Here is a 144179-nt window from a genome sequence, read left to right on the forward strand (position 1 = left end):
TTTCTGAAATAAACCATCAGCCAGTAATCCATGCAAGTTTAATTCTGGACAACTTTCCAGCATTGGTGACAAAACCCAGTGGAACTGCCGGAAATCATTGTCCAAGACAACCTAAACAAAATTTTTATTTTAAAGCAAGGTGCCATTTGTAACATCATGTTTTCAGTGAAGTGTTTGCCCAGTCTCTTTTTGTTTTTATCAGCAAATTGCTCCTTCTTCAAACTGTAACACCCCATTACCTTAAAATAATTAACTTAAAATAGCAGGTGCTGGGGGGAGCATCTTGTGTCTCAGTTTGACTACACACCATTGGAAGAAAATAATCAGAAACTCTGTTTTAAAGGCTTTTCTTGATAATAATAATTAATGTAATTAATTTTATTGATAATTACATGTTCTTTAAAAACAAACAAACAAACAAACTAAATTAACTTCATGCATGTGCAATGCTGGGATCCCTTTTGCAATACATAAAGTGAAAGAGCTGGAAAGAGAGTGGTGCACAGGAGCTGAGAGCTAGCCCAAAGCAGCACATGAATTATAGACAAGAGTAAAGACAAACATTTATAATGAGTCATTTTTAACACTGGCATTTACAAAAAAAACATTGCTCACTAGAAAATGCTTTTGTTACAGCATTGTTGTGTTCCACGCTGCAAGGATGACCTTCTCTTATCTTTTTATCAAAATGCTACCACTACCATGGTTTGTGCTGCTCAACAGCAAGTCTCATTCTCACAGCTCCTTATCACACCAGCACATCTTTATCCTTCCACATCATTCCCACCATGGGAGAGAGGGAAACAGTTTTAACCAAACTTCTCAGAGCCTACAACAGTTTTGAATGTCACTTAGAAGCCATTCTCACCAGCTGAATAGATGTGATCTCAGAGCAGAGCCAGTTCTGAGCAGGCTTAGGCCCAGCAGTGAGTTCAGTGTGTGCCATGGATCAGCTTCAGCCCAACCCTCATTTCAATTGTCCCAGGAGAAACCAGAGAGAGACTGTGACTGAAATGGGGAAAAAAAAATTAATCTGAATGGATTCATTATTACATTGGTGCCAAAGTAGATAATTTAGGGTGAAACCCTTTTTCTTCCATGACTGACCCAGTCCATGCAGCAATACACACAAATCCACCCCCTCCTTGAATTATGCTGGAAAGAAACATGTGTCTTGAAATTCCATAGGAAAACCTGTCCTTTGAATAGCATATTATTTTACTAATAAAACTTTGAGATTGATGGCTTATTAAGCTATCTTTTAGTTTATTAAGCTATCTTTATTGGCCCAAATCATGGCAACTTTGTGGCCTTCTGGGAAATGAGACACGAGTGTGTCTGCCCCTTGGTATTTCTGTACCACATATGCATCCCAGAAGGATGAAGGTTACAGCAGGATCAGAAACTGGGCTTTGCTTTTGCAGGACTTGACAGGTCAGTGGTGGTGAAAGTGTTTGTCTGACTGGAGGCTTGGGAGCAGTCAGGCAGAGACAGAAGCAAGGCTGCAGCCTTGTGAAATGAAGAAGCTGAAGTATGGAATGTTTTATTCCAGCTCAGTGAAGGTGGCATGTCCCCAGTCAGCTCCTGGCCACAGGTTGCCTGTCTAGGAAAAAAGTGAGGACTCAACTTGCAAATCACGAGCCTTGAGATATGGAAGGATGTAGAAATCAAAGATTCCTTGCATGCCCAGAGTACTTTTTGCTCTGATAAGGAGAAAACAGAAACTTCTGGCTGCAGCATTTACTTTATTACTCATTTATTTCTGCAGCAAGATGTGTTTTCATGGCACAGATACAACAGAATTGTCAGGTGATATAGCCCAGCTTAAAGATTACCAAAACAAAACAAAACAAAAAAAAACCCAAAAAAACAAAAAAAAAAACCAACAACCAAAAAACAACAAAAAGAGAAGGGTCTTTACACAAAATTGAATTATATTTCTATAGTGTTTTGTCCTTATTGTTTCTTACTGTACTGCAGGAATTGTTTCCTGCCACCACCACCTTACAGGTCAGACAGCTCTTAGGGTCTGTGGTCCTGTCAGCCCCTTTGCTGATGCTCAAAGATGCTGAAATTAAAAGTGGGCTCTTGGAAGACTAACAACCTCCAAAGGCCAGGGAAGTCACACTACTCAAAGCCAGAAAGGCTTCCTAGGTGAAAGGAATGTGCTTTGAAACATGCCCAGAAAATGACTTGGTCACCTCAGTGCCATGAACCCCTCCTTGCACTGCCCCTGAAGCTGTCTCACACCTGCTCTGCACCCTGATCTCATCTCCAGAAAGTTGCCATGATTGATTTTGCTGCAGGCTGACAACTGTGCTGATTCACTGGTTTATTCTGAAGTATGACTCTTTGAATCAGTCACTGATTGCCTGGCTGTGTCAGACACATCATGTTCCTCAGTTTCCCCAGATTCTCCCTTTTGAGAAAATGGTGATTTCTTTCATCCCTATATTCATTTTGGGCAAATCCTGGATGTTTCTTCCTCTCTTGAATAAGGCAATAATAAAGTGGCCATTGATAATGCTTTTGAGATACTCTTGATGAATTTTCTTCTCTGATTAATTGTCTTCTCTCCACAACTTGTTCTTTTCCTCCCGGTTATTCCTTACAGCTAATGAGCATTCTGCTTTTCAGCAGGCATTGTGATTCTTTTGCCTTTTCTTTGTTTAAAGCCTAGCCCCATCATCAGCCTTTCTTTTATTCTTTCTGACAGCCTGTTTCTAACCACAAATCCTGTGTTGTGTAGCAAACTCTTTCTAACCATCCTTCCTCTGCCTGTGCTTGCACAAGCGTAGGATCAGCACCAGGAATGCATCTCCAGGCTTGCAGCTCCCTGGCCAGCCCTGTCTTTGGGCTGTGTGCTGGGTTGACTTCATGATGCTTTTATCCTCAATTGTCTGTTTATGCTGAATAATAAGTTTTGCACCTTTAAGCCTTGTTCCAGAGAGTGAAGGGGGAAGAGAAGAAGCAGCAGTTTGTTTTCAGACACTGCACTCACTGCTCCACATTCCCGCTCCTGGACTGTGTCATCTGCGGATGGACAGACAGCAGGACAGAGCTCTCCTTTGCTTTTAGTTAGTTTAGCTAGCTGAGGCAAATAAATTCCCTGGACTGTGGGGTTTTTTTCCCTTTTCTTTGGCCCTGTTTAACCTGCTCTGGCCTGAACGCCCAGGGCAGCACCGGCAGCTGCACCTGAGGCCCACCAGGCCGGGCCTGGCCCGCGACATTTCCAGCACTGAGGGACTGAGCAGAGCCTGGGGGAGCTGAGCTGCACCCCGGGGAGGGACTTTCTCAGTCTGTCATCTCTCTTGGAGCAACAAGGGGTTTGATTGTTTAGTATTGTTTAGGTTTTATTGTTTAATAAACAGGGTTTTTTCCACTTTTCTCTAAGGAGGTATTTTCTCCCAAACCAGTTGGGGGAAAGGCCAGTTGAATCTGCTTTTCTGAAAGAAAAACCCTTTAAGAGTTCTTTCCCAAATTTGCCCTAAAGCAAAACAAATCCAGGCTGAGTGCTTGTCAGTCAGGCTGTGCAGCAGCAGGTGATCCTGCTCAGCTGCAGACACAGAGTTCTGATAACATTTATGGCCAATCCTTCCTGCCCTGCCCGAGCTGCCACCATCTGCTGCTGCCAAAGCCTCTCCTGCTGCTGCTTGTTTGCACGTTCTGACCATCATTTCTAGCAGCATTTTAGGGTCAATGACAAGCTCCATGTTCCAGGAGCTTTGGCCAGATGGCTTTCGTGGTATCGCTTGTTTATTTTCACAGTTCTTGCAGCAATCCTTGTTGCCGTTGCTACCCACATGCCACTCCTCTAGCACATTTTATCCAGCACATTTTATCTCTCCTCTGTGAAGTCAGTGTCACTAGGGGTTTTTTTTGCATGGGGTTGGCAGGCCCTGTTCCTTTTCTGTGACCACAAAAATTCACTCCACAGTAGCACTTCGGCCCACTTGCATCCAAGCATTTCAAAAGGACTTGTTTTAATTTTCAGAGTTTTGTCTTTGCCTCTGCCCCTGATTCTTCCTGATTCTTAAACACAGGACTCCATTAAAAGTGGAATCCTCCCTTGTATTGAACTATGCAGAAATATTTGATTTTTTTAAAAATCAGGATGCTTATGAAAACCTTTCCCTGTAAATGACTCTGTTTCAATTCTGTTATCTCAGTAGATTTATGGGGTTTTTTACATAAAAAATAAAACTTTCATGTCAAAAACTACAAAGGCTGCCAGTCCATTACTTTCAATTTTTAAAAATCCTGAATTTAAAAGAAAATTGCTTAAAAATGTTATTTGTGCATAATAAACTTGTGTTAAAGTTAAAATGAATAACAGTTCCAAATAAACTTGTGTTAAAGTTAAAATGAATAACAGTTCCAATAGGTTGCAGATGTGAACTTACAGAGGGATGTGCTTCAGGGTTTTTTTTTTGCAGATGATATTCCATATAGTTTATGAACTTTGCCCTCCATATTTCAATAGGAACTCATGTAATCATGTTGCCAGGAAAATACTGGGGAAAAAAAGTGGAAAAAAGAAGCCAAACTCACAGAGAAGTGCTAAAGTAAAAAAACGTACTAATGCAAGAAAAATGGATTGTGTAATGATTCACAAACTCAAGCAGTCAAGTTGGAGAGGGCACCTAGATTTCCTTAATGAAATGCATTTCTTTGTTCTGAAGCACTGCCTGGCTTTATCTTGTGTACTTTGACAAAGACCATGTGCAGGTTAAATATCAGCGTGGCAGTGACTTTGCACTGGCTCTTGCAGCTCTGGAGATTCACAGTCAGCTCAGAACATTGGCCCTGCCTTGAGCAGAGGGATTAGACCATCTTTGATTTATGGATTTTAAAAGTCAGATCTTTGCAAATGAAGGATTCATGTGTTTTTGTAGCCTCAGGGAAGCAGCCAGCTGTGAATGGCTAACCTTTATTGTGGGATTTCTGTTCTCTTTCGTGTACGACACAAACTTATTCACCATAACAACCATTAAAAACTGTGTGGCATGAAACAGTAAAAGTACAAAAAGGCAGCAATACCCATTCTTGAAGGAATATTAATTTAAGCCAGCTTCAATTCCATAATGGAAAGATGTACAAAATACTGTAATTCTTAATGGCAGGCAATTTTAAACTGGAATTGTTGGAGCTGTTCCTCTTACATGGGTATAAATAATGGCAAATCTGCTAAAACCTGTGAAAGTACAATGCCTAATTTTGGCTTGGATTCTGTTCTGGCTTCTGTGAAATTAACAATGTGATGTTAGATACACACAGGTGAAATAAGTTCAAAACATTTAAAACAGCAAATGGGAAAACAGAGTATATGAATGCTTTTCTACAAGGTTTTATCACTTTGTTTGCATTTTTCTTTATTTTGAAATGACAATGATATTAAACTAAGTTTTGACTATGTAATAAATAAGAAAATTTGAATAATAAAACTCACAGTGTATTAATTAGAAAGACCTATTTTTTTAGGTCTTAATGAATTAAAACTTATGTTTTTGATGATTTAATATATAATTTTGTTTTCCTCTTAACTTCATAAATGTTTATGGTATTGCTAAACATCGGGAGGTACAGTTTCTGTATTCCACTCCCAGTTTTCTTAACCACAAACTCTTAAAAGCATGAAATACTACCACAGTCCTCACGAGGGTGTTTGTGGATTGTCAGTTGACACTCTCCCCCCTCTCCAGGAAAAACGTGTGCACGCTTGTGTAAAGAGAATTAACTTTTTCATTCATCAGACAATATTGTGCTTCCTGGGAAGTTGGAAACAAAATGGCATGCAGGAGTTTTAAGGCATGAACTGACTGTATAGAATCAGAGAACCATTGGTAAGGGAAAAGATCCTTAAGGTCACTTAGAGACTGTCACTGTCATATTTTCTGGAAAATCCCTTCACCTGGATTTCTTCTCCTGGGAAGCTGAGAAGCCTCAGAGAAAAATGAAAACAATAATTATCTGATTCGCTTCTCCTGTGTTTTGCTGCTTCCGAATGGGGTTTGGGCATTGTTTACTAAGCAGTTATTGTTTCATTGGTTTCATGTGAATTGTTTTCACCTAATGACCAGTCACAGTCCAGCTGTGTTGAGGCTCTGGGAAGTCACAAGTTTTTCATTAGTGTCTTGTTAAACCTTTTGTAAGTATCCTTTCTCTATTCTTTAATAAAGTTTTAATACAGCATAATGCAATGCAATGCAATGCAATGCAATGCAATGCAATATAATATAATGTAATGTAATGTAAGACAACATAGTATAATATAATATAATGTAATGTAATGTAATACAACATAGTATAATATAATATAATATAATATAATGTAATGTAATGTAATGTAATGTAATGTAATATAATATAATATAATATAATATAATATAATATACCATAAAATAATAAATTGGCCTTCTGAGAACATGGAGTCAGATTCATCTTTCCTCCCCACGAAGGGGGACCCCAGAAAATATCACAAGAGACCTTAATAACTGTTAATTTTCCACTGCCACCCCCAGCACTAAATCATGTCCCTGAGTGCCACATCTGCATATCTGAATGCACATGGACAATACATTTGAGAAGCAAAAATATTCCCATCCATTGCCATGGACTTATGCATTACAAGTAAAAACAAATAAATACTTTCTTAAAACTTTCAGAGCCTTTATGCCACACAGCGTTATTTTTAAATGGAGGCAAAGTCTTGGAGAGGCATTTCAAGTGTCTAGGCCAGGTACCAGAGTGCAGCTGCTTGCCTGCATACATGATCTGCTCTTGTGGCAGCAGAGGAGAGCCCAGGCTGTGCGGTTTGTGTAAGTCAGGGCAAATTCAATGTGCTGTATTTCTGTGCGCTGGATGGAAAGCAGATCCAGGTTAGAGGTTTCGTCTGGTCTCCTGTTGTCACAGCTCTGATAAGGTCAGGGAGGTGACTCACGGCTCCATCTGGTCATGAGGAGCTGACACAATGCAGGGCACTCTAAGGAAAAAGCACTGGGCATTAGTTAGGCCCTCACCAGTTAAAACCTGGAGTACCTTAAAAAGAAAATACAGCCCACAAAGCAATAAAAATGAGGTCAAAGTCTGTTCCTGTTTCAGATGGATAGCTGCTACCTCGCTAAATAATGAGCCATTAAAAGTGAACAATATTTGTATTAGTGTAATTCTGTTTTTCCTGAGTAAAGAACAGCTGCCACATGAGGGCTGTGCTTGAGGAAACATGCTGTGTGCTGGTAGGTCTGTGTTTAATGACTCCCTGACATACAATAATCCAACTACTAGGAAATTTTACAATAATGCAGTAACTTAAAGTTCTTGTCCCAACATTCGCAAGTTTCAATACTGCAAAACCTCATATGAGTGGAAAAGCATTCTTACAACATCTTGCTATTCCTTTTTTCTGCTGCTGACCAATTGATAGATTGTCCACACTACAATTTTTGGAAAGGGAAGAACACTATTAAGTAAATTGGTAAATGGACACGCAAAACCCCAGACGTTTGAAACATGGACAGCAGAATATAATATACTGTGTCTAAATGAATAAACAATGTGTGGGAAAAAAAAAACCTCAAAGATGTACGACTCCCTACCCTGCTGCTCTCAGGAACGTGGCCTTTTGTCTGCAAGCTCATCCAAGCAGAAGGTGATTTCTATTCTCCAGAATCACTGGATCAGATGATGCCTTTGACAAGAGTAAATTTCCTGTGACAGGGGCTGGTTTTGCCTCCAATCCATCTCAAGGGGCTTGTATTGACACTGACTTAAGGCTTACAAATTCCTTTCATGTAATAGCTCTGAAATGTGCTTTTTCTAACTATGTGTGTATATATTCTAAGATTATTCTGGCTCATTATGTTCTTTCTAAATTAATAAATTATACCTTGGCAAAAAGATCATGTGTTCTTGTGTGATGTATGTTTTTTGTGCTATATATGAGATGCCTTTTAGCTGTGTTAGTTTGCCTCAGAAAAAGTTTATCTCTCTGGGCTGCACCTTAACTATAAAAATTTGTTATAGTCCAAAACATTCTCTGGCATCCATTACTTACCTAACATCCTTTTGGACAAGACTTTGTTCCAGTCCAATATAAGAACCTACTATTCATTGTTTGCTTTTATACAGAAGCAGTATTTTCAATAAACATGACATTTTTTCCCGTTGTAAAAAGTCGGTATAGAGAGCCTGATTACAAGGGTTCCTTTATATTAAATGCAGATGCGTTTGGCTTGTTGTTTTTGTTTGTTTTTTTTTTTAATTGTAGAGTTTGTCTCTGTTGCTTTAATCATACAAAATAAAAACAGTAGAACAAATGACCAGAAGAGGTGATCAATGCTACAAACTCCTTCTGATCCTCAGTTATTCTGTTTAGAGCGCAAGTCCTTGTGGAACTTATGGGAATTTGGTTGGAGGCCCAAATTCACAAAGATATTACAAAGAAGTATCTAGCTTTCAAAGTTGGCGACTGGGGTGGATTCTACTACGATCCTACTACTGTTCTACTACTGCCAGCCGGATGCAGGTCACCCCTCAGAGCCGAGAGCATCTCGGAAAGCAGAGCACACGGCGGAGGTGCCACGCAGCTCCCACCGTCCTCTTCCTATCAAATCTGTCCGATTTGATCTGTCCGATTTGAGAAGGTCTCGGCTCTGAGCGGGAAACTCGCGCTGCTCCTTCCCCTCGGCATCTCCGCCGCCTCTCAGCATCCTCCCCGCTCGCAGGGCGGGCGCTGCGGCTCCGCCCGCCCGGGCCGGGCCCGCCCGCCGGCGCTGAGCGCGGAGCGACCGCGGGGACAGCGGGAGGACCGCGGGGGAGCCGAGGGACAGCGGAGGGACAGCGGGGACAGCGGAGAGCCAGCGGAGGGCCAGCAGGGCCGGCAGGGCCAGCGGGGGAGCCGAGGGCCGGTGCGATGCGGCGCTGGGCGCTGCTGGCCGCGCTGCTGGCCGCGCTGTGCGGGCCCGCGGCGGGCGGCGGGCGGCGGCGGGCGGCCAGCCTGGGCGAGATGCTGCGGGAGGTGGAGGCGCTGATGGAGGACACGCAGCACAAGCTGCGCAACGCCGTGCAGGAGGTGAGGGCGGCCGGGGCTCCCTGCTGCCGCCGCTCCCCGGCCGGGCAGCATCCCCGGGCGGCCCTGAGGGAGCGGCTGCGGGCGGTGCGGGTTCCCCGGCCCGGTGCGCGCCGGCCCTCGGGGCTCGCCCGGTGCCATCCCGGGATGGGATAATGGGATGGGATGGGGTGCAATGGGATGAGATGGGATGGGATGGGATGGGGTGGGGTGGGATGGGCCGGGCCGGGCCGGCGGGCAGAGGTGCGGGCCATGGTCCGGCTGATGACAAAGGGACAGAGCGGGGCGAAGGGAGGAGCGGAGGGAAATGCCACGGGATGGTCTCTGTGCCGCGGCAGCTAAGGAGCACCAGGGCATCCCTAGCCGGCATTCGGGGCTGTAAGTGTCCTGGGAATGTGTGGAGGAGCAGCTTGCCTGTGGTGAAATTGCATGTCTTGATCTGAAATTGCTGGCCCGGAATTGCCCAGGATCTGTTTCAGAGCCAGAAATTGAGACCAGACCCCAAACCAGTGTCTCATATGGTTGTCAAAACACGTTGTCCCTGCACTCCCCTTTCTTGTGGGCTTTTCATTCCCCTACCTCTTAAGAATCTTCCTTTCAAGTTCTCTTCTCCTCTCGTTCAAAAATACTTAGTCTGCAAAAACCTGTAACTGACAACCTGCTGCAGAAACAGACTTGGTTTACTATAATTAAATCAATTTCGGGTCTCTTGCTGTCCTCTGGATGGTTTCTGAAATGTACCACTATAATCCACTTCATTTAGACTGCAAATACATTGAGACAAACCATTCTTCACAATGCTGTGAAGATGTTAAGGGTGTAATCAGAATTTCTGTCTGTTTTTCTGTAGTCGGTTCTGGGTTGCTGCCTGGGTGCAGCGCAAAGTGTGAATTGTTTGAGCAGAGTCTTAGGAGATAAATGGTTTGCACTTAGAAAGATTTGCAGCTGTTATTTAAAATAAACAGACACACCAAAAGGAGGGATTTTGTCTTGGGGAAAATCCTGTTGTTCATCCTGGTTGAACTTTGGCCTCCTAGCTCTGCAAATAAAAGGACAGATTTATTCTTGTGTGTTTGCAAGATTCACGCCCTTCTTCATCCCACAGAAAGAGCAGGAACTGAAACAGAGAATGAAATTCTGGATGTGTGCACCCTCATCTGCAGGGTTGACTTGAAGGGGCTTTTGTTTCTCTCTCCTCTTGTGAGGAGATTTTCTCTTCTTTGTCAGAATGGAAAGTCTGCCTGGAGTTTTCCGCAAAGAGCAGAAAGCTGGGCTCTCCACTGACACCAGCCTGTGCAGATACCAAATTGCCAGTGGCCTGCACACCTTTTTCCCTCTCAGGGACTGGCTTTGCTTCACCTGCCCAGAGCTGAAGGGTTTAGCCCTGGTTTTGTGGCCCATGAAAAGAGCAGCTGCAGGCAGTGTCTGGAGCAGGTAGTGTCAGTCACTGGGAAGCATGGCTCGGCCTCTTTTGTGACATTTTTGCTAATCTTCAGTTGTTTCGTTATGTTTTTCTTAATTTGGCAGATGGAAGCCGAAGAGGAAGGCGCAAAAAAGCTGTCAGAAGTCAGCTTTGAGGACTTACCTCCCAACTACCATAACGAGTCCAACACGGAAACCAGAGTGGGCAACAGAACTGTTCAGACCCATCAAGAAATTGATAAGGTATGAGAAAACTTGTATATGGTGAGCTGTCCATTCTTAAACAGGTTTTCTTCAAACCTCCCCTGCCCCAGCCCAGTTTTACATGGTTATTCACAAAATAATTTGGAGTGTAAATTTTCCTGATGATAATTAGTTTGGGGTTTGATTGTATCTTCTGTGCTTGACTAGTCACAGCGTTAAAGACACCTGTCACGAAAGGTTAGTGTGAAATAACAATTTATTTTGAAAAAGGGCCTGCTAAAAATAGGGCACAGCTACAGCTATTACATGGGGAATGAAAACCCAACCATCTCCTGCTCAGTTGGCTCCTTTACAGTGTCATTTTAAATAGACAGGGAGGTAGCTCTGTCATCTACTTTTCCCCTCTGATTATGTTTTATTAAGAGTGACAGCAAAATGGGAAAAAAAGAGGGGGTGGGAGTGGGTTAATGATTGCAGGATGTAGGGCTGAGAGTAACAAAGGACTAATAAAAACTGTAGTTTGATATTTTGTTCTTTTCTGGTATCAGGTTACAGATAACAAAACTGGATCAACAGTTTTTTCTGAGACAGTTATCACATCCATAAGAGATGGAGAAAACAAAAGGAATCATGTAAGTGAGCACGCTTCTTTCTTTTTGAAAATCAAACAAAAACTTTGGGTTCCTTGTTCAGAAGACTGTGACAGAGTTCACCTAACAAAATTTTGGAATGTTTTCAAACATAAAACTATTGGGGTAAGCAGTCAAAAACGTCTGTATTTTTTAATTAGCTTAACTTAAGAATATTATGACTTGGAAACAGAGTTCCAGTGTTGTGGTTAATAGACATGTTTGACTATTTGTCTGTCAAATGTAAATGTTAAATAGCAAAGGTAGTTACACAGCCCTTTCCAGTGAGTGTGGATAAATCCTTAGTGTAGCAGTGATCTTCCATTAAATAATGCTTCATAGATTTAAACAGTTGAAAATAAATAACCCCAAATCATTCATTTATGAGGAATCTTTGGAACAACAGATGGCTCTATTTGCTTTTTATGCCTAACAAGTGATGGACAACTGGTTCTGAAATGCCACTTTGAGGAGAAGGCAGAGAGACGGGGCAATAAATCCCCCTCCCCTAAAAATAGGGTTGTTTAAGGACTCTCAAAGGAGTTTAAAGACCAAAATATCAATAATATTGTTTACATGAGTCTTGCAAGCACAGGTACATTTGTTAAACATCAGTAGTCCCATGAGAAATTCAGCACATACCACTGCTTAAAAAAATTGGGTTTTCTTTGGTTATAGTCTTACCAAAGTGGAATATTTTTTGTGCTCTTACTAAGACTGGGCTTGCCAGGTTTCCTCTGAGAGCTGGCTTCATCTGACTAATAGTTTGTGATTTGATTTACTTCAACATACCCTGGCTTTTTTTAGAACTTACCTCCAGTTCTTTCACAGAAGCAGCTCTGTAACTATTTTATAAATATAATTATGGAAATCATTTTACAAATGTAATTATGGAAAAATTATGTCAGTAGGTCCGATTTTTAAGGGATACAGAACCTGAAATTAGTGCCTCTTTTCTAAAGTTTTCCCTCTTGCAGGCTCATGTTTTTATACTGCTATTTAAGCTTGAAAATGGCAAGTAGCAAAATATAGCGCACACAGGCAACTTTACTTTTTTTATTTTTACTATTAACTTTAGTTTTTTTCTTTTTAATATTTTGCAAAGCTTGTAGCTTAAGTGAAAACTCAAGGTATAAAATACATTTTAACTATTCTAAACTGCAGCTGATTCCATACAAAGTGTTAACATCCTACACGGTGCTTTTCAATAAGTAATGAAGACAATACAATTTTTTTTTTCCAAGCAAATGTGATCATCATCTTCAAACCCAGTGTACAAAGGCAAACTTTTTATCCTTCTTAGCACTGCAACACAACACTAGTGATTTTCATCATGTATTTGGCTTGCCTGTGGTGGCTAATCATTCTCACAGCTGCAAAAATTACTTCTAAATGAACTTTCTCCAGGCTTCATGCACAGTTCCTTATAAGCTTCATATATCAAGGTACAGCTGCATTTTCCATCTGGGAGGTTTGCCTCACTGACCAAGCCAGTGCTGCACGCAGAGCTCTCCCAGTGCTCTCAGAGCTCCAGCTGAAGGATGTGAGGGCTGAATGCACAGATGATTTTTGTCAGATTTCGTGGTGGCAGCCTGGGTGCAGAGCTGGTAATGCTCATTTCCCCCCTCACACTCATTCTGAACTTCCAGCATGCCCAGGGTACAAACACCTTATTTAGAGGTTGCCAACTTGGAGGAGAAGCAGCCTCCAGATGTGCTTGGTCCTTGGTTAAGGAGAGGGTGAAATTAATGTGACTAAGAGGTGCCTAAAAGGAACAAATCTGAAAATGCCTGCAAATTTAGACATGAAGGGGGAATATGAATCACTTTTGCTATTGCAAGGACAAAGAAATATTGTAGGAGCAATGCAATTAAGAATGGGAAGATTTGGGTTGCAGCAAGGAAAGGAGTGGTGCTGTGGAGAGATCTGTGAAGCAGAAGAAAGATTTTGTCCAAATGAAGAGGCACTGTTGCTTAGGTCTGCAAACTTAACGTGAAAGTCTTGGGAAATGAGCTGCAGAAAACTTTGCACTGGACCCTTAGGTCACTTTTATGTGGGCAGATTTTCATACCTGAAGTTCTGTGGGACACTGTGACACGTCCTGGTCACTCTCCAGGCCACAGGTGGTGGAAGAGTCATTCCACTGGTCCCACAGGCTCAGCTTGTAGCCCTTATTTATACAAGTCAGGGGTTTCCACAGCTCCTGCTCTTTACAGGTTTGGTTGGTAGAAAGAAGAATTTTCCAAGCACTGTCACAAACCACATGCTCTGAAATTTAAGCTCAGTGTCATTCTTTCCTGCAGTAATTTGTGATAACTGGAACCCTACCCTTCCCCAGTTTACATTTATTTTCTGTGCTGAGTCATAAGCCTCTGAAATCACTGAAAGCTTTTCACGTGACGGTTTTGGGCTTTGAGAGATGACACAAGAGCCTCACACGAAGGCAGAGAAGTGTCTGCATTGCAATAATAAATCCACTTACTGGCTGCAATGAGAAATCCAGCCCTGGAGAAGCAGCTCCATGGAAAACAGGTTGTGCCTGCATTTTAAATCCCAGTGCTTGTCCTCCTGCAGCAGGTACCAATACACACACAGAGCAGGTAAATAAATGTACATAAGCACGTATATGCACACAAAAGGCAGATATGACAGAAGCACGAGGGAGAATCCTCCCCACACAGGCTTTTCCTTCCAGCCTGTCTCTTCCTGGCTCTGCATCCCAGCAGCATTCCCCTCGGGCTGCTCTCTGGTAGTGGTGGCTCCTCTGGCAGGGCTTTTGTGCCTGGGGCTCTTTGGAGTCTCCACCAGCGGGGTTGGGCTCGCTGCCATTCCTCAGAGGCACTGCATTTCTGGGAGCTCCAAGGGCATTCCCAGACTCACATTCACTGTCTCAGATGTCACTGAGGGCTGGCAGGCACCCCTGTGGATGTCAGGCTTCAATCCAGCACTCTGTGTTCCTATAGAGGCCAAACACAGGCAAGAGGTAGCTGGATGGGCATAAAGTCTGTGGAGGGCTTCCCATCCATTTGTTGCTGGATTTAAGGCTCAAATACTCTGTAATTTGTTTCTTCAGGGAGCATTGGGTAGCTTGCAAATTAATAAAGTATTTTCAGTCAGAAGTTCAAGCACAGAGCACAGCAAAAAGTAACAGCATTCCTCATCATCCTATGAAAATCAAAAATCTTTTCTAGCTCGTTGGCTAGGCCTATATCAGGTGTGATATCTTAGCCTAACCAAGGAACAGCAAGGATGAAAAATAAAAGGAAGCAAAACTGGTACTGGTAAGGTTTGCTACAGAAATATTAGTTGCATTTCTTCTCACTTCCATTCACAGCAGTAATTCACTCTCTCTTCCATTATAAGCTCTCTCTTGTAATTCAAAGCTAGTGTACCTGAGCTTTTTTCTTCTCTCTAGTACTATGATAAATAATAAAAAAAAGCAATGCCTCTTTTTAGCTAGGTTGTTTTTGTGGGTTTCTTTGCAGTTTTTGGGGTTTTTTTTCAAATTTTAGTAGAAGTATGTCTGTTAGCTTTCAATTCTCTTTTTTGAAAGAGATTGTTAATGATGCTGGTGTCTAGGGAGCGTGAAGCAGGGAGCTGGAAGAACAGAATGCATTTCTCATTTCACTGCCAAAGTAACCACTTGGTTCCTTTTTGGAGGAACCAAAATCATCCTTGTCAATGATTTTCCCAACCATGTACTGGAGCTGCTCTCTCTGAGGCTCATACTGCTGCAGGGACAGGAGTTCCTACCAGTGCTCTGTAGAAAGGAAGCTTTGGAAACTGAGAAGGAAGAATCAATGGAGTGGAAATTGCAGTTTTTCCACTGGCAGCACTGCAGGAGAGGAGTCAATGGCAGAAGTTTGAAAATGCAGCATTTTAGTGTTGACTTCTGTTCCCTGATATCTCAGGGAGGACACTTGCTTTGGGCAGTCTTATATTTGGGTCCAATTTTTATGTTGCTTTTTTCACAGAACTTTTAGTCCCTGGTGACTTGCACTCAACAACCTTAAACTATCAATAGACACTAAGTGCATTCCTGGGTTGAAATCCAGGTCTCTGCCTAGCCAAAAACCACGTAATATCTAAATCTGGTAGGTTTTGTATATTTAATAATTTCATTCCCTGGTACTCTGAGCCTGCTCTGTCCCATTAATCATGGGGCAGTGCAGGTCTGTTCTGCACAGCAGCCACCCTTTAGGGGATCCTTGGAGGAAGAGCAGATAAGGCAAACTGTGCTTGTCTTGGAGAGCCATGGCTCCTCACACAGGCATGGTTAGACACCCTCAGCCAATTCTTAATGTTTTACTGAACCCCCTCTTTTGGTTCCCTTTTCAGTTTTGGTCTCAGCAGTGTAGAGCATGAAGCTTTGGGGCAAGTGGGAATAGTTCATGGGGACAAGCAGCCTGTGTTTGTTAGAGTAGAAAATGATGTGCAAAGGGAAAGTGGATTTAGCTAAAGATGAGAAGAATTGTTCAATTGACATTCTGAGTTGGCTCTTATTCATCTGGAGTGTTTTCAGGCTGTGAATCTTGTTGTAGAGAGGGACTTATTCTTGTATGAAGGGGGTGATGGACTGTGGGCATATCTCTGAGACTTCACAGGTAACTCCATAAGCAGCAAGTGCTCCTTAGTGATGCAAAAGCTGTTAAGGGATTTAATTTAGGATGAGATGAGAGAGATGAGAGGATGGCAGAGCATCTAAACCCAGTGGTTTTGACAGCCATCTGATGTTCACTGGGCTGTGGCCAGAAGCCAGTCTGAATGCTGGCCTCAGTGACTGCAAAGGGCTGCCAGGAGGAGTTTGAAATACAAGTGTCAGGCCTGACCCTGCACAAAGAAACTTCTCTGAGGAGGAGGGTGGGGAATCCCTGTAATTACCAGGGGCAGGAGAAACAAGGTGCCTTTTGCTGAGGGTGAAGCCAGGCAGGGGTTCTGGCTGGAAACACACCCAGCCATGTCACAGAACACAGATCAGTAGCTTTTTGGGTTTTTTTTTTTCCTCCCCTCTTAAACGGTGGCTTAGATTTCCAGACAAGCAAACTGATGGAACAGCAAAAGAGTTACTTCTAATTAAAGGTATCAAATCCTGCTCTTGTTTGTATCAGTGGGAGTCTGAAGCAGTTTAGATAACTTTAGTAAATTTACTTGGTTAGTAATGAAAAAAATAGTAAAAGAGTGACTAGGATTTCTCTCATATTTCCTGTTAGTCTAGTTTAGTTTGTTTGTTTTCTGTTGAGTTAGGGAAACACAACTATGTAGTACTAATAGATAGTCCAAAAGTCTTCATTAGCAATTCCAGTCTATGCCTGTATTTAGAATTGGTAAGAAATTTGCCAGACCCTCATGTGCTGTAATGTGGTATTTCTATTCCAGCTAAACCCCAAAGAAAAAGAATATTTTTATCAAGTTGTTTGAAGAGTCACCTCAGCCTTTTTCTCTCCCTGGGCTGTTACTCTTTGAGTAGCTAAATACTGAGTTTGGGGATCCAGGGCTGTGCAACTGGATTTCATGGGTCATGCCCAAGTCATAGGGCGATATAAAAGCAAATCACCATGAATGATTTTGTTTTCTGCCTCTCCTAGATCAACCTGTTTATTCTAAGAGAAATGTTTGGGGTTATCTTCTCTTTCTGGTAACATCCATGCAGAAGAGTGAATCTTTTGTGTGTGCTGGTGGCAATTTTGTGATCTAGTGACATCTGTTAAGAGATGATAGTATGGATTTTCTCCATTGAAGGTTCATCAGCAGTGTTTCTTTCCTCTTGCCATACACATGTAGCAAATTACCCATGAGAGGAAAAGCTTTAAGGCAAATGAGAAATTTTTTTTCACTGGTTTTGATTATGTAACTTAATCCATTGGCTCCAGCAGCTGCTTATTTGAGATTTTAGCTGAAACCATGTTATCTAATTAAGTAGCAAGCCTTAGCTGGAAGGGTAACAACAGCAGCTAAGGCTTTAAGAAATACAGGCTACAGCACTGGATGTATTGCAGAGGTGGTTTTTTTTTTTTTTAATCTTTTATTTGCCTCTGTTATAATTTGGACTGGTTGAGATAGATGCAGAGGATGCAAATAAATGGGTTAAAGCTGCTTACATCTGTCTTGTCATTGGTAAGGTGGCAGAATTTGCTGTGGCTGGGAGGTTGGAACAATAACACATTGTTCCATATATGATGAGCCTAATGTAATCTTTGCCTGGACTTGAGGAGGGCTAAATTCTACAAAATCTGTGGAATGATACTGGTTTTACACCAGTGAGTAGGAGGAGACAGAATGAAGGGGATCAGTGATTGCCCAGCATTTCCATTTGTGGAGAGTCAGGAAGAGGTGTGGGATGTTACCAGTCCAGCTTGAGGATGTTTTGCACTATGGTTTATTAAGCTAAACCATGGAAATTGAAGGAAAATGGGGAATTGAAGTTGTGTCTGTTTAGTGGAGAGAAAGGAGAGGAAGGAGATGAAGGAGAGCTCTGTAGAATGGTGTTGTTATCCTATTTCTAGAGTCCCATACCTTCTGGGTGGTTTTCTCACAAGCAGCTCTTCACAGCAGTGCTGTTCCTGCTTCTTCATCAGGGCTCCTCTAAGGCTCTCCCTAACTATCCAAGCCCACCCCCTTTTATCCCAGTTATCTTCATTAGCCACAGCTGCTGCCCAATTAAGGGCATCACAGCTGCAGCCCATCAAGAACAACTGGCATCGGGGCAAGGCCACTCATACAATACATAGATTTTACCAGGACTCCTACTATAGAACGGTGGTTTGAAATGCAGTGCAATGCCTGGAGAAATGCATTTCTGTGTCAGCTGAGTGAGTCTCAACTTTGTCCTTCCCCCCACGTGACTCACAAGGAGCATTTTGGCTTCTTTTGTGGAGTGAGTGTGTGGCTGGCCTGCGAGAGGCTGAGTCACTGATGGCACTGAGGGACACCACTCTGGTGATGGCATCACTGTGGTTCCTCACCTCTGCAGCCCCCCTGCCCTGTCCTGATCCTCACCTTCAGAACAAATCCCCTTCTCCCTTCCAGTCACACATACTGTAATGCAGCATGGTTGTGCTAAAGGTACACAGGGTGGGGTGGGAGCTCTGGGTCTGTTTACTTGTTATTCTGTGTGGAAATGACTCAGAGCCTGCTCCTGAATTTCTGTCATATGAGGAATCCCTCAAAATTCTTCCCTTGGAAAGCCCAGGGGGAGGAGCAGTGTCTTAGGACATGGTGGTGTCAGGCAAAGGGGAGCCTTAGTGGGTTTCCTGGGCCCCAGATACCTGACATCTGTCAGCAAGGGAAGATTTTGGTCCCCTGGTGTTTGTCTTGGACTTCATACATGCTGGAAATCTGCAGTACGTTTGTATTCTCATGTTCCTTTTGGAAGGACAAAAAGAGTGTGCTGAAGACCCTTTTTCATTTCTTTGAATATTCATGAACAGTCATCATCTCATGTTGTCAATATCCTCTAGGCACATGATTTCAGATGGAAAATTAAATTAAGGGAATAATAAAATAAAAGAGGCTCTTTTGTAATCCCAGCAAATGCCCCAAAGAGGAGGTCTTGACAAAGCTTCAAAGAGTCCACACCTATGACCCAAATACCTATTTCAGCCTTAGGCAAACATGGACCTCATGTTCCCAAAATCCTTGCATGCTGGAGATAATTTATTTCAATGCTGTTGCTGTAATTCAAACCTCTTGTACTTCCATCTGCAGCTCATGGAAAATAAACTATTCCATTTCTTCTACAGTAAAAGCAGTCTCCTACACTGTCAGCTCTGCCATGGGCAAAATCCACTGAATGTGGATCCTCACCAATGTACTGCTGTTCAGTATTATTGTCTTTGGCTGGCACCTCTAACAGAATCTGTTGAAGTCTGTTGAAACCATAGACTACCAAAAAAAGCACATTATAAAGGAACAAAGCCCATAAGATTCAGGATTTGAAATCAGTTTAGTGAGGGACGGGGCACAGGTCAACATCTTACTCTCGGTGTGCTACTCTTAATTTGATGGTGAAGATTAGCCAGCAGCTATTAAGTGCAGAAATCCTGTTTCCAAAGGCTTTTATTTTCCTCCAGCTGTTTCACATCCTCGCTGTGTACAGCTACTCTGCCTTGTTTTGCTTTTACAGATTTGCAGAACTGCCATAGTTGAGCAGTGAATCACAGGAACTTCTTTTTAGCTGCCAACTGCAGAGACAAGAGCAGCCTGCAGTCAGACCCAGCTCCTGGGGAGCATCCCTGCCTCCAAGCTGTGTCTGTGTGATCTCTGCTGCTCACAAATAGTGGCACTTCACAGGTTTGTGGCACAGCCCTACAGTGGCTCCACAGCTGCTGCTGGAGCTCAGGACGTTTGGAGTGAAACCCAGGGTTTGTCAGAGCACGAGTGCTTAGACACTTCTGGTTATCAAAGATCAAAGAGCTGCTGTTCTCCCATCTACAGATCCACAGGTGGATGCATTTCTCAGTTAGGAATATTAATTGCAGACTTGTTAGGAAAGCTTTATTTATAAATGTGCATCAGTATTTTGACCTCACATATACATAAATATGTATATACACACTCACACAGACACAGTCCTTTTCTCCTTTCCTAGTTAGCTAGCTCTTAGTTTCCAGACTAAGTTAATTACCTGACAGATATATAATTTATTAAATTGAAATAGTTCTCATGTGCCCTCTTTGATACCACTGCAAACCAGATTGAAACGAGTGCTTGGCACTGTGTTTCCTACACAAGAGCATTTGCAGAAGCTCTAGTCCTGCCAAGATCAGGTTCTTTTTACTGAGGAAAAAGAAGGGTGAGGGAAGAAAACAAAGTGGCTGCTTCTGCAGAGTGACCTGCTATTAAATTATTACAAGGCATACAGAGAGGTTTTGACCAAGAGTGAACAGAGCATGGTCTGAGAGAGCACCTAGGCACCATTTTTCTCACTATTCTGAGGCATTTGCCAGGATTTTTTTTTTTTTTTGTTTTGTCTATTTAGGTTTTTTTGGGTGTAGTTTCTTCTTTCATTGGAGTAAATTCCCTGAAGCCGTGGATAAGATTATATTTTATTTATTTCCTCTTTTGCCATTGAGCATTAACTGCACAAGGACCTGAGCAGTGCCAGGATCACTGTTTGTGTGGGGGAATAAGCAGGTGGTGCAGGAAGGGATGCACTTCTTGCCCTGGTGGTGAGCAGTTTATTGGGGATCACAGCCTGCCTCAATAATTCCCTTTCTGACACCACGTTAAGGCTAACACACCTGTGTTGCTTTGGGTACCTAAAGCCAAGCTCAGGCCACTTTCACTTATGTCATGTAGACATATTTTGCCTCCATTTATATTGTGCCACGTGGAGAGCCAGAAATGAAGTTTTCCCAAATGAAATGCTTCTGGGAAATGGGGGAGAGGGAATCGGATGGGATTAGCTCTATGGAGAAGTTCAAGGCAGAGCCTGGGGACTTGTTTAGTGTTGTTTATGGGTTCTGAGCTCAGCAGGCACATTCCTGTGGAGCAGCCACCCAAGGAGCTGGCGTTCCCCACAGCGCTGACCCCCAGCACAGCTCTCAGCCCGTGTCTGCTCTTTTTAGGACGTCTCTTTTTAACAGAAGTTCCTGATTTTACCAGTGCTGTGTGCTTGGCAGGACAGCAGTGAGAGACTTGTGCTGCTGGAAAGTATTACAGAGGTTTTGAGGTATTTCAAGGCAAATTAATCTATATCTCATTAAAGACAAATGCATCGCATGCCCTGTCTAGACAACGGAGAGATTAGGAACTGGAATGCTACTGCATTTCAAATTTAGGTAGTAGTTTCCATAGAGCAATATTCCATTCTATGTAATTCTGCCTTTATTTTTTTTTTTTAAATACATGTAGGATATAAAACAGGTTTTTATGCTTCTTTTTTTTCCCTACTACTCAGCAGTTTTTGCCATCTGCTGCAGTAATGGAGAGCAGCCCTGCGTGAAACAACTTGCAGAAATTGAAACAAAACCTAGGAGGGGATTGGTAAACACAGAAATGTTAACTCTTAGGAGGACTGACTGCTGAGGGATGCCAGTCCCAGTGTGACCATGGCACTGCAGCCACAGCTGGAGCTGTTGCTGTCTCACTGGTGCAGCTCTGGCACTGTTTGGGAAGGACCTGTGGCTGTGGTTTGTGGAGGCTGACACTGAGTTTCACCTGAGTTACAGGTGTTTGAGAAGGGAATTGCTCTGTGTGAGGAGTTTTTAATTAACATGTAAAGGGGCTTTTGTTCAGAGAAGCTTTTGGAGGACAGTTGTCCCGAAATACAGTGAGAGGTGCTCCCACGCATTTCCAAGGTTATTACTAAAACTCGTTTTCTGATTGTCACACCAGTTGCTCTAGTGGAATTGTGTTTCTGCTGGCAGAACTTCCTCACCTCTCCAAAATCATTGATTTTTGCCCCCACACTTCATGGCTCGAGCAGCTGAAGTGCACAGAGCTTTAGGAATGAGCACTTGGAAGGGCTGTTTTGGCTTACCAGCTGTGCAGAAAACCATCCTGCCTCTCCCCTCAGCTCCTGCAGGAGTTTATAGGCACAAACAGTACCTGGATCACAACAGGCCAGCAAACTGAGCCATGTAGATTACACAGGGAGGGGAAAAGGGGTTCTCTTGCGTGAATCTCACCGTTCCCATGCCAGAGAACCACAGAAATGTTTTCTATTGTCATGGCTGTGCCTTCCTCTGCTTTTTTGGCTTCTAAACAAAAGAGTAAAGAGCCCAGGAGAGAAAGTCTCACTCAAGACAGTCCCAGACAAATATTGGCTGAAGATATGAGTAGTGTTTTGTTTAAAGTTACCTTTGAAGAACTTTGTGAGAATGTGGAGGCAGAGTGAGTGTGAGTGGGGAGAGGGAATGGATAAATCAAATGCCAGTTGTGTATTTAAAATCAGTTAGTCCATCTTGAAGGTTAGTCATCATCAGAATATTTTTTAGTCTACAATTAGGGTTTTAATTAAGGATTAAGGGGAAAAAGATGAAAGCAAAATGAGTGTTATTTCAGTACGTACTGTATCACCAGCAAAACAGCATTAAAAGTATTGCCACAGTGAGGCACAGAAACCAGAGAAGCACTGCCAAAGACAGTGAGTTTCTGTATGAAAGCTGGTTAACTCTGGCTTGTTGTTCTGCTTTCATGACTTGAAATGAGGAATTCTTGGCTTGTCCCTGTTTCTGCTCCCTGGTATGGGCAGAGGTGACGTGGCCCACCCTGGGCTGGGCTGGGCTGGGTGCACTGCATCAGCCTGTGAAAAATGCCTATTTTATGATTGGCTTTTGGCAAATATTAAAATGAATATTATATGGGTTATGTTACAAAGTGATGCTGTATTAATTCTCTTAAGTAGAGTGTTAAATATAGTTTTAGGTTATAACATCGTGTTAAAATAGAAACTGTGCTATGTAAGATACTTTTTCTAAAGAAAGGACTCACAGCGAGGTAGCAGCCACAGGACACCTGAATCTTTCAGAGATAGAGAATTTATTGCTCCATTATCAGAAGAAATGAACTTCATCCTGCCTCACTCTGCGCTGAAGATGCTGTGAGGATTCAGAGGAAGAAGCTGACACTGCCCAGACAGAATCCTGTGTTTGAATGGAATTTATGCATCATGTATGAGGTGTATGAATATGCAACAGGCTGTTGCTTTTAAGGGTTAATCCTCTGTTAAGGTGGGTCCTTTTTCGGGCTTATTTTGCCCAGAAAAAGGTACCTGGACTGTCCATAAGTCTTTGTTTTTATTGTCTCATATTGTCCTAATCCAAATTGTCCAAATTATTATTACTCTAATTATATGACTATTTATATAACCATTTTATTACTTTTAAACTTTTAAAAACAAGCGATGATTGGCGTTTTTCACAGAGCCCATTCTGCAGAGCTGCCTGCAGCCCCCTCCAGCCCAGCCCGTGCTGTGGGTGCAGGCTGGCACATCACACAGAGAGCAAATTCTCCTCTTCTGTGCCTTTCCCTGTGTGCAGAGGCCTGGGGGAAATGCTCCTGTCCAAGCTTGTCCCCCAGCTCAGGTCTGCTCAGCCACACCTGCCCCGTTCAGCTAGCACCAACATCACTCACCGCTGTATTTTCAAATAAAATGGACACTAATAATTCTTTAGGAAAGCAATAATCTTTGACATAATCTACCCAAGACAAGAAACCTGACATTTCTTTCAGCAGACATAGGAACCTTTTCAATTATTTTCAATTTTTTTGTTGGTTTTTTTTTTCCCCCTGTTGGTTTTGGAAGAGATCCTAATGCCCAAATGGCTTCCAGGTGCTGCAGGATATTCACTGCAGAGCACAGTATTATAGCAAGAGTCCACAGGATGCTGAGTGTGTCCTTGCAGGTACATGGCATGGGTTCTCCATCCTGGCCTCTGTTGTTGGTGGGTCCCAGTACACCCATTGATAAACAGGCAGTGCTGCTTTCACTCTGTATTAATCCCAAACAGCCTCTTCCTTTGCCCCAGCATTAACTGTTACCGCACCAGAAGGGATTTCAGAGAGGTGTGCAGCATTATCGGTGTGCCTGACCCTGTCTGCAAGTTATCTGCCCAGCTTGTGTGCTCTGCTGCACATCAGAGGCCTCCTCTCCTTCTCCTCACTTTACCCTGTTGCTCCTGCAATGACAAAATATTCTGAGAGATAATTTGGTTTTGCAGTTCCAGGAAAAAATGGATTGTTCAGAATGTGCTGCAGCTGATGAAGGTGTTCAGATTTGCTCCTTGTCCAGCAATTATTCTGTCTAAGGGTAGTCGAATCAGAAAAGCTCTGTTGCCTGATTAAATAAGGAAAAATAAATAATTTTAAAAATGCATGTAAGCACAAGTGAGCTCTGCACGAACTGTGGGTGTCTGTGGAGTGTGGCACGCAATTTCACAGAGCTCATGTGAAGGGAAGCCTTTGCCATGCCAGGAAAGAAAACCACAAAGGGATTTTTTTTTTTTTTCCCCTGACTGGAAACTCTCATAAAACTGAATGTCTGAACTGGTGGGACACAATTCAGTAAGAGGAAAAAGTTTTTTTTGGTGTGGGACTCATTAATTCGGGAGGAAGCAGCAAGTGGAGAATTGCAGCTTTGGTGTTAGGTGGTTTTAGAGCTAGAGTTATTCCATGAGCTTAGAGCAATCATGGCAAGGTTTCTCCTTTGTGGAGAAGGACAGCTGGAAAACCTGACTGCAGCAAGACCTGGCTGTGTGCCTGAAAGGGGATGGAACAGCACTGAAATAGTCTGTTCTGGTATGGTTTATACAGAGCATTCATAAAAGCTACAAACACAAAGTTGGCCTAGCTGCTGAAGAGAGGAGGCTGGCTGCTCACCTGGAGCACAAAACCTCCAACATGCTGCATAGCATTTGGGTATTTGGATTTTGATCCACCTGGTTATGTAGCAACAGAAAAGAAAAAAAAAAAACCCACACAGTACTGGGATAATGAAGCAGAAAAACATTTCAATAATTTATAGCAGCCTAGGCCTGGTGATACTAATTCCTTAAAACAGCTAAAATGACTTCTGAATTATAAACACATATACTTAAATGCTGAGTTGTGGACTTGAAAAGAATCAGGCCCCAGACTGTGTTCAGCTTCTGTTCTGTGTTCTGAGTAATCAAACAGTCTCAAGGTGCACCAAGAGAAATACAGGTTGGATATCAGGAAAAAGGGCTTTTACAGAAAGGGTGATAAAGTTCTGGAATGTTCTGCCCAGGGAGGTGGTGCAGTCCCCATCCCTGGGGGTGTTTAACAAAGCCTGGATGTGGCACTGGGTGCCAGGGTTCAGCTGAGCTGTTGGGGCTGGGCTGGACTCAATGATCTTGAAGGTCTCTCCCAACCCAGTGTTTCTGGGAATTTGCACAAAATGAACGCAGTAAACTGCTGGAAAACATCAGAGGTGGCCAGGATGGGTAACTTAGACAAGGCTGGTTCCTGCAGAGCGGCCTTGCCTCACCCAGGGCAGGAACCCCCAAAGCTGGAGGAGATCTGAAGGAAAGGAGAAGCTTACTGGGAACTTTCAGTAGAGCTTGCACAGATGATTTGCTCCAGCAAGTGAGATTAGTGTGTGCCAAAGAGCAGTCAAGTGCTTAATTCAGAGAATCCAGGCATTTTTGTGTAAACCCTTTTTCCTTTTCCTTTTTTTCCTTTTTCCTTTCCACTGACAATGGTAGAATCCAGTGTTGGGCAGGCCACAAACAGGTGACTCAGAACAGTGCTAGGAGTTATTCTTCTGTTGACTAACTTGTTTCCAGCCCAGAGGAAAAAAAATATTTAGAGAAGAGGGTTAATCACACAGTTTTAAGGAGGTAACCATTAGATGGGAAAACACCCCCTCCCTCCCTGTGAACCAGACATGAGGGTGCAATAATATATCACTCTCACTGTGTTCTCCTCACTGCCACAAGCTCAGGAGGTGAAATTTGAGGCCAGAGGATTTAGATGAGCCAGGGAGAGGGCACTGCTCTGTTACAGAGCTGTGATTGAACAAAGAACCCCAGCAAGCTTTTTGTCTTGGTTCCCAAATAAGAAATATAATCAGTGAAGAACCTGTGGTGTTTCAAGGAGAATGAATTTTGGTAAATCACTCTTTTATCCTTTCCTCCAGGAGTGTATCATTGATGAAGACTGTGAACCAGGGAAGTATTGCCAGTTCTCCACCTTGGAATACAAATGTCAGCTCTGCAAGCCCCAGCACACAGTAAGTGCTGAGTGAGATGGGGTTTCATGTGACCTTTAGAAACTCAGTAAGTTACTGTTGCTAATGTCAGCCAGTCAAAATTGACAGAAAAGAAGCTGCAAAACTTTCTGCGTGCGGGTAAAATAAATTTTCACGTTAACAGGGAGTAATTGAAAATCAAAGATTGCGATGGCCCAACACCCACCCCCCTCCCCACATTTCTTTTCAGTTCTCAGCAGAACACTTGTGGCTAAAGAAATAAAAACTGGATCTTGTGATGTGAAGTGAGCCCAGGCTGAGGGAGGTGGGATCAGCTCCCTGCCCTAGGAGCTGGACAGCTACAGAGCATTTTCCTCTTTAGCGGTGCCAGTGCAGTGCTGCTCCTTGCCCTGTGCTCAGCATCCTGTGGGATCCACTGGAAAAGAAACGCAGCTTTTGTGTGGCTGCCCAGACAGGGAAATGCTGCTGAAATGCTGACCTGCTAGGAATGTTTAAGATTCTTAATCAATCTACCTAAAAAAGGAAACAAAGTGACACACACGGCTCTTACTGGGTTGATTCCTGAGGTGTGTGTGGTTGAAACATTTGGTCAATTGTCATACAAAGCAACCTTTAGCTAGAAATTCACAAAGAGATTTTTTTCGGAGAGTTTTTTGTTGGTTACCAATGAGGTCTGGTTCTTATTACAACTGAAAACCAGATTTTGGTAAGACATGTTTTTTGCTTTGCTCTTTGAGAACAATTCTTCTGAAAATTTTGTTTATTCCGGACTGCATTTGACAATGGAAAAAAATCAGTAATGTTCTCCACTGGTGACATTTAATTTATTAATTTTTTGTTTGATTGCAGAAGAGAGGAGCCCAGGGAGAGCTTAGAGCAGCATTTCAGTGCCTAAAGGGGCTGCAGGAGAGCTGGAGAGGGACATCCTGCAAGTGCATGTAGTGACAGGATAAGGGAGAATGGCTGTAAATTGAAAGAGGGCGGGGTTAGATGGGATATTGGGAATTAGGAATTATTCCCTGGCAGGGTGGGCAGGCCCTGGCACAGGTGCCCAGAGCAGCTGGGGCTGCCCCTGCATCCCTGGCAGTGCCCAAGGCCAGGCTGGATGCAGGGCTGCTGCTCTGCTGTGCAGTTTCCTGCCTGGCAGCAGTTCCAGGTGTGCTTCAGCTGAGAAATGAAGCAGTTCTACCTCAACAGCGGGAGTGTGACATTTATTTAAAGTGGACATTGTGGTGCTCCGGCCCAGGGCCCAGTTCTGAGCACAGCCGTGTGTGATGCCCTGCTCTGGGTGCTGCAGTGCCAGCTCTGTGCCCAGTTCTGTGTGTGATGCCCTGCTCTGGGTGCTGCAGTGCCAGCTCTGTGTGTGATGCCCTGCCCTGGGTGCTGCAGTGCCAGCTCTGAGCCCTGCCCTTGCCTTGCAGCCCTGCTCTCGGGATGTGGAGTGCTGTGGGGAGCAGCTCTGCGTGTGGGGCCAGTGCAGGAGATCCATTTCCCGAGGGGAGAACGGCACCATCTGTGAGAGCCAGCACGACTGCAGCCCTGGCACCTGCTGTGCTTTCCACAAAGGTACCCAGGCTTTGTCCTGCCCAGCTCAGAGTGCAGGACTGTTGGTGTTTGGCTCTTCTGAGCCCAGGGGTATCGAATTTGCATCTGACTCCATTCATATCAGAAGGTTAATTAATTACTTTATTATACTATATTATTCTATACTATGTTACAATATATGACATTACATCTAAGCTGAATCTGCCCAGCCCTCACTGTGCTCACAGTGCCCAGAATCCCGTGGCTGTCACCCACAGTCCCCACACACACACACACACACCTGGCCCTGACAGGCCAAGGGAACAGAACACCCTCACTGTGGGTGAACAATCTCCACATTGCATTCTGCTGTGGCACAAACACAGGAGCAGCCAGTGAGATAAGAATTGTTTTTCCTTTCTCTGAGGTTCAGAGAATGTGAATCCCAAGAATATTCTTGCCCTGCTTTTCCCTGTGGGGCTGCACAGGGGAAGTGGTTAAATCTCTGCAGAATCAGGAGGTTGTTGTCCCTTGGCCTGTGGAATGCACTGGGTTGACTCCATTGGAAACCTTGACAGAATCAGGAGTGAGAAGCAGCCTGGTGGGATGCATGCTGGCGAAAGCAAAGCCTGTTGCACACTAGAGATGAGACCAGCAGCAGAAGCACAAAAATGTACATTTCTAAGGGGGAGTTCTATGTCAAGTTTACATACAATTACCAAAAATGATAGGATTACAAATGTGCAGAAGGAATTAATGAGCTGGCTGCAAGTGGCTTCTCCTTCCTCTCAGCAAGCAGCCCATCAGAATCAGGCTGCAGACACATTTCACAGCCCGAGTTTCATGTGAGCCTTCACACCATGCAGTGGGGACCAGGCAGCCAAGGGACACACAGGAATGATGCTGTCAGTCCACGTGGGAATGTGAAGGTTGATTTACAGGAGGGAGCACAGAGGAGAAGGTCTTGGGCCTGAAATCAATCCCCAGTCCTCTTTGGTGGGGTCCAGGTTCCTCTGCTGTTTCGTACCCACTGCATTTATCACAGCTCACCTTCGTTTAGTAGCGACAGCACACGATTCCAGCCAGCTCCCTACACCAGGGACATCTGCCCCAGCTTTTCTCCTTGCTGAGAGCCAGAGCAGGCCTTGTACTGATGGTTGGGCCTGGTGGATCAGGCTGCAGGGCATTCCAGGAAAACAAAGGAGAAAGCTCCAGCACCGTTTAAAAGTGAAGAGAATCTGCTCAGCTTCCCCACGTTAAAATTGAGCATTGCACAGTGGGCCTTCAGTGCTAAGTAAGTTTGGTTAGGAAGGAGAAACATATATAGTTATTAAGAAAATTTTATATATACACTGAGATATATAGATATATATCTCAATGTATATATCTCAGTATATATATATATAGTAGGTAAGAACATTGATGAATATTGATAGAATACTAAAATTAAGAAAATTTTATATCAATATATATATAGATATATATATATAGTAGGTAAGAACATGTATGAATATTGATAGAATACTAAAATTAAGAAAATTTTATATCTATATAAAAATATAGATACATATATATATATAGTAGGTAAGAACATTGATGAATATTGATAGAATACTAAAATTATATCTATATCTATATATATATATATATAGTAGGTAAGAACATTGGTGAATATTGACAGAATACTAAAATTAAGAAAATTTTATATCTATATATAAATATAGATATATATATAATAGGTAAGAATATTGATGAATATTGATAGAATATTCTTGTTAGAACATAAAATAGTGCTGTTGATTAATAGCAATGCATTTTTATTCTCTATGGCTCTCTGCTTTAGCAGGGCTTTAGGGTTTCTCAGGTCAGGCCTAACCTCAAGGCCTTTCTCCATCACTGGAGAGTTGCAAATGATTGTCCTAATAAAGCTGTGTATTTTTATATAAAACTGTGGTAAAATTTGCTGCTCAGTATATAATGTTTTGAGCCTGGGACCTGATAGGTTATGTGCATTAAAGCACATGTGTCTCTGCATGCACACACATATATGTGTTTTTGGACCAAACCTGATTGAAAAACTCGGAGTTTGAATTCTTCTCATATTTCATCCTGCCATATGAGGTGACTGAAGACAGGAGGAAGAAAGGAGCTTTTCTAGGAACATCTGGAAGAGCTGAATTCCAGACTAAGATTGGGAGTTACTGACATGAGGAAACCCAAAGGACACAGCCTTTTTAAATAATGTCTTAACACAGGCTGAAATTCAGAGAGTGCCGAGCCCCAGGTGCCATCAGACAGCTTTGCCCACAGCAGAAGTGATAAAATAAATCGATAAAATATTGATAAAATAAATTAAATATCTGAGTCGCAGTTCTTGTAAGCTCATTAGTTTCTGAACAATTGCTCTGTATTTGCAGCCTCTGCAAATAAATAGAAACAAATAACAGGGTTTAAGATAGAGAGGTATGTGTCTGTTCAGATTTCAAACCTGTTACTCATTGCAGAGGATTCCCTGTAACGTTCGTTTTCCAAGGGATGCTGTGCTGCCTCGAGAGCAGGCTCTGAGTGGGCTGATCTTGCTCATTAAGGATGAACTTCAAATGCCTTACTCCCACCTAGTGGAAAGAACGTGCTCGTGGCTCCCTGTCACGAAAGGGAGCTGGAAAAGAGACGGAGCCTCTTTTTATATCTTGCGTGCGGAATTAAACACGGGGTCACCCCAGTTTAGCAGACAGCTCAAATGCCTTTCCCTCGGCCCGCAGAGCTCCTGTTCCCTGTGTGCACACCCTTACCTGAGGAGGGAGAGCCCTGCCATGATCCTTCCAACAGACTCCTGAACCTCATCACCTGGGACCTGGAGCCGGACGGGGCGCTGGAGCTGTGCCCCTGTGCCGGGGGCCTGAGCTGCCAGCCCCACAGGTGAGCGCGGAGCTGGGCAAACACGGGCCTGGCGGCTTGGCAGGGGGCTGTTTCTGTGCTCAGGAGCTACAGAACTCTCATTCTGCCTCACTAGAAAAGGTTTTGACAGTTCTTGCTTTGTCCCTCACAGATGTGCCTAATTGAGTTTGGCAGCACATGAATCCGGTGTGAATTAAGTGTGTGAATTAATGAGGCTGGTACTGCTTTTTAATCAGTCAGTGCTAGCAGCTGTTGAAATGCATCATTCCAATTTCATTCTCTGCATGCAGTCCCTGTCCACCAACTCTCTGTGTGAGACTGGGTTTCTGTCAGATTTTTGCTTGTTTTAGAATGTAAGATATGTTAAAGGAATTTTAATACAAACTTTTCATGGGTGATGCTTTTAATATTTCTTTTAAAGGAGTTATTTGTATCGTCAGCAATTTCATTGGCAGAAAGTGCGATCATTTCAGTTTTGCTAAAAGCATTTTTACAAAACCTATGTTTTCCATGAAATAAACATTTCAAGTTTTCTCCTACACTTCCAGCATCATATTAACTTCCAACAAGGCATCATAGCTGGGATAGAGATGCAGATTAATATTTCTCTCTTCTCTGTCCAGCTCTGTGTTTTTTCATGCTTGAAAAGGAATTGGGTAACATTTTGTTTCATAAATGTCATCTAAGGAAGCAAGCAGAGCTGATTCCATTCCATCCCATCCCATCAGCACCAGAATTGTTGTTAGTGTGCCATTAACCTCAGGGAAGGTCTGTCAGCAAATGTCAGCTCTAGCAAGAACAACGTTTCGGATGAGGATACAGAAACACAGAAATTAATTGGGGTGTGAATGTAGCTGAACTGTCCAGAAGTTTCTATGGGAATTTGAAGAGTCAAGTGACTTTTTTTTGTTACCTGTTTGTTTTGAGGGCCACTGCTCTTGTTTAGCAGGATCAAACATCTTATGCTGCTAGGATCTCTGTATGTGGAAGTCACATTTATAACTCACCAGCTGCCAAGCATGTAAGAATCAGGTGCTTGTGAAGTCAGCTGGGGTAGATCCATTGTGCATTTCACATGTTTTCCTATGGGGAGGGAATGGAGAATTTCACAGACAGCAGAAGAACACAAAACAATGTCCTGTGTGACCAGATGTGCCTTTTCCCAACAGCCACAGCACCACATCTGTGTGCCAGCTGTCTGCCAATGAAACACAGCACACTGAAAAAGAAGATCCCCTGATCATGGATGAGATGCCCTTTCTCAGCTTGATCCCTCAAGATCTCCTCTCTGATTATGAGGAGAGCAGTGTCATCCAGGAGGTGCAGAGAGAATTAGAAAGCCTGGAGGACCAAGCAGGTTGGAAGGCTGAGCCTGAGGCAGCTCAGGAGCTGGTTTTGGGAGATGAAATCTAAAGCCCAAAGCACCAGTTTAGTTAGTTATTTCTAGATTTATTTTTTGTTTAGTATCTTGCTTGTCTGAACCCTGAACACACACTACTGGATAGAAGTGCAATAAACAAGGTCTTCAAGGAGCATCCTTCTCTGTGCACAAAACCTGCATGTCCCTGTGGAGTTCATGCTGCTGTGGAATTCATTCAGTGCCTGCCTTCAAATCTTCTGCCAAATGGGAACCGTAGGAGTGCTCTTCTGGATTTGTACTTTCCTCTTGTATGTCAGAAATAAACTTCTTTGTACTTGTACTCATTAAAAAATACACACAAGCATCAATTATTTCAAGTCACTGGAAACTATACAAGTGATCTTTGAGTATGGATGTTCAGAGTTGTTTTATTTCTCTGGGGAAAGAACCATCTACTCTGACACTGTTGCAGTCATAAATTTTAAGGAATTTTTAAAGGAATTTCAATTTTTTTCTTTAGAGTTGTATTTTTAATATACTTCAAAGGCACAAATCTGTGCATGTTACAAGATGTGGTTATTTTTACCACCTTAAAAGGTCATTGATTTAAAAAATCAATAGCCAGCTAAGAGTAAAATCTGACCCCCCAAACTCCCCAGCTCCCAGCTGTCTCACCACTTTGCCACCATGGCTCCTCCACTATTAATGGTTTTCTGCTAGATTTCTCCATCTGTTGTTGCACATGGTAAAACAAGATGTGAGGGTCCAGCCAAGGAACTTTCCATGGTGCTTCTTCCCAGATAATCCCAATTGCTCGTGTCTAGTTTGGAACAGCAGATCACCAGTAACCAGAGCAGGTGTTGGACTGTGCCACCAATCTGCACAGCTTTCCCCACTTCTGGTGTAAGGCTTTTCAAAAAATTCCTTGGGTCTCAAAATTAATAATGAATAGCCATTATCATTATAAACAGGGAGGATAATATTTCATTGTAACTGTCTTAGTTGTGGTTTAAGGATTCTACAACCCATTCTCACACCAACACACACACACAGACATCATCTCTGAGAGTTCACTGGGTCTACCCTCCCTTTCTATCCCTAATAAAATTATTATTATTATTATTATTACACTGTGCTTCAGACAGCCCCTTCTCCCCAAAGAGAAGGAATTAAATGCCACTCCTATTTTCCTGTTTCAAACCACATCCACGAGAGCAGTAACTCTCTGTGAATACTGCCCTCTTAAGGACACTATTCTCCTTTCAGGTTCTTGGTGCTGCCATCCCCAGACTTGATCTCTACATTTTTGCCTCTCCAAATACCTGAGTTTGAGGAAAATTCTTGATCCATTTCTCTCTTGCAAAAGCTTTAAGGATGCTTTAGCAGTCTCTACCTGTGGTAAATGGTAGTTCAGTGAAGTTCCCTACCCAGGGGATGGCATTTCCCTCTCTGTTCCCTTTGCCCCCACTTCCAACCTCACCTGTGTTGGCCCAGAGGCAGCACAGCCCAGTGCACAGAGGAATAATGAGGGAAGGCCTCTGTGCCATGCCTGCTTCCCAAGCTGCCACATCCCTCAGCATTTTTAGGGAATGCCTCTGTGCAATGCCTGCTTCCCAAGCTGCCACATCCCTCAGCATTTTTAGGGAATGCCTCTGTGCCACGCCTGCTTCCCAAGCTGCCACATCCCTCAGCATTTTTAGGGAATGCCTCTGTGCAATGCCTGCTTCCCAAGCTGCCACATCCCTCGGCATTTTTAGGTTGCTGTGGGCCAGCATGCAAGGAAGAACTGAAGATTCTGTTACTGAACATCCCTTTCCCACTGGAGAAGCATTTAGCTGCCAATCATAATTAGAACTTGGAGGTTCCACTGGTGAGAAACTGAGTTCTGGAAAAGGAAACTCAGAGTTGAAGAAAAGTGTGGTGTGAATGTAAAGAGGAGCAGCAGCCAGGCCATGAACCAGTTCCTGCCACACTCTGTACATGGAGGGGGTGTGCACATACACACAAACACACAGCCTTGCAATTCCAGCACTGCCTTGGGAAGTCTGTATTTCCATGAAACAATTCCATAATTTTTAAAATAAAAAACACAGCATTTAATGATTAAAATAACACAACAGAATGAACAAATGTTTTATTGGCATGTTCATTGTTGTAAACAGCATCTGGCATGAAAAAGTTTACCAAAATCTTTTGATTGTTATAAATTAGGTGGTTTTTCCAAAAACTATGGAGAATTGTTCTCTATTGATCTTTATGGACCAAAGCAAAAACTTGCTGTTCCTAGGCTTTGCAATGAAATCATGTTGACTGCATCAGTCTTTGCACCACAGCCTGAACTACCGAGTTCGTACGTTGAGGTGTTAAGAGGTTGCCCCAATATTTGACTACATATAGCTATGGAATCAACTCTGGGAAAAAATAAACTGACTTTCAGCAGGTGGAGAAGATGCAAACTTGTAATAGTCTTAAAAACAAAATGTACAAAAGGTAGCAGAACAGAACAAAAACTTCATTAACAAGGGGAAGTACAACCCTAAAGTACCCAGCATCGTCAAACATAAAATGAATACAAATTTAAATAGGCAACTATACTTCCAAATGTACACAATGAATGTCGATATGTGTAAAGAATAGCATGGTAAATAGCTGAACTGCAGTTCTGGTAAATGGATAGGGCAGATTTTATTTACACATTGAACGCAATACACTAGAGCTGCTCGTCGGTAACCTATTAAAAACCACTTTACCTTACAACAGCACTTCTGCAAACAAACAAGGCCTGCCAGCAGCTTCCTGCAGACACTCTCTGAGCCCCTGTTTTATGGAAGAATATTCTAAAACCTGACACTTGCAGCACTCCCACGCCCGGCCCTTCCCCGCCGCTGTCCTAGAACCAATGAGTTAACATCTACTCCAGACTCTCTGATGAGGTAATGCGTGTATCAGTGAAACAAACAGAGAAAAGGATTCTTTCATGGCCTTTGCACAGCTTTTATTATTAAGCTATGAGTATCCTGTTGGAGGCTAGTTTCACTAGCTACTATGTGCACACTGTCCTCAACAATTTCCACTCGTTTCCCTCCCCGCCCACTTTTGAGTTCTAATCTTTTATTTGCACATCCCTTTTAGCTTTACAGTACACGTGACTCTAGTGCACAACATGATTCCAAGTCCCACGGTGGCCAGCGGGCGCTGCCTGCGGCCGGCCCCGCCCGGCTGTGCTGGTGTCAGCGCTTTACACCTAATGAATGTCCTGCCGTAATGGCACTACACAGTAGTAGTGAACCTTTTGATTGGAAACAAAAAAAATTCCCCAGGGAAAATGCTATAGCAAGTATCAGTCTTGAGTCAAATCTTTATTTGGTGCTCCATCCAGATAAATTTTTAGTGCTTTTTCTTTACGGGGAGAGTAGGTTACCCGGTGTCCAGTTTTCTGGAGTCTGCTGCTTTCTTTTTTCATCAGTTCATTTCTTTGCTCATCTGTTAATTCCATTAATTCTTCAGTTTTATCCCTAAAATGTAAACATATGTTCAAATTCAGATCAATACAGTAACCACAAGCAGACTTCTGGGGTTTTTTCAGCTTGGAGCAACTTCGTAAAAACCACAACTAAGCATAATATTTCTTAGGGATTGCTTTATTCTGCAGGAACAGGCAATATGTCCAAACCTGCTTTTCCAGCAGAAACATTCAGTGTTCTGCCTGACTACAAACCAGGGCAAGAAACAAGCCCATACTCCTCCATCTCCCTCACATTACTCCTGTTCTTTACAGACAACCACAGCTCTGCTTTGCTTTTGGTCTCAGTGCCAACAGCTGGAAGCTGTGTGTTAGCCAGCCCTCACCAGATGTTCTCCCAAGTCATTTTCATCAGGACCAGCACATTATTAACCAGCTGGTTTTCCCCAGCTCACATGCAATTATGCAAATTGCCACAGCAGTGTGTCCATGAGGCTGCCCCACCAAGTTTAGGAGAAATGACAATATTCAAGCTCTCAGTCCTCAACTCCTGCCCTCAGCTGATCAACATTTCCCACATTAACAGAATTTTTAGCATAACAGGCTTTTTAAAAAGAATCCATACTAATTTCTCAAAGGAATAAACCCAGACAATAAAATCCTTGCTCTCCAAAACCTACAGCAAGACTCTCACTAACTCCACATGGGATATGGTTCTATTTTAAGAAATTAAATCCAGATACACACTCAAGCATAACAACTAGCTTTAATTTCAGTGGTTCAGGAGGGAGGATTGAGTAAAAAGACACAGTTCTTGTTTTCTTAACCTTAATTAATATTCAGGCTTTTAGGAAGCTGAGGAGCACAAATATTTCAGCTGAATGTTTCAAACCTTTTCTTTAAGGTAACAAAGGGTATTTTATGTTCCTGTCCATTACATCACCCCACAGATGTTAACCACAGGGGGTTTTCTGCACTGTTTATTATACTGTAATGAAATACACACCTATAAAATATTACTGCACCATCATCACAAATGTACAGGGGCCAGACATTCAATGTAGATACTTTTGGATTCCAGTCCAAGTCTTGATGAATCTCTAGTATGGAAATGTCACAGGGAAAGGTTCCTCTACCCTGAAAAAAGCAATTACTTAGTGAATACAATAAAACTCATAATCACACATCTGTGCTATTAAAGGGTAAAAAGCCATAAAATTTTACTTACCTTTGCAAATTCAATGTTTTCTAAGGGTATTCCACTTATTTCACTTAGCTGTGAAGAGAAATGGTGCATTTAATACTATTCCAAAGCAACATTACAGTGTCTACATAACACGAACAGCTGCCAAATCTAGAAGTGGAATTATCTGCAAGTCCTCCAATGTACAAAACTGAAGTGACAAGTACACATTCTTAACATTTCTGACGTTACCAGCGTGTCACAAGTGACGCTTGCTGTGACAGCATTTCATCACACTTCTCTTAATACTGAAGGGGAGACAAAAAAAGTTCATAGAAACAATTAATTATAACATTCAAGTTCCAAGATACAAAGAGACCAAGTGCCTCAAGTTAAACCCTGTGTCACATGGAAGGTGTTACCCAGTCAATCTGGGAGCAGGCACAGCTGGAAAGTATGCATGGCTAAGACCCACCTCCACACACCTGCACTTCCTACCAGAACTTTAAGAAAGAAAATTGCTCCCTGCACATCAATTCTTAAGGCAAGAAAACAAGGCAGCCAACTCTTTCTTCAGACACAAGTGAGGAGGAATTCTTGACTGCGTGCAAGAACCTGTAGTTATGACTTCATTTCTACCTGAGGAATGCAAGAAAGCAGCCCATAGCTTAATCTGTACAACACAAACCCAGCCTGTGAACTACCACCCCTAATTTAGGAATTCTCAGGGTCACTGACACCAGCATTTTTACTGGCCTCAACATCCAAGGTGGCCTCCTAACAACTGGGTATTGCCATGTATAAATAAACATTTCTCCAAGTGTGGAACCCTGTGATACATTGAATGAACAAAACAGTTTCAGATTTCTGCTGGCATGACACAGGTCTGCTTACCTGTTAGAGCATCCTGACCCTGAGTAAAACCAAACCATATCACAGCCACACCGTCTTTCCAACCAAAACACAGTTCAGCCTACTTGATACAGCAACAGTTGTCAAATTCAAATATGAGGAGGCTGAAAGGTTTGGTATTTTGGAATAACAAAACATTAGCTTGAAAAAACACCAAGAGGCAATAGCTCAGCTTTTCTTTCTTTTCTTTTGGGGCAATAGCTCAGCTTTTCTTTCTTTTCTTTTCTTTTGGGGCAATAGCTCAGCTTTTCTTTCATGTGTGTTTTCTGATGATAAGAGACAAAGGTACTATTCAGCTGCTTAAACTTCAAGATGTGACTTCTTTTTTTGCGTGTATTCACTCAAATACTTTCAGACCAGACCATTAGGTGAAACTAAGAAATCAAGTTGATAATTCATGTGGCTTGGTAATGGGATGGGATAGGTTATCAGTTCCCAGGGAAAAATGATCACCACACAACAAGATTTTTGGGGCTGTGACATCCTTGTGCTTCCCACCAGAGAACATCAATAAGGCTCTTGGTCATCACAAGAAACTTGCATCATATTACACATTTTACCTTCTCTTTTAATTCTTCAACACTGCTGCTTTCTAGTACTACTTCCTGGAAAGAATCTAATTTCATCTCTGACGGCCTCCATCGTCTTGATAAAACAGCAAGCTGTGACATGGATTTCATCTTTTCTACTCCTAGCAAAGTAAGAAATTTTTTGTATTAACATTGCAAAATATCCTATTTTAAATTAGAGTTTGTCCATAGCTTAAAGATACTTTAATATGGAAGACTGCCCTAGAGATACATGCACAAATCAAGTAACCCAGTGAGCTGCAAGCAGTTCACTTGTAAAAAAGGGGAAGAGGAAAGGACTATGATTTAGTTGAAATTTTCTGTTACCAGCTCCTATAAATGAATTTTTCATGGGCAGAATCTCTTTGAAGCCATAGGGCAGTGGCCATAAAGCCCAGCTCAGTTACCCATGGCAGATCTATCCCCCAAACCAGAGGCTGACTCCAGGTCTGGCATCTGCACAAGACCTTCCTCAGCTATCTGGTATTTCTTCATGTGCTTCACCTCCTTTACCAAAATAAGCTTTTCCCTTTTAACTTCTAGATTTCCCTCACCAATTCTACACTTGTTACTCAAATAATCTTTTCACCCACCACCTTCAAGAGTTTTAGTATTTGCTGCCTCCAGCCTGTTTATACCTTGTTCCAGGTTTCAGAGCTGTCTCTGGCTGATGGAACAATACTGTTTATATTACAATTAGATAAGCAGAAATGATATCCAAGGGCTGATTTATTTTTTTATTTTTAATTAGCCTAATTTTTTATCATCTAGCATGCAGAACATGAGGATTAGACATTTATGTCTAACATAACATGCTTGTTTTGGTGGAAACTGTTGCAGAACACTTGGAAGCCCTGTAATCTGCAAGGTGAGTGAGGTGGGCTCCAGTGTCTGAAGCTGTATCTCCAAGACCTACTCACTACTGAAACAGTACAGCAGGAGCTGAACAAAAATTTTGAACTGTAAAGTCTGAACTACAGCAGGAGCTGATACATATGTCCATAGGAATCTGCAGGCTTCCTGGATCTCCTGGCTCATTTCAAATTTTGATACCTTCACTGGCATAATTCTGTTAAAACTGAAAATACCAGAATTGAACACGGTTCCCAAAATACTTGGCTAAGAGCTAAGTGAGACTTCTTACACCAGGTATGCCTAGGAAGAACATTCCTGAGTGAATGGAATTCACATTCTTCATCTATACATTAACTGCAGTACCTGTTAATCTAGAGGCCAAGGAGCATGGCCCATTTTTCTTACCCTTAAATTACTTTTGAATTCAGAATCAAAATTTTAAGTGTATATGCAAAGGAATGCTTAAGAAATGGCATAATTTAAATTATATTAAGCAGAATTTCAGAAACATTCTGCTCTCTAATCTTTGATTCAAAAATTGTTTTGATGAACAGAAGCTTTGGTTCCAAATTCCTTGACAGAAGTGTTTTCAATCCTGTCTGAAAATTACTAAATGACTGAATGGCTGGGCCAACTTAAATTATACAAATGCATTATGTATCTGCATGTACATATTTCAGCTACCTAGTCATCACTAATACTAATTCAAAAACAAATCATTACCATCAAGTATTTCTAAGAAGACCTCCCAGTTGCTGGAAATATTGATATCTTCTTCATAGATATGATAATCCAGAAACACAGTGCCTGGATTCTTCCAGGTTTTCTTTCGTAGGCGAAACCTATAAATACATCACAAAAAACCTCAGTGAGAGTTTCTATCTGCTCATGAACACTTAGCACTGGCAGAGATCAAAACTGAACATTTTCTGACAAAACTGAAATACTACAACTCATTGATTCAAGGCTTGGTGAAGTTTAACAGGAACAAGTTTAATGTTCAGGAGAAATCCTGACAGCAGGGCGTCACTGCTGGCTTAGTGCTGAATCATTCATAAACACAAGGGAAACAATTCTGTACTGCACTTGTTCAATGCAGGAAATATGTAGGGATTTAAAGGAAGAAAACCATTTCCTAATTAGGGATTACCCAATTATGGTAAAGGGCAGACAGCCCAGATCAGTGCTGTACACACACACAGTGATGCTGCACAAGCAATTTGCTGCAGTGATCTATGCTGGGCTTGCATGTAGAGAGCAGGTGGCTCTTTTAAGAACTGATTTACTTATTATCCCCCTTTCTGAAGGAAATCATCATTAGAGAGATCTAAAGTTGCAGATATATTGCAGGCAATTCTATGTAAATGTTATCCCCTACAGAATTCATTTTGTGTGAAAGTAAAGAATTGCTGAATTAGTGTTTGCATTCACAAACTGATTCAAAGACCACAGCAATTTATTTCTGTTTCTTCCATTATTTTCTTTCTCCACAAGAGGAAAGAAATCCCCAAACACATTTTAAAATGATATTTCATCAGGTTTACCTGTCAATTGTCAAGTCTAGGCCACATTGTTCTCGAAGCTGAGGAAGCAGCTCCTCTTTGGACTGTCGGACAGTCATTCCTTTAGCAAAAACTGCATCTAGAAGAAACTTGCATGGCTGTGAACATAAATAGAAAGAGATAAAGGACAGAATTCTTTCAAACAGAAAACTGTACCACTGTTAATGCCTTGTGACCAGTCCCATCCACATGGCAAAAAGATCAGCAAGTTTCTTGTTAACAAGGTAGGCAATGAATTCACTAATATGGGGTGGAACCAATGAGTGTAGCAGCAGCCCTTTGGCAGGGCACTCCAACCCTCTGCCTGCCTGTGCTGTGCTGCTAATGCTACCATTACATTCACATTCCACACAATGGCAAAGGAGCTTTCAAATTAAATAAGCCACACCATCATAAAAATGCCATTTTGTTGGCTTTCATGATTAGACACAGCTCCATCCGTGGAAGTTGCTTTTAAATTTATCTTATTCCCTGCTTTAGCAGTTCAGCTTAGTCTCTTATCCATTATTAATACATCTTCTGCAATTTTGTCCAAAAAATAAAATTGAAGTGCATACAAAGTCAACTTGTAAAGACTGCAATCTATCCAGTCCACAATCTATATAACCACTTCTGTATTTTTCATGTTATTTTTCAGGTCCCAGAAGATGTAACAAGCATGAGCTGCCTTACTGCAAGAGAGGCACTTTTGTTTCAGCCTTGCCTTATGCAGAGGGACCATTACCCAGATAACCCTCCTGACCAGCACCATCTGCAGCACATGAATGGGATGAATTAGATCAGTTCAGCATCACTGGAAACCACAGCCACAAGCAAACAGTTTCTTCTTTGGAGAGAAGGCTACGTGACTGTCACACTTTTAAGGGAAACAAAGAAACGATTCACTTGTCCTCCATTTACACTACAGAAATAGAGACACTTGAGAGATAGTGTAAATCACATTCCAACTGCTTACTTGGAACAGAAATAATCTCTTAACTTCCTCTCTAAATCTTTTCTATATCCCTTGTGGAGAAATATGAAGAAAAGGAGTTTCATTTTTTTCCAACATTTCGAAGCAAAACCTCGGCCAAGGCACACACCAATATTTTCATGAATCAGCATTGAAACTTCCAATGCCTTACCTCAGGCTCATTTACCAAGAGTTGATAGACTTTGACTCTGTATTCACCCTTCTTAAGGGCTCTTCCAAGTCTAATAGTTATCTAGAATGCAAAAGGAATATCTGTTAGAACTGGTACCAAAATCAGAATTGTGTTTTGTAACATGATACCAAGACCAAAAGAATTCTTTCACCTGTTACAAATTAACTTTATCTATATTGTACCAATATACTTTCAATGATTCAAAATAACTTCTAAACAACCTTATTGTCATCAGAAAATGATGAAAGGGTCTCATTCAGCCGAACACTCTCAAACTCTTGATTGCTGGCATAGACTCTAAAGACTTTGAAGTGAGAAGATGGAACTCCAACAAAAGGCTCCAAGTGTTGCTTGAAGGCAGACAGTGTAATTCTTTTATCAACATGCACCATCAGCCCTAAGCAAAAATAAAGACAAAAATGGTATGAAACACCTTGCTACAAAAAAAAAGCACTCACATACAATTTCCATATATTCAGTTAGCACTTGCAGCAAAAGAGTACTGAAAAGCCTGAATTATGGTTACTGGCTACATTTACACTTTATCTAATGATGTTATCATAACCTTTAAAAACTTTTTTATGTTTTAAGTGGTTATGGGCAGATATTTCTGGGGGACACAGCAGTTTAGAAAACAAACAGAATTCCATGGAGCAACTGCTAAATCCTCCTCCAGCTTTCTGTGCCTCAAAGGACAGGGAGCTGCTTTGGTGCTGGGACTGGCTGGGCACAGCCACCCAGCCCCTTCTATATTCCTTCCTGGCATTAAAAAGGTAAATTCTATGTTCTGGAAGGCCACAGGCTATCACAAGACAAGCTCAAATCCAGATTAAGGGATTTTTTCATGGAATAATGTTGTAATTAAGGAACAACTGTAGTAACATTAAATTCTGGAATGTAAAGGGAATAGTTACCTTTAGAAATTGTTCTTCTTAATACATGCAATTTGTACTACACTACAAACTATATCATGATTATGTAACTTCATGACACTCTAGAATAAATTATCCAGAATACTGAAGTGAACAAATAAATTATTTTAATTATATTAAAAATAAAAGCAAGCTTTCCCCTCAGGATAATTGTTTATGTGTACTATGTGTACTATGATAACATCAAAATCACCACAAACAAGTAGTTCCTGAATCCAACTAGACCAACCAAAACAAAACAGGGAAAAATGAAAGCAGTTCAGAATTAGCCCTAAAGAAAGACCATTCCAAGCTAAAGGAGTCATTTTATCAAAGCTTTAGTAGATGCAAATCAATTTCTCTGTGAGAAACTCTTCTTTATCTATTATTATTACAATCAGATTTCTGGATTGACATGAAAGCCTTTGCCTTTGAAAATATTTATCTTACATCCTATTATTCTTCTATTATTATTCTGTTAGTTATAAAGCACATGCAGGTACAAAGAGTTGTTGAAATTATTTATTTTTTATGACAATTATATACCACTTAGGCTCTTATACCGCACTTGTTTGGATACTTTCATGTCAGCCATATGCCTCACTGTACCCACTGTATTTCATTTAGTGAATTAAATCATCAATATCAAGTATATTTGAATTTTCTTTACAGTCAAATGACTAAGGCTTTTCGGGTTTGTTAGCCTAAATGGTAACACATTAAATAAGTGCATTCTGAAACAGGTGAATCAGCAGCAGCAGATGCAACTATGATCCTTTCACTAGAAGGCAGCTCAGCTTGCTCTTCAGGGAACACCATCAATACACTTCAGCAGAGGTTCATTTTCTTAGAAACAAAAGAGCAAGACACTTTTCAAATATGTAATCACTTATAATAAGATCAAAATAGATTCTTGCTGAACATCACATCCTGTCAGCACTTCCATTAGCTTTAATTTGACATTATAATCAAGTTTTTCAATGCTGCCATTAGACTTATTTAACACAGCACATAAATTAAGTAGTAAAACCCACAGAATTCTTTTAAGACACTTAAAAAAGAATACATACATTTTTGCCCTTCTCCTGAACCCTCCTCTGCAGTGTAGGGCTCTGATTTAAAGTACATATACTGTGCTTCTCCTCTGCTCTTGCCACTTTCATCATATTCACTGTCTGTCCCAGAATCCTCTTCTGCTGTGTCCCAGGTTTCCTTCTTGCCCTGATTGGCCTTTGAGCGCCGGCTGCTGGTGATGCTGTGGGAATCCAGCCCGTTGGCCAGGGGCAGGGGGGCATTGTCCACGTTGCACAGAGTGTCACTGCTGTGGCTGGAGCTGAGGATGTCACTGTCCACTGAACTCGTGCTCCTGTCGTTGTTGACATCCGAGTCAGACCGCTCCTCGGACTGCAGGTTCTCTGCATCAGAAATCTGAATTTGGTTGTCAAGTTCTCTGTTTTCTGCTGATGCTGAAGAGTCTATTTCATTTAAAGGTGACTCAATGTTTTCAAAATCACTGGCTTCTGTGCTTTTGCTGCTGTCTCCATTATCTCCCTCCTGCTGCTGCTGCAGGGACAAGCTTTTAAGTTTTTCAGTGCTTTCTTCCAAAATCGCCTCTACGGATTTCATATTACCTACAGGTCCTTTTACTCTTTCACAAGGTTCCTCCAAGTTGCCTGCAGCCCCAGCAGACTTCTGATAAAGGGCCCGTCGGAGCTGAGAGCCAGGAGCCTGCTCTGGCAGTGACACGTACAGCCTGATGGTGTTCGCGTGGCGATCCAGAAGCTTCCACAGCTGGGAGTCCGTGTACGTCACGTGGCGGTCCAAGGTCTCTGAGCTTTCAATGAACACCTGAACAGGAAAGAAGTGTTGTACCATGTAGTGTTCTTTTCAATAAATGCAACAAGAGCAAACACGGGGTTGAGCACACATTGGAAATAATGCCATCAAGAAACATCACCTTTAATCAAAATGTTAAAATACACGCTTAGAAAAAGACAGACCGAGGAGTCTGCAGTTCAATAATGATTTCACTTTTCCTTGTTTTCATAACCATGTTTAAGACTGGAGTGAACTGTAAGCAGACTGACAAGCTGCAGGAAACACATCCAGAAGTGGATTGATGGATCGCTCCACGTGCACCCTTCACCTGTGCACAGCACTGTTATGGCAGCAATGAGACCCACCACTGCAGCAGGCTGTGTCTTTACTTTCTAGTACAGTGTCATAAGAAGTTTTAAATGTCTACATGTTCAACAATAGTGCAAATTAAATGGCTCTCTTCCCTTTGTCAAAGGGCTCCATGGTGTAGCAACATTGATTGAGAAAGGCCTCTAAGTAACTGAATAGCAACTCAGTGCCACTGTTCTGCTCAGCTGTGAGCCATCCAAGTCTTCCTTAATCTTTCTTCATCAAGATGATTTAATATTGAGCTTCAACATCAGAGACAGAGGATGTGCAAAATGTGCTAAAAGATGGGCTATTTCTACAGCAGTAAAAAAGGGCAATGTATGCATTTAAAATGTTAAAGTTAGTTGAGTGCTAAGTCACTCTTCTTCTGAATGCATCATACAAGTATTTTTTGGAAAAGTAATGTAAATTGTCCAGGGGGAATCTTCACAGTGAACACTACTGAATTTAAGATAGAAACCCAATGAAAACTTGCTTTTAGTTTTGATATTTGTTTCTTAGGAAGTTTAATACTACTAAGAGCAGGTACAGTTGTTCAGGTGTTTTTAGCAAACACATCCACAGCAATTTCATAGTCTGATCCCTAAGAATGCTTGACTTTTAACAGTGTTCTTCACAAGGCTGATAAGCTCAGCATCATCTGAACCAGGGTAACAGCCACATGTCTGATTCTCAGTCCACTCTCTCCTATGCACATTTGGTTTCATAAATTGCCTAGAGTATTCACCAGCACCACTGTACCAGGCACAGAAACCCACACACTACAGAGCAAAATCTGGGACAGTTATCCATTATCAATTCTTGTCCATGCCTTTTATAACACAACAGGTAACCACAAACACAAGGAATGGACAATTCAAAAAGCAGAGGACGTACCTTGTTGCTCCTAAAAAAGCCTTCAGCTTTCAGAGTTTTGCTGGAGACGTTCAGCAGCCGCAGGTCGTTGTAGCAGCGCTCCAGCACCACCCGCATGGTTTCAGCGGGCAGGTGTGTGGCCTAAAACAGGACAGGGACAGAACATGGGCATCACACATGCCTTCAAAATTGAAAAAGCTGCTTCATTTCTGGGATTATTCACTGGGAAAGGAGCAGGTTTGTCCATCAACTTTGAAATTGCAAAAGAGAACTTGGGGGGAAAATCTCGCAAACCTGTTCAGTCCCAGTGCCTTTCCTCCACCCTTTAATATGTAGCAAGTGTCAGTTTTTCCAAAAGGTCAGAAGCATAAAGTGGCCTGACTTTGCAGAGAACTGGAAAATCATTTATGACAATAGTCTTATCTTTAACGTATGAACCAACTGAAAATTAAAAATCTTCTTGAACAACAGGTTTTGCACAGTATTCACTTAATTCTTAGACTGAACTCAAATTCCTGGAATCTTATTTTATAACAACTATTATGAACTTACACCAACTACTGAATTATTTTACACAGAAATGTGAAAATGCAATCTGTCTTCCAATGCAATGGAAGCAGTAATGTCCCTTGGTTTCAAACCATGTAAAAATCAATTTGCATCTTGGTAATACAGGGCTACTGGGAAGAAAAGGATTGTAATATGGACGTGGACAGCTTTGGATGTTGGGTGTCAAATGCTAAAGCTGGGGGAAGTTACACTTAGGTTCAGTTGTGTGGTGACAGTTCATTAGTTGTGTCACCAGCTGGACTCTCAGTGAGGATGTTAAAGGTACTAACTCTGCATGGAAGCAAGAAGCAGCCTGCTGCTCTCAGCAGGAGTGAGCAGATGGACAAACTCAGCTGTAGCTTCTGACTGAACCCTGCTGGACAGGACTCACAGCACGATCTGCAAAAGGTGCAGGCTCTCATTTGAGGTATGGAAATCATGACACACTTCAGTGACAACAAATGAAAACTCTGTAACACAAGTCCATAAGGACTGTAAAGTACCTTTGAAATGAGCTGTTTAAACTCTGACACCGTTTGATTCAAATAAGCTCGCACACTTATTGGAGGAGCAACAGATTCAGTCTTCAGGTCGACTACGTGAACCTTTACCATGACCTCTGCAGGAGGAGAAAAAAGAAAACAAAGTCACACATATACACAGAGAAAATTCAACAGACAAAGAAAACACATCTATGTTTGTCTGATGTAATAATTAAGGGGCTGCATTAAATACAAACAGTGAAAACTCAGAAAGCAGTCCAATTTCAGAATTACATTTTTTGATCAAATTTCATGCCAAAAAAGAAAAAACCTTCCAGTTTGGCCAATTTTAGTATACCTTAGACCTGCTTCAACTAGAAGTAAAGTCAGCAGCACAGCACATGATGTAGTTCTGAAGACTGACTGTAAAATCTAGGGTTTTTTTCTTGCAACACCTCACACTGAAGCTGTTTTGCAGCTCTGTGCTTGTGCCATCACACACTATAGATAAGGATAGACTAAAAGCATATATTGCAATTATATCTCTTACCACCAGGTTTATAGCACTGGAAAACTTGGTCAGGCCTTCTTGTTTCCAACAGTAAGTCAAACATGTAGGTTGACTTGACCCCTCCAAGTAACAAACCCATTGGGGTATCCTCTTCTCCTTCGTACGAGCGCTCCAAGTAGTCGTGGAACTCATCATATTTGACAAGGCGACAGCAGCTCAAGGGAACAGCCTCTTCTAAATCCATCAGCTGCAATGTGCACACACAGAACCCCCAACATCAGTAACAGCTTAGCTCTGAGTTTAGTTCTTAACCTGCAAGCTAGAAATAACCACTGTGCGTACATCCAGGAACCCCTTGAATTCACAACAGCCACTGTGGTTTTTGAAAACACATCACAGATATTTTGCAATATAGATACATGTTATATATGCATTTATACATGCAATACATATACATGTTTCCAAATTCAAATAGATGTGTTGTTGTTGTATTTCTAGAGTCCCATATCTTTTCTCGCTGTTTTCTTATGGCTGTAGATCTTCACAGCATGGACTCCTTCTTCTGCATGTTGTTCCTTCTTAGTCAGGGCTCCTCCCAGGCTCTCCCTGACTGGCCAACCCACTCCCTTTTATCCCAGCTACCTCCACAGCTGCAGCCCAATGAAGGACATTGCAGCTGCAGCCCATCAAGATCAACTGGGACCTACCAGGGCAAGGCCTATATACAGATACTGAAGTACAATACAGATGTTTTACTGGGACTCAAAGGCCACCTCTACTATATAGATGCCTGCATGAAAATGCAGAAAAAAGGGAATTTTGAAGAGAATGTACAGAGGCACATGAAGACATTTCCCAGAAGTATTTTCAGAGGAATACATTGCCTATCACTTCTACCAGATGGCATCTTAGAGGCTGGAGGGAGTCGCATCCACTAACTGTGCATCTCAAGAAGATGTCAGCACATCCCAAATATCTAAGTGCCTTGCTGGTGCTCTCCTAGCCAAAAACATACACAGCAAGAAGCAAAGAGTACAAGTAGGTGAGCAAAAATTGATGTCTTCAGCCCCCACCTGTTTGAGGAAGGCAGAGATCAAACAGGCCTTGGTGTTCACTCCTATTACTGAATTAGCTACCCAGGAAGATTCTCAAGGACTCTATTATGTATCTAATATAAGGTTTTTTACTGCAAGGCCAATAAAAGTGTTCAGAATTCTTTCAATTTGCTGAGGTCATAGTGAGTTAACAGCAACTCTCACTGTCTGAGTTTAAAACAAGGGTATGCCAGATCATACTGCCTTCCACAAGGGCAGGCTGCATCAGCAATCAGCTGATGGCTACTGACAGAAAACTTCATCAATAATGACAAAAGACAACACCTTTAAAAAAACAAAACCAAAAAACCCATTATACAGAACTTCCCAAGAAGCAGCCTCCAAAACCAACCCCCCAAGAAATCCCCACAGCCAAGCCCTCTCAAACACTCCCACAGTATTCCAAATTAAAAATCTGAAGACACAAAGCAGAAATCACCACAAACAATTTAACTATTCTGTTACACATGGCATACCTTGTAAGCTATTTCCACAGCTTCCTTCAGCGTTCTGTCCTTATGAACTTCCAATTTGTTCTCCATCATTATTTGCTTTGTAGGATGCATGCAGAATAATTTAATCTATGCAATACAAAAGGAAGAAAAATTATCATGAAGACATTTTCAAATGTCTTTCCATTGAAGTTGAAAACACCATATCCATGCAATCTAATATGAAATACACCTTTAGCTCTGCTTCAGCTGTGGGACAGTTTCCTTTCAGCTGGTTATACAACTGCAGACAGAGTATGTCAAAGGCACATGAGGGATTTGTGTGCATCTGAATCTTTCTCCCAGCTAGGGTACAGCTTCTATAACCAGAACATCTTGTGGGCACAGGCAGTGAGCAAATGCTCCAAAGCCAAATGCACACATGAACAATGAATGTGAAATTCCTTTTTCGCATGAGGTTACACATTTTGCAATGAGAGAGCTTCCTCAGAAAATCACTTGATTCATAGATAGAGCAGCTGACTGCCATGCATGTAAGACACTGAGATCCAATTTTCTTTGCCATTAAATCTAGGGTTTGAAAAAGTTCTGCTCTTTCTGTCAAGTAACTGTTTAGAATTAGTTTAAGAAACAACATTGCACAAAGTCAAGGGTCACAATAGGAAAAGATTTAACAGTACAAAACACAATGTGCTGCATTACACATTCTTTGGAAGTAATTTTGCTTAAAATAAGTGCTAAGTTGTTTTGGTTTTAATACCAATTCAAATCCACATGCAATACATGAATTCAACAAAAATGTCTGGTGAATACTTCTAACAGATGCCTGCACTATGTACAGCTTTCCAACAGGTGTGGAATTTGTTTAAAAGAATTGTTAGTGCAAACATTTATCACAAAGGAGCCCTTGCACTGTAGTAAAAAAATCACTGTTTACTACAGAAACATTTCCCACTACCAATGTGTTGTTGCTCAGTCCAGCAGAAATTCTAACCTTGCACGTGTTGCGTTCAATTTCACGTTGCCTCTTTTCTTGTTCTTCTAATTCTCTCTCTTTCTGTACCAATTGTTTAATGTGCTCTGGATATTCATGTGCCTCAAGAAACTCTGCCAGTAAAAACAAAGCAATAGTTTTTAAAAAATACAGTTTTTCCACAGCAAGCATTACATTTCCACCTTTAGGCATTACAGGTATATTTGAGTTATCTTTCTTGCCTTTTCACCCCACTCTTTTTCCACATAAATTTCCCACTACACCATGCCCTGTTCTCTTTTATATTATTCAAATTAAACTGAAGTCAGTCTTTGATTCCCCTTGCTTATGTTATCAGCAACACAAGAAGGCAATAGTAGCAAAAGATTCCAGTATCAGTAAAGCTTTTCTGTAGTAAATACATTGAAGCTGATGACTGCTTCAGTCATCTTAATCCATTTTTACAGTAAGTGCAAATACTCTTCCAGAAAGTGAATTAGTTGATAATAAAAGTCTCAAGGTATCGCTATATTATGATAAAATAAATACTGCACTTCATGCAGGTTAGTGTACTTTATGACATTGTTTCATAACAACAAACAAAACCACTACATGCAACATTTAAGTTAAAAAAAAAAGAACACCTTTTGCAAATACAACTGTTGAACTTACTTGCATTTCTTGTTGGATCTTTCAGTCTGTATATCAGCATGTAAGCATTTGTTGAGCTGGGGGAAGAGAAGAGACAGTGAATTTACCACTCAGGAGACAATATTGGCTTCAGAAGCTGCTCTGGTTTCTTTATCTTTCAGTAAGGAGCTATATCATATCTAAGTTATACACTAACCAAGAATGATTTTCAAAAATAAATATCACATTATTTTAATGATCTGAAACAGCAGTCAGGGTAGTTCTTACAACCACCTGAAGCATCTGCTAATACTTTTAATGTAACATGTTAGGCATATGCACCTTGGCCATTCATAGCATTACACTAAAACATTACCAGAAAGAAAAGTAATATTACAGTAATACTAACCTAGCAAAAGCACTGGAATAATATCCTCTGCTTCCAGAAGATCCTCCATATGTTTTCTTAATATCTTCCTGAGTTATCTAACAGAAAATCAATGTAATGATTGTTTGAGAAACTTGAACTAATCGAGGTGCATTTATTCTCACAAGGAAACATGGCATTACACAACACACTATATTAATAATTTCAACAATAAAAATATTTTTGCTTTTTTGCTGACTTCCAAAAACAATTTCAAAGTGATTTGGCTCTCCATTTTACAATGAATGCAAACAGACTTGTTTAGTTTTCAAAGTGGGAACTTCTCAGAGAAAGAGACCAAGTTTCCTGATTGCAACAGTACCTATGGATGACAGCTGCAACACCTCCATCAGCTGGACAGGTTTAAGAGCAAAGTCTGGACTGCAACAGATCTACAAACACTTCTCTAAGCAAGAAATGCTCTTCACACGTACAGAAGACAAAATTTGAAATACAGCCTGGTCTGTACATGAATGACAGCTTCTTTAGGAACCATCCCACCACCACTGCCAAGGAGAAACACTCCTTTCCCCACCACACAAAAATACATAGATACATAAATAAAGACTCTCCAAACCACTAGAAATCTAGTGGTTTAGCTGATGAGTGAAACATATGCATATGGCAGGACATTAGGAGATGATGAAATCGAGGAAATACTTGAAATATGTATAATGAAACTGGTTTTATGGGCAGCTAAGAGGAAAACCATGAAACAGAAACTTATTGGTCCATTTATGAGTAGAAAACATAACAAAAATTACTATTTTTACCTTGCTAACATGCTGATCATTAAAGCTGTACCACTGATCATCACTAAAAGATTTTATACAGGCATAATAATGGCCACCAGCAGCACTTCCAGAATGAACCATGACAGAAAAGAGCTCATACAGCAAAGAACTCTGTGGAGAGAAGAAAAAAGGTGTGAAACATACTCAGTGAAGAAAAGCTAAGCAAATGGTAATTTAAAAAAAAATTTAAAATAAGGACACAAACCCAGGTAAATAGTTGGATGCAAAGAGTGGATCTGTGTAATAGAGATTAATTAATGCAATAGGCACTGAACAAAACCAGGCTCTGCTATGCTAAACTTCACTCAGCAGTTTGTAGCTACAAAGCTTAGGTCTATTTGCTATCACCCCTCTCCACACTTGATGCTTTACACCCTTTTTTTTTCCATAGATAAATGGATAGAAATAGGGGGCACTGAGCACATGCCTTCACTGCTGCATATAAATGAAAAAATAAAACTGAACCACACTGATCACAAGTGTTACAAGGATATTTTTAGATCATGTAGAAGAAACACTGTATGTTCTCAGCATATCCCACATCCATTATTAAGATATCCAAACCAAAAAGCTTGGCTTGACAGCTTGTTTGCCTTGAGAACAAGTAGTAAGAAACAACTGGCCAATACTTGGACACCCCACTTGCATTACAGACACATAAAATATTCTGGTCTTGTTCCAGTCAAGTGACTAGAAATTATTTTTTCATCATTTCCAACTAAGACTGACAGTATTTAGAACATATACCAAAAACACCCTCTCAAATGGTTCAAGGTAAATACAAACAGGGACAGATGTGAAGATTAACATGCAAGTCAGCCTTAAAAACTGTTACTTTACAGAAAGTACCAGATGAAGCCAAAAAGCTTTCTACCAAGACTGAATGAAAGCTAACTTCAGATGAGTTCACTGAACAACAATACATGAAGTACATATTGTGGACATCACCATAAAGGTCAACATTTTCCATGAAAACTCAACCAAGTTCATCAGCAATCTCTACCAACCCTGATTTCCCACAGTAGGATGGCTGCTATCCTGGACTGACTTGCTATTTAATTCCTTTATATTAAGATGACTGAAGGAATATTTAACATTTAGACCCTTGGCTTCATCTATAAAATTAATCAAAACTTCCCAATTGTCTTCTACTACTTTGTAGCTAAATCTGGTAGACCTTTGACAGCTGGCCACAAGTAAAACCACTGCTCACAAGGCAAAACAGATCTTCAGTTAAAGGCTCTGCTGGCAAAACAAGTTATTGGAAATTCTCAGTCTGACAAGCTGGGAAGACTCTTATGTATCTCAGGTGACCTCCAAATCAGTTGAATTTTTTCCTTTGTTGTAATGTCAATTTTTGAAAATTCAAATAAACTCGCACACTTCCAACTTCTCACCTCACCTTCAATGTCGGAATGAATTATATATTTATCATTTACATCTGTGGTGGGTGGACCCCAGCCAAGAACAAAGCATCCCTCCAGCCAGTCAGTCACTATTCCCCTCAAGTGGGATGGTGGAGAAAATCACAAGAGCAAAAGTGGGAACTACTTGGAGACAATGACAGTTTAATAGATAAAGGAAACATACAAAAAATGAATAGTGCAGTGATGCAAAGGCATTCCTCAGCACACCCCCACCCCCTTCCCCCCCAGTCTCTGAACAACCTTGGAAAGCCCCCAGTTTTCCTGCAGAGCACGATGGTGCCCAGAGGGAACCTGGCATGGAATATCCTGGTGGTGAATGCAGGTCAGCCTTCCCAGCTGTGTCCCCCCTTGCAGCCTCCTGCCCACCCTTCTAACAGCCAGTGCTCCCATACCTTCTCACTGTCAGCTTTGGAGATCCTCTCTGCTGCACTATTGCTTTCAAGGCAGATTCCTTCATCAACTCCATCATCGTTAGAAAAATCATTGCTCATCTGATCACTGTGGCAACTGCCTTCATTTTCAGCTCCACTATCAGTGCAACTCTCAGTCTGAGGAGACTTCTTAAAAATAAGACATTTTACAACATTCAAAGTTACATGGAACAGGAAATAACAGTGCTTGTGAAATGAAAAAATCCACTCTGTGAAGCAATCAAATTCCTCAAAAACTATAGAGACCTCTGTAATTCAGCACCAAGAACAGACTTGTTTCTGTTGGTGTCCTCAGTCCACCTCTTCAGTGTTCCTGGGGTTTGTGTGCAACTGAACAGAAATTAGGAGCTCTCAGACTTGGCAAAGTTATATTTGTTACTAGACTATTCCACTCACCAGTATCCCAATTCAGTACCTGGAAGTCTGATACCAAAAAACAATCTGTTGTGATGTGGCCCTGGTAATCTGAACTGACTGAAAATATTTTCAGTCACAACCAAAGACTTTTTTTTCCATTTCAACTCACTGGACTGAGCCAAGGTATTACAGTAAGACTGATTAGTGTTCTGCTAGTTTAACAGCATGGTGTCACCAACACTGTGAATGCAGCTCACTCAGTACACTCATCTCTTACCTGATCCTCTTGCCTCTGGATAATTGTTTTGATTTTCTGACAGTCCTTAATTTTATCTGTGTTCTGTCCTCCCAGATCAATCTTCATTGTTATTTATCCCACCCTGAGAGGTATCAAATTGTCTACATGGGATCCTTCCTAAGACAAGGGTTTGTAGAGAGCCAGAAAAGCCTCTCCATGTGCACATCCAGGCAGTATTTCTCTTACACCAGAGCAAGCCAACAAATGTTTTCAGGAATGAAATTAGAGAAATTACTTTGGTCTTCAATGCAAAATGCACAGTAAATACTTCTAGGTGAATGTAAGAGCACAACGTGAATTTTGGTAAAACCCAAAAAGTAAAAAGCCAGAAGACTGATGGGAACAAAAAAAATTAAAATCTTATTTCTACAGTATACACTAACTACATGCTGATTCAGAGGGAAGAAATTAACTATTAATGATTTCTGGACTAACTTCAATATTCAAAGTTTTGAAACTTTACATCACCTCTTATGACCAACACAATTCAGACACAAGTTTCAGATAAATCTTCCCTTCTGGAATTGGAGTATGTATAGAAGCCCTGAGACTCGTGTCTTTAAATTTGTCTATTAAAGATGTAAGAAATCTGAAAGAGCTTCCTTATGGAAGCAGGAACCCAAAACATGTTCTACAGAGAACATGTTTGTTTGCAATATTAAAAAAAATCCATATGGACAGACTTAAAATCTTCAAATTACAGCACTAGCATGGCTAAAGAACATTATATGTAGCTGAATAATATTGTTAAAATGGGTTTATAAGACTAGAATTTTGATTTTCTGAATGAGAAACTCGAAGGAAGTTAAATACCAAATACCTTACCTCATCTTCAACATCAATAAAGACACTCATGTCCAACTCCTCTGGAAAAGTCATGCGATCATTGAGTTTAATCCTGTGCATTGTGGTATAATCAAAGTCAAATCTCTTCAGCTGCAATGTCAGCAGGTACGGAAAGTGCAAGAACCGCAGGCCCTGAGTGACACAAGGACAAGATTATGTCCCTGTGAGCAGGATTGGTATTTATTAAAAGTAATTTTTGCAAATCATTTGACTAGTCCTTACCTTTCTTGCATCACATTTCTTCTTACATCGCTCACAAAAGTACTGATTTGGGCCATCAAGGATCTCGGGCTGAATGAAAGCATGCAGTGCTTCTTCCTAAGAATAAAAACACGTTACCCCGTTTTTAAACAGTGTTTACTATGCAGGTATAAATTTGCAATGAGACTGCAAACACATACAAATAATTCATTTAAATCTACCACCAAAATTTGATTGACAAATTTTGGTACAGACACAATAGCTAGGTAAACATAACCAGAAATCAACATTTCTACCCAGCAAAATCACAATTACTGTTAATTGTATCTCATTCAGTATTTGATGAATCCCAACTGTCTTTGGTTCAATAGTTCCATTTACTCCTGTTACCTTGCACATCACATTTAGTCGTGTCTGTAAAGTCATCTGCTGTGAAAATGAGCTTATTTTTAAACCCTGCCTTGTCCTTGTTCTCCCAGAATTTTGAGATGATTCGTCTGCATTTCTAAAGGAGTTTTTCTCAAAAGAGCCAATCTGGTATTTAGAGGGGGAAAGAGGAAGCAGCAGAAAAAAATGTGACTCAGTTTCTCAATGCCCTGCATAAAGACAGCCTTAGTCCTGGCTCTACCAAGAGTCAGGAAACTACATTTGAAGATCCTATTTTTAAGTGAAAGCTGGGGAGAGGACAGAGGGAAGAGTATTTGGGTTTTGCTCCCAAAGGAGTGAGAATCGGACAAGGTCATCTCCTATAAAGACAGAAGTAGTTTCCTAGCTAAACCTTATGAGGCAACTAAGCAATAACTGGAATTTTGTCTTATGACAGCTGCCTAGTTTGGGGTAGTTCAAAAAACCCCACAAGTTCTGTCACTAATGCCCAGGACTTCAATAATTTCTATTTTGCTCCTCACGACAGCAATCAATATTCAAAATACAACCAAACTGACACAATTTGCAGCAATGACACTGCATATTAAGGTGTAAATACTTGAGAACCAACTTGTTCAAACAGAATTCACCAGGAGTACTGAGATGGGCTCACTGAAGAATTTCACCCAGAGATGTTCAAGGTTAAAACCTATAACCCAGTCACAGCTTGCAAGCCAATAGGCTCTGGGTTTCTGAACTCCAAGTGGAAGGCAGAAATTCTCTGTTCAGCCATGGAGGTGAAAGCAAATACAATTTTTTTTTGCCATCATTTTTTTAAATCATCATTTGTTAATGAAGGTCTGTGGCTGTTCCTGTGAAGTTTTGAGTAAGGGGCTTAACTGGGCAGAGTAAACTCAGCAGTCATAACATGGCTGGCAAAGAACCTATGACTGGTATCTAAATTGTGTTGTTTGGCAAATCCCACCTTGGGAACAAATCAAGGATATGCCAAGTTCTTCACAAAAGCCCTCAGTTCTTCTCTCCTCCCTTCTTTCTTTCCAAGAATGGAGGCAATCAGCAAGAACAACAAAGCAAGTATTTTCCAAAAGCTCTGTTGCTATTTTAGGAGAAAGAACTTTTAAAAAATGGACTCTATTCCAGGTGACAACTATTCACAAATGAAGGACCTACCAAACTCCATAAAACAACTGTACAGTGAAGGCAGTCAGCTCAGTTTCCCATTTTTTGAGCCAGCCAGAAAGGCTTTTGAACAGTGTGAAATCACAGCTCTTGGGCAGAGACTCTCCAGACATATGAAAACATTTCAGAGTCTGAATTGAGCTGCTGTCTATGTCTTTACTTCCTAAATGCTACAGAAGCTGAGTTGCTTTTTACTCCAGGGCCACAGACAGCTAGTGTGTAGTAAGATTATGTACTGAAATGTGAGGAATCTCAGTCTAAAGTGTAAGGAAAAAGACTAAACAAGTTAGAACCTGCTTAAAAAGAAAGTAGAAGAAATGAATTGCTGTATTTTATTATTCACAACTATTTCAGCAAAAGCAAAGAAGTTAATGGCCAACACAGAAAACAAGAATCAGAAAACATCACATGATGACATCATAACCAGTGACAGAACTGTCTTGTGAGCCAAATGCCAGTTAAGGCAAGAAAAGTATATTTCAAATGTAAGAAAAAAGTTGCAGCTCATGTATCAACATGAATACAAATGGGAATATATGGAGGATGGGACATAAATTATTGTGTAATGCTTATGTAGACTCATGTGATGTGCAATTTAACAAGGAAGCACCCTACAAATTTTTACATAAGGCAAGAAGTGATGATGCTTTAGACCCCTGAGAAGGCAATGAAGCATTATTACATCACTCTTGAGGTTTCACTGCTCAGCACTCATTGTGGGCTGTGCTTTGAAAGGCCTGACTGAAGCTCCTGGGACCTCCATTCCTTTTGAGCTATATATATATATATAGCCATGTATTTTTCAATCCTTGGATAATCATCATTGCTGCTCCTCAGGCTGACTCTCTTCCCTCTTATATAATCTTTACACCAAGGTCAGTTCTGCTGATTAGGAGGTTTCTTAATACACTTCCTGCTCTAGTGTAGTTCACTGCTCTCTGCTCTGACAGTTTACTCAGCAAAACCAGGGGCAAAGCTGCCAAGCTGCACAGCCTCTCACAGCTCACATCCCTGCCCTGCAGTGCCACCAAAGCCAGTGTTACCTCAGCAGTTACCTTCAACGTGGCAGCTCTTATCTACCTTTGGAGTCACTGACCATTTCCAAAATCCCCTACACACACTTCAAAATAAAGCTTAAGTGATCAAGCTACAGATTAGGGTGACAAAAGCTATTTAAACTTCTTTCTAGTTCAAAGAATCAAAAGAACAATACAGGCTGAAAGAAATTTCTGGAGATCATCTGATCCTAATCCCTTGCTCAAATCAGGTCAAACTTTAGACTTATTGCTCAGAGCCTTGTCCAGCCAAGTTCTGAGTGTATTCAGTTTTTAATATTCTGAGATCTTTATCACTTAGCACACTAAAATGTTGTAACAATTCAACCTAATTATTGTCTGGCTTAAGAAAGGCACTGCAGAGAACTTTCCCCTCCATAAAAATGTGTTATGATCTAGTCAGTAGTTTGACAAGTGCCCTACTGCAAGCCTTCATAAATGTGTAAATTTGTAAAACCTGTGAATAGGAGAAAAGGACCTTTATGAAGCCTTACACAACAAGTGGCATTTAGGTGAAACTGCTGTTGGAAAAAGCTAGAAACTAACTGCCATCTCAGTTTTTCAGAGGTCATCAGTTTTCCTGTGCTCAAAGAGTATGTTCAATGAAAAATACAAGACCTCGTTGTTACTGATCTAGCCTTAAAAACAAAGAAGGAATTATCACATCATCCATATTCTGCCTTCAACAGTTTGGCAAGGACATCACAAAGTAAGTTCACATGAAGTTCAAAGTAATTTCTGCCCTAGGAAGGACTACTTGTACACATACTTACATTCTCAAAAGAAAAGCTATGGTACAAAAGATCTTGAAAACTAACAATACTTAACAAAACACAACTGCATTGGCTACACATCCACATATCCAGAATACTTGGATCATTACTAGTTTTCTGGTATTGCAAATCAACTCTCGCTGTTTTAGTATCAGAATTTCAGCATCACTGCTAGTTCCCAGTTGCATCTTTCTCTCCACTGTTCATCCTGCAAAATATTTTTTTTTTACTGCAAAACATTTCAGCTTATGCCTAGTGCTGTTAAATTCAAAAAGACACTCGTACCTACAAAAATCAGAAGGTGAATTCTTGCTTCTGTTTACCTCCCTGAAATAAGCCAAATGTTTTTATGTCTGGATTTCTACTGACTTCAAGAAAAGCCTGATTCAGGGGTTTTTCGACACCATACCCTTGAACAATGCAGATTACATAAGTGCTTTTTCAGAAACCATCTTGAGTCACACACTGACAACATCTCAATGCCCCAGAGCTGCCCTAGTGAGTTTGCAGCTATGCTACATGGAGTTGGGGGATAGAGTGGGAAATCAGAACAATTCTAAATGCAAACCTTAAGACCACACTGAAGAATTTCAGAATTAGTTCACAGTAGGAAATAAAAAAGCATGACATTATCCTTTCCCAGTTCTTCAATGTCCCCATGCATTGAGAAGTAATATACATATAAATTAATGCAACATTTCAAGTATCTGCATTTCTTTGGTAATACACAATGTCGAACAGTGGGATAATGCTCTTTAAATGGCATTCTACAGATTAACCTAATTCAAGGCTCATCCATTCATTCTCTCTTGTTGGAAAGTAATGGAAAATCACTTACCTCTAACTAGAGTTCTTTGAAGGTAGTATCCTCCTTAGATCCCCTATCTTGGGTTGTGTCGCCTGCTGCAAGTTCCCTCAGGAGCTGACTAGCAAGGTCTAAAAAGTTTTCCATTCCCTTCCATAAGCCCTATTAGCGCATGTGTCAAGTTTTTGATCTCTCAGACCCTTTTACCTACACCTACTGAATCACATCCTCTATGGATCAATGGAGGATACTACCTTCAGAGAATTCCATTTAGAAACAGGCGATTTTTCCCTTCTCCAAAAGCAAGTATCCTCCATATCTCCCCACTGCTGAAGACTACAGAACTAAAAACGACATCTGCTATTGTTCATACATATGCAGGGAGGAGAATCAACTAAGTGTAATCAGAATAGGAATTGAAAAAGCTCAAAAATTGAAGCATCAATACAAGCTGCAACCATGTAGTTTGCGTAACAAAAATCTTAAAACTACGTTCCTCAATGTAGTAAACCCAGTAAATGCTGACTGAAAGGAAAAATATCTATTAAAACTTATCTGAACTTTAAGTCCTTATTCATTCACATTTTGTTTTTACAAATAGACAAAGTCTTTTTTTAACATTGCATAACAGACTTGTCCATTGAAGAATAAAACCTTTCCATTTAAGACGTACAAACAATGCATTGTTAAATGCAGAATTAAACTATATGAACTGAATAGTTTTCATTCTTTTTAATAGATCATAAAAATCTAGTTATTGAATAAAAATTACAAAATTTAGTTCAGAGAATACTGCCAGAAATTAGGGTTAATAGATGAAAAGGGAAGCCATTTGTATAAAATATCAATCTGCATTAAGACAGCTTCCATTAGCTGGACAGTTCCAGAAAATTTTGATCTTAAGAAGAATTCGAAGGACATTATTAACTTGAATTCTTTCCACAAGATCAATGTCCCTCACCTTTACTACTTCTCAAAATTGAAATATCAATTTTGAGAAGTAGTAAAGGTGAGGGACATTGAAGTTTCAAAGTATGAAGTACATTGAAGCTATACTATAGCTTAAATTAATTCTAACAATTCTTAACAGAATTACCGTTAAGAATTATGAACTATTAGTGCTTTAAAAATATTGCCAGCACACTAAATACAGAAGGCCAAATACTTTATGTTTAATAAATAAGCCAATTACACAAGTGTTTGTTTAAAACAACCTTTACTGAAAGATTTGTTTGATTCATTCTTATTCTTTCTGACAACTCGATCCATAGTGTACTGTGGAATTTCACAGCTTGTAATACTTTTTTTTCAGGGTGGAAAAACTCAAACAAAAGAACTTCCACAGACTTACTAACCAATAGTTATGCTTGCCAGCATCAGTAAAGCTGGAGCAAAAGAGACTACAAACATTGATGTAGAACAAGATTTTTGAATCATCATCAAATTGCTTATTAAAAGTATTTGGTATCTAAGAAGTGACCTTTAAAAAGCACAGCAACAACATGGCAATTAAAGTAAAAATTTTATGTCAATGTTCTGTTCTTTCACTAACACTTTCAATAAAGCTATGAAAATTTAGCAGATGTGCCAGTAAAAAAACCAACCCAAATAAAACTTTGTGATCTCATAAAAATCTCTCAAGTGAATGCTGAAGATTTTATCAGGAAGAAAATAACTGATTACTGCAGCCCTAAGGCAACAAAGTTGCATTTCCCCTCCCCTTATACATGCACCAGTAGGACTCATCGAAGGGCAAAAGAAAAAAAAAAACCAAAACAAAAAATAAACCAAAAAGGCAAAAAAAAGAAAAATCTTCTAGAACTTGCTAGCTGGTTCACTGCACAAAGACGAACACCCCAAGATGGAGTATCTAGGATGATACTTACCAAGGAACCAATTCTACCACTGGGGCATTATGTATTCTATGTGTGTATGGATGCACTATTAGGACCATAATAGTACACACCACGCTAGCAAACGCCTGGCTGGAGCCATAGGGCCGGATGACCAGAGGGATATCCAGGTACGTGTCGATTCTCCAGCCTTCATAGCCACACTCCAGGCACCTCACATAGTCCTTCAGTTTGCCTTGGTACAGTTGATTTATAAGATCAGCCTGAAACAAACAGATGCAGCAACAGGGATTTAAAAAAAAAATGACCAATAGGCTATTTCTGTGGTTTTACAAGGAAATACCTTCTTGTCAATTCAATCTTAATTGCATGGCTACACAGTTAAAACACTATTCCCCAGCAGGACAGCCATCTCCTGAATTCTTACTTTGCCCTGCCCAAAACATGTATCAAACAAGCTTCTCAAATGATGTTACATAAGTTTCAGTGTCCTTAATAGTCATGCCTTAAGTGACTACAAAAGCACCAAACTGAATTTTAAAATGAGCCTGATCTTGCAGACATTGTTAACACTGACCCTGCAGTCCTTTCCTGTGTTTTCAGAGACAACTTCCAATTACTCCTCTTGACCAAAACTGGCCTACAAGAAGGTGGCCATTTATCAGAATGTATCCTGTGCCAGGAATATATTCCTAACTTTCTCCTGCATTAAGAAGGGAGAGCTTGAGCTTCTGGAGGCCACAACAAAGCCTAATAAATACTGACAGCAAGGAAGTTACTGTAGGAGTTACACAGTCACTTTCTGTGCTTCAAATAAAGACTGAGTATAATATTCCAGATTATATATCTATATTCCAAATATTCCACTTTTAATCGGGGGAGGAAAACAGATGCAACACGCTCTTGAAAGTCGTACTTTCAAGAAACTTATCACAAGAAACCAGAAAGCTGGAAACTACCACAGATTTTCAATAAGCTGGTATTGAAAATTTAGTAAATGATTTTTACAATCATTAGAAAACCCAACAAATGCCCACAATACTACACCACTGAATGAAGACAGTTTTTCCAAGTTTACCTGCTCCGTTTGCTTCCATTTCTGCTCCAAAGCATCAAACATGACTCTACAAAGCTCCTGCACATCATGCTGCTGCCACGCTGTTAAAAATTGAAGTTATTATTAGTTAAAACAGGAGATGTTGTAAGTCCCAATATTGACTGCAGCCTAAGAATGCTTCCTAAAAAACTTCATTAGTTCAAGTGTGTACCTACACTGCTACCTATTGACTACTGGGCCAGTGCTCAATTCCACAGGCAGCTGCCTCTCAATGGAAGCCAGAAAAATAAGCAACCAGCTTGCTCACTGTGTTTATACATAAACAAGAACTGTGCACACAAGCAAGACTATGTGAAAAATACAGAACTGCTGATGTACTCTGGTATAAAACAAACTGCTTCTGATTTCTGTCCCACTTCACAGTGACTCTCCAAAACCCAACTTCCCACTTCTCACCATCACGTGCTGATGGAAACATCAACAGGTGATGGGGCAAAATTACTGCACACCAAGAGTAAAAAAGACACACACAGTGCTTGATTTGAAGTAGGCAATAATATGGGTAGCTCCATAAATGAAATATGGGCATCTGACATTTGTGATTCAAAAAAAAAGCAAGTTTCCTATAAAGAATTACTTTTTTAGAAACCATTTACATGTGTAATGACAGTTTAATTACAAAAAAATAATGCTTTTTATGTTAACAGCCTAAAACTCACAGATGCCATTTCTTTAACAATCAAACATACTGCACTACAAAGTATCCATGTAGGCTATTTTGTTTCCACTGGAAAAGTGGAGTCTATTAATTACTCTTAATTATTCTGGTATTTTCCCCCATGAACAGCAGTTCAGCCCCCAGCAGGCAGCAGCTGAAGCAAACCACAGCAGATTCCCAGCTGCACATTACCTTCACTGCTGTCCCATCCAAAACTCCGTGTAACATCTGTTGTTTCAATTGCCCTTTTTTTGCTGGTCTGCAGCAACACAAACAGTCTTTGTAGCTGGTAGGGGATACTCCTCTCAGGATCCTCTTCAGATTCCTCAAATTCCCACCTATTTGGAACGCAAGGTATTTGACAAATAAAACTGCTTTGAAAACATTACTCAAAAAAGCATTAAATCAACATTTACTACATTTCATAACCATATCACAGGCTAACTGCAGCTCTCTTTCTTGGGAGAAGTCAAATGCAGTTGCTTTCCATTTCTGCAGTAAGTAGCAATAATATTCTTCAAATGTATAAACATGAAACCAAAAATTTTGACGTTCATTCACGGTACAAACATGAACTGCACTCAGCATCAAATTTAACCTTCAGTTTGCTGTTTTCAAGATTCTTTAAAAAGCATCCATGCCACAACCAGTAACTTATATTTTACTTAAAAGCTGAAGCTTTTAAGCACATATAATTTATAGATCTATTCAGCTTGACCTTCATTATGATTTCCAAGCAAGGAAATTTTGACAGGTGAAATTCTAAATGGTCTCCTACCAATATGAACCAGTACAAATTTAAGAAGTTGTTGATTCTATATACTCACTTATACAATGCATTTCTAAATTCAGGAGTCATGAAAAGTGTTTGCAGAAGGCTGTTCAAGTAGCAAGTCATTGCTTGATTTACCAGCCCCACATAACCTAAAAATATGAGAATAATGAGATGGAAATAATGCAAAAAGATGGCACATCAATTCAAGAGTTAAAACACTTGACAAGAAAACAATTCTGTGATAGTGATAAGTGTTTAAGAACTGCATTCGTCTGTTGTTATTTACACTACAAATGAAGGGAATGCTATAACTTCTGAAAGCAACAGAGAATAATAGTTCTCCTGAATGACATGAAGCTGTTTTTTGATCACATTAAAAAGCAATATTTAATGCTGAATACTACACTAATGGGGGTGTAGGTAACTATAAATAATAGCAGATTTAAATAGTTCACAGAATAAACTAGAATTTTCTAAGAATCAACTGTGTATCAGCTTGCTTATTGCTTTATGTCTGCTAAAAGTATCCTAGTAATAATATTATTATAATATGTATCGGCACTGGTTTTATTATTGTTTTCACATCAGAAATAAAAAAAAAATAAATCCCAAGTGCCCACACAACACTACTATTCTAAACCCTTCCCCCTTAAATAACTAATTTAAAGAACTAACTGAACTACTAAACCAGTCATTTTTACTAGCTGAAAATGAAATTATTTACTTAATCTAAGCTGTAATATTAAAGATTTTCTCCAAAATATGCAATATTAGCAACAGCTGATAAGCAAGGAGCACATACTGAAGCATCATATAATAAAGGAATTTAAAATGCTTGTTTATACTCTGAGAACTCTTGAACAAAAATAATCTCAGTACCATACTAGTAATGAACAGGCAGCTACTTCACACACAGGCATTTTCTGTGAAGAGACTGAATCAGAACATTTGTATTTTATTTATTACTCTATATAAATCATCTCTTCAGTTTCATTAAATGAACAAAAAGGCAGATCAACTTTGTTATTTGCCAAAATTAAATAGGTAAGAAGTGGTGCAATAGAGTGTCAGTTTAGTGGCTGCTCAGCACCTTTACCTGAGCTGTAATTTGCTGTCTCCTCCTGCCCTCCCAGAACCCTGCTGGCTGGGGGATGCAGAGGAGCCTCTCCAAGAGGAGAAGCCTCCTCTCCCTGGAGGCACAGAGACCTGCAGCCCTGGCAGGAATGCTCTGGCCAAGCAGAGATGTGGCAGGAGCCCCTCCAGTGACAGGGAATCCAGTCCTCCCTCAGCTGGAGCTGGCACTGCTGGTCCAGCCCTGACTGTGAACTAGGGATGAGCAGCACTGCAAAGGAGCAACCTGACAGAGCCTGAATTTCCCTGTCCCACGTAAGGAAAGGATGGAACACAGTTCTTCCATTTCTAAAGGGATGGGAGAATATCATAAAAAACATGAATAAAAAATGTAGCAGTGATGTGGGTATTTTTAAAATAAATTGCAATTTATTAAAAAAAAAAATCTTGAAGTGCTGCTATTTGAAAATGTGCTAAAATAATTACAAACTAGCATTGCCTTCACAAGGGAGAACACAATACCTGTCTCTGATTTGCTCAGGACTGAAGAATAAGAATAGCTCTGACTGACATAGTCATGGGTACATCCAATGGAGCCTTCTCTGGGAAGGGGGCCTATAAATCTCTCCTGTGCACCATCCTCTGTTGAACCTGACTCCTCCTGCAACACAAACACACCCATGGCATGCACAAGTTAGACAAAACATTTTTACTGAAGTACCTATGAGAGCTGCTTTTCTCTCCTGGCTAAGAAACCAATTGTGCTTAGGCACATCACACAGTTTTTTCAACATTGCAGATACACAGTGTAACTTCAGTTCTGCCTTCCAAATTCTCAAGCCCTTGACACATTGTTCTTTAGCACTGGCAGAAAGACAGGTCCTTTGGAACACTGCACAACCAAAAATGCTATTACAATGTACACAACAAGCAAGCTGGCAATTCAGCATCTCCTGTGCCTCAAGTTTTCAGCACTGCAATACAGAATAGATTTTTCCAGACATACAAATTTCACTCCATTACTCTTCCAGAACCATTTTTAAATTCTGATCTTGAGCACAATTATTTACACATGGGGTTTTTTCCCCCTTTTTCAGGTAATTAAACTCCACAACAAAGGCTAAGTAAGCCAGCATTATGCTGATACAAGAGCTAAGCAATAAATCTTAATATATCACTAGTCTATCCAACCCTTGATTTGAGGATACTGTATCATTGTGCATCATGTATTTGAGAAACAGAAAATTTCCAAGTCTTTGTTATGGCAAACAGTGGCTTCTAGCAACTCTGCTGACTCTTCTTCTATAATTTTTATTTATTCATTTTTCCATAAAGATAAATGTGGAAGCAGCTCACTGCTGTCAATGCAGGGTTGCCATTTCTGAGAATTCTGCCAGAAAGGCCAAACATTGCTTTCAAATACCCAGAGGAAAGGGATTGGATATATGATTAAATATGTACTGTTAAGACTTATCTCTGAACGTATCAAAGATTAAATAATTATATAACTTTAGATTTAGAAAATTGCTTGCAGCAAACATCACATAAATATTGACAAGCATGAACAGAATGACAGCAAATCATTACTAATGGAATTGGTCCCACTCAGGAGAAATGTGAACACAGATGTAAATATAGTCAAAGTTGTTGAGAAGGTTCCCAAAGAAGCTTAGGATGAAATATTCAGCCCAGTTTTATTTCATGGTCTAATCTTAGACAAGCACTACAGAGAACACACACCTCTCCCTCAACACTGGGTTATGCAGCTGAGTGAAGATTTTACCTGCATTACATGAGGCTGCTCACCATCCTTGTCTGTCAAATGCAGGAAGTTCTTCTTCCCTGGCTCAAAACCAGCATCAAGAATGGTTTTGTCACTGTTCTGATCTACTGGAGTCTGCTAAAAAAGAGTAAAACAACAGAAACAACAGTTTTTAGGAACAGATCTATATGCAATTAACAGATTCCATCCAAGTACATTGCTTGATGTGGTTGCTGACACAGTAAGACCACATGAAAATAAATAATTATCTAGTAAACAAAACACACATCATCAGTACTGAAATAACTTGCAAACAGTTTAAGAAACATTACAGTCTAATGCAGTTAGTTAATCTTAACAGCTGGTTAATCTATTCAGGAGCCAGTCTGTAAGTTTCTTGTAAACATCACATTATCCAGTGAACTCCACAGCATGCAGACACTTTTTTTTCTTTAAAAGAAGATGAAAAAAATTACTTTCAGCAGGCATAAACCTGACCTGAAACAAACTAATGTCTATTTCTTAACATAGAATGTTTTCTAGATGCATCTATAGAAATAATAGTAACTAAAATCAACACTGATTTACAATAAAGCATAGGAGCAATATAAATAATTTTTTAATGTGATATATTCAAATAGGTCTAAGAAACACCAGGACTCACTACACAACATGCTGCTGCTGAGAAGAAAACATTTCTCAAACAAGACTACAGGAAATTGAGACTATTTATCATGGTATTATTATTAAAAATACATACTGATAACAAAAACTAATAACACATCTGAATGATCATATTAGTTTTTGTTTAATGATTAAACAGATATATCATTAAAGAGCACACTTTGAGACTAAAATTCAGCCAAATCAACACAGCAGGAAAACGTTACAGGAATTCACTAGCACAGAGAAGGAGGTTTGCTGTGCTGTAACCAAACATCACAGGAATTGAACAGCACCAGAGAAGGAGGTTTGCTGTACTGTAACCAAACATCACAGGAATTGAACAGCACCAGAGGAGGAGGTTTGCTGTACTGTAACCAAACATCACAGGAATTCACCAGCACCACAGAAGGTGGTTTTCTGTGGTGTAACCAAACATTACAGAATTCACCAGCACCAGAGGAGGAGGTTTGCTGTGCTGTAACCAAACATTACAGGAATTCACCAGCACCAGAGGAGGAGGTTTGCTGTGCTGTAACCAAGCATTACAGGAATTGAACAGCACCAGAAAAGGAGGTTTGCTGTGCTGTAACCAAACATTACAGAATTCACTAGCACAGAGAAGGTTTTCTGTACTGTAACCAAATGTTACAGGAATTCAGTAGCACCAGAGGAGGAGGTTTGCTGTGCTGTAACCAAACATTACAGGAATTCACCAGCACCAGAGAAGGAGGTGGTTTGCTGTGCTGTAACCAAACATTACAGGAATTGAACAGCACCAGAGGAGGAGGTTTGCTGTGCTGTAACCAAACATCACAGGAATTGACCAGCAGCAGAGGAGGAGCTTTGCTGCACTGTGAAGTGCCTGGAGCCCAGAGGAGCAGCAGGCTCAGTCCCTACCGTGGCAGTGTCTCCGTTGCCCCACACCAGGTGGAAGGAGCCGTTCTCGTAGCCCACTTTGGCAGCCACGTCCGCGAAGAGGCGCCGCAGCGGGGTGGAGGCGGGCAGGTTCAGGGTGACGCGCTCGTTCACCGTCCTCGAGTTGGTGGTGTCCTGGATTATACACAGCACCCTGGGCTCCTCTGCAGCACATTCTGCCTGCAATCACAGCACACAACGAGTCAGGAGCAAAAGCAGGAACGTTGAGGAGCTTCACTGAAAAATCAAAAACGAGACTTCACCAATAAAATGTAGTGTACTTTTAAAAACTAAGGTTCCTAAAACTGGACTTTATTTTCTGAAGCATGCATGAGAAAATGAAGAACCTTCCAGCTTTGAAAAACCTATAAAGACAAGCTTCATTTTTATAGAACAAGAAGGAATTTGTTGTGGTGTGGGGACAGAGAAACCGCTCAGGTTCCACACAGAACTCCAGCTAGCAAGCGCATAGGAGACTCCTTCAAAATCAGGAACAGACTTCCAAGTCATCACTTCATCCTGCTGAGGCAGAATATACCTTTTGTGACTTTCAAGAATGCAACCCAGAAAATTTGCAAGCTTCCAAGCAACCTTGGAAGCTGACTACTAAACAAAAAGTTTCCTAATCAAGCCACCAACTTCCTACTAACTCCACAGCTGTCTGAGTTGCAGGAGATATTCTTCTGCCTGAACAAAGTAAGAAAATCAACACTGACAAATGGCTACTGAACAAAGTAAAGGGAGTTTAAATAGAAACTTCAGTGTATCTGAAATCAGAATAATGACCTTGAATGAAAGTGGTAATGGAATAAAAATAAAAGTTTCTGGACCCAGTAAGTCAAGCATTTTGCCAACACTGATAACCAAGCAAGTCAGAAATCTAAGCACAATCAATTAATTATCTTAATTATCCAAAAGTGTAGAACAAGAATAACTGATATTTAAATACACATCTCATAGGAAAGGATCAGGCAAGTAAAAGGAATTAGTCCTTCAGGTACTCGGCCTTTTCAAGCTGTCACACACAGAAGCATTAGTAATGCATTGCCAAAGTGCCCAAATCTCAGAACATGGATAAAGGCCACAGCACCCAAAAAGGCAAAAAACCACGTGTGGTGCTATCAGCATTCTCAGTGGACAAGAACAACAAACGGCAATAATTACATTCATGCCCAAACTCTCAGCCAAACATCACAGGCAGAACTGCAAAGCAGATTTGAACATCTTCAGAATCCCCTGTGTTTCTACACACCCAGCCTCTCAACACAGATGAGCACCACCCAAGTGGTACAGCCCCTTTTGAGAGCTCTTACATCACCAAACCCGTGGAAAAGGAACACAGACGTTCCAGCTGATGCCTTCATTCCAGGGGATTGCAAGATCTGCTGGCAGTGTTCACACAGGGATAGAATAAAATGTTAGCTGACTGCAGCATCTATTCCTATCAGCATCACAAAAAAGTTGTTAGAGGAAGGCAAATAAAACCACCCTCGATCCAGTCTGAATGACATTAGTTTGCTTTTGATTGGGATTTTTTTTTTAAAGACTTGAGTCCCATTTCTTTAGGTTTATTAAATGAAATATCCTGTGTGGAAGCCTTCATTAACTGCATGCTCAAAAAGATTCAAAGTGTTATTTGCACCAAATCTGTAACACTTCATATATTTCATCTTTATGGGAGAATTTTACATTTATGAACTACTTTCCAAGAAGACACAGAAAACTATTCCTGAAACATTAACCACACATTAAGAAGAAAATAGAGTTTGGAAGTCAAAGTAATTTTGACATAGTATATTCTCACTTTCATCTACTGCACCCACAGGGACACATAGTGCTGTACTAAAGTAGACTAAAATTAAATTCACCAGTGATTTCTTCTCCTGGGCTCCTCCCTTGAAATCTCCCAGCACAGAATCTTTATTTTGTTGGTGGTTTTTTGTTTTTTTTTTTCTTTTTTGCTGAAAAAGCAAGTTCTCTCATTCGCTGTGTGGTTAGGAAGAGAAGGTCAAGCTTGTTCAGTGGTCTTGTTTTGGTTTTTTTTGAGAAGGTGAGCAGCAGCTAAGACCCAACAAACTTGGAAGACCAACCCATACTTACATGCAGGTGCCTCAGCAATGGTGAGGGCTTGGGGTGGGTGGGAGCCCACCCTCCTCTACAGAACCCTGCAGGGAGGTTAGGAGGTATTTACTACTATTCACACAGGTTCATCTCAGAAAGCAGAAGGTAATTTGGATTTAATTATCCACACGCTGATTTTGTATTGATGCTGTAACTCGGTGTAATTCTGTATAATCATGCCATGAGCAGTTCTCCACTGCAGACTCAATTCCTTGTGCTCCTGCCTTTACATAACCAGCACTGACTCCACTCTCCCTGGGAAGGGAACTCCTCCCACTCTCCCTGCTGCCCTGCATGGTGAATCAGTTGTGCCTTGCATTAGAGTTGCCACAGAAAATAATTAGGCACACAGTATCTGAGGGATGGAAATAACATTAAGGGAACAAATTATAGACGATTACAGAAGATTTGCTGGATGTAGCACGTCACACAAATCCTCTCTTTCTTCTTCACAGATGTAATTCTGACAGAGTGAACTGCTCTAACTCGGGGTCAGTATAGCAAAGGGTATTAAGCTGTCATTCATTCACACTGTCACCACTTCAAGTTGTTAGGAGTAAATAGATAAAGCAAAAATAACCTCAGCCCAACTCTACTCACCAAGAGCATTCACACACACCAGCTGAACTAGGAGACAATGCAACACCTTGTGTGGGGCTACTTTACTACAGAAATAGTGTGAAAAGCAAGACTGGTGAGTGATAGATGCCTCAGCTATTCTGACAGGCTGTTAGCAAACCAAATCCACAACAGGAACACAGAAATTAACTGAAACCATTACATAATCTGATATATTTTGAGAGCAAAACAATGACTTTTTTAAACACAGAGATAGAGACAGCCAAAGCCTCACACACCAGTGTAAAAGCATAACACATACTCAGTTTGAAGCTACCACTTAGACTGAATTGCATATGTACATCATCTTTGTATTCAAGAACATGCACAGTTTAGTGTCAATAGCTCATGCTCATGTTAAAATAAATAGAAGCTACAGCATCATGCTGCTGCTATATTTCTTGGTTATCATTTCATGAAGCTGATTTCATCTGTCTACCTGTGCAAACTTCTTCTTCATTTCAGCAAAGATACTCTGTCTGCAACTCCAAAACATATCCTACAGTATATAAAAACAAAATTAACAAGTCATAATAACTGAAAGGTGTAAATTGACTTTTATTTTATACTATTAAAAAATCATTACTGAGTTTGGAAACACCATTCACAGAGTAACTCAAGAAGGAATAGCCTATTTTAATATTTAAATTATCATAGGAGCAATGTTACAATGTCAGTTAAGTTAAATACACAGACTACATCTCCTAAAGAAAGGAGTGAATGGATAAGAAAATGTAAATAACAATTCAAGATAGAAATTCATATTAACACTTTCCTTGATGATCTTTAAAATATGCCACAGACAGAGGTAAATATTTTACCTCAAATGATTCAAGGGTAGGATTAGCATATAACCCTGTAGTTCAGTTTATGTATTTATTTATAAAGTATGAAGCTGTCCAGTTCCATATGAAACTATTCTTGCCTGCCTAAATTATTTCCTGTAGGGAAGGTTTATTATTATGAGCCCATTTTTAAGTATGCAGCTGAAGGTAGTAAAGAGATGAAGTTATTGATTTTATTTCTACCAATCTTAAAGAAATCTTGCCTTGGTATCTCTGATGGATCATCAAAAATTCAACAACAAACACTGACTGCACACAATTGTTTTCTGACTAAACATCAAATTAACCAGTTTCTGAATCTCAAGCGGTGCACTTTGTATTTCTCCAGAAAGGAAAAACAGGAAGTGAGAATGAAGATGCTCATAACATCACTGATTTTCTCCAAATTCCTTCAACTGTGCCCTCGGTAAAGATTACCAAAACAAAAAGCCCTGACAAATCTTTACTGACATGCCCTGTTTGCCCCACCAAATGACCTACAAAATTAGCCCAAATTAGACTACTGCATTTAATTTCCCAGCAGGATGACACATAAAGCATGATTTCTTTCTTCACATACTGAACTGAAGATCCAGTTTGGAAGTCTTAATATGACAAGACCGTGTCTAGCAGTTTCCTTTACACACCAGTCTGTAATTTCAGATTTGAGAGATTTCAGATTTAAATGACACAATTTAAATGTTTTGCTGCCTACTGGTTTTACCTGCTCTTAATCAAAAGCCATATACATTTTGTTAAAATGACACAAAGGTTAATGGAGTCCCAGAACCACCAATCTGAAACTGCTGATTTGTAATTTTATCATTGTTATCAAATGCATTGCCCTGTGTCAAGGACTTAATTAAGACAAAAAAATTTTCCTCCTAATCAGGGACTCCAAAGACCCCTGACTTCAGCCTGAATTTGTTCTCTCCAGAGACAGGCAATCCAAGTCTGGTACACACAGGGGCACATGTAATTTTGTAGTGTGCTATTTGACTTGGTGCACACAGCAGAGGGTGGAAGGGGAGGACAGGCTCCAGCTATCACCTGCACAGAACTATCTACAGGTTGCTTATTTTATAAAAACATTCCTGTGCTGGGTTATCAGCTCTTGTTTTTTCAGTTAAGGTCTGCTGGAAGATTTTCAAGAGCTACTTCACTAAACAAATTCCATGTAACAGATCAAACAAATCGGATTTATAAATTATACTGTTTATATGATGTTCAGAAATTTTAGAAGTAACTGAGAGCTTCTTAGACAAGACAAATCACAAGTCACAGAATCACAAAACCATTTAGGTTGGAAAAGACTTCCAGGATCACTGAGTCCAACCTTTAACTGAATATTACCATGTCACCTAGACCATGGCACTAAGTGCCACATCCAGTTGTTTCATCACCACCTCCAGGAATGGGGACTCCACCACCTCCCTGGGCAGTGCTGAACAATCCTTTCTGTGGAGCAATTCCTGCTGATGTCCACCCTGACCCTGCCCTGATGCAGCTTGAGGCCCTGTCCTCTCATCCTGTCACAGCTGCCTGGGAGGAGAGGCCGATCCCCACCTGGCTGCACCCTCCTGTCAGGCTGTTCTAGAGAGGGATAAGGTCACCCCTGAGGCTCCTTTGCTCCAGGCTGAACATCCCCAGCTCCCTCAACTGCTTCTCACAGGGCTTTTACCCTCCAGACCCTCCCAGCTCCACTGCAGCCCCTCAATGTCCTTCCAGAACTGAGGGGCCCAGAGCTGGACACGGCACTCGAGGCCTGGCCTCAGCAGTGCCCAGCACAGGGGACAGCCACTGCCCTGGCCTGCTGGGGACACTACTGCTGATACAGGCCAGGGTGGCACTGCCCACCTGGGCACTTCCAGCTGCTGGCAATCAGCACCCCCAGGTCCTTTTCCATTGGCCCCATTCCAGCCAGGCTCCCCAAAGCCTGCAGCAAAGCATGGGGTTGTGACCCAAGTGCAGGACACAGCACCTGGCCTTGCTAAAATCACAAGGATGTGTCCATCTCTGAAATTCTCTACTTTTTCAATTCATTCTCTACTTTTCAATTAAAGTGTTCACTCACACTCCAAATAAACTTTATAATAACCACTAGTGCAATTCTACATTTTACAAAAAAGCTCCTCTCAGCATGGAAACACATTTAAGGTACAATTAAGAGATCAAAGGTCTTCTATAGAACTTTTTACCCTCATAAAAGTTTTTCTGGAATGCACCAAGCCAATTTCTTATTACACCTCACAAAATCAACAGGCAATTAACTACACAGTTCAAGGCTTTCAAATGAACATACACACTATTCACAGCAAATGCAGGAACACCTTACTGCCTTTTCCTCACAAGAGCAACTGCTCAGGTAGCAAGCACATCTATCCAGTGCTTGGGAGAAGTGCTCAAAGCTCCATGCTCAAAGTTCCATGCTGCTACTTTGCCAAAGTGTGACACAGTACACCAGTGGCTTAGGAAAACAAGCTGCAGACCCTCGACTGCATAAGGACCTAAAGGGCAAATGCAGACTGTTAATTAAAGCTATAATTCACAAAATCATCCCACTATTATTTTAGCACATCAGTCTTCTCAGGCTAATATTTTGGTCAACAAATATTTGAAGTTGTAATTTCAACTGTTAATGGTAATTTTAAAAAAATATCAAAACATTGACACTTTGATCCCAAGTCACTCCATCTTGCTGAGGCTGGGAATCCTGTGGGATGGAGAGCATCCTCAGCAAGTCTGCTGATGACAATAAGCTGGGTGGTGCTGTCACCATGTTGGATGGAAAAATGCCATCCTGAGAGACACTGACAGCTTGAGAGGGGGGCTGTGTGACCCTGATGAATTTCAACAAAGCAAAGTGCAAGGTCCTACAGCTGAGTTGGGACTGTGCCAAACACACCTAGAGGCTGTGCAGAAAAGTGACTGAGAGCAGCCCTGAGGAGAAGGACTTGGGTGATAGCTGATGAAAAACTTGCCATGAGCCAGCAGTGTGAGCTAGCAGCCCAGAAAGCCAAAAGTATCCTGGGCTGCATCAAATGGAGAGTGAGCAGCAGGTCAGGGGAGGGGATCCTCCTCCACTCTGCCCCCCTGAGCCCCCACCCCAAGTGCTGGGGACATTTCTGGTACCCACAGCATAAGGAGGACATAGAGCTGTTGAAGCAAATCCAGAGCAGGACATGAAGTTGATAAGAGGACTCAGGTGCCTCCCCTACCTACAAAGACAGGCTGACAGAGCTGGGGCTGTTCAGCCTGGAGAAGAGAAAGTTGCACAAAGACCTCATAACAGCAGCATCTGAAGGGCATACATGGAAACCAGAGAGCAACTGTTCATCAGGAACTGCAGTGGTAAGACAAGGAGTAAGGGGTTCACATTGAAAAGGCAAATTTAGACTGGATAAATGGAAGAAATCATTTACATGAGGGTGGTGAGGCACTGGCACAGTTTACCCAGGGAAGTTGTGGAATGCCCCATCCCTGGAAGCATTCACAGCCAGTCTGGATGGTGTTGTTATCATATTTCTAGAGCCCCATACCTTCTGGGTGGTTTTCTCACAACCAACTCTTCTCAGCAGTGTTGCTGCTGCTTCTCAGGGCTCCTCCCAGGCTCTCCCTGACCAGCCAGCCCACCCCCTTTTATCCCAGTTATCTTCATTAGCCACAGCTGCTGCCCAATTAAGGACATCACAGCTGCAGCCCATTAGAACAACTAGGACTGGGGCAAGGCCACTTACACAATACACATATTTTACTAGAACTCCTACTATAGGATGGGGCCCTGAGTGACCAACTCTAGTGGAAGGTGTTCCTGCCCATGGCAAGAGAGTGGAGCTAGATGATATTAAAGGTCCTTCCCAACCCACACCATTCTATGGCCCTTTACAATGCTCCATTTCTAGAAAGGTGATGATGATAAACCTGCACATATAAGATTTCTGACTATTAGGCCAGACTTAAAGAAGACAGTTTACAATAGGAACATGTAATCAACACACAAGTCTGACCTGGGTGGACATCCTAGAGGGCCATGATACACAAGAATTCATACCCCATGTACCTTTCCAAAATATATTTCATCTTTCTTCCATGAAAGATCTGCACCTGCAAGTTGCAAAGCATAAAGCATGTTGTTACTGTATTTCTGTATATACAAAGGCAGCATTGTTATTAGTGCCATCTGCAAGACACACATTTGCTTAGACCATATAGGTTCTGTATTTGTTGAAAATAAAGGAACAATAAAAATAGAGTGTTACTAGATCTGTCACAACAATATTCAAATGTACAACTGCAGTGGTTTTAACACTGCATTTAGATGTGGCTTGCTATTTTTCAGCCATGAATCACTGAGTTAATTAAAATTCTATAGCAGCATTTCACTATTTTAACTCTAGCTTCATTTTTATAAAATTACTTTGTTGTATTCATATTGTTGTTATCATATTTCTAGAGTCCCATACCTTCTGGGTGGTTTTCTCACACACAGCTCTTCACAGCAGTGTTGTTGCTGCTTCTCAGTCAGGGCTCCTTCCAGGCTCTCCCTGCCTGGCCAAGCCCACCCCCTTTAATCCCAGTTATCTTCACTGGCTACAGCTGCAGCCCAATGAAGGACATCACAGCTGCAGCCTATCAAGAACAACCAGGGCTTATCAGGGCAAGGCCTATATACAGATATTCAAATACATTACAGGTATTTTACTAGCACTCCTACTATATTACTTTAGAGACTGAAAGCAAAACCTAAAGCTAAGGTCAAACTTCATACAGATTCTACCCAATATTTCCAAATTCCAGGTCAAGAGTTGAACCAACAGATGTGTGAAGTTTTACTGCCAAGTAAATTTAGTGGCCTACTGAGACTTAAAAGGATCACCACTAGAGAAGACTTTCAATGTCCACACCCCATAAATAATTCTCACAGATCACTGCAGTACAGAGGAAAGACAAAGAGATCAGCAGGAAGCAGCAGACATCAAGCTCACGTTCACAGAATTACTTGGATGATTAAGCCCAAGACAGCAATTCTCAAACCTAATGTAGCTTCAGCAACTTCAGACTCCCACATGAAGTGGGCATGAGTGACTACTGCCAGTCACATCACTGCTGGGCAAACTCTGGGGTGCACATTCCAGGTGCTGTAAATGACTGGATGCACATTTCCAGCAATTACAAGGATAAGTGAAATGTGGGACCTTCAATGACACACAAGTAAGTCTGCATGTGTACCTTTACTTCTGAAGTATAATCACAGTTGAAACAAGCTTCTGTTCAGCTGAACCACTGTCAGTGTCTGAATGTTCCTTTCTCTCTCAGCAATGACCAAATACTATCAAATCAGCTCCCTGAGAACCCACAACCATAATTTAGGAATTTTCCCACCTATTTCAAGAGGTCCAATCCATTAAATGCCACACTGGATACATGCTGGTAGCACTGCTTCCTGCAGAAAACGCAAAGATCAAAGATCTTTCCAATAGACAGCAAATAAGGGGAGAAGAGTCAGTGAGAACTGGGGTACCATTCCCCTTCCTTCTACCCTGTGCTTTTTTTGAACCACACACTCCAGAGGGTGCCTACAACCCCCTTTCACCTCAACAGAGCTACTCATGCTCCATAGTTGTTTCCAAGCCCAAGGAAGCTCTTTCAGAGGCCAACTTCCCTGGCACAGCCAGGGGAGGGGAACACAGGGTGACAAAGGCCCTCATCATGAAGGAGGCATTGAGCAGGTGCTCTCAGACTCACATTGGGCTTTATCTCAGAGGAAAGCAGCACCTTCTTTTTGAAACACAGGTCCTAAACTAATCCTGTCAGAGCACTGAGGGGTTTGTTACTCAACACAGGTGCTTTGCCACAGCCCAGTCTTTAATGAGAGAACAGGGAACTTAGAATCCTGTTACAATGCCTGAACCTGTTGTTATCACATTGTTGTTATCCTATTTCTAGAGTCCCATACCTTCTGGGTGGTTTTCTCAGGAGCAGCTCTTCACAGCAGTGTTGGCCCTGCTTCTTCATCAGGGCTCCTCCAAGGCTCTCCCTGACTAGCCAAGCCCACCCCCTTTTATCCCAGTTATCTTCATTAGCCACAGCTGCTGCCCAATTAAGGACATCACAGCTGCAGCCCATCAAGAACAACTGGGACCTACCAGGGCAAGGCCTATATACAGATATTCAGTACTATATTTCCCCCTTTTCTTTTACTTACAAATATTCAAGTACTATATGAACCAAAACACTTAAAAAGGCATATTTAATAGCACACTTGTGGCAAACTGAACACACTTCTTAAAACACAGATCCCAGGATGTCTTAAATAGAGCAATTTTGAGCTGTTAACTTGATGTATTGTATGGTGGAATGTTTCCTGAAGGAAAAAAAAAAATCTGAACAACCTTTAGATACAATCATTTAATCTTGAATCTGACTGCTTTTGAAGCATCAGGTTTGTGAGTACCTCAACAACATACTTTATCCTCATCTCTGAATTCTTCATTATAACTGGGGAGACTCCAGGCAAAATCCAGACTATAGAAATAAATATAGTGTAAGGGGACACATGCCTTGGGAAAGCTGAACTAAAGACCAAAAGATCCACTTTTCAGTTTTACAGAATGTATTTTTCATATTTAAAGCAAGACTTTAAATATGTCTTACTAAGGACATCCTGGAGAACCAGTCTTCTTACACTTATCTCCTTATGGTCTTTTAAATATAGTAAATTAAGGTGATTCAAGATAAATTACTTCCCCTAAAAAAAGTTAAACAAAGCAGCTGTCAATAAAAAAAGTGTGGAAATATTTCCTGGTCATGCCTGCAGATCACAGAAGAACAAACAAAGTTTTCTTCAGGGGTAACAAAGAATAGTTTATATATCTATAGTTATCTCTTAACCACTAGACATTGTATTTCACTCTCTTACTCTTAAAAGTTTTAATTTCAGCTGATCCTATTTTCTTTCCTCTGACCCAAGTTGAACTTGCAAAGGGTTTTGTAACCACACTAAAATAATTGTGAGAATTAAATGTCAATGAAGTTCTCTACATTCACAATCTATCTGCCAGACTCTCTACATTTATTACAGTGTAACCTTTACACTCAGATCTGAAACAGCCTCATTTTTATAGAACTTCCTTTGCTTGTAACTTCTCTCCACCTTCCTAATCAGCATGCCCCTTGGTTTTCCTTAAAAAACAAAACCCAAAAAAGCTAAAAATGGGGCTATGAGAATGCCCAAGACACTTACTACACTTTTATATATTGCTCAATACTTCCAATATTTGTCTCTTACTGAGAGTTGCAGAAGTAGTGGATGAACTCGCCCTTCATTTCTTCAAGTATGAATTTTATGGAAACATTTTCCTTTGCTGCTCCTATTCTGAAGAACTTTCTGCTGGATTGAATTACAAATGCAATATTAGCATAAGTACTCAGAAGAGCTTTCTCTTCATGGAGAATTTTGAAATGAAAGTTTACTTCCCTACAAAATCACCAACAGACATGTATGCTAAAAAACAAAAATCCAGTTCAGACATTAAAACGTGACTGCAGGCAAAGTTTTTAATTCTTTAACATCTCTCTAATTTTCAGCTGTCCAACTTCTGTTGGGGAAGGAAAGATGGAAAGTGAACAGCAAGGTGTGTGAGCAGGCATTGTTTGTGCAGCTCCCTGGGAACTCTGCACTGAACAAAGGATCCAGCCCAGAGTGGAAGCACCACAAACTCTGCCTGCTGCCAGTGCCACCAAGGGCTGCAGGGAGAGCACACAACTCTGGGGCAATGTCCCCACAGAAGGAACAGGGATCACAATGTGCACGTGAGAAAGGACCTAGACAATTTTTCCATATATAAACTGATGAACAAAAAAAAAGGTACTACATAAGAGTTTCTGTATCTGCTATTTTTTTCTTTTCCTTCACTGTTGTTGATCTCAACCCAACAAGTGAGCATGGCTGCCTTCCACTCCTTTAGCTCCTGTACACAGCCAAACTTGTTCAGAAAATGCTGTGTACGTGTTCAGACATTATTTTACTGGGAAAACTTTCATGCTATATCAAAAATATTTCTCATGAAACTCCAAAAGCAGAGCATTCACCAATGCTCAGGAATCCAGGCACACCTGCTCATGTTACTGACTGAGGCAGCTTTCAGCACATGTGCTTATTGAGGAGCTACACCTGAACTGCAGCACCATACCAGCTCTCAGCTATTCACAGAAATGCCAATCTAAAAATAATCTGTTGCCATTTTTCAGAAGCACCTAAAGCACCCTTGTGATTACAATCTCTACAATTATATTGAATCAAATGATCTGTACCAATTTCACCCCTCAGTATTTTTAGAACATGCACAGAAATTATTTCATCTGCCAATGCTGTGCAAGAGCATTTGCTCAGTGCAAGCTGACTACATGCCAAGCATTGCAAAAACCAAAGAAAATAAAAATCCCAGCATGTCACAGTGCCTAAAACTGTGGTCAAGTTCATTGTTATTTTATCAGAGCTCCACAAAAAAAAAATTCTGTGACTTAAATTATCAGTTCTTTAGTAACTAGTGGCACTGTTCTGTGAATATTTCAGTCAAGACAAGAAAATAACAAGATGACAAATGGCAGCCCAGCCAAAGGTATACCACATTAAATCTTAAAGGGCGAAGTGTAAAAGAGCAGCTTTAAATGTTCAAAAAGGAATTAAAAAAAAAACTTTTTCAAACTGGATAAAAAAGCTGAATATGTACATGTAACTCAATCACTCCATTTTCTACAAACGTAGCTTTCACCTTTATTCCCTTAGATAAAACTCAACATATTTTCAAACAAAAAATGAAGCTGGGAATATTTATGAACATTTATGAATATATATGAACATTTGTACATAATATAGTGCATTGCAGTGCCAGTTGTAATGTACTGGTGGGGGAAGGTTTAGAACAAAACACTTCCCCCACTCCCATTTAATTCTGACAAGACTGAAACATGTGATTCAAAGGTAGCCCAAATTCAAGTTACTAGTTTATTTCAGTAAAATCACCACAAGTTTTAATCTTATATTTATATCACTACATTCTGTCAGAAAAAGAGGCAGCACAATAATAATTTTAATCACTATGTGATTGTATAACTAACAGTTTAAAACTATAATGCAAGGCTGCCTTGATTATATCCACAGGCTTTAAAAAGAACAGAAAATGGCACCAAAAAAATATTTTCACTACTGATGCTTTTGAATGTGAAATTTTAATCACCAGTGATGCACAAAACAGTAATGACATAAAATGGCATTTATTGTTTGTGATGACGCTCAGAATGTCTCACTGCAGGGAAAAAAAGAAGGATTCAGTTATTTAGTTGCTAGATTATTCTCCAGGGTAGTAACTTCCACCAGCAGCATTTCCAGTCTGAGGCTGCAGTACCAAGGGGTGCCCATCAGGCACTGGTACCTCTCAGGCAAAAACATTTCATCAGATCATTGAGAGGTGCTGATACTTCACTGTCCTGATCATCTTTCCATGCCCAGATTAAACACCCAGCTGCTAGCAAGGGAAAGTGAACGCTCACTGGGAAGCCCCATGGCTGGAAAAAAGCAGGAACCCTCTGGAATTCTACTCCAAGCTTTATTCACCAAACTCAATATCTACATGAACATCATTCAGAAAGTGTCTGTTTGCAAGGAACAAATTATTTGGTGAACTTCCCTGTGGATTTCCTGTTTGTTTCCTAAATTTGACTTCCAAAATTGCTTCTCAGTCAATGAATTAGTCAGTTTCTCTGGTTGTCACAACCATTCCTTTATGTTTTGAGAAGGAAAGCAGGATAAATTATGCAAGCTGTAACCACTTGTAGAATCTTTTGATACATGGAAAGAAAAAACAAGGATGTCATCAGCACTGAAAAGAACAGCATCCCTTTGCTAAAGAGAATTGCAAAATATCTTAATCAGATTCCTGCTCTTCTAATGAGGAAGTCAGAATGATACCCATCAAGAGACACATTTGATTTGTTCAGTGCAATGATTAAAATGGACTCATTAGTGCAGGGATGAAAAGACTCCCATTAGTGACCTGAGAGAACTCACACCACCTTGCTTGATTTATATCTTACTTATATATTTATTTATATTTATTTATTCATTCTGACAGGTGTACTTTAGATAGTTCATGCTAGAACATGTTGAAAAAGCATCTGCACAGCATTTATTTAATCAGTAGCACAAACACTTCAAAAATCTCATAGCAGAACACACTTCTCATATTATGACCAATACTCACTAAGTTCTCATACATCTTGATTTTCAAGATAAATCTTGTAAAGTTCACTTACATTACCAGTAAACACACATAGGCATCTTTCTCACCAACTGTGCTGGCAAGAGTATTTTATTATTTTCTATTTGAGGTAGATTTTCCCAAAATAAGTTTCAAGTCAACTTTTCCTTTAAGAAACACTGAGAGCCATAGAAATGTTCTCCCATCTGATAGCAGCATTTTCTTATTTTCATATTTATCTAACTCATACTATTCACCCTCCCTTCCCAGGGTTCCTGGGTAAAAATCTACACCTATTAATACAGCAAATTTTATAGAACATGCTCAAATTTTGCTACCAGGGTGCAGCAATGAACACTTTTTACTCAGTGACTTCTTTTTATTGGATATAAAAGAAAACTGAATTGAGCCTTTTCATCTTTTGGATGAAGAAAGCGAAGTAACTGAGGATGAGGAAAAGGAAGGAAGGGAAAGGAACAGGGAGCAGTTTCCACTGAGCCCCAGAAGCAGAGAACAGGGATTCTCACAGGGAATTATGGTCACACCACTGCAGGAACAGCAGGGAAAGGACTAGGCAGCAGCAGGGATGCAAGAGTGAACTCACCAAGTACCTGCATAGCCCAGCCAAAAACCTTCATGCAAAAAGAAATCCCAACACTGATCTATTAGAACCTGCTTTCATACATCTCTTCCAAAGGAAAAAGAACTTTGTCTCAAAGTTATGAGCAAGAGAAAATGACAAGGCCCTGATTACTTGGACTTCAGAGACGCAGCCGAAGCTGTGCAACGTCCAAAAGAAAACCTTTCATAAGGGACTAATAAAAGATGAACCTTTGTATCCACTTTGTATCCATGAAAGCATAGCACTACTCACAAAACCTAATGAAAACATCCCAGCAATTCTACTTTGCAAACAGCAGCCTGAGCTCCTGTTAATATACAAAAATATGGATAAAAACACAAATTGAAGACTCATAATCACCTTGATACTCATCCTTCCCCTCCACCACATGCAGACTGGCAGAGTTAGAGACACCTCCCACCACTTATCTACCAAGGCATCACTAACTTGCAGACAAGAACCAAAATCCTTTTCCCATCCACTGCTTTGGGTGATTAGTCATTCCCTAAACCAGCCTAAAGCAAACTCATTACATTTCTTCTCGTTCCTGCACACTGGAATGCCAAGGCAACTCTGGCCGTGCGCTCATCTTCAGCAGAGGCTGCTTCAGAGCCCAGCTGAAATCTCTGAAGCTGCACAGTGACACCAGGAAGGGACAAAACATCCACTGTGCTCCTCTATCCATCCCTGGGGGGCACAGCTGAAACTCCCAAGGATCTGCTCTGCCTCCAACTGCTCCTAGGGGCATCACAGGAATATTTAGGAGCAGGCTGTTGAGAACTCAGAGACTTGGGGAATTCTGTTTACTCACAGCTCAGCGTGCTCTGCAATGGGACTATGAATGAATCTCAGAAGGACTTAATGGGAATGCTGCAGTGTAGCATGTTAAAATTCCCTATCACTAAAAAAAAATGAGGTTATACTGAAAAACACTGGAAAAGCTGAAGATAAACTTCTGTTACAACACATATATAGATATAACCAGATGGACTTAACACAAGTAGTTCATCTCTTTTCTTTCTCAATTTGATTTCATTAATATTCTGTTCAGTTTCATTTAGAGACACAACAAAGAACTTGACAAAACTTGCTGAGAAAAAACAACTCCTCCCGTTAGCCCTATCAATGTACAAAGTTTATAGATTTCACACTGTTTGTTTAAGATACCCATAGCTATAATCACATAGATTCCTCTTCCTTTCCCCATACTTCCCCCCCACAGATAAAAGTACATCCAAAAGGCTCCTCCAATGAGTCAGTTAAAAATACACAGCTGAATCATAAGCATATTCTGAATACAACTCTAAAGCCAAGGGGGATACTATTAATACATATAACTAAAGACACAGCCTTGGCTAGCTGCTTTTATTAATATCTTCTCTATTCCACTTCTCTACAGCTGCTGCCACAATGTTTCTCCTGCCACTATCCCTTATCTGTTTCTTTGGTTTGAAAATGAAATCTTTAAGTATATCAGCTACTCTGTCTTCTGGCTTAGTTTTATATTTGTGAAGATTTTTGTTAGAAGTTAATATTCAAGTATATTAGCTACTACATTCCATCTCTTTTTAGAAGTTTCTGGAGATTCCACTTCCGTGTAAAAGACAAAATATAGACTTTTATACCTTCGTATTTAAAGTAAGGATACGAGGTAAAGTTACCTTTTTCCTACATATGCCCTGTGTTTACATGCACAAAAAATTGTTTCTAATATTCAGTGTTGTTATTTGCTTCCCAGTTCTACTCAAGCATACCATTTAAGGATCAGCACCTCATTTTGCTAAGCTCCACAGAAACCTGACAAAGCTTCCCGTAAGGACACACGACGGAACAGGTAAATGTAACAAACACTGACGATCGACGAAAACTCCGGGAAGGCTTTGAGTACTTGATCAGAACTGCAAAACTGTCAGAAAAGTTGGCAAAACGTGTACCTGCTCAGGAAACAAAGTTTCTGCTGATACTACTCTACCAGCAGCTGCTTCCAAACATTTTATGCCATCACTTGAACTCCTTCCTCTGCACGGTATCGCTCCAACTTGACACGTGTCATTCGCCTATCGCTGCAGGACAGAGGCTTCGCCTTCCTCTTTCTCTCGGGCTCTTATCTCCAGCCTATGGCCAAAAACAAGCCTTTCCCCTTCTCCCTACAGCAGGGGAGAGACGAGGGGCCCAGAGCAGAGCAAACAAGCCGCTGCTCGACCCGTTCCCCCCGGCAAACACCGCGGGCACTGCCACCCGTCCTGCCCCGCTCCCGGCCCCGGCCCCTCGGCCGAGACCCGCCCGGTTCCCGGGGCCGGCTCCCAGCTCTGCCCCTCAGCCGCAGCCCCGCGGGCCGGCAGGAGCGGCCGCGCTGCCTCCGGCCCCGTGACACCGGAGCGGCCCGGCCGGGCCCCGCCGCGCAGGCCGGGCTCCCCGCATGCCGCGGCACGGACAGGTGCAGCCCTGGGGCCGCCCGGGGCCCTGCGCAGCCCGGGCTCAGCTCCAGCCTCCCCCTCCTGCCCTGGCCGGCCCCTTCACCCGCGCTCCACCATCACCCCCGGGCCCGCACAAAGACAGGCCCGCGCCCGCCGGGCCGCGCACCGAGGGAGCGGAGCGGAGCCGAGCCAGGCCAGGCCGGGCCGGGCCTCCTCCACTCCCTCCTCGGGCGGCGCCGGTGCCCCGGGCCTCCTGCCCGCCGCCGCCGCCTCCATCTCCCGCCTCACCTCCTTGGGGACGAGCTGGTTCTCCTCGCTGGGCACCATGGCCGGCGGCGCGGCGCGGAGCCCGCAGCAGGCTGAACCGAGCGCCGTCGTCAGCAGTAGCGGGAGGCGGGGGGACGCCCGCGGCTCATCCTCCCCCTTCTTCTCCTCCTCCCGCGCCTCTTCTTCTTCTTCCTCTTCCACCTCCTCCTCCTCTTCCTCCGCTTCCACCTCCTCCGCTCCCGCGGGCAGCGCCGCGGCCCCGCCCCGCCGCCAATCCATGGCAAAATGGCCGCCGGCGCGGGTCTCGCGAGAGCCGCCCCACCCCGGGCTCGCTGCGTTCCGCCGCGCTCATCGCCCTCGCCCCGGCCGCGGCGGGTCCCGCTCCCGGGCCTGCTGCCGCTGCCCGGCCCGGCCGAGCCGCGCGGTGTTCACCGAGCACGAAGCGCGGTGTCGGAGCCGCAACGCGGAACCTCCGTGGGCGGCCGGGCCAGAGCTGCCCCGCGCATATCCATGGCGCCGGGATAACCCCGTCACGTTACCCTGCTCTGGGGAGCGCCATGGGGCCTGCGGGGGAGCAGGGAGGCAATAAATGGAGTGGGCGCCGTCTGCGGACTTATTTAGGGAAAGACTGCATGTGCCGCGCGGGTGTTCGGTCATGGGGCGGCCTGGATGACCTCAGAGCTGTTTTCTAAGCTAATTGAGGCCGCGCAAATGCAGCGGCGGGAGGGGAGCGGGGAAGGAGCGCGCCAGGGCCACTGCCCCAGCTGCGGCTCGGGGCTCGTTGGCACATGGCCGGGGGCGCGCTCGGAGCCGGGCTGGCCGGGCGTGCTCAGGGAGCGGGGCTTGGAGCTCGGAGCCACCCGGGGGTGCTCAGGGAGCGGGGCTCGGCGCTCGGAGCCGCCCGGGGGTGCTCAGGGAGCGGGGCTCAGGGCCGGCCGGGGGTGCTCAGGGAGCGGGGCTCAGGGCCGGCCGGGGGTGCTCAGGGAGCGGGGCTCGGAGCTCGGAGCCGCCCGGGGGTGCTCAGGGAGCGGGGCTCAGGGCCGGCCGGGGGTGCTCAGGGAGCGGGGCTCGGAGCTCGGAGCCGCCCGGGGGTGCTCAGGGAGCGGGGCTCAGGGCCGGCCGGGGGTGCTCAGGGAGCGGGGCTCAGGGCCAGTGTCGGAGTTCGTCAGCACCCGGCCATGGGCGCTCTGGGAGCCGGTCCCGGAGCTCGTCGGCGCCCGGCCATGGGCGCGCTCGGAGCCGGTCTCGGAGCTCGCTGGCACCCGGCCATGGGCGCGCTCGGAGCGCCAGGCTCCGCCACACGAGCTCCGTGCCCTCGCAGCTCCCCGGCCGCCCCTGGCGGACACCGGAGCCTCTCTCCGTGCGATTCCCTCGCCCCGTTACGGTGCTGGTGCCAGCTGGAGGGGACGCGTAAGCACAGCCCGCTCCCGCTGGCATGCGAGCCCGTAGTGGTGCCCAGAAGTTGTTCCTTGAAGTCATGCGATGAAGTTCAGCATGTGCTTGCTGTAAATCCGATGTTGATAGCTCGTTTTCAAACGGAGTGCAAGGCTGTTTCTGTGGCGTTGCTTAATTGTTGGGTTTTGTCCACAACAAGCTGAACTATATCTGTATTTTTGTGCCACCTAAAACACACTAAAAGCCAAAATACTAGAATGACTAAAACGCACACTTAGAGGGAAAGTAGTTGATGTCTACTTCACTGCAAAATAGTTTGTAAGTGAAAAACATTCTCCTTGGCTAATGAACGATGCTATTTGGTAGCTGTACATTTCTGCACAACTGTTTTTCTTATTATTTTAGTGTCCTCTTGTGGAAAAATGCAGTACTGAGGATAGGTTCTGGTTTGTGTCCATCAAGTTTTGGAGTTTGGGGTAATTTTTGAAACCCATTGTACTGGAGATTGATTTGATAACTCCCTTTTCATGTTCAAAGTGTGTAACTCATCAGCTTCCTCTGCTTTCTCAGAGATAAGTGGCAGCTTTTAGAATTACGATATATTGGTAGTGTTTCTATTAATATAGTATATTAATGCTTCAGAAAAAGGCTTCAAAATGGTAATTTCTGTAAACATCATCAGTGGTTTTATTTTCATCTTTTAAGTGTGCTGTGGAAATGCTATATTTCTGGCTTTGTTGTGGTTTATTTGTTTTTTCTTAAATTTTTGTTCCTTGAGTAAAACACAGAAATCCTCTCATTGAAAAACTTAAAGCAGTTTTTAAGTATATTTCTGTTTTGCGTTATGTAACTTAATGGGTTCAAGTTGTTTATCTTGTAAAGGTCAGAGGGTTCTTTGGCACAGGAGCTCTTGCCCTGTGGGTTTGAAACATGTTGGACCTGAAAGCCCCTCATCTTAGACCTTTGAGCTCTATTATGATAAAATCAAGTACTGAGACAGGAACCTGCGAGTCCCTTGCTGTTAATGTTACTTCTTGTTAGCACCGGGTTTTGTAAGAGCTGCCCCTCTACAAGAGGAAGAAAAATATCTAAAATAGTAGGGGTTTTGATAGGAAAGGCAGTGTGAAATTAATGAACTCCTGTAATTGTGAAAAGAGGTGTTTTACTCATGCTTATCAGCTGTGTTGTGCATTAAAAGGTTTGGGATTTAGTTGGGGTTTTATCGAGAGCTTTGTCAGGCAAGGGCTCCGTTTTTGTGGAGCTCAGCAGAACGAGGTGCTGATCCTTAAATGGTATTCTTGAGCAGAACTGGGAAGCAAATAACAACACTGAATACTAGAAACAATTCTTTCTTGTGAGCATCTAGGTATGAGAAAAGGTGCAGGAGTGAGAAATGATCAAGATGTGTGGCTACCTGAAGGAGCTCAGCTGCCTGGTGATCTCCAGTTGCCCAGAGGTGCCCAGAGACCCAGGAGAGGAGTGAGCAGGTGCTTGAGTTGAAGAGCCAGAACAGAGCCAAGCTTCCAGTGCAGGGGATCCAAGCACTGGAGCAAAACTGTGTGTGTCTTACTGTCTGCTGTGATTCCCCCTCTCCCCCACTCACACCCCACAAAACCTCTCAGACTTGGAGGATTCTTCCTCTGGGTTGTAAGGAATCCAGAATTCAGGGACAAGAAGCTTTCAGAGATGTTACTTGGGAAAGTTCTTTTGACACTCTAAAATGTGATGATCTTACATGTTTGTTTTTGCTGCTGTTTGTGCATAACGAAAGAAAAAGCTGCACAACTCAATGACTTTTTGAAACATATTGTTCTATTACAATAAAGAGGTAGCTACCATAAATATGTGCCTGCTAGAGTTGTTTTTTTAATATATACTTTGTTAGATCCTCCTGTCAACCTTTAAAACTGTGCAAACGTCCAGTGTAGCATGTGTGCATAAAACATCTTTAATGGAATAATAATCTCTAGTTCATCATTAGATCTGCAGCAGCTTTTGTAATTTGTGGATGCTACAACATTTAATCTCTTTATGTGAGACTTCTTAAAGAGGAATATTCAGTATTTGAGTTTCATGAAGAGAATCCTGGCCTTACATAAAGGCTCATTTAATACAGCACAGGTTTAACTTGTTACTAATGTTGAAGGAGAAAAACTGATGTCTCAGACTGCAGTTGATTCTGGATTTGCAGGTACAGGTAAATTTGTTGGGCTGTTGATTGTCAAAATTGCTCAGAGACACATTAATGAGAGTCACAAATGCTGCAGTGTGTCTGTTTTCAGTCAGTACAATGCTTGTCACACTAATCTATGCACTGGAATAATGGAAATACAGTTATGCACTGTCAATGTGCTGAAGGAAATAGCAAACTTCTATTTTAAAGGATGCTGAACTTGTAAATTAGTCTGTAGGAATGGGATACCTCCTTAAAGATTGTGCACTTATCATTCCTCCTTGTCTGTAAGGAGTCACTGAACCTTGTCCCAAGATTTGACAAATAATTCATAAAGTTGTGAAGAAAGTTCTGAGAATGAAATGGAGTGCTGCCATCTAGCTCTTCCCTATGTGCAGTTAGCTGCTGTGAACTGATGTCTTTCCCAAAGGATTGTTAGCATGTTAGCCTACCTCTTTGACATGGAAAGAGGATTGTGTAGATTAATGCCATGGATTTGGGATGTCTTCTCTGAAACGCCTGGTTTTGGTTTTTCAAATAGGCTGTCAGTGGGACATCCATGGCCTGTTTTAGAGGTAGAGCCAACTTGCTTGGTTTTTTCTGTATTGTCCTGTTAAAAACACCCAACCAAGCAAAACAACAAAAAATCTCCTTCCCACCAACCAAATAAAAAAACCTGAAAAATCCCCCAACTCTTAAAACCCCTGAAGCTGAAGTTTGCAGTCCTTGGCAAGGTGCTGCCATTTCCCCCAAATGTCCCAGCCCTGGCAGAGCTTGTCTGCACTGTCAGCACTCTCAGAAAATACAGCTCAAGGCCTCTTCCCTTTTCAACCTTTGGCAATTCCACATCTGCTGATAGAAGGGATGTGTGAAAGTTCAGGATATCACAGTCCAGCAGGTCATTGCACTGCTGATTTACTTTGCAGTTTGAGCCTCAAGTCACTCTTCCCCAACTGCACAGCAAAATTTGGAGTATTTCTCTGAAAATCTGCCTGTACCATCCAGTCCTTTCAACAAGGAAAGTGAAAAACATAATCAGTAAATTCAGCCCTTATATGGATGGAGGGGAGAACTAATAGGAAGAATAAATAGAATTAGTAGAAGTAAAAAGAGAAAATTATGGAACTCAGCATCTTTAAATGCCCTTTTTACTAGATAATAAGCTCTTTGATTTTAGCTCCTTAAGTATGAAACAGATCAATGAAAGGCTAAAGAGCAAATTAAGGTCTTTGAAAAAAGAACACTAATTATTTTTAATTATTCTGTATCTATTAAAATGCTTCTATATTTCAGTATTGTAGACTGTTTCTTGAATGTGTTAAGTAGTTGAATCAAGACACTAAAGATAAAAAATTTTAAAATTATTTTCTATTATATGTATTTTAAAACCCCCATATAGACTTTTATGTTTGAAGATTATTATTTTGAAGCAGAATTTTAGAAAGTAAAGAATTAATTAGAAAGAGTTGAGAATGGTAGGGAAAATTAAACCATTAAATGGGAGATATACTATGGAAAAAGTATTATTTTGCTTTAGAGGGACCAATGTTGTAGGTCTTGTGGTTGTAATAGGTAGATAAGCAGCCCTCTGAAGTGAAACATCATGAGATTAAGGAAAAAAAATGTTTATGTTCAGTGCTAAACATTGTGTTCTGCTGTTCCTAAGCAGTGTTTTCTGCCATAATCTTTATGAACAGGCAAGTGCTTTTCTCTCCTCTGGCATGGTATTTCATGCCAACATCTTTTTGATCAAAACCAGTAGGGGATTATTTTAATTAATTATAAAGCAGCAGCCTAGATTCATTAACATTTTTGTTAAAGATTATCTTATTACTCTACTTTCAAGACACCAAGTGTTCAGATACTGGCTTAGGAAGTTAGTTGTCTTTTCCATGATAGCACTAATCTTATGTATGAATTCCCACAAGAGTTTGGAACTCAAATGACAGTTGTAAATAGAAGTAGAAATACTGCAGAGAGTTTTGCAGGACCGTGTATTCCTTTATTAACACTGAATTCTTTTACCAGCTTGGCTTAAAATTTTCAGCATTGTGGTTTTGCCTTTCTTCCTCTGAAGGACACTAACAGAAAACTTCAGAACCTGGGAAATAGAATTGCCTGAGCCTTCCCTGCTGCTTGCAGTTAACAGGAAAATATGGAGGCATCAGGAAAATGTAACTATTTTTCCACAATTCTCCTGAAATCTGAATTGCCAAAGTGAACTGTCTGTCTGCAGATACAGATATTGCCCATGGGAAAGCAAGAAGGAAGGAGAGCTGCCTTGAATTCATACCATGACAATAAACTAGTCATCAACATGGTTCAGTTACTTTGGAGGTTCAAAAAGAGCTCACTGTGTATTTAAAAGCACTGAGTTAACACTTGCTGCATGTGAGGAATTGCTGTTGCAGAGTCAGCCTGGGACACAAAGGCAGCAGTAAACAAGAGGCTGTCATGTGCAAAAGGAACAGAGCAGCCTGGATTCAGTGTGCCCTCGGTACTCAGGAGCTCTCAGTATGGACACTCAAGGTATTTCTAGCTGCCCTTGGCTCCTGGGGAATTTCATAGCTGGGGTTTGCACCAGGGGCTCCCAGTGACCCTTCAGTGACGTGTAATATTCCCAGTGAGTGCTAATTATGCTGCTTGCAGCTCTTTGGGCAAGCAGGAAGTGGTTTCCCATCCTCAGCATGCCCTAGCGCATAGAGAACATTCCATCCTCCCAGAGTTGGGTTCCTAGGTGGCCTTACCCTGCATCAAAGTTGTTTTCTTCACCTTTTCTTTGTAAGGCGTTGTGATAATCGGTGTAAAGACAGCTCACAGCTGCCTGGGCTCCACCCCATCCCCTCACTGAGAAGAGGGAAGAAAAGGCACCTTTAGAATGTCTCAAATCCCATGGCATGGAGTGCCAGGACGGTAGGTGCAGCAGGATTTGCTGTGATGTGCCTTGGGCCTGGGCAGTGCCCAGCAGTGCAGACCTGCCAGCCTCTTGCCTGGGCAGGGCTGGAGGGCAGGTGGGGACTGTCACCATCTCCCCATTTCTGCTGGATTGGTGCTTCCTCTCAGTGCTGACACCACTCTCTGCTTTGCTCTGTGCTCTCAGATAACTTCATCCTGCTGGTGGTGGGAGGAACTTTGTGCTTTGAGGAGTGCTGGGCTGGACCTGGTTATTTCCTAGCTGGTTTAGGATCTCTGATGGGACAGGAGGTGCTTTTCATCTGCCCTCGTTCCTCATGCCAGGGCTTGGAGCAGGCTGTGCTGAGACCTTGCTAAAGCAGCTTTTGGGCAGTCTCTGCATAGCTGGTGGGAGGCTTGGTCTAAAACCAGCTGCTGGCTCTGTGGCTCTCCAAGCTCAACCTTGTCCTTGTTTTGCAACGTGCTGTGTCCTGAACATCTGCAGCCTCCTGGGGCTTTAAGGGCCACTCTGCTGTGGGGCTGGCTGAGCTCTTTCTTGCATTAATTAATGTAGCTCTACCTTTGGCAGCAGCAAAGGGAGCTGCCAGAGGTCTCACGTAGCATTTCAAATGTCAGCTGCCAGAGCACAGCAGCTGCCAGCACCGGAGCTCTGGCAGGGGGAATGTTGTCACAGGACAAGTGCAGGGAATGCCAGTGTGGACACAGCATGAGTCAGCCAGGGCAGGGACTTGTGTACAGAGTATCCTGACGTTGGTGAAATGCCCTTTGAAATCTCTCTCTCACTGGTGCTGCTTTGGTCATAGACACGGAAATGCTCCTGGGTGTTGTGGTTTGTACTCAGCCCTGACTGTCGGTGGCTGTCAGAGTGTGGGGTGTGCACTGATCCCGTGGTGCTGGGAGTCTCTCTTCTGGCTGGAAGAGTAGAGCAAAGCATGGGTGGTAAGAGCGTTGAGAGAATGTAGTTTCTGAAAGCAGTAATTTTTGTCACATGTATCTGAATTTTAATTCTTTTTAATGGATTCTTCTTCTTTCAGATTTGTAATTTGTTTGTAATTTATCTGTTGATTGAACTGAATTAACATGGGGTAAATAAAAAAAAAAGTTGTAACTACTGTTCTTGCTTGTCATCATTGCCTTTGTGAATAGATGTGTCTGGAGAGCAGTTGTTTCTTCAACATTTGGATTAGAAGGCTTGGCTGCACAATTGGAATCTTGTGTTGGCTGTTAGTGTGGGAAATAGATTTCTTTCAATATTGTTACTTATTTGCAGTGAATTGTGCTGGCTATTTCAAGTTAGATGCATACCCATTCACCTCTCACCTGTGGTTTAAACCAGCCTTCTTAATTGGGCCTGTTGGATGTAAGCACATCTTGCAGAGGTATCCACATAAGTTCCATGTAATCTGGACTGAATCCAAATCCCTCTCCTGAGATTTAAGTCCTCAGCAGAGCATTCTTTTCTATGCAGTTGTTAAAGGAAGAGGGCTCCTTGGGGTTTTGGGGTGGCTGGTTACTAATAGGGTGTGCATCCATGGCATGCAGGGGTGCATGAATCAGCAGGGTCTCAGTGCCAGGCTCAGAGATATAATCACAGGCTGGCCACTGCAGTATTTACCACAGTGCTTTACCTATGGAATTAATCTGTGTCCTTCCTTGTGCTGGAAATGTGTGCCTTTGCATAGATGCTGCCTTTGTGTTCCTTATGGGAGCAAAAGATTTATGTTAAGCAGCCCAGAGCAATTTTAAATTCTTACATGTACTAGAGCTGTGCTTTTGATACCACCAGCAATGCAAATACTTAGAGGGAACCAGATTCCAGTCTTGCTGATGGGAATGCTCTTTACTAGGTTTAGAGTAATCTTGCATCAACTGTTTGATGTTCTAGGTTTGTTTCTGCCTACAAGAAAACTTGCACACACAATAGAGCTCCCATCCTGCTCTGCACCCCAGACCTGGGCTGTATGGCAGGTTTGTCCTTTTGAAGTCTGGCAGGGTTCCCAAATGGGGAAAATGCAAGCCTCAGACTGTCAGAGGCTTTTTATCCCTACTGCCCAAGAAGTTATAAACAAAGATAATCAAAGCAGATGTACTTGTCTCGTAGGGTTTTTATCTCTTCTGACCTCTGAATTCTAAGAAAAATGAAAGCATGATGATAACATACTTTTCTAACTGCAGATTTTCTTTCTGCTAATACCCTGATCATCCCTCAGTCTGTTCTTCCTTATTTTATGGCTACTCCCTTAGCCTCTTCCCTCAGAGACAGGCTGAAAGTGTAGTTTGTCTTTTGTTAATCTGCTTTTTGTATCTCCATGCTATTCACTGTCATGTATTTGAATTTACCCAGGATGGCACTACTGCAGTACACATTTCAGGCATGAAGAGGTTAATGAAGCTTGGGCTGACTGCCCCATGATAACACCCATATTCCCCATATTCCTGGCAGCCTGGGGATGGATGGTGGTTCCTGTCACATCCAAGGACTTTTTTCCTCTTTGATTGCCACATTTCTGTACAGCCAAAGTAGATTTAACAGGGTCTTCAGGGGAGTCCTTTTGTACAGTCCTTGGCTGTAACAGCACTTTGAAAACTGAAAGGGCAGCTTTTTGTGAGCAGGTAATGAAACCAAAAATTCCTATGTTGAAATGAACAGAAATAACGTTCAAACAAAGGTGTTTTGAAGATGCTTTTGTGATTTAATTTTTGGAAATAAATTTATGGCATAAGAAATGATTCTCAAATCCACACTGGTAATCCTTTGGCTGCTTAAACCATGGCACTACCTCAGGATGAAATATTTAACTTTTTTTTTTCCTTTTAATTGAGGAAGGGGAAAACTGAAAGCGCCAAGAATTAAAGTGGACATGCAATTTTTTAAAATCTTTAATCAAAGTGATTATTTATTGAGATTCCAGAGTAGTTACTAGTGCTGCTCTGGCTATTTTAATTCCATCACATGACTGAGAATGGTGCCACTCAGTTCACTTGGATTGCTTAATGCCATTTTTCTGGGCACTGTTGTGTTGTAAAACAGTAGTTGGGGAAGGTGGTGTTTCAATCAGAGTTAGTTTGGTACTAATATGCAGTGTGGAGAAATCTGGTTAAAACTGCAATAGCTGGGGGACATTCACAGGCAGAACTAGAGAGAGAGATATGAAATACAAACCCAAGGCACTTTCTTCTACCTCATCTGTCTAAAGCCTTGAGGCTTGAGGGTGAGAAGTTTGATTTTGAATACAAGGTTATGTTTAGTCCTGTTGTTCCCTTGACTGTTTGCTGCAGTACATCACAGCAGTCTGTAATTTGTTGTTTAGGTACATGAGATGTTCAGTGTTACTGCAGCTTTGAGTCTTGGAAATAGCTGAGGTTTATGATTTGGAATATCCACTTGGATTTCATTAGCAATTTTGCTTTTTCTTGCATTTCTAAAAGGGAAGTCCCTTTGCCTATTTGCATTATTTATTTCTACTTAGCAAACATCTAAGTCCACACTGTCACAGCTGGAGTAGTTGAGCTTAGAGTTTTGTATCAAGTATACAAATCCTGAGATAATTAGAGTAGTGATGCTGCTACCCAGAGAAGCAAATTTCTGGTTTTCAAAACTGAGAGTAACTCAGACAGTCTCTTCTGCTGTAAACTGGGTGTATCTGTACATTAGAAGAAGTTAGATATTAGAATCCTTTTGTGAAATGTTAACTGCAGCTTGATGTTTTTTCTTCTTTGAATTTATAACGTGCCTTGATGTCATTAAAGGAACCAGCAACCCAAGGTTTTCTGGAGAGCACAGTTAGACCTTCCTCTATCACTGTGCTAAGAGGTTTGATGTGAACAGATTCACATTTCTTAGGGTCTGCAGAGAGACCGTTTTAAATTTAATAGCATGCTCTAACAGCATATTTAGCTGTTTCCTTGTGCTCAGTGAGCACGTGAAAAGAAATGGAAATTTCAAATGTGGGAAGTGTGGGAACAGCATCACATAGATGCGTGTGAACATTAGTCTTTACCATGCATGATGCCACTTATGACACCTCAAATTTTGCAAATTACTGTATATACTAGATTTTTTTTCACAACAATTTCAAGACTTCTCTCTTTTCCCAAGCTTTCCCAGTTAAACCTGGAAGAAGGACCTAAACTTGCTTAAGTTATGTAAATTTGAAGGTTAAGGTGATGATAAAGAACCTCCCAGAAATGGATGTGGCAAGGTGAAAGGCAAATCCAAAAGGTTTGGAAAATAACGAGAGACAAAGTGAGAAAAAGAGAAAGTGAAATGTGATCTCTGCAGATGAAATCTGTGTCCCTGGGAAAATGCATGGATAGCCATGATGGTGATCATAGAAGGAATCAGCAGCTTCAAAAGAACAATCAGGACACTGTCCAGCTGCTTTTTTGTATTGTTTTTGTACCCAAAGACATTCTGGGAAGAACCAAAACATTTGCCCAGGTGCTTTTATAGGACAGAAAGCAAAAGCAACAAAGCTGCTTCCTGATACTGCATTAGACGGTGACAATTGAGAAAGCTTGGTTAAAAGAAATCTATTATAAAAACGCTAAAACTTTAATATCAAGTGAAATAAATCAGTCTCTGTGTCCTTTCTATTTCACAATAGTCTTGTTGCTGAAAAGCGGAGCCTGATGTAAGGCACACAGAGGCAGCTGTAGGTGTGGGACACCCTCAGCCAGGAGCTCTGTGGCTCTGCTGGGAGCTGCTTTGGGGCTGCAATTGGAGCGAGCTTTGGGGAGAGCAGGAAACTGCATAAGGACTCTCTGTTGGCTGTTTACTGGGAGCCAGTGGCACTGGGATAAACATCTGTGCACAGCACAGTGTCCCTTTTGTCCCTTTTGTCATCCAGCCTGACAGCACTGGCAATGGGAACTGGGAGCTCAGGGCCTGCATTCAGGGAAGCCCATGGGGTAAGGGAGCTTGTCTCTGAGGGGAATAGCAGATTTGTCCTTCCAAACAACCTGGTAGGTAAAACTAGACTGGGAGATAAACAATGGGAAGGATTCCACTGGTTGATGAAAGGAAAAAGATATTTGCTTTTACAAATAAGCTTTAGGTTTGCTGAGAAATGAAATCAGGCATTGAAAGATGAAAGAAACAATGGGGAAGACAAAACCCCAAATTCTGTAAGAATTAAAAATTAAAAGGAGGGTTATCTGTTAGAGGGAAATCTCTGGTATCAGGTGTTTTGGGAAGTCTGTGCCTCTCAAGTACCTCAGAAATGGGCAATGAGAGAAGGGAAATATGGGAAATTGGGATAAAAAGGAGGCGGCATCCTCCAAAAATCTGAGACATCCCAGGGGAATGCCCCACGGCCTCTCCCTTTATTCGAATAAAGCAAAAGGACTCCTCTGCCTCCTTTTTGGACATAAACCTCTGGCGTCTGTGGATTAATTTCCCTAACATCACAGACCCTTGGGAACTGGGTAAATGTGGTGCTTTGGAGCAGAGACCAGAGCTTTTTAAACCCAGAAGCTGCTTCTGCCAATACTTTTATTTATTCAGTAAGCTAACTTTAATAGACACACATAGAAGTTGAGAGCCTTGCCCACTGCCCTTACCTCTCCGTTCCCCGATGATGTAGAGGTATTTTACAAATTTTCCTAATGTTCTTTGAGCAGAGAAATGTGTGGTGAAGAGAGTTGGGTTTCTCAGCCTGAAATGAGAATGGGGAAGAGGAATTTCCCAGCAAGGGAGTGAGCAATGCAAGCAGAGACCATCCACAGTTTTTCCCTACTCCTCCTGGAGCAGGGAAATACCTGCAGGCTGACTCAGCCAGCTGGCCTCCCTTTGCCTTGCACAATTAGAAGGGATGATAATGAGTGCTTTCCCCACTAGGAGATGCTGGTAACATTTCCACGTATTTTCTAAGCATGTGTAAATATTTGGACCAATTAAACATCTTCCTGCAGGTGTAGTGTTGTCACAGGAAAGGGAAAATCGTGATTTCACCAAGTAATAAATATTTAATGCTATGATCAGATGCTGCTACATTAATCTTGTTTCTTTACTCAGATGCTGGGTTTTCCAGAACACCAGACATGAATCCAGTGCCAGAAAACAGGGTGAAAAAAACCCTAAACCCACCAGGAATTTAATAAGACTAAAACATCTTTGTGTTCCACTGCTAAGCAAACCACAAGGAATGTATTTACATGGATCCACTGGCAGTTGCTAGGGCTGATTTATTTCTGTATAGCAGAACACAGTGAGTGGATTGTAAAGAAGTGTGCCCTGATATTGAAATTATTACACCTCTAGCAGAGATAAAGAATGTTTGATTTATCTTATTGAGGTCTGTGTTCTCCCCAAGCCTTCTGCACAATAACATCCAGAGACCTCTGTGCTCCATTGTACAACATCAGCCAGTTAGGGTGTCTTAGAAGAATATACTTTTTTTTCTAATTTCTGAGCTGGGAATGGTTTAATTAGGTTCTAGCTGAATAACTCAAGCTCAACAACCACTTTTCAATGTTAATGTTAGGTTCTGGTAACTGGAAAGAAAGGTCAGCATTACAGAAAAACCTTTGTGCTGTTCTTTTCTGACACTGCAGGAATTGTCCTTGGTACTGTGACAAGTGTTCATCCTGGGCATCTGGGAAGTCCTGCAATAACTCACTGTAGGTCATGTTTAGGCTGTTTTAGGTGTGTTTTTTTTCAAGGAACACCTAGCAAATCTCTGTTTGTGCAGTTGGTTGTGTTGGGAGACAAGAAAAAGAGAGGCAGAGAAGGTTGAACTGAGTGTTGGATTTGGAGCTATCAAACTGAAAGGAGTTCATGGAATGTCAAAGAATTGCTGTGTGTTCTGGCTATTTACAAAAAATACTAGTCCAAAAATAGCATAAGTATTGGGAAAATATTTTACTTGTCTTGTTAATCTTTTATGGCAAATTAGTTTCTTATTCATCAAAAGAATTCCTACTCGGTTTTGATTTAAATAATGCAGTTATTTAAATAAAGTTCTCTACTGCTTCTTGTAAATTTTCTAGAAAGCCCTGTATTAATGTAAAATTCAGTGTTGCATTTCTATGCAGGGAACACGATCCTTCTCCTTCATCTAGCAGTCTGCATCACTCATACATTCTTTTTTAAACCTTCAGAGGTAACCTCATGAAATATTTAAGGCATAGCTCCAACAGAACAGTTGTAGGCTGCCCTTCTCTTAATCTTGCCCTGCCTTTTCATCTAAGAACTTGTTATTCAGATGTTCTATAAAACACAAGAGGACCTCAGCACCACTGCTTTGGGTGTTGGACTTTCTGCTGGATGGGTTACCCTTTTTGAAGGCTTCCTGCTGTTATAGGGAAGTTCTGCATTTCCCAAAATTCCACATAATTTGGGACTCCTTTTTCCTTTGCTTCTGTGGTGAAAGGTTCCATTAATTTTTAGCTCCTCTGCAATTATTTCACTGTGTGTGTTGTTGTGTGTTTATTTGCTGTGCAGAAATAATTACTGCAGCCAGGAATGATAACCAAAGAAGAAATTAATAAAAAGAAAGTCGTTTAACCAGTACAAGCTTAAGTATGATGAATAGTTCAGGTGAAGGTAATTTATTCTAGAAATTAATGGGTTTGAGCAGCCTTGTGATTAAAATAAAATTGTCTTTCTTTGGTAACTTTTCTTTGTGTTTTGTTTTCTTTAATGTCTGCTGCTTTTCTTAAATCTCATTTTGGACAATAATATTTTAAGTAGCAATATTGGTTGTGTGTAGCATTGACAATTGTGGACATTGAAAAGGAAAACATCTCTCTTAAAGCCTCAGCTGAGGTAAGTAGTCGTTCTTTAATTGATGTTTGCAATATATTAGACCTGCAAGGTGAAGCACTTAGTATTTTGGTTTAATTTTTTGAGGGAGGGCCAACTGTACCCTGAATAGGTCTGAATCCTTAGCTGTTGATTCAGGAAATAACCTTTTTCCCAGAAACTGTCCTGAAAATGTTTAGAATTCTGTATCCCTTACCATACTCGTATAAACAGCTAAAAACAGTTTCATCACATATAACTCATCAGATAATAAATGCATAGAAAGTTTTCACCACAGTATTCTCAGGATGTACTTTGTGAATCAGAGGGAACAGGATGTCTCCTATTTAGTTATGGTTTGGCTGAGCAGGGAGCTATATCTTAACTCATATGGATATTTTAGGTTGCTGAATTGCATTACTGAAAAATGCTTAGAAACATTCTCATTCTAAACATTCTCATTCTATTTTTTTTTTTTTTTGTTAAAGTTTGAGAAAGTGATCTTTCATTTTGCTGACAGAACTTTTCTGTAAAGAAGTCCATTTAGAAGAAGGGACCCAGGGGGGTTAAAATCTGAATATTCATGGTGGTTGCAGGTACCGATAATGATCATCTCCCTGCAGCTATGTTGGGTACTTGGCTCAGCTCAGCTGGAGATACTTCTGTAGATCTTCCCCATGAACTTGTAGCCACAACTGACACTCCTTCAAAAGAAGAAAGGAAAAAAAAAGGCTTTAAAAAGAAGATGGAAGTAGAATTTTGCAACTCTGGAAGTACCTTAGTCTTTTCACCTCCTTTGCACTTCAAATAGAGGTGTGAATATTCACTGCTTGCCAAGAAAAGGTTTTTCTTACATGAGGATTCTTGTAGGAAGCTCAAATCAGCTCAGGGGAGCTCAGACATCCAGACCTCTTGGTTCTTGTTCTGGTTCCCAAACTCCTGGAGTTGTTTGGAGCAGAATTTGGGTTGTCCTGGTGGCCAGAGCTGTTCCTGGGCCTTGCAGGAGGCTCTGGCTGTGGCTGGCTGGGTGGCCAGGGCTGCAGAGGGGCTGTGGGGACACAGTGACCCCCATGCTCTGTCACTGCATCCCCACAGTGACCCCAGGCTCTGAGTCCCCACAGTGACCCCAGGCTCTGTCAGAGTGCCCACAGTGACCCCAGGCTCTGTCACTGCATCCCCACAGTGACCCCAGGCCCTGTCACTGCATCCCCACAGTGACCCCAGGCTCTGTCAGAGTCTCCACAGTGACCCCAGGCTCTGAGACCCCACAGTGACCCCAGGCCCTGTCACTGCATCCCCACAGTGACCCCAGGCTCTGTCACTGCATTCCCACAGTGACCCCAGGCTCTGTCACTGAGTCCCTACGGGGCATTTGGTGACTCTGGAGATGTTCTTGCTTGGTCTGCTGGATGGGTTTTATGGTTTTTCATGTTTTGGAGGAATAACTGTGTGTACACATCATTCTTGCAAACATGTCCTCTGTATTCCACTGCTCTAATGCATTTCTTGGGTTTTTTTTTTATTTTAAATTTTAATAGGTTCGAAACAGCAACGTAAGTTCGGGTGTGAGGGAGAGGTGAAATACCTGAGGGCTGACCAACATTCTGAGGTGAGATACAGAGATAAATCACATTAAAACCAAAGCTTTGAAGGGACACCTGCATGCTGGCAGTGTAAGGTTGCTTTCCCAGTGAAATAGATACATCTCCTGAGTCCATTTTTCAAAGAGTTCTCAGACTCCAGCAAATTAAAAAGCTCCATTTGTCAGCTGGGTAACCAGTACCAGGAAACACAATGAGAGGGTTTTGCTTGTGAGTGTGGGTCACATCATCCTTTCCCCTTACCTGCTCCTCTCTCAGGCCAGAAACATTCATATTTACAGGAATTAACGTGGGCATGTGGAGCATCAAAGGATTCAGAGGCTCTTGCCCAAAGACCACAACAGTTTTGCAGATGGAGGAGAAGTACAACATGTTCTAATCTCTGATGAACACAGTTTATTTTAGGCTGTGATTTCAGATTAGATAATTGAATATAGAGTGTAGAGACTCCAGACTCACTAAGCATATTGAATTAAAAATAAAATTCAGGGCCATTGTTGTGGTGAATAAAAGGCCACGTGTTTTACAGAGGAGGCAGTAGAATGTATCTCTTGAATCAAGAGTGCTCTTGCAAGTAATTACAAGGAGCAGATCTTGCTGTTAATTCAAGAAACAAAACCATTTTATAATTAGGTAGGGCCAGATTGTCTGGTTTACGGTTTCCCAGTGAAGAACTGCTCTTTGGAAAGTCTGGGGCAGAACTTCCCTTCTTCTGCCAGCCCTTCTGAAGGAGCAGCAGAGAGAAAAAGGTGTTCTTGGCTCACACCATGCCTGCTGGGGTGTGCTGCAAGCTAATGAATGCATTGCACATAGTTTGTCACCATGACATCTTCTGAAAAATCCCTTCACCAGGATTTATCTCCTGAGAAGCCTCAGAAAAGAAATGCAAACAATAATTATCTGATTGCTTGGAATGTGCTCTGGAGGTTGCTCACCAACAGGTGCATCTTTGGTTGGTGCCATGTGAATTGTTTTTAATTAATGAACAATCACAGTCCAGCTGTATCAGACTCTCTGGTCAGTCATGGGTTTTATTATCATTCTTGTCCAGCCTTCTGATGTCTCCTTTCTCTTTCTTTAGTACAGTTTTAGTCTATAATCTCTTACAATATCATCAAATAATAAATCAGCCTTCTGAGAACTTGGAGTCAAATTCTCGTCTCTCACCTTGTCCTGAGGACCCTCACAACACCACAACAATAGTTTGCAACTGGAAACTGCCAAAATGCCTGATAATTGAGGCTGTAGTAATTTCTTTCAGAGATTCCAAAACATTTTATTTCTGTGTGAATAGCTGTGCTGTTCAAGGACAGGGCACCATGGTGGTTTCCACTCTTTTTCCAGAGGAATAAATGAAGACCCAGGGCTGTAACAGCCTGTGACAGAGCAGGAATAAAATCTAACAGTGTGGTGGGCACTGTCTCCTCACCAGCTGCTCCAACTGCAAAGGAACAGATTCATTTCAGTAACACCTGTGAGGGATTATTAAAATAACTTCTTGTAACATTACAAGTTTGTATATTGGGAGAGCAGAGACGTCACTGCTTAGAGCTACAACTCTAAACCCAAACAGCAGGATGCAGGGTTTGCAGAAAAACATGGATTTTGCAGCCAGGAGGAGCAAGGGATTTTTTTTTCTAGCAACAGTAAACCTTTAGGTGTGCTAATAAAATTAATTTTAGGGACATTTCTCTGTACACCCATGTGAAAACTGAATGTACACAGACTCTGTGGTGTATGGCCTGTAGAATACCACACATGTTCTAGTTGCTTTCAAGAAATGAAACGTTATAAAATTGTATTTTCTGCATTACATGTTATAAATGTGGAAATAGAAGATTTAAATACTCCATTCACAAACATGAAGTCAGAATATTTTGATCATACTGAAGCTACTTTATTCCTTTTCCAAAACAGATTCACGCTGACTGCATGCAACACTTGAAGTGACATTTTCAGTTGCAGAAGCATTGTTGGGAAATTTCACTCTAGATCTAATAGCAGTCAGTTTCTTTAGCCCATGCTGTGAAATTCAATCCAACTGTAGGTGCTTCTCTTGTCTTGAAATCTGGTGTGTGTGCATTTGGATGAGAGCATGGAGAATTAGAATACAGACATTCAGAAGAATGTAAGATATTATATCAGAATTAGAATGACAGTGGTGTGTTTGGTGAAACACTCAAGAAATTACTTTGTTCACTTTAGCTGTACCCTGTCCCTTGATCCCTAAGGTCAAGGGCTGGTGGAGGGATGGAATATCTGGCCATGCAAAAGGCATTTTTAAAATTTGCTTGGGTTTCCCAGTCTAGCAGCACAAGGTACCAGCTGCACAGTGGAATTTAGAAGAAAGGAGGTGGAGTTCACCAACTTTTAGCATGAACTGCCCGTGGTTCCTCTGCTTTCATTTATTTCCACCTGAAATGCAAGTTCTCTTTGTTTTGTGTGAATGTCCCACTACAATTTGAATATTCTGCTCCACCAAGGGTGAGCTTGCTTTGAAGAATTCTTAATTCCTGGCCGGGGATGTCTGTCCTCTCCACTCTGTCAGATCTCCAGTCACTGTGGATACATCTCAGGAATCAAAATAAAAGTGGATTTAAGCCTTTTCCTCACAAGATGGCAGCATCACTTCAGGGAAATCATCACCTGCACCAGTCAGGAGGCCCTGGGCATTTGAATATTTCCATTTTATCGAGTATGTGAAAGAAACTCTGATAGCTTTGCTCATTTGTGTTAGCTGGACTTGTAGATCAGCATCAGGCACGGGCCTGGATGGGTTTCATTCATTTGCTGCTGTGTTCACGATGAAAATGATGAATTGTGTTGAAACTATGTCATTATTATTGTGACTCTAGTTAATACTGTATTTGCAGTCCTGAGATTTCAGCAGCAACTTTTGGTTGTTTCAAATGCACTAAGCAGAAGTATCTCACAGAAATTTAGTTTCAGATTGACACAAATTTCCCTCCATGTCCACTGAGTGTTTTTGTTCATTCAAGGCTTGATCTTACTCTCCCTGAAGTCAATAGCTGAGTCAGAATTTTAGGGTAAGAACATAAAAACAGGAGAAAAGAAAGGCCATTAAAGTTGGGGTTTTAATGGGGTTTTTAATATTTTTTCCCTCCCCATATAAATAATCAGGAATGATGGAAGATCTGCTGTTTGAGCCATCAGAAGCATGGACCTCCAGTTATCTTTATTTTATTTCAGGGCAGCATTGATCAGCTTCTGAAAGAATTAGATCAAGTTTGTTCCTGATTCTAAAACCAGGTCTAGCACTCTGGCCTTACCCATTAGTAATAAAAAGCTTGGAAATACAGGAATCCTCACTATGTTTTTTGGATGAAGTTGAGCTTCCCAAGGCTATAGATACTTTTTTGTTGTTTTTTTTAATTACCATTTTGATTTTGATTTTACAGCATGAGTTATGAGCTGAAGACCAATACTTTCTAATTCATATGGTTGTTTCATAACTTTCTTCAGATATTCCACTAACAAGACAATTTTCATTTTTAAATCATGAGAGCATTTTTCATGACAGCCTGGAGAAATGCCTCTTTTATAGTAATGAAGATGTACTTTGCTATTCTGGATAGCAATTGTTATTATTTCAAGGGAATATTGTCTGGTGTGCAATAATACTTAAATAAGAAAATATTTAAAGTCTTGTGTTTTCATTTACTTGAAAGCTTTTATGCTGAGCACAAAAGGAAATTCTTACCTTTTCTTTCAATTTCTCAAAATCCACCATGCTTAAGATATGGTTTTATTAACAGGTTTGTTTACACTTCTAGGATTAAGACAGGTTTAGTCTGCAAGTATGTAACTTTCTAACAGCTCCAGGTGTTGGACTTAATGTTCAGAGATATCAAAATTCATATGTTTAAACTTTACCAAACCGAATGCATGACCTGAGTCTTTAATTTGTTCTTTAATGTACCTGGGGATTTTTATTGGGGCAGCTCTCCTCATCTTCAGCAATTCACAGCACAGCCTCCCAAAAAACAAACTTACCACCAGCATTGTTTGCTTCTGTGGCTTTGAACGCATTTTTTAAGATTGCTGAAGGAAAGAAGCCGTGGATATAAAAGAAAGTACAGGTAACATTATTCTCTCTGGTTATTCAGAGGATGTAATACAAAAGCAGGTAAAGAGGACAATATAGAAATCAGATGGTTTAAGGAAATGCTGAATTTTTGCTTTATACTTGATTTTAGTATGGCCTATTTATTTTCATTGCTAGAATAATGCTAATCCAAGTTTATATTATAATCCACGTGTGCAATTTTCATAGAATATCTTGGTAGTTGCTTGACTCTTGAAAGCTATGTTGATTGTCTAGAATTTTCAGAAGAAACATAGAAATAATTAGGAGCATTTCCTTTTTCAATACCTTGCTTCAGTCATGAAAGAATTTGCAAAGACACTGTTGACGATGACCAGATTACAAAATTTACTTCTCCCTCAAAACCAGTGGAATGTTCTGTTTCAAATTTCCATCCCATTTTATTTCCCCATGCTTTAAGGATTTGTGTTGGAATTACAAGGATAGAGAGAGGTAAACATTTAAAATTCCATTTATTCATATCCCGATAAAGGTGCACCATTGATATAAATAGATTCTTCAAAAGCCTACATAATGCTGGAATGTTGGAAAATCATAAAAATGATTTTGAGTAGCTGAATACTGCTCAAAATCACTGGATGGGTCTGCATTTGGCTTCTATTTTACTGTAAATAAGAGATGCTGAAATCTCAAACTTTTAATTAAAGTTTCAGACCATTATATGTACCAAAAATCCCCAGGCTTACCCTGAGAAAAATAACTAGACATATGGCCAAAATGTCATTAATACTTTTGCTCAAAAACATAATTAAAGGAACATATGCTCTATGGTGAATAACATTGTTTCTACTAATAAAGGAGAGGATTTGTCAGAAGTAGTCCTTGGGCCACATTCCACTTTCTCATTCTGCTACAGCAGATGTGGAATAAACTTAAAGCTGAAAAAATACCAGAAAAACACAAGCTATTGTTTGCAAAGGTTTTATACTGGCATGTTTGAGATGAGTGTCTGTTCTGTTTGCTGTACATGAATTTTTAAGGGGTAATATGTGTGGTAACTACAATACATATTGCTCGGTCCCAAGCATTGTCTATTAGATTGGCTTGCCTGGAAAGTAGCACAATAAATTAATAAATGTTATGCTTTACACAGTATTGCTAAGAAGAAATTTGGTATTATTCTGCCATTGGGAGATGGGGGAGAGTTAAATAAAGCCCAAAAGCAGTGGTGTTAGTGTAAAATGCTCAGCTGTTAATGTAGAAGAATATGTAATCCTCTTGGAAGTCCTCAGACATTTGGGGTGCTTATTCAGGAGTAACTTGTAACAAATCAAGCAAAACAGAGGTTTTTGGGCTGTGGAAGACCTTTCCAGGGAATGTGAGTTCCAAGCCTTGCTAACAGACCAACTTCTTTATGGTGCATGCCTTGCTATATCAGAGCTGTAAAACCAGACATCCTTTAAAGTCACAAGTGAGATATTTGATAAAAAAATTATATATGAAATATCTATTTAGAGTTCATCATGCCTGGCAGGTGAAAGATTGTAGGTGCATGCATTCCACTGCACAGTTGAAGGAGATGCAGGAAAGTGAAAATAAAAAAAATTATTACAAACTACAGTAAGTTTGGAGATGTTGAAGAGAAGCTGAAGGGTCTTAGAAGAAAAAGAAAGGTAAATTAAAAGTTGTAGTTTGCAGATAAAAATGAAGCCAGGAGAAAGGCTGAGTGAAGACAGGAGCTCCTGCAGAAATCCTGAGTAACGGAAAGAGTGGACAGAATATATGGGAATATGGGACTGGAAATGTAGGGAGCTTTAAAATGTGAGCTTACCTGGGAGAAGTGTTAAGATCCCCTGACCCATCCAGGTTGTTTAGGACTCCACACAGTGCTGGGGAAGAGCAGATTGTTTTGTTCCATTTGCTTGCAGGCCTCTGTGGAAGTTGTAGAGTGAGGAGCTGCACATTTGAATGCAATGCTTTCATGGCTATGCTGGGCTGCTACAGAGATCCAGCATTATAAACATACCTGGCAGGGAAAGACACTTGCAATGAACCTTCTCACAGGTAACAAAATGGAGATAAAACTCCTGACAGTATCCTAACACTTCATATAAGTAGGCTGAGAAAAGAATGTGTGTAGTAGGAGTCCCTGTAAAATCTATGTATTGTATAAGTGGCCTTGCCCCAATCCTAGTTGTTCTAGATGGGCTGCAGCTGTGATGTCCTTAACTGGGCTGCAGCTGTGGCTAATGAAGATAACTGGGATAAAAGGGGGTGGGCTTTCTGGTCAGGGAAAGCATTGGAAGAGCCCTGATGAAGCAGCAGGACCAACACTGCTGTGAAGAGCTGCTCATAAGGCACAGGACTCTACAATATTATAACAGCAATATGAATGCAATAAGTGGTGACCCTGACGTGATAGTTGGCAGAGATAAGACAGCCAAGAGCTGTAGAAGAACATAGCTTTTGAGTCAAGTAGCTGTGACAGCTAAGAGCTGTGAAGAACATGGCCTTTGAGTAAGGAGCTGCGTGTGTGGCCTTTGAGTCATAGGAAAATGTCTGTATTGTAATGTGGCCTTTGAGTCACAGTGAAAGATATGTATTGTGGGGAAATGTATATATTGTATTTGAATATCTGATAGTAAAAGAAAAGGGGGAAATGTAGTCGGAGTCCCTGTAAAATCTATGTATTGTATAAGTGGCCTTGCCCCAGTCCTAGTTGTTCTAAATGGGTTACGGCTGTGATGTCCTTAATTGGGTGGCAGCTGTGGCTAGTGAAGATAACTGGGATAAAAGGGGGTGGGCTGGCCAGTCAGGGAAAGCCTTGGAGGAGCCCTGATGAAGCAGCAGGAGCAATACTGCTGAGAAGAACTGCTCATAAGGTATGGGACTCTACAATAATATAACAGCAATATGAATGCAATAAATGTGCATTTTAATGTTCTGGGGGCAGTTGTTTCTTGCTTTCCTTGTAAAAGCCCTGTGCAGGAGTAAAAGCTGAAAAGTAGAACTGTTTGCAGCAGATGGGGCAGCCAGAAGAGAAAAGGATGTTTGTGTCCTGCACTGAGTATGGAAAGCTGTGTTATTTCCACCATTGCCAACAGCAAGCTTAGCAAGGTCAGATGTTACTGGAAATTATTGAAACCAAAATGAGATGTGGGCTCTGAGAACTTCTCTGCAAGACACAGAGCTATATATGCAGGAAGAGCTTTTGTAATTTCAGTCCCAGAGGGGAGGAGAGACCTGTGCAAGTGATGGATATTGATGGCACTGCCAGTAGCAAAAGTTAGCAGGCAGCAGGTTTTGTGGAGAATATGTGGGGTAAGACTGGAAGAAAAATCTACTGAGGAACAGAAACCTTGACTGTGTCTTACAAACAAGCACTAACAGCTGCTGTGAGCCTAAAGCCTTTAATTGTGTTTTTCTGAAAGAGTAAAAACTCCCCAAACCAAAGCATGCAGTATCTGAAATAGCTTCCAGTGTAACAGAGATTTCTTGCAGCAATCTCAATGACACGCTAATGCCTTGCTGAAAAATGGGTGGGTGTAAGAAGGCTGCAGCACATTTAGGATTTCTCTTGAATGAGTAACATGCATTGGTGAAAGGCATGGATGGCATTAGCTCAGAGATTGCTCAAGGAAATCCCCAATACCTTTTGCAATATAACAACCTGAAATTCTGCCTTAATGCTAACACACTGAGTTAAGATTTACTGGCAGGGTCCTGACAAAAGGCACTTGATATTTGTATGGAGTACAAAGTTGTGGTTTTTAACCATTCATTGCTCCTGAAGATGATTTCCATCTGTTTCCCAGGTTAGTTTGGCTCTGAAATGTGCTGCTCAATGGCAGTGGATTACGTTCTGATTTGTTCCTTTGCAGGTGAAATGCAGCTTCAGAGTAGCCAGAAATGCTGTGGTGGAACCAAAAGCTCAACTTAGTTCTTTTAAATTTATTTCGAAGATTTTGAAGGCATTCTGCCTTCATAGCAAATCTTGCTTTTTGCAAGTCTTGGTGTCTAACTTTAGCTGAGCATTTGTTAAGCATTTGAAATGAGCAGGGAAGGGGTTCTGAAGGAAATGCCACGTGTGTTACAGAGTTTATGTTTCTAACTGTGGAGACAGTAGCCTAACAAATATTGTGTGAGTATTTCTGGTTTGGTTCAGACCAGCTGCAGATGGGACGTCATCAAATATATTGTTTAAACAGGCTATAAAAACAGCCTTGCTAGATCTGAGTGGTGTGATGATTCCAGAGAGCTTGCTGAAATGAGCTATTTTTGGCAGGAAAGAAAGAAGATAGGATTTGGGATGTGCACTGAGAACCTAATTTTCTCTTCATTTAGGGAACAGGAAATGAGAAGCAGCACTAGAGCTGAAGGTAAGGCTGGTATAAAACAATGAGGATGGAAAACTGAGATAACACTGTCCACTTCAGGGGAAGGAGTCAGGCTGAGAGCTGTGCCTGGCTGGCCTGGTAGAGGAGATGTGATGGGAAAGTCTGGGGTTATTTGGGTTGAGCTGATGTCTGGAAAAGGCAGCCAGTGAAGTTCTTGAAGAGGAAGGGGGGAAGTTTTGTTTAACGCTTACCTATATTTCCTATATAACATTCTGTGCTTTCTGAGGTGCCTTTTTGGAGTATTTTTCCAGAAAACATTTTTAGTCTTGTCACCTTGTGTTTGGAAGCCATGGGTGAAATCCTGGTGATAATGAAATGCCTCTTTTGATTTGAAAAACGATGAGAATAAAGTTTATAGATTTCCACTATTCTCTGCTATTGAATGTTCTTAAACAAAGCCATCGGTAAGGATGGCAGAGCTGGGATTCTGTGCTCTGTCCAGTGTTTTCATGGCTAGTTCACCACTGTAACTGAATTTGTAAACAGCACAACTGAAGTTATGAAACTAACTTTGAAGTAGAGCAGAAGGCTAAAGAGCATGGTATTTGAAAATAGATCTTGATGAATTCAAGGAAGGAGCTATCTGATTCCCTAGGATGTTCTTGTATATTTAAGTGGATTAGGAACAGTTGTTAAACTTTTGCTTGTAATCAATTATCTTAATTGATGATTGTCACTAATTACCTGAAGGATTGAATAATAACTTTTTTTCCTGTCTTTCCACTATACATTTTTTTTTTCATCATTACATTTGTTGGGTTTGTTTGTTTGCTTCTTTGCTAGGAACAAAGATGGGAGTCTGAACATGCCATACTGTTATTCCTGTGGGAAATCTTAATGATCCTGTTTATGTTTTCCACCCATGCTTGGCAATGCCATCTGCTGTGCAGTTGGCAGATTTGAGGGGAGTAAGGAGTTGTCTCCTCTCTCCCACCCTCTCATCCTTGTTTACCCTGGCAGAGACTGTTGGGGTCTTTATTTTTCCCTGCTCTTGTGTTTTAGGGAGTAAAGTTCAGTTCCTGGACTTGGTTCAACTGCTTCCCTGTGGCTCCCTGGCTGTGAGAGACCTCCAGTGCTGCTAAATGTGTTTGTTCTGTATTTCTGTGGGATGTCTGAAGGGGTTTTTAGCTTTTGTGTTAAAGATACACATTAGAGGCTGAGTGCATTTCAGCTGCTGTGTGCGTATGCATGGATAGAATGGGTGTTGTTCTCTATTTTAATTTAACAAATACTACATGGTTTAGGACTCCAGGGTGATGGGAGGGAGTCAAGTTAATTCTGCTAGGGAATGTCTCTGCTACAATCACACAAGCAGCAAAATCAACATTGTGCTTTAACCCTGGATGCACTTAGGGTCTTGCTTTGAAAACTCAACCGTTTCAGACATTTCTTTGCTGTGCATCACTCCAGGCTGTGCACCCTCAGTCTGGTTCCTAGGACTGCACCAGGAACAGAATCAAACTCTTTCAAGTCCCACTTCTCAGTGAAGGACCCAGAGTTGTCATGGGAGAAACAAAAAGAGGATCTGTGATCTCAGAACCATTGCCCAAAAGGTTTTGAAAATCTAAGAATTCTAACACTTTTATTTTAACAGGATCAGAGCCCAGCCTTTCAAATACCTTTCCACGTGACTTAGAAAGCAACAATTAATATGCAAATTTAAGTCTTTGAGCTACTTGAATATAAATTACTTTTGAAATCTGCTTCTATTGAGATGTTTGAACATTAAGGACAGTGAACATAACATAAATGGTAAGAATGGCTCATTAATTAAAGCAGAGTTTGTGTGACTGTTGATGAATGGCCTGAAGTCCTATTAATTTAATAGCCTGTGTCAGTAAAGAGTTAATTTTTGAGGTGTGAAGTGGTATTTGAGTGTTGGATAGGAGATTGCAGAGTACTGATAGGGCAATACCAGCTCTGCCAGTGTTGCTGCCTTCCAGCATGGTTTAGTTTAGGCAGAGATGGGGGAAAGCAATGATGTTTTTGTGCTCTCCATTCAGCAATTCTATATCTGTCTCCACACTTTGCATTCATGATCTTCATAAAAATCACAAATTGTGTGGTCTGAGGAACTCCTGATGTGCAGCTGTGCCTGCTGTGGGGTCAAGCTGAGACCATGAGCAGGAGGCACCAGCAGTGCCATGGGGCTCTGAATGGGATGCAAGGCTGGATTTGTTCATGCAGGAGATGAAATCCTAATGGTGCTGTGGATAACCCCGTGAGCCCTGGAGCCTGAGCAGAACCTGTGCTGCAGCAGCAAAAGGTATTTGGTAATTATAAAAGGTATTTCTCAGTTCCACAACTCCAGTCAGAGTAATTGCTGTTGGAAGGGGGGCCTGGAAAGTGAGGATTATCAAGCTCCTCCCTGAAGAGCTGTCAGATGTGGGGAGGGAGCTGAGACTGTGGCTGATGGCAGAGATAACTGAATAGCTGTCCCTGGTGAGCAGGGAAGGGGCCCATATTCATGTGGAATATGTGTGCACAGGGTGCTTCAGAGCAGCAATGCATTTGGGAGAGAAAACCATTGAATCACAAACCCATCAGGTGAGTCAGAGCCAGTGGTTGGCACCAGCAGGGAATAAAGGGAGCAGGGGTAGCCAGGGACTGATGAGCAGCCACAAGGGCAGAGCCCATTGTATGTGAAGCAGTTGCATTAACTAAAGCCTGCATTGCCAGAAGTTTTGGATCAAATTCTTGGATCCTGTGGGAGTGCCCAGAGAGCAGAAATCAGTGTGGAACACCTGCTGTGGAAGTGGTGGAAGGGCAAAGCAGGGCCACAGCCCACCCGAGAGAGAGCACAGGGAGACAGAAGCTGCTCCCTTCAGTGCCATCAGAAGACATGGATTATAGGCAGGAAAGAATCAAATGTTTCTCCGCCATTTCCCTGGCAAACCAGAGAAGTTGTTTTATTTGCCTTACCTGCCAAAGCCCCATACCTGGGAATGAGTGGATCATTACTTTAAACATGCTTGAACTGCATCACTGCAATTCATTTTGCACATGCAGCTTGCAGCAATCTCTGTAGAGATGCAGGAAAGGATTCAATTCCTGAGCCTGTTTATTGCTTTTATCTCAGCTGTTCCATTAGAAAGAAATGGGCTAGCCTAGAAATGCTCTTGCAATAAACGACTGCATCAGAAGTGTAAGGTGAAGCTGGGAGATAACATGAGGATTCAGAGCAGCAAGACTCAGAGAAATGCATAGCAGGTGTGTAGTGCCTACTGTGATGGGACTCAGATGTTTTCCTTGCCTCCTACTTCAAACTAAATGAACTAAAAATCATACTGTGGATCAGATAAGAACAAAGCGCTAATGCTGTGCAGCTGTCCTTGCTGAAGGGTGGCTTTGTGTCACATAATCGTACTCAAAATGTCACACTGAGGCCATTGGAATGTTGGGGGTATCCTGTGGGAACCTCCCTGGGCCCTTCCTGGTCTCCATCTGGAAGGAAGCCAGCCTGATGCAAATCACTTTTTGTGGGAAAAAAGGAGCCCAAGCTGCAAGGGTCACCCTGTAATGTGAAATATGCATGGATTTATCCAGGGGAGTCATTACCCACACACCTCAGTGCTGCTCTTTGCCTCAGTGTGTGCACAGGATCAAGTGGGAAATCAAATGACAGGTTAATGCTATACATTTGAAAACCCCTCTGAGAGGAGCAGACACTGTTGCCCATAAATATAAACCTTTTAAGAGGTTGACATGGGTGAAGGTGAGACAAATATTACTGTGCTTAACAACAGTAATATATGCTCTTCTCCCTGGAAGTCAATTGTAAGGCTTCTGTTGGCAATTGTAAGGCTTCTGCAGGCTTGGCGTGTACAGGGGCTGCACAAAGAGCTCTTCAGTGTTTTGGTTTGGCACAGAAATAAAAATGTAAAAAATTAAAAAGGAAAAAAATTAAAAACCCAAACCAACAAACAAAAAGAAACCCCACAAAAACAAAAGCAACCGAACAAAAATCCACCACCCCCAAAAACCCAACAACAAAATACCTCAAATTACCTCCACACCATTTCCAAAGCATGGTGATGACATCTGTATTAGAAGCCAAGGGAGTTGTTGATACTCTGTTTATTCCTGTAGGAAAATCATTTATTGGAGAGGGGTGAACTTTTATAGCTGGCCTTGGTGCACTGTTACCATGGTGAGTTGCAAACAATTCCCCTCTGGATTCTGGTGCATTTGAGCATTTGCTGGAGTTAAAATTGTTACTGAGTGAATTACTGAGCTCAGAATTCCTGGCTCATACTTTGTTGGTAACAGAATTCTGGGACTAAAGTCTCAGTCTCTGAACGGTTGGCTCCTGATAAAGCAGTTTGAGGTGATGTTTTATGCTTAAATAAGCATCCTCTGGAAGGTGTGAAATGTCCCGAATACAGGAAATGGAAAAGAGCCTCTGGCATTCCATGAGATTTTTGAGTGTTCCTGACTGTTTGCCAAGGCTCATTCAAAGTAAATTGCCAGGGTTGCTTCCTAACAGTTCATGGGCAGTGCCCTAGCTAAGAAAAACTTCTGCAACTTCACTTGCTGTGCTTATCTAAAATAATTTTTGGAAAAGGGCCTGTTAGAAAGAGATGATGCACATTGTGTTTATATTTGCTGCCTTCTTGCTGTCAGGTAACTCTCTCAGGTGGGAGTGACTAACCAGATAAGGTTTGATCTTCTGCTGCTGGAGAGAGGAACCAGGTCTGAGCTGGAGAGAATTAATCCACAAAGATGCAATTAAAGGTGGAAAACAGGAGCTGTCCGTACAAGGGGAGAGAAGAAAATGGAAGCAATGGACTATAACATTGATCTGTTCTAGGACTGGAATCAGGCTGACAGACAAAAATCCAATTTGAAGAACAGCTGGATGCATTTCAGACTCTGGGTTAAGGCACAAACTTTAATCCCTGGGAGGAATATAACTTCTTCAGGAAGTTGGTCCTGAAGGCAGCTGTCCAGACTGGCTGCACATCCAGTCTGCAAATGCAATGGAGCTGCAAATAATGGTGAACTCCCCAGAGCTGTTCAGCTTGGGTTCATTGTGGGTGGATCTGCTGCTGTCCCTACAGATGCCAGAACAGTTCCTGTGTCCTTCTGCTCCTTACACAGAGTGTTGTGTCACCTGGAGAAGCACTGAATTTGTGACAGCTCTGTGGAGGGATGTGCTGCGCTCCTGCTGCCTGGTGCTGTGGAAGAAATGAGTTCTGACCCAGATGTTTGTGTGGCACAGGTTGGAAATGAATTAATAGTGTGCTGTAGTAATTGCCTCTTTAGGATTTGAAAGTGGGAAGAGAAGAACAGGTTTTGGCTAAGTATGCTCTTGATATGGTGAGGAAACAGATATGTGAGGGAAAGAATACCTCCTTGCTGTGTAGAACTTTGTCTGGGCGTGTAGCCCTTTAATTATATGTTCTACATGATTGTAGGCAAGGAAGTCCTGAATTCAGCTTTTCATTTCTTTACACAGTGATGTTGGGTTTTTTCTTACCTTTTTCCTAGCCAAAAGGGCACATTTCTTTCATAGTCCAATATTTAGGATATTATAAATAACTTCTCAGCAATGCATTAAAATGGAACTATGTCACTAATGAATGTTGGCTTGGAATTACAGCCAGTATGGTAATGAAATATAGCCCCATTAGATTTAGGTAATTTGCAAATTGAGGTTGTTATCAGTTAATAATGATATTCCTGGCTGATGTGAGAAAAGACTCATGCTACTCAATGGAATAGGAAGTAGGACTTGTAAACAGATGTAAACTAGCATAAATGTTAAATTCTGGATTAATTCCATGCACTCATTGCAGTAAATCCCCACTAGTAGACAGCTGTCAGGACTGCCTAGAAAACTTGACTCCGTTTATTTTCCATGTGATCATTCTCCTGCTCTTGTTCTACTTCTAGGAAAGCTGTAAGGAATGATTTCTGTGTGAATTCCAACAGCACATCAGTTTATCACAGTGCTTGTGTTAGTTATATATATATTTGTAATTAACCACAAGTTATTCAGGGGCTAAACAGCTGCATCAGCTTCTAGGTCACTTTTGACTGTCTTAACTAGAGCCTTTCAAAAGAGCAGGCAAAATAAATCATGTTGGAAAGAAGATCCATCCAGGATACCTCTGGAGTTTTTAGTAAACGTGGTTTTTTACCCGAAGGAGCTGCCAGGGGAGCAAACTGCATCCCAAACCCCAGTGAACCCAGAGTGTTTCCCTCCCTCTGGAATGAATAATTCTGGTTCAGCATGAGGCCGATGCTTTGTTGCCACTGGGTTTGCTCTGACACAAGGTTTGAGCAGGGATCTGTGAGACTGCAGAGCATCTGGGCTCTTTCTTCACCTCCCCTAATTAAAATCAGGTCTATTTGTTAGGAAACATTGTGGGAAGCCTAGAGGCACCAAGAGGGAGCCTCCTATGGAGAAACTCACTGCAACCCTCTGGAAGCTCAGAACAATGGAAATCACTGCAGTTGTGGCAAAGCAGAGTAGGAAAGAACAACAAAATCACCCTGACTGGTCAGTCACTTGCAAAGAGATGCAAATAAAACCTGAATTCTCTTATTGTGTCACCTGGGCTCCAGTGAAGCATTTTATTTTCCTGATAGAAGTTGATCCTATAGAATGATTAAATATACCACTCAAATAGCTTCTCAAACAGCAAATAGTTAACTGTTCTTTGTCCCTTTTCTGTGAAAAGTTTAGAAACGTTTTTTGTCTCTGTCTACATTTCCCCCCAAGACCTACATGATATTAATGGTAAAAGGTTTGGTTGAATGAGAGTGCTACAAAGCTGTCTGGGGAGATGGTGTGGGTGACAAAAAGGCTTCCTGCTGCTCTGCCAGTCTCGAAATGCAGAAAAACAGGAATTTGCTACCCTTGGCTTTTCACTGCCTCCCTGTGTGTGGACTCAGGCCTCCAAACAGAGCGTTTAAAATGCTGCTAAATCAGAACACCTCTTTCTGAGTGTCCTTACAGGTGTGACAGTGGGCTGTAATCCTTTGATTCAGTGAGGATGAACAGCAGTAGGATTGCCTGTGAGTTACTGGAATGTGGTTTAGCATTCTCTCCTCTGGTCTGGTCAGACATCTGGCACTGACTGGCTGTAAACAGAAAGTGATGTTTCTTCAGCCACACGCCTTTTCCCTTGGCACTGAGCACTGTGGCTGGGAGGTGCAGCTGAAGAGGAATTTGCTCATTGCTGAGCCAGGTGATCCACAGGGGTTGGGTTTGGTTGGGTTTGGTTGGGTTTGGTTGGCTTGTTTCCCCTGAAGGGCTGCCACTGTCATCTGAGGGAACCACGGGATGTCCCCTGTCCTGGGGGGCATCAGTTCTGCTTCAAACCATTTGTTCTCTCTGCATGTGAATGTGTATATTATCTAAATATTAACTACATGCTCCACATTGTAATAGTCAAGGATGGCTGCTGCTAACCATCCATCTTGTGCTTCCTTTCATATAGTACATGAAAAACTTACTTTTAAAAACTCTATTTTAAATTATTCATGTGAGATTAGATGGCCAAGCAGTTCCAGCCTTTTCTCTCATGCCTGAGCTTCCTAACCTGACAGCAAGACAGGTGGCCCAGAACCACTGTGATGAAGGAAGCTTGATCAGGGTCAAGAGGTCTGCTGGAGTAAAATTAGACAAATAACCAGGGTTCAAGGATATCCTGAAATGAACAGCATGGTTTGCACTATCTGTTGGCAGTTATTTTAAGAATTCTAAAGCAGGGAGCCCAGTGTCCTAATTTTGCAGGGATAGGCTGTAAAGATGATAAATTCTGTGAAAGGGGTCAGACTTTAATTTACAGGCCTGATTCAAAGCTTGCTGAGGTCAATGAAAACTTCTTCTATTAAGTATAGTAGGGTTTGGATCATATCTTAAGGAAAAAAAAGTGAATTGAGAGAATGCTAAGATTAAATGAGAGTACTAAAAGTTTTCCCAGGATAAATGTACTTTTCATCTACCTATCATTGAAACAGGAAAAAACAGACAGTCAGGACACAGCTTTTTCCAACTGGCCAAGGAAACAAAACAATCCTCAGCAGAATCCAATTGACAAATTCCTCCAGATAAACAATCTTCCAACACGTTCCACACAAGCACAACAATAGGAGCAGCAAATGAGATAAGAACTGTTTTTTCTTTTACAGAATAGAAGTGGGCCCTAATTCAAGCACCACGATCCTTTTAAAAAGAAGGAAAAAATTAGTCAACTTTGAGTTTGCTTTTTTTTGCAGAAAAATAGAAATTTCAGTGTTTCTACCGTCTTAGGCCAGGCCAGGATTTGGTGAGGATAACGGGACATAAGTGCCTTTTGTCCTCTGTTGGGGAGGGTAAATTGTATAGCTGTCAAGTTGTGGCACACCTGTAAGTGCTGAGTAAAACCTGTGGCATTCACATTCTCTGAAAAAAATCCCTTCCCCAGGTTTTTCCTCCTGGGAAGTTGAGAAGCCTCAGAGAAAAAGGAAAACAATAATTACCTCATTTGCTTCTCCTGTGTTTTGCTCATGTGGAATGTGTTTGGAGATTGTTTACCCACAAGTGATTGTTTCATTGGATTCTGCTGTGAGTTGTTTTCACTCTTTGACCAATCAGGGCCAAACTGTGTCAGGACTCTGGAAAGAGTCAGGAGTTTTCATTATTATCTTTTTAGCCTTCTGTAAGTATCCATTCTGCGTTCTTTAGTATAGTTTTCTTTAGTATTCTTTAATATAATATAGTATCATAAAACAATAAATTAGCGTTCTGAGAACATGGAGTCAGATCCATCATCCCTGCCTTTGTCAGGACGTTCCCAGCAAATGCAACAGAAACCTTTGCTGGGAGTGACAAAATCTGTGTGCCAAAGGAGAGGGAAGGATGCACATCCATCAGGGGAACCTGTTAGAATCTGGAAGCAGGTTTAAATCAGTGCAGATGCCTTGACCATCTGCTGAGGATATGTGTGGACCTCATTGCAGAGAAGAGCTGCCATTTCATTTTTTATGAAAACACCTTAGTTTGCAGGATGTTTGCAGCCAAAGCAAGCAGCTTCTCCCTCCAAAGCCCATGTTCCTGATAAAGCTCTGTGTTCTTTTTTAATGCTCAGACTCAAACAGCCTGGTTTATTTGAGTGTGTAAGTTCCATCCAGCCTGTCCTGCGCAGGAGGCTGGAGCCCCTTGCAGCTCAGCCCAGCTGATGTACCTCAGAGTTTATCACACAAGCTCCAAGATGCTCTGAGCTGTGAGGATGTTCCCAGAGCTTTGTAATTGTGGTTTCCATCACTGGAAGCTATGGGAGGATAATATCAATATCTGTGTTTTCCATTGTTTTCATCACAGAGAAAGGGAGTGTGATCTCAGACCACGGGAGTGTTGCTGCCCCCTCCAGTGCATGTCAGGGCTGCAGAAGCCACAGAGATGCATGTGCAAATGAAGGACATTTTTGTGTGCTCAAATATACCTTGATAGATGATTTTAGGTATTTAAATGCACAAGTGGCAGCAGTAAATTTCATTCATCATTTTAAAGCAGGGATCTTTTCACTCCAGCTTCCTAAGCACAGACACAGTTTTAGGTAGAAGCTCAGTTTCATCTGGTAGGAATAAAAAGTAAATATCCTGTGCCTGATCTCTGTCCAATGGTTGACTGTTCCTGAGCAAATTTGGAAATTGTTCCCAGTTGCTGGTTTTGTCCCAGTGTCTTTGCCTGTTTGTGATTTGTATAATGAGAAAGCAAACTAGAGAGACAAGGGTAAGCAAGCACTATTTATCTCACACACTTTTATGTCTGCATTTCACATTTCTGTTACTTGGGTGATGAGCTGTGGTCTCCATTTTTCTTTCTTTTGGAGTAGCATATGTATTTGCAGAGGCTGAGGGTTTTCAAAAGCAGGTCCATTGTAAGCACAGGAAATCTATAAAAAATATTTATAGAAAAAAAAATATGACTGGAGAAAATGTCTGGGCTCACTCTGAGATCAATGTTTGGGTATTTTCCATTTTACTTTCTTAGCAGGTTTTGCCATTGTTACTTTAAGCCATATGATTATATCAATTTAACTTGTTAAAATGGTAATAATAGATGCATAAATTTTAAACTCATCAAACCATTTCTCCCAAAATTCAAAAGTGAGTCAAGAAGGCGATGACCTAAGACTCCCTTTTTTTTCTACAGGTTTCCTTTTGTTTTCCTGACATTTTTGTTTGAGATTTCACTGGAATAGTTCTCCCCGTTCTTGAAGAGCTCCAAACACCACATTTGTACTTGACAACATACCTGGGTTATAGTATGAAGTATATTATATATAGTATGAACATATATATGTATATATAAAATATACTATACTATATGTAGTATATATATAATATATATAGTATATTATATATAGTATGAATATATAATATACTATACTATATATAGTATATATACACTATATATAGTATATTATAGACATAGTATATTATATATAGTATGAATATATATATAAAATATACTATACTATATATGTAATATATATATTATATATATAGTGTATATATATAATGTGTTTCATACCATATATATTATATATATACACTATGAAACAGTTTTCATACTCTTTGTCACCATGTGCAGAGTCCCTGTCAGGATGAGAAAATGCATCCCCACATCTGGATGCTGTGTTGGATGGGAAGGAGAGGCTGGGAAGTTTGCCTGGAATTCCCTCTGCTAAGACCCTGCCTGGTTGTGTTGCCCACTCATGGCCAGGTTGCAGACACATTTATGACTTCCAGACTGCATCTTGGTTTTAGTAAATACTCAGGCAGTTCATATTTTATAGCTTTTCTTTTTCATGAATTTTCATTTCTGGAAACCCTTCCGGATGTAAAAAATGAACCAAATTCTGATTCCAGTCCTATTCTTTATATTCCCAGGATACCATCTTTATTAAAATCCAGGAAATTCACTCTGGAAAGGCTTCCCCTGATTCTTAGAGGCAAAGATCTCTTATGCAGGCTGATTGTCAACTGCTTGGTAAGGGCCTCTTTCTTCTCCCACCTCCAGAATATTATTTGCTGTTTGCCCTTGGAGATGCTGCACCACTTGACTGTAATTCAAGTCTTGTCACAGACTGGTTTTTCCTTCCAAGACACACCTGCTAATTGTTCTATTCTTGGTATAGAAACAGGGAGGAAGCCTTTTAGTCTAACCCAACCTGAGTTAAATATAAAAATAAAAGTATTTCACTAGTCACTGTCTAGAATGATTTCCGTTTTCTTCACCCTGCTGATGGTGACCAAAATCTTTGTCAAGACTTGCCTTTCTTTTCTGCTCTGATTAAAGCTGTATTTAAAAACCATGTTTAATACACCAGCATGTTCTGTATTTATAGCTATTAACTATGGCATCATTCCAAGTTCTATTTTAAGGCAGCTTTTGTTCAGTGTTTGTGTGATGCTCCAATTTCTGTATCCTCCCAGTGAAATGGGGGCTTCTGTTCCTCTGCTACATTGCAAGTTTTATTTTAAGCTCCTTGTTAAAGCTCAGCAGATGTGTATTTATCATCTGGGTGATTATCTGACATTGTTGAATAATTGCATCTTTTAATGTTTAGCAGCTAAAGCTGCTCATCAGGCCTTTTGGTATTACCCTTCCTCTTGTTGCTCCTTTAAGAAACAATGCCTTACTTCTCCAATTGTTTCCAGCACTTTGGTATTTGAGCTCTTTTATTTTTCATCTCAGGTTTCCCAGGAGATGAAGATGGCATATTTTTATCTGAAATATATTCCAGAGACTTGCTGATGAGGTTGTGCTATGTCAGTTTGTGCCTTCACACAGGGACTATTTTTGAGCGAGAGGTTTCCAGATCAGCTTACAGAATAGACTCCAGATGGTCTGGAATCCTTCTTTAGTGATCTATAGCTAATCAAACATTCAACACAAACAACTCTGTTTTTAAAGCTGAGCACAGTCTTTCAGAAAAGCAGCATATTGATCTCTAGCTTTACTTTTCATAATTTCTTTTATTTCATAACTGTGTTTTTCATTATTTGTTTTGTTGTTGTGTGGCTCAGGAGCTGTGAGGCGCCTTGTGTCTTACATTTCAACCAATAAAGGAAATTAATTAAGGCCTTTGTGGGCCATAGCTTTTTGGTTTTTTGAATTGCTATGAAGGGAAGAAAGTAAGGTTGTGCTGTGGTCTGTATTTGTAGCAACCCCTGCTTGCCAATTGATCTCATGGAACAAGGCAAAGGGAGCTGAAGGGGGGTGGGAGAAAAGCTTTCTTTTGTTTCTGTGGGGCTGATTTGAGGTAAAATATAAATGATCTGCATGCTGGCTCGGGCTGAGCAGTGTTATTTTTGTGTTTGCACAGCGCAGTCAGTGCAGAGACTGCTCCTGCCACCTGTAGTCAGAGAGACACGCCAAGGGGCAAACCCATCTCCAAGGAGAGCAGATCCTGCTCCTTAATGAATAGGATCAGTCTGGGCTCCCATGGGATTTTTCTGTCCTGCATTCAAATCAGGATTAAGGGTTATCCATTGTTTACTAAATGGTGGGAATTATTAAATGCTGAGCATTATTCATTCCATTCTGGACTATTCTAAAGCTGAGGAGCCATGACACTGAATATTTTTACAGGCAAATATCAGTTAAAGGTAACAAAAACTTTTTCTGCTTCTTATATACCCAAAGATTATCCCTATTGTAAATCCTTGAATAAAGTTTGGGTCAGATTAAATTTATATTTGATTCATTAAAACAGTTTCAGGCTTATTGGACGAAGTTAGGACCATGCTTATTAAATATTTTGCTGATTAAAAGCCAGCATATGTTATTGTTACATGTATATTTACTCAGTATTCAAGGTGATATAAATGGGATTTTAAAAAATATCTACAAATGACCTTTAAAAGGCCTTAACATATGAAAAATTATATCCCTTATGAATGTGAAAATTAAATCATGGGGGGTTTTATGTTTGTTTAATAAAACTTTGGTTCTAGAAGCCTATGGGCCACTCTAGTGACAAATGAAGTTATCTATCAACAAGGCTCTTCCAGGATCTCATGCAACAAGTGCTGAAGGCAGAGGGAGGCCTCTGGCCCAGGGGTACCTGCTCTTCTGGGACTTCTTTCAGGTCTGAAGGTGAGAGTGGATTTGGTGAATTTACTTAACTGGAAGAAAAGAGAAGTCTGAGAGTAACTGGAGGCAAATTCAGACATTTATACAAATATGTAGTGCTCTGTTTTTAGTATAAAAATAGTATATATATTATGTTTTTAGTGTAAGTGAAGGCAAGCTGGACTTGATAAGGTTTCTGGACTTTTCAAGTTATGACATTGCAGTTGAGTTACTTTTCAATTAAAAATTTAATGTACTTAGCATCTTAAAACTTATGGGATGAGATCTGAAAATTTATGACCTTAGCCTACAGCGTATTTTAGTCACTGGTCTCTGGAACAAATTCTGCTGTAAATAAAACATTACAGTGATATATTATGAAGGCAGAGAAACTGGCCATTCTGTGCCTTCTAATGAAAAGCTGCTGAACTCACAGCAGTGAGACTGTTTTATAGTCTATATATTTATACTGATAAGAAATAATAAACACCTGAGTGTGAACATGAATTGCTGTCTCAAGTGCCTTCAATCCAGACCCAGAGAAACCCACAACTAATACTACCCCACATGATGTCCACACATGTCAAGAAAAACACAGTATTTTGTGGGACAAAAAAAAAAAAAAAACCAACAAAAAAATCCCAGCAATTCAAGCATGTCTCCATCTCCAAGTCCCAGAAAGGTCAGAGATGAAGGTAGGAGAGCTAGAACAACAGTTTTAAAATGAAATGAGGACAGATAAAGTTCTCAAACTGCTTCAGAGATGTCTGGCTCAATGTGCTGCATTGCTTATCCAGCCCAGACCTAACTTATTGTTCCTATTGCTTGCAGAAATCAATCAGCATCCTGCATGTCAATGTGCAGGTAATAACTAATTCCTAGATGCAAGTTTGCTTTTTTTATGTACATCTGCAGGTACACAAATGTACTTTAGGTGCATGGTGAAAGCTGATGTCTCAACCCACAAATGGGATGCCTCCAGGGTTTATTTTTTACTTTTATGAGGAAAGGGGAATTACGAGAGGAGTGGACATGTGAGTTAGGTAAATGCCTTCACAGGGTTTATTTTTTACTTTTATGAGGAAAGGAGAATTACAAGAGAAGTGGACATGTGAGTTAGGTAAATGCCTTCAAAAGGAAAGCAGCAAAAATGCGAGTTCTTCCATTAGTGCCTCAATTAATTTTGCTTTCCAGAAGCCTGTAATTGCACTGGACTTCAGCACCAGGTGGTCTACTTCTGCATCATGTTCATATTTCTGCTCTGTCTGTGTGCAAGGAAAAAGCCTTGGTATTAGATTTGCAATGTGTAATGCTGATGAGTCCCGTGAGGAAAAATGTTATAAGTTTACATCATACTGGTTAACGTGACAGGTCTCGGGAATTCCTGGTAAAAATTGCAGACTGGGATATTTGTTAGCAAAACATCCCCTCCTGTGGGTGCTGGACTATTGGTGTATGGGCTGGGGTGTTCCACTCAATCTTAGTGAGCCTGGAAATCAGCAGCTCAGCGTGGTGTGATGTGCTTGCAGTGAATTTTGTCATCTGCAAATCCCAGTTCCCTCTCCTAAAGGTCACAGCTGCCAGGACTCCTGGTGCACCTGCTATTGCCATTCATTATTTCCACTGGCATTGAAAGAGGATACAAATCATGAAGGGTTTCCAAAATTAGGCTCAGTATTACAACCTCTCCCAGGTCCTTGAGTGTGTCCTATGAGTAATTTCTTTAGTGTGGGTCTCTGTTCACATTAGTACAAACAGAGCCTGTGCTGGTATCCCCTTCCTGAAGTTTTCTCCTTTGCACACAACCCACAGGATTTTGTGGTATTATTCTGATTTGATTGTGGGATTTTTGGAGCATACTGGGCAAAATAAGATGTACTCAATTGTGGTGGTGTTTGCAGGGGTCCCAGGACGAGGGAAGAGATGAGAATCCATCCATGTTTCAGAAGGCTGATTTATTATTTTATATATTATATTAAAAGAAAATTATATAATAAAACTCCTGGTCGTGGTGTGGATGGGCTGCCAAGCCTCCCAGAGCCAGCAGTGAACATCAGGGAAATCCTGCTGTAGGGGATATGAAAAGCAGCTTGTACCTGTGGCACCTGTGCGCACAGGATCCTGAAAGAAGCATAAAACACCTTGTGAGGCTTTCAGGGCAGGAAGCTGGTCAGGATTTGAAGTATTTACATAACCATTGGAAATAGGAGAGCTTTCTCTGGGTCTCTTAAAAGCTGAAGCAACACGTCTGATGTTTCTAGGAGGTGTAACTCTACCCTGCATGCCCAGAACAATGGGGCAGTGAGAGAACAGGGGGTCCCAAAGGCTCTCCTCGAAATGGACATGGATGGGGGGGTTACAGCCAGAGCAGAGCTGGGGCTGCCCAGGGTCTCTGAGGCAAAATTCTTCATGGAGTGTTCACACCCTTCATTTTGTCCAGAAACTCAGCAAAACACAGCGATTTCACTCACTCTGTTGAAGACTGGGGAAAAAGCATTTTTTTGGCCACTTTTCCCAACAATGCCCCTTCTGCTCTTGTTAGGGGAAAACCCAACAAATCCCAGTGCTGTCTCTTTATGGTAGTTTCATATAACTTTATATTAATAATTCCTATCCTTCCCTAGGCATTAGCACCTCTTTGGCTTTTACGAGCCAAATAATTGAACATGAAAATGACCTCATTTTTATGTTGAACTTTGCTTGCCCTGGACCTGACTTCACTGATTTTCATTAGGCTGAATGTTTTCTGCTCCTGAGAATGTTAAATTACCCCTGAGCTTGCCCAAGCCACGCTCACTGGGATGAGCCTGAGACTTTGCATTGGTTGGAAGGAACAGGCCAAACAGCTTTAGCTGCTTCTTTTCCAGGTCTTGAGGAGCCCCAGACTCTCAACAGTGCAGAGGTGCATTGATGGAGCACTCTGTCACAGATGCCCCAGCCTGAAAGGGTAATACATTAATTACCTTACATCCTTTTGCATGGTCTGAAGTGCACACTACGTCACAGTTTATTCAAGAACGTGTTCCAGCATATTACCCTAAAAATCTGAAACCTTGACCACGTAAAACCTCATAGTTCCAGCATTTTTGGGGTGTTCATTTGCTGACGGTTTTGTGATGTTTTTTCTAAATCTGGGTTACTTTTCCCTTCCCTGCAGTTTAGAGCATAAATCAACCCCCAGTATTGGTGATAATCCTATAGTGAAAGAGGAGTTTTTGGAGGCAGCTCTAATTTTAAAAGCTAAACAAAGTAGGAAAAAGTTGTAATGAAAAAAATTACCCTTTAGCTAAGACCTTTTTATAGTGAGCTTTAGCCTGGAGCTAAAGCTTACATTTTTATAGGCAAGTTATAAACCTGTTAAACAATGTTTCTTGTAAAGCAGAGCCAATGATCTATGACAGTTGAAAGCAGACTTTATGGTCTAAAACATCCCAGAAATTGTTTGAAATACTTAATGCATCCTTCAAACACATAAATTCTAGAGCTATGTGAAGTTTTGCTGGCTGTTTGATTCTCTGGGGGACATGTTTTGGGTGACTGATAACTATTTGTTAAGGTCAGCAAAAATTAATTCAGCTCATAAGAAACATTTTTGGTGAGAGACTGTTAGGGTTTAGGCCTGGCAAAGCCAGAGCCCCCATAAATATACCTTTTACCTGATATCTGCTGTGAGATGTGGCCAGGAAATAAGCAAAGCAGGCTCCAACTTAAACATAAAGGGAAGTTTATTAACTAAACTACACACAATATTACTAAACTACACACACACACACAGGAAAAAAACAAGGAGAATGAAAACTACACAGAAACACTTCCTTATCCTCCTCCCACCAAATTCCCAAACACATTTACATTTCCCAAAAATTATCCACACTCGGTCTGGCACCACCCTTTGAAAAAAAATCAAGTCTTCAGCTCATAAGGGATAGACGGAGTCCTTCCTTGTGCCACGGACTTCTTGTCACAATCAGCAATCCGCCCGGTATCTTGCTACCTCGTGACATCTCCTTTCCATGCCGAGGTGCTCTCACCACCTGGCATGGGATGGGGCAGGGGCCTGCCTTCAGGGCCTTTTAAGAATGCCTCGTCTCGTTCCAAGCAGAGTACAGTCACATCCCTGGGACCTCTGTCCCCCCCATGTCTTCTATACCCCCTGGGGCCGAGGGGTCTCAAAACCAAACTCTCTTGACGCCGAGCCTCCGCTTCCCCCTGCAATACAGCCTCTGCCTCACCAGGAAACAGTCCATGGAAATACAACAAAAAAGAGTCCAGCAAAAACTGCCACTCCATCTTCCTCCATTCCTTCAACATCTCTCTTCTCCCTTTGCCAGACCCTCCTTACTGGCCTGATTTTCTTCCTTCATCTTCCACTCCTGTCCCTTTCCCAGGAAAGGCAATGTTCTGCGAAGCCTTCATTCCCCAAAGGGTTAAAAGTTCTCCCAGGCGGCCGGACTGCCCGCTGCCCCCCCCTTTCTCCTCCCAGCCGTGCTGCCTGCCGGCACATGATATCAAGTTTCAAGATATACAGTTCGAGCACGGGCTGCATTCTCTGGGGGGGGGGGGAATAAACTGGTCGCTCAAGGGTCTGCCACCCTTCCTCCGAACCCGGGCCTACCGTAGATGGCCCACGTGGCTTTCCCCTCCCCCAGCCCAGCCAGCAACTGGGCCGGGGGAGAGACTTCTTCACGCCGGAAATCCCAAGAGGGCTCTGAAGGACAAGAGCCCTGCTTTTAACCCCTTGGGTTCGTAGTCTCAAGAGGCGGATCCAAATGTCCCACTGGTCAAACTAAGTGCCCATCTTAAATTCCAATTACCCATTGGTAACCACAGCAAAACAACATATCCCAGATGTCCCATTTCCGGTCAAACCACGACAGAGACTCTGGGATAACCTTTTAAAGAAGCATTGTTCTTTAAAACAAAAGGGGAATCTTTTATTGAAAATGCACACTAGTCACAAACCACCATCTTACTATCACATCACAGAAATTTTGGACTTGGAGAGGTCCTTGTCTGCCATGCAGCTCACATTCTTCCTCGTTCATCTGTCAGCTGCATTTATTAGTGCTAATATAATTGTATTTTTTATTTAAAAGCTTCTGATATTTCAATCACTGTTAGTTTTTAAGCACCATTAATTAAAAAGTAGCTTGAACTAAATTGAATGTGTAAACCAAGGCCTCATTCTGCTTTAGCTTAAGCAGGTTCTTCCCTTTGGCAGATATCCCCCCCAAAATCAGCTCAGATGTGCTCAGATCAAAATCAGGGCAGCTTGAACAGTGAGGGCAAACCCTTGTCCTGCCCTAGGAAAGCTGCTTTTCTCCTCCACAGTGACAGTGACTGGCAAAGACTGGGAAGCCAAGATCCCATTTTGGCTTTTAGCTGGGCAAAAAGAAGGGGCAGGGAACCTTTCTTCCTACTTGCCTTCCCAAGACAGAAAAGAACATGGAGCATGGGGGTTCCAGTTGTGGGTTTCTCTGGGTCTGGACTGAAGGCCCTTGAGACAGTAATTCATGTTCAGACTCAGCTGTTTGTTATTTCTTATCAGTAAAACAGTCTCACTGCTGTGATTTCAGCAGCTTTTCATTAGAAGGCACAAAATGGCCAACAATCTCTTGGTACAAGGGCTTTTAAGACTGAACTGTCCAATTAAGAACTGACACCTGGATTATTTCCCCTTTTAACCCAATAACTGATCCCACAGAGCTGCAATTGGGACTTTCCTGCCCAAATACAAAATGCCACCCAAACCCATGGAGAAGGAGGAAGAAGAAGCTTGAAGAAGAAACCCAGGATGACACCCTGTGCCCTCCATCTTGCTGCCATCCACAACACACTGAAAACCCCAAACCCTCAATTTCTCACCCAGTGATACACCCACACTGCTCTCTATAATCTATTTCACACTTTTGTGGATTCCAGTCTATCCTGAAGTCTGGGAAACTTTCTCCATGGATGAGGGTCAGAGTCAGTGCTGCCCTGGGGGTCAGGGCACTCCAGAGCAGAGAAATATTTCCTGTGTGCCCTGGGTTTGCACACTGATGGGAAGAAGATCGATTACAAAAGAGAAATGTCCCCTTTCTGGTTCCTAGATGCAAAGCAGTTGGACACCTGAGGCAGCCCCTTGTGCTCTGTTCTCTGTGTCCCCCAGGTGTGTGATGCAGTCAATGCTGGGCACTGGCTCCTGACTGTCACAGACATCTTTTCATAAAAATCCTTTCTTTAGGATTTTTCGTTTTGGGAAGCTGAAGCCCCAGAAAAAGAATGTAAACAATGGTTATCTGCTGCTGTGGAATGCAACAGGTGCATCTGTGACTGGCCCATGTTGGATGTGTACAATTAATGGCAAATCAAAGACTGAGCTCTCTCTGGGACAGAGTTGGAGAGAGCTCCTTTGTTATGCATTCCTTTTCTATTCTTAGCTTAGCTGGCCTTCTGAGAACTTTCTCTCTATTCTTTTTAGCATAGTTATAATGCAATATATATATCATAAAATAATAAATCAAGCCTTCTGATCATGAAGTCAACATTCTCATCTCTCTCTCACCCTGAAGACCCTTGCAAGCTCTCTAACACCTGGCACCCACAGAGGTTCACTGAGAACTCTGCCTTGCTTGTCTGCACACAATGTTTCTCCAGCACATGATACCCCAGAGAATCCTTTATGGACCATACTCTGTGATCCAATGGGAAGTTCTTCACACATCTCCTGAGTAGAGAGAAAACCCATTTCAATAAAAATAAATGAAAAAGATTATTTAAGTTTCAGTCGGGCAGTGCAGACAAACATTCGTGGTGCCCTGGGTTCCAACAATCGAGGACATCTTTCTCCACTGAATTCCTTAGATTTGTGACCAATTATAGTAGGAGTCCTAGTTGTATTGTATTGTAAAGTCAAGAGCTGGGAAAATATATGTATTGTATAATTGTAAGTAGAATATATAAAACCTGTCTCTGTAAGAAAAAGAAAAGGGGGAAATATAGTAGGAGTGCTAGTAAAATACCTGTAATGTATTTGAATATCTGTATATAGGCCTTGCCCTGATAAGCCCCAGTTGTTCTTGATGGGCTGCAGCTGTGGTGCCCTTAATTGGGCTGCAGCTGTAGCCAGTGAAGATAACTGTGATAAAAGGGGGTGGGCTTGGCCAGCTGGGGAGAGCCTGGAGGGAGCCCTGATGAAGAGGCAGCAATGAGCAGAAGAAGTCTGTGCTGTGAAGAACTGCCCCCAAGAAATATCACCGAGAAGGTACGGGACTTTAGAAATATCGTTGTGACAGTATGGGATGCTAGAAATATCAAATAAAACAACCAATGAGGACAGGAGGGGATGGGTCAGCCCCATACCAAAATCCACCTGGGCAGTGCAGGGAGCCCAGGCTGGGTGCTGCCAGCCTGGCAGTGCCACCCTGGTGCTGCTGAGTGAGAGGAGCATTCCCTGTGGGAGCGTGGCTGGGAGCACGGAGGGTGCGAGCCTGAGCCAGCCCTTGGGGTTATTCCAGCAAGGGGTGGACAGGCCTGAAATTCTACATTTTGGCTCGATGCTGCTGCTGCTGTGAGGGGAAGCAGGAGGAGGAGAGGTGTGGGCAGCCCTGGTGCAGCTCTGTTCCTTGGAACACGCTGTCCCAGGTGAGGAGGTGTCCGTGTGTCCGCGACAGACACAGATCCAGGCTGAGCTGGGGGCAAGGAAGGGAATGATACTGTCAGCTGCTTTTAATAAAGCTTTTCTTCAGCCTTAGATTAGAGCCATGAAGCCATAAATGAGACTGCTGACTGACGGGGCTTTGCCTCCAAATGCAATATTATTAAGGTGAGTTTTCAGTGACATTCCCTACCTCGGGCTGCTGGCAGATTAAGCAAGCCATCTCCATTGCTGCTGGCACTGATGCAGAATTGTTCCTTCCTCACATCCTCTCTGTGCCTTGTCAGTAAAAGCTGTGATGATTCCCTTCACAGTCACCAGACGAGGATGCCGAGTCACTTTTGCTGCTCTCAGGGACCAGGGTGTCACTCGTGTGCTGCTCTGGTGCCATGGGGTGCACACAGCTGGAACAGCAGAGGATGGCAGGCAAAAATCCATCTTCCCATCCGTACTCCTGACACTCAATGTGTTAGCCAAATGCCCACAAGCCTGTGAGTTTTGTTTTTAAAGTGCTCTTCATTCCACTTTGTGATAAATGAAGAGAAGCTTAAGTGGGGAGGGTTTTCGAGCATTTTTAAAGAAGCTTCAGCGAGCAGCAGGGGGAAAATGAGATCTTGACACAATCAATACCAAGGAACATTCTCTAGAAATTAAACAGAAAGGACTTGTATGTGAAATTCCCAGCTCAAGCAGCATGAAAGGGGCCTCAGAAAGAGGAAACAGCTCGAGATATATCCTTGCCCATGGTTGTTTCTCAAAGACTCCATAAAGACACCATCAGGGATGTGATGAACCATGCTTGTCCATTTACCAGCATAACAGGAATTATTAGCTCTAATAAATATATGATTATGTGGCCATTAGGTATCAGTTATGAAACTGCTTAATGTCTGCAGGATTGCTGGTAAATGGATTTGGAAAGCAGCTAAATTGGTTATTTATTGCCCATGCTGAACAGCATTATTTATTGGCTTGGCTCAGCAAGTTTGATTTTTCAAGCTAAAATGAGATTTTAAATTTGTGATGAGCTAACCAGGGTGTCAGTCAGTTCAGGAAAACTATATTTTTCTGAACAAGTGTTGAATTTAATGGTAAATATGACTCTAGGATTACCTGGGTTTCTCTTTCCTTTCAAGTTCATTAACTAATTACTTTTAAATGTGCTCCTGAGACGAAAGCCTGAGAAACTAGGGAATTTAATGCAAGTTACACTGAGATTCTGATTCCAAGAGGCCCTGTGAGTCAGCAGCTCCCTCCCTGCTTGGCAGATCATTTCCTGCACCAACACTTGAATATTTGCTGCTACAATACTTTAAAAGACTGAAGCAAGTAAATAAGTTTAATTTCATGGGATGTAGTCTTCTCACTGAAGTTGATCCTATTTATGTCCCCTGTGTAAAAACTAATTTTTAGCTGATTATTTTCCAACAAAGAAAGGCTGGGGGTACAGCCTGCTGACTGAATTCTAACAAAGAAAGGCAAGGCAAGAAAAACACTGAGGCAAAATCAGCAAGGGCCAGGGTGCAATGTTTGCTCCTCCAGTAGTATTTAATGCATGTTAAACACCTATCCAATAGACAGATATTGCACACAGGTAAGTTCCTAGGCCATCAGAAGAAGAAAGAAGCACTTCAGAAATAGGCTGGATTGCTTTTAAATACAGGAGGCTGCTGACTTCCATGGGTGTAACAGGCACTGGGGAAGCTCTTGCATTTGTTTGTTCAGTAGTGAAAAGAATTTCCTGTGAAGCAGATCAGTATTTCTGGTGAGTACAGAGCTCAGACTTCTCATTAAATACTGTTATTACATTTAAAATATTAAATCAATAAAATTAGTAAAATATTGAATAAATAAATATTTTTAAATTAAAATATTAATTTAAAATATTTAATCAATAAAATTAGTAAGATATTAAATAAATAAATATGTTAAAATTAAAATAATAATTTAATAATCTCTCCAGATTGTGGCAGGAGGGACAAGGGGCTTGGACCCACAGAGAAAAGTTGCAGTGGCCACAGCTGAGCGCATTAAAGCCCTCCCAGAGGTTCAGGGGATTAGCCAAAGCTGATGAAGGCCAGCATGGAGAAGGCACTGTGGGATTCAGACAGGCCATTGGATGGATGATGTGCTGGCAGGAGGAGGCCACTTTTCCCTCACTGCATTTCCCTGGGGCTTTTGTCTCCTTGCTCCTGCCTTGCAGCAGGAGATGGGGCAGAGGCTGCACTGCAGAGAGCTCTTGGTGCTTCCAGCAGGGACAGGGAGGACAACCACTGCTTTTAAAGCAGAAGCAGCCAGGAGAACAAAAGAGCTATGTTGTGAGGCCAGTCCCATGTGTTTGGTGTCCTTTTATTTCCCCTGGGCTGCAGACAAGGTTGCAGAAGATGTGCCTGGCTTGTTTGCAAAGGCACAGCTCCCTGGGAAGGATTTGAGGATCTCCAGGGACATTGCTGAACCTCTGAGAGTATTTGGTCTTCTGCTGGCTGCATTTGCCAGCATTTAGTGAAAGATGGAATAGGGGTCTGCTGTTCCAGTTGCACAGACTTAGAACAATTATCTTTTTACACACACAAAAATTTAACCGGCTTTGAGTTGAAATCTACCCCCTACCTCCTTGAATGAAAACTTATTGTTACTTCCAATGAAAGACCCACATTTGTCTCAGTGTTGAAACAAACCTGGAGGAAAAAAATGCATCAAAATCATGTTTTCAGGTAATTGGAACAGAATTCTTGTCTAAAGCTGAACTCTTCCCACCTCATCTTAAAATTGAATTATCCGATTTTAACACCTCTTAAAACCAGAATCTCAGATTCTTACGCCATGGCTGAGGTTTTGAGGTTTTTCTTTTAAAGTGTTTTTTGCCCTACAGACAAATGATTGCTCACGAGTGAGAGCTGAATTTGTGGCAGGGAGATTTTCCTGCCCTGCAGATGTTCCCAGGCTCAGGGCTGGGTGCAGCTCTCCTGCTGCAGGATCCCATCTCTCCTCTCACAGCACAGAAGAGTTAAACAGCAAATGTCCTGTGAAATTTGCAGAAATGGGAAGAAGGAAGGAGAAATTCTAGACAGAAATGGCAGGATATGTCAGAAATTGTATTTTGCAAAGGGGAAAAAAAAAAGGCAGGTGGTATGACATTGATGTATTTAGATGGAGGGAGGACAATACTTAAGGAATCTTTTGGGAATTATACACATTGCCAGCATTTTGTGTCTTGCACAAACAATTACAGACATTAGAAACTCTCTTGATTCTGTAAATAGAGAAGCACTAAGTGATTGCAAAGAATATTTTTTTGCTTTATGGCTGGAGATTCCTTGCTAGGTTCAATGTATTGTAGAGCTGTTTTTAGCTCCTTTGTACTGGCTTCTTTCTCTTTTAAATTGAACAAAAATGTAATAAAACCCACGTGGGTGCTCCCTGCAGATGAAAGCAAGGGCATCCAACATTAATGCTGTGAGGCTCTGCCACCAGAATTCAAGGGCAGAGTCACTGCAGCTGGAAATCAGAGTGGTCAGATTTTCTGTGGGCTCCTGACAGGAAAATGTAACATATGCTGTATATCACAAGTACTTACATTTCCAATTCTGCATCACAGCTTGTTGTCTATTATTTCCTTGTGGTTCACTGTTCAGGCTTGAGGAACATTTTTCTCGATTTACAGCTCTATTAAACTGATAAATCAATCACTTGTGTGAGGGGAGGCAGCTTGCTGACATTTGCTTTGCCAACACACTGCCACCCACAATAGCATTCACAGGTCCTCAAGGATATGGTAAGAGGGAGGAAGCTTTCCCTGTAACTTAATTTTCAAAACATGAAACCTGATACTGGTGCTCTGAGCAACTTCAATGAGAATATTTTTGAAGAGCTGTCACTTGCTGATCCAATATTTAACTTGTTTGTTTGGGTTCTTTAACATTGCTGTATAACAAAATAGCTGCAGTATTGTTCAAGATGTAAAAGACATCTTTCTTTAGAAAAATGACTATCTTAGGCTTTTAAAATTTTAATTACCAGAAGGAAAGAAAACTGAAAAATATTTTGGGGAGCTACACAGAGTTTATTTAACCAGTGTTTAAATTATCTGATAGCCATACTCTGGGATTTGCTCATCTTTTCTTGAGTGCGTGCTTACTTCTGAAATAAAAGTGTCAAGGCAATTCTTTTCAGAATTGTCTGGAGACTTCTGTGTGTGGTGCATAAGTTGCTCTGTTATGTGACCACAGGTTTAAGCAGTGTTAGACCTTTTTTTTTTTTTTCCTAAACCAGAGAGCAGTGGGGTTACCTGAACGCTGCAGGTGGAGTTCACTGCACCGTGCAAGAGAGTTCCAGCCTTTAGCTACGAGCTGCAGAACAGTGCCAGGCTCTGAGAATGCAAAGTTCTTGTTGGAGCTTGGTTTCAAACAGGGGACAGCCCAGATATAGCAAAACAAAGATCCCTTTTTGTTATCTTCAACTGAACAAACACAGCCAGATTCCTCCTGTTAACACAAGTGGTTTTGCACACTCAAGTAGAAAGAATCATACACACTGTGCTGTTTTCAGACTAGCAGTCTTCTCCTTAGACAATATAGATAAGTTTGGGGTTCAATTTTATTATTCTGAGCTAGTGGTTTTGTCAAAATCAGCTTATTAATACATATTGCCTCTTTGTTAGGATGATGAATTTGTACAAGTTTTATTGAAGTTATTCTTCTTTTGTATGGGTGTAATTGATGGGAGAACTGGCTGAGTGTCTTGGAAAGAACGAACGTGAAAAAATAAAATGAAGAAGCATGTACTCTGTCAGCAGTGCTCCTCATATAAATAAGTTTATGCTAATTTTATGTTTCATCATTTATCATAATGCCAAGATGAATCCTTTCATGCCTACATAGAATTAAAAAAAAAAATTAGTAAGAACTTGTGTTTGACTTTTGCAGTAGCACTGAAGGGAACAAGTCAACATAATGTGCATAACTATTTTCCTGGTTTTGTAGCGAGAGACTTAGTTGTTGGTCTTTCATTTACATTTGCCACATAATTTTCTTCCCTAATATTTTCCTGTTCATTCTCAGACAAATCTGCATGCCCAGGTGAGAGCTGTTTTCAGCAGTGCAGCTGGGATATTGCAGAGGACAAGCAGGGGCATCTCCTGGTGTCCAGGCAGGTTGGGCTGTGTCTACAGCAGTCCCCTTGTCCAGGCAGCCATTCAAGACACAGGAAGTGTGCCTGTTTGCTCTGTGTAAGATGAAAGCAGATTCTGATAAAAATTTAGGTGTTTCAAGATGCATTCGGCATGTACACACTGATGAATGAGGAAGATGGAAGAGAAGAAAAGCACCTCGAGGAGGAAAAGTCAAGTCTGGGTGGAATAAAGGGATGTTTTGTACTGCTGCACCTCTTAACAAGTCTTGCTTGGCTTTCAGATCCAGCTCAATCTTGTCCTTATTTAGAGAAACTCTTTTGGGGATAGCAGGAAAATTCCCAGCACTTTTGAAAATCAGGAACATCAATAACATTTTGTCTAACTTAGAGTAGCCAGCTCTGAACAATAAAACAATCTCTAGTGTCATGGTATTCTGAAGTATTTGCTCTCTGCACTTCTGCCTCTCTGTTGGAGAGGTATGGATCTGATGGATGGCCTGTTGTGGGGATGAGGAATTGGCTGGATGACTCCGTCCAGAGGGAGATGGATGACAAGAAGTGTCCATCAGGGGTCTGGTATCTCCACCAAGTGTGTTTGGTATGTGCACCAAGGACACAGCCAGTGGGAGCCAGGGCAGCTCTGGAGGCCTGGGACACCTCAGACCAAGCTGAGTCTGGAGGCCTGGGACACCTCAGACCACCATGAACACCTGAGGGACAGGATGGTCCCTCCACAGGGACTTGGACAACCTCCTCACCATGGGACAGATGTGGAGCTGCTGGAGCAAGTTCAGAACAGGGCCACAAAAATTATCAGAGGCTGGAGCACCTCTTCTGGGAGGAAAGGCTGAAGAGGCTGGGGTTGTTTGGCCTGGAGAGGAGAAGGCTCTTGGGAGGCCTCATTGCACCTTTCAATGCTTACAGAGGGCTTGTGAGGACAATGGGGACAGACATTTAATGAGGGTCTGTGGGGACAGGACATGGGAAATGTTGCACAAGGAGGGCAGTGAAACACTGGCATGGGTGGCACAGAGAGGTGGAGGATGCCCCACACCTGAAAACACTCCAGGCCATCTTGGAAGGGGCTCTGAGCAGCCTGAGCTAAGGGAAGATGTCCCTGCTCTTTGCAGGGGTGTAGGCTAGATGAGCTTTAAAGGTCCCTTCTAACACAAAGTAGTCTGTGATTCAATGGTTATGAATTCTGAATGTGTCTCATTTCACCACATCAAAATGCATCTTTAGAGAGAGTTGTTTTTAAACCCTCTTATGTTCTGCCTCTTCACTCAGCTGCTCTGTCTGTCCTAAGCTGACTCTCTGCACACTGTGAAGTGAATTATATAATTGTTCCTTTTCATCGAATATCAAACATAAGAAGCCCTATTCTATTATATTGTAAAAATCTGCCAGGTTCTCGTGTGCCTGTGCAACCACATCACCAGTGAAACTGTCAGAAGACCATGGTGTGTGAAGAGCTGCATCTTTTGCCACCTATTCTACTATGGAAACAAAATCTTTTACTTTCTTAGCATTACCATTTGCACAGTGAGAACTTAACACTATCCAATCACAAGAGCTCAATTTATATATTATTTGCTCGCATTAAATATTTAGGCCCACCTCTTTGTCATAATTTCTCTGGACTGAAAGAATTTAGCCTTGACAACTTCATGTCTGTTGCTTTCTTTGTGCTGGCCTCAGCTTATGTGCAATATGTACTGTACAGATGAAAGAAAAATATGAAAAATAAGTTGATATATTTGGATGTTTGATTGGCTTGAGCTCACCTCCCAGCTGTGGGAATGCTGGAGACTACACAGAGAAGGTGATGGGACTGAGGCAAAGGGCAAGTGGTGGAAATTGTGTCACTGTAGATAAAAAATGACAGTGTTTGGCTGGGCAAAGAAAGATGTTGGGAAGACATATGTGAAAAAGCCCAGGGTAGTGAATATCAGTGATTCTTAATGCTACTAACAGTTTCAGGGCAGACAGCATGCACACCATGCTTGGATTTTGAGGGATATGCAAGAGATCTAAATCTGGGTAGATTGACTTAATTTTGAGAGACTGTGAGTTGCTTATTGAGGATAAAATGGATATTGCAGAATGACTGAAAACTGCACTGAGCCCTTCAGCTCATTAAAGTCTAAGACATTAATTTCATTCTTTGAATCAATATGTGCACATCCAAGGAAATCCTCCCTTTCTGATGTATGGGTGTGATGCTAAAGTCAGGCCTGCTATGTGCAGGCCATACAGAACTGAGAAATGGCAGACTCTCTAAGCTCCTTTTCTATTACACGTGTGGTGCTGGGAGGGAAGGGGCTCAGGCTATGTTCTGGATCAGTAAGTGCTTCCAAACTGAGCACTCTTCCTGTGCTCCAGGTGTCACCCTGCTCAGCCACCCAGCACTGCTGGCAGTCACCAGCCTGGAAAAGGCCATTTTCAGAGATATTGTCCCATTGCAGCTCACACATGAATCAAGTCTAATCCCTTAAACCCCTGAGGTACCTCCGTGCAAAACTTTTTGGAATTGTCCTTGGCCTGTGAACGCAAACTGTGGCATTAAGACAGAGGCTTGCTTTCGAAGTTATAAATATCTTAGTTCTTATTGTTGTCATGGAATCTGTGGCATAATCCTGTGAGGGTAATGTGCTTGTCACACCAGGCAGTGCAATCAATGTTTTGTTTACCCTTTCCCCATTCTGATTCTCAGTTAACAGCACTGCCAGCTGCAGGTGTGATGGAGGCCTCATGACATTTCTCTGACATGAAGCTGAGACCATTAACTCTGACCCCTTCTTTCAGAACACCTTCTGCAGCTCTGCTTTACTTGTTTCCATTGATTGTATCTGGCTGCTATGGAAATCCTTTTTATATTGCAACACAGACTCGAAACCGCAAATGGTACAGATGTGGATCATGAATTTATTCATTCCTGGTGTTCATCCAGCCCGTGGCAGTTACCATGTGACTGAGCAGCTCTGGGAAGTGCCTGGACATTTTAGAATGCTGTACTTTCTGTTCAATAGGTGATTTTTGCCAGACACCTTTCACATCATAAATATGCCACTGTACATGGTTTGGTGAACAACTCCGCAAAACAAAGTCAAGGGAGGCAAAATGACTTGCCTGTTCTAGCCATAGGAGGGCTCATTCTTTCAAGAGGTGCAGATACAGGATTATTGTTTTGAAGTCAAATTGCTGTTGACTACATGCCATTACTGTTTGTGGCCTGGCTTTGTATAGATGCTGTACCTTAAAAGGCTTCCCTATGCTCAGCGTGCCCGTGAGTTCAGAATTCAGGGTCCAAATGAGAATGCGCATGTTAACAGCAGCTTAAAATGTATCTGCTCTGCTCTTAACAGGCCATTTTTGGGATAGGATGCTCTTCTTTTTCTTCCACTTCAGGCCATTTCTTTGGGTCCTGTCACTGGTGAAGAGATCAGTGCCTGCCACTCTTCCCCTTGTGAGAGTGTTGAGGAGCACCATGAGGTGTCCCCTCAGTCTTCTCCAGGCTGTGTGGGGGTTCCAGTTGTGGGTTTCTCTGGATCTGGATTGAAGGCACTTGAGACAGTAATTCATGTTCAGACTCAGCTGTTTGTTATTTCTTATCAGTGAAACAGTCTCACTGCTGTGAGTTCAGCAGCTTTTCATTAGAAGGCACAAAATGGCCAACAATCTCTTGGTACAAGGGCTTTTAAGACTGAACTATCCAATTAAGAACTGACACCTGGATTATTTCCCCTTTTAACCCAATAACTGATCCCAAAGAGCTGCAATGGGGACTTTCCTGCCCAAATACAAAATGCCACCCAAACCCATGGAGAAGGAGGAAGAAGAAGCTTGAAGAAGAAACCCAGGATGACACCCTGTGCCCTCCATCTTGCTTCCATCCACAACACACTAAAAACCCCAAACCCTCAATTTCTCACCCAGTGATACACCCACACTGCTCTCTATAGTCTGTTACACACTTTTGTGGATTCCAGTCTATCCTGAAGTCTGGGAAACTTTCTCCATGGATGAGGGTCAGAGTCAGCGCTGCCCTGGGGGTCAGGGCACCCAGAGCAGACAGAGAAATATTCCCTGTGGTGCCCTGGGTTTCCACAAGGCTGAACAAGCTCAGAGACCTCAGATTTTCCTCATAAGGCTTCCCCTCCAGACCTTTCTCCACCCTCATGGCCTCCTTTGGACATTCTCTAACACATTAATGTCTTTTCTACACTGTGGCACCCCAAAACTGCCCCCAGGAGTCGAGGTGATGCCACCCCAGTGCCAAGCAGAGCAGAGCAGAGCTGACCTCCCCCCTGCACACACATGCTGGGCTGTGTTTGGCACCCTGCAGGGTAAAGCTGAAGTGCCAGGGAACGTTGGTTTTTGCCTGGTATTTATCTGAACTTTGCAAACAGGCACTGGTGGTTTAACACCCTATTACTCACCAGCTTCTGGATGCTGCCCCATATCCTTTTCTCCCTCTCTGAATCATTATCTGTAACAGCTTGGCATGAATGAGGCTTCATGAAACTCATTACAATCCCTTTTCCCTATTGGAATTTCTCCTGGGCTCGATGGAAATAAATAAATAGGACTACATGGGAGAAGCTTGCATTACAGTGTTAGTGTTGTTACTGTCTGGATAAGTAGAATACTTGAGCTGCCTGCTAATAATCTAGCAGCTGCCTGTTAATAACCTTTCATAAAATAAAAACACTTTAGAAATTCTGTGCTCTGGTAGCAGTCTAATCTGTAATAGAAGGGGGAGTTCTTAAGAAGATGATGATCAGTTGCTGTTCATGAACAGAAAATAAGATAATATTCAGTTAGAAATTATTGAGTTTGGATACTGGCATAAGCAATTTATATACATTAGAAAATGGGAATATTTCAGAAGAGGGAGAACGGGAAGGAAGGGTTGAAACCTTGGCTAGAAAAGAGCCAGGCTGACGACCCTGAAAACATAAAAAACTGCTATGAAGTGTGAGGAAGCTGACAGATGCAGGGAGCACAGCTGCCAGAGGGCTGTGATCCCCAAAATGCCCCTGGATAATGTTCAGTGCATGCCTAAAAAGATGCAAAGAAAGTGCCACAAGTGCAGTGAGTAGGGAAGGTAAATCAGCGTCCAATGCAGGGGCAACAGACCAAGGCAAGCCTTGGCAGGGCTGGAAGCATGGAAAGGGAAATGGGAGAACCAGGGTGCTTGGCTTCATGTGATGGGAGAGGCAGCTCAGAGACCTTGCAGAAAGAGGGGAATTGGTGGATGTGATGTTCCCAACCTATCAGCTTTATACAAATTGACAAAACCGGATGTGCATGCAAAGGGCTGGCAGTGGTTTTGGAGTCTAAAATACAGTGTAACCAAATGAAATTATTATTGTTGGGAAAAAACACAAACCACTCCCCCTCCCAAAACCAAAAAAAGAACAAAAAACAACCAACCAAACAAAAAACCCCAAACAAAACAAAACAACCCAAACAAAACACAAAAACCCAAAAGCAGCCTGAAATCCCTCTGTTTGGAAGTATCCCACTGTAATAATAAAAATGTAATGATTGTTTAATTATCCCCACTCTCAGTCAGAATATAGATAGAGGATAGAGTTTAGAGCACCTACAAAGTCAGAGCAGTTATTAATATGGGGATGTATCAGCTACCAACAGAATGAATGCCTCATCACCTATGACAGGACATAGAAATACAATTTTTGGAGCTGCTTTCCTGAAACAACTGGTGTGCAATCCCAGAAAATCCCTGCCCTGACTTTGGTCCTGAGAGGTGCCCAGGACCAGCTTGAGAAGCACGTGGGAGAGCTGATCCAATAGCAACTGCAGGATGATCAGGCTTAACCCTGCAGCAGGAGAGACTCAACAAACAAATCCAGAACACAAGTGTTCAATCTAAAGACAGGGAACTGCATACTAATGTGGCCACTGGTGAAAAGGAAAAAAAGAGTAAGGAAGGGAGCAGGCTAAAGAGCAAGGTAGCCAAGACACTTCTGAGAAATCCTGTGTTAGCATTCAAGACAAACTGTGCTGAAATTTGAAAAGAAATCAGAGTGGTCCAGCAAAAGCCCTACAGGACTAAATAGAAAATTAGGGTGATTTTCATGTAGGAAGGACTGGCATTTGTAATGGGAATTTTGTCCTTCAGAATAGAGCATGAAACTCCATGTGGCAGATCAAATGTAACCAGGACATTAGGAGGGTTAAGAGAGAGTTTGAGGAGCACCTTGCACAGGATAGGGAAGAAAAATAATTTTAGAAGGTCAAAATTATTTCAGTATGAGAAAAGCAGGAATATTGCAGAAGTCTGTCCTGTGCACAGAAATGGCTCTAGGAAGGATGCTGGAAAGGATGGACCATGAGTCTGAGTGCCATCCTTCAAGAGATGATAATCCTGGTAATTGAAATGAAGATCATGTAGATAAAGTGTTGGAGGAAAAGATTTCCATCAGACTTGGAGAAACATGGGAAATCAGAGAAATCTGAGTTTTCCAGCCAGTCTTTTGGTTGCCTGAAGTGGCCTGAGGTGCCTGTGACTGCTACACCAGGGACTCACAGCTGTGGAGAGAAAGGGCTGGGTGGCCACAGACAGACAGCAAAGGGAATGACAGACAGACAGTGAATGTCCCCTCACAGGAGGCAGCAGAGCAGCTGGGAGGGTGGCTGGGGACACACCTGGGGCTCTGTGAAGTGCATGTGGCATGTGCAGGAGCAGGGAGTGTGTGTGACAGAGGGAGAAAATTCCTCTGTGGGGCTGTCAGGACTGTCCTTCCCACACACAGCTCTCCACCTGATTTCCCAGGTTATCAAAGTGCAGCCTGCTTCTTTCCCATCTCACTCCAAACCTTTGTCACTGCACACACACAGAGCAAGCACAGAGGATGGGCAGAAGGGGTGGGAACATGAAGCAGAGATGGAACATGACTTCACATGTATGGACAATAACAGCTCTGTGTTCCTGGATCTTGGGTATTTCCTGCTTTGGGCTTAGGAATAATGATTCCCAAAACTGAGAAAGCTCTTGAAGAGAGAACATTTTTACTTTTGTAACTGTGGAGGCTGCTGTAGTAACTAAATATACAATGAGGTCATAAGGTCTAAACAGAGCTCAGCATCTCAGTAAAAATGATAAATTTAAAGGCAGCATAATTGTGCAGTGTTTGAACAAACAACCCAAATATTACACTGCAGTTATCAGGGTATCATCAAAGCTAGCATCTCTGGCATTCCCAAATGTGCTCTTCCAACAGCAGTTATTCCTCAGGAGGGCTGAACAGGGAATTCATTTGTGACTGTGACCACAAGCCTTCCAGGAAGCCTGGGTGTTTTTCAATTGTCTGCATTATTATTCTTATCTAAACGGATCCATTGATCATTAATGATCTAGAAATGCTTAAGGTGTGGCAGGTGACTGAGGAAAATCCAATAAGCTCTCCACCCCTGCAGAATACCAAGAAGTGAGAGTACTCCTGTTGTGTCCTTGTGGCACGCTGTGAAACACTCCATGAATTAGTAAACAGGATTGTCTGGATGCTCCAGGCTGACCCTCAGCTCTGAGCACACACAGAGATCTACAGAGCACAGCCTTTCGTGCAAACAGAACCCACTTCCAAACAGTACCTTATAAATAAAAAAGGGATTTTTGGAGACAATGGAGTGTGCAGCATCTACAAACGTGCTGATTGTTATATAGGGCCTTATGAATATATTTAACATGGACACAATGAACCCCTGTGTTGTATCCATGACATTCATCTTCTTCTTATTATTACTATTATTATTACCACCAAACTCAAGCATTTTTAACAAATGGGTATGTACGCTTTTGTTAAATAAAAACATGGCCAATAAAGACAGAGCTGAATGTTAGAGTTATTTTCCATGTCTTACTGAGGTAAAAATCCTGGGGAGTGACCCCTACTATGTGAGAAAGATGAGAAAAACCTGATTTGATTTTTTCATCACATGTCACCAAAGATGGTCATTTTGTATTGGCTTTCAGATATTGAAGCATGTTTGTTTATTTAGAAATAAGAAGTTCCTGGCTTAAGAATGTGAATGAGTGAAAGCATAAATAAAAGGATCTCTTAGATTTCTTAGTAAAAGTCTGGTATTATACCATAGTTGTAATATCAAAAGGAATTGCTGGTCAAAGGTATGTGGTGCCAGTCACTCCAGGCTTAATTCAGACAAAGAACCTTAGCTACTGTCTAGTGTCTATCCAGTAATTTTAATGTGGTTTAGAGCAATAAACAGTCTGGTTCTAGAGCTCTTCTGGAAAGTGTCACCTCAGTGTCATCACTTCCCCCAGAAATGTTTGTGCACTGAGCTGTTTCAATTAAAGCACAGTAATGCTGATATCTTCCTTAAATAATGCTCTTGTTTTCTCTAAGATTCTCCTCCGTAGGTATCGACAGTATCAGCTCAGTCACAGAGTTTTAGGGGAAAGCTGTTCTGTGGATTTCATGCTCCTTATAGCAGGCAGAGCCGAGGCAGAGCCCATCAGCTGTGCCCGTGTCAGCGCAGCCCAGCAGGCGTTTCTCAGCCTCTCTGGCACTGCAGGCAGCACAGATGTCAGCTCTGATTAGCTTTCCTGGGAGCCAAGGGGTTCAGCACGGGCATGGGGCTCATCTAACCTGCTTTTGTTACCCTCTGCAGCCTCCTCTGTGCTCTGTGTTTGCCAGGGGGGCACTGAGCAGCCACGCTAACCCTTCTCCACTGCCCAGCACACGCTCTCTGCTGGGAAATCAGCCCCGTGTGGGAGGACAGGCAGCAAGATTCACACCCACTGAAGCCAATACTGCTCCTCTAAAGCAGTGATGGAACATTGTGTGCTAAGTACAGGGCTGGCTTTTGCCCAGTGAACGAGTAAGAACAAAATCAAATAGTGGAGAGCGGGTCAATAAGAGAGCAATCTGAATAAAGCACAGCTCACATAGAAGAAATAGTGCCTGTGCATGCAGTAAAGTTGTAGATCATAATGAATTTGTGCAGTTTTAATCCTGGAATCTCC

The 144179-nt window shown here is 41.7% G+C and overlaps 2 protein-coding genes across 4 annotated transcripts; one reads left to right on the forward strand and one right to left on the reverse strand.

Annotated features, from left to right (window-relative positions):
- The first annotated feature begins 8911 nt into the window (after nt 1-8911).
- Nucleotides 8912-32152, forward strand: DKK3 (dickkopf WNT signaling pathway inhibitor 3). The gene is made up of 7 exons (XM_054283706.1): nt 8912-9070; nt 10595-10732; nt 11242-11325; nt 25922-26014; nt 27415-27559; nt 30280-30436; nt 31585-32152. Exons 1-7 carry the CDS (start codon nt 8912-8914, stop codon nt 31826-31828), a joined length of 1020 nt encoding a protein of 339 aa, XP_054139681.1. The 3' UTR covers nt 31829-32152.
- A 1726-nt stretch (nt 32153-33878) lies between these two features.
- Nucleotides 33879-85286, reverse strand: USP47 (ubiquitin specific peptidase 47). Of its 3 annotated transcripts, none has more exons than XM_054283657.1 (28): nt 85055-85286; nt 67888-68085; nt 66346-66459; nt 65085-65223; nt 63544-63640; nt 62909-63054; nt 62020-62099; nt 61055-61204; nt 54911-55006; nt 54668-54820; nt 53149-53316; nt 51309-51440; nt 50518-50594; nt 50151-50206; nt 49500-49612; nt 48530-48634; nt 46999-47206; nt 46470-46585; nt 45439-45558; nt 43446-44223; nt 41686-41861; nt 41444-41524; nt 40302-40417; nt 39481-39599; nt 37894-38024; nt 36467-36514; nt 36245-36375; nt 33879-35290 (listed from the first exon to the last, which is right to left on the reverse strand). In XM_054283657.1, exons 1-28 carry the CDS (start codon nt 85091-85093, stop codon nt 35116-35118), a joined length of 4062 nt encoding a protein of 1353 aa, XP_054139632.1. In that variant the 5' UTR covers nt 85094-85286; the 3' UTR covers nt 33879-35115. The 3 variants fall into 3 exon arrangements, with proteins under 3 accessions (XP_054139632.1, XP_054139633.1, XP_054139631.1); XM_054283658.1 differs by having other exon boundaries at nt 53149-53313; nt 66346-66462; XM_054283656.1 differs by having other exon boundaries at nt 66346-66462.
- Between the last annotated feature and the right edge of the window lie 58893 nt (nt 85287-144179).

The sequence above is a fragment of the Melozone crissalis genome, unplaced genomic scaffold, assembly GCF_028551555.1.
Source record: "Melozone crissalis strain CALT ecotype California unplaced genomic scaffold, PUWL_Pcris_2 ptg000038l_1, whole genome shotgun sequence".
Classification (NCBI taxonomy): domain Eukaryota; kingdom Metazoa; phylum Chordata; class Aves; order Passeriformes; family Passerellidae; genus Melozone; species Melozone crissalis.

Excerpts from the sequence above, each read along its gene's own strand:
- DKK3 (XM_054283706.1), top strand. The coding sequence starts at position 8,912 with ATGCGGCGCTGGGCGCTGCTGGCCGCGCTGCTGGCCGCGCTGTGCGGG. Across the intron at positions 10,733-11,241 it reads CCCATCAAGAAATTGATAAG|GTTACAGATAACAAAACTGG; the intron begins GTATGAGAAAAC and ends TTCTGGTATCAG. Across the intron at positions 27,560-30,279 it reads CTGCTGTGCTTTCCACAAAG|AGCTCCTGTTCCCTGTGTGC; the intron begins GTACCCAGGCTT and ends CTCGGCCCGCAG.
- USP47 (XM_054283656.1), bottom strand. The coding sequence starts at position 85,093 with ATGGTGCCCAGCGAGGAGAACCAGCTCGTCCCCAAGGAG. Across the intron at positions 50,207-50,517 it reads TATTCCAGTGCTTTTGCTAG|CTCAACAAATGCTTACATGC; the intron begins GTTAGTATTACT and ends CTCTTCCCCCAG. Across the intron at positions 48,635-49,499 it reads TTGAACGCAACACGTGCAAG|ATTAAATTATTCTGCATGCA; the intron begins GTTAGAATTTCT and ends TGTATTGCATAG.